The following is a 144,179-nucleotide window of genomic DNA, read 5'->3' on the forward strand; positions in this document are numbered from 1 at the left end:
TCCGAGCTTCTCATGGGTTGCCGGCTAAGGTTCCACTTAGACCGGCTACACCTAAATTATTCTGCCTCATTGCCCCCTGACTCCACAAGCAAAATTCGGAACTTTAGCATAGGGGATTCAGTTTATGCCCACAACTATGCCAGGGGAACTCTGTGGATTCCTGCCACAGTGATAGGCATCACCGGGCCTTGCTCTTATCTCATAGAGCTCGAGGACGGTCAGAATTGGAAAAGGCACATTGACCAACTCCGTGGCCGCCTCTCCAACTCCACTCTTAGGCAGCCAGAGGTAACTCCTGCTCGAGTTAGCCAAAGCCCAATCCAAAAGGAGCACGAAGCCACTTCTTCCAAAACCAACTCAAACCCGAAGTCACCGGGATACTTAGCTTCTTGCAGCGAGCTCCGAGCGAACCGGCTCTAGAAGCTCCAGCCGCGGCCTGTGAAAGGTTCCAGGAGCTTCCACCAAGCGGAGCTGTGTGTCAGGGGAAAAAAAACACCCTGTTGGAGATCGATGGACCGTGGCTGATTCCCTTCTGCATATCTTTTGAGATATTTAGAAAAGAAATACTCTTTAAGAAAATATTCTAATTAATAAACAAACTTTAATAATAAAATAATAAAAGTAAATGAAAAACAAAAGTAACTAATTGGTTACATTTTGATAATGAAAGCTACGTTTGCCAAAGTTGGCTGCCGAACAAAGAAGAGAGGAATTTGGAATGTGTAACGCGTGCACAATAAAATCACTTTCAGATAAGAACCCTTTTTTTGTTTTATGACCTGCGCAATAAAGCTTTCTTAGTTTAACTCTTGAGTGTCAATTCAGGCAGTTCAGGCCTAGCAAACTTTTTAACATCGTGACACCCCTTCTTTTGCTAGTCTGGGCTGACGTCATCAAATCATCAATTAAGGCACATCTTCTTTCGCAGATATTCGTGTTGATTTGCGGCAAGTGGTTTGTTAAGCATGTCTGCGATCTGATCATGTGTAGAAACATATTGCAATTTAACAAAACCTTGCTTAACTAATTGCTTTGTGTTTTGATAACGAATGTCAATGTGTCTGGACCTAGAACCTGTAAAATGTGACTCAGAAATATAAACAACAGATACATTATCTTCCATCACGGTGATTGGTCGAATCGGACGTGTCCAGATATCTGTGATCAAAGCATCAAACCACGTTAGAGAATTACAAGCATCTGAAACACAAGCATATTCAGCTTCAGTAGATGAACATGAAACAAAACTCTGTTTTCTCACTTGCCAGTAAACAGGACAACCATTTAGGAACATCATGTAACCAGAAGTGCTTTTGCGTGACTTCTTGTCGCTCGCCCAGTCGGCGTCGGCAAAACAAATCAGCTTTGGTTGATCAGTGTGTGTTGGTTCTAGCAATAACTTCATGTGCTTAGTGTGTTTTAGGTATTTCAACAACTTCTTAATGCATGACCAATGAAATTGTGTTGCCTTACCTACGTGTCGTGATAAAAGATTAACACTAAGTGCGATGTCAGGTCTGGTCCAACTACTAATGTATAATAGTGAACCAATGACTGAACGATAGAGTGTTTGATCCTCGAACTCAGGACTCGGTTCATGTGTTAAGTTGTGAAAATCTGTTTGCATGGGTGTCTTTGTTGTGCTAGCATCTTTCATGTTGCAATGATGTAGAATGTGGTCAATTTTCTCTTCTTGTGAAAGACTAAACCCCTTCTGTGTCTTTTCAATTTGAACACCTAAATAAGTGCTAATGTGTCCTAAAGATTTTAGTGTGAAGTATCTCTGCAAACTTTTGGCAAAAATCTCACTCATTTTCTTATTTGGACCAATATAAACAATATCATCAACATAAACAAGAATTATCTCATATGCATTGTTAGATCTTTTTGTGAACACGCATTCATCAGTTTCGGACTTAATAAAGCCCATTGAATTTAGTTTGTCAGTAAGACATAAATACCACATTAAACCTGACTGTTTCAGACCATAAAGACTTTTGTTCAGGAACCAGGTATCCCCTTCTTGCTTTCGGAATCCTGGAGGGCTTCTCACGTAGATCTCTTCATCTAGGTCTGCATGTAGATAAGCTGTGTCCACATCAAATTGGAAAACTTCTAAACCAAGAATAGTTGCAGTGGTTAAGGCAATTTTTACACTTTCAGTTCTGACTGTTGGTGAGTAAGTGTTTGTGTAGTCCTCAGGATAACGTTGAGCGAAACCCTGAGCTACAAGTCTGGCTTTGTATAAAGACTCACCATTCGGTTTCTTCTTGATTCTGTAGACCCATCGGGTGCCAATGACTTTCTTATTTGCTGGAGGTTTTGCAGGTGTGAATACATTAAGTTTCTTTAAACTGTCCATTTCATCCTGCATTGCATCATACCACTTGTCTTGTTCTGAATCAGGAAGCTGTTTGATTTGTGTGAATGTCTCTGGAGGAAGAGTAACGTTGCAAATCAAAGGTACTGGTGTTTTTGTCAGTTGCCATGAATAACGTTGTGGAGGGATTCCTTTTGTGGCCCTCTTGGAGCGTCTAGGAACATCAGTCCAGTCTTCTTCTTCTTCTTCATCATCATCCTCGTCCTCACGTTCGTCGCTAGCATCAGCATCCGCGGCTTGAGAAGACGGAACATCAGGTTGTGAAGAACTGGTAGAAGGAACATCTGCCTGCGAATTGTCATCAGGCTGCGTGGCATCTGGAACACCATCTCTAGGAAAATAAACTTCAGGATCATTGGAATGAATCCTGGACCAGTCAATGTCTTCCTCAAAATTAGCAGATTGTGAAATGACAATCACATGTTTAGTATCAATGAATTTGTACCATTTTGAATTATCATCAATACCCATAAATCTCAGTCTCTTTGCTACTACACCTCCCTTTCTTCTTTGACTTAAGGGAGTGTTCACCATAGCATATGAACCAAAAATGTGGAGGTTCTTGAGATCAGGCTTGTAGCCATACAGCATGTAGAAAGGAGTTTGATTGATTACACTGCTCCAAGTACGGTTGACAATGTAATTTGCATATTTGATTGCTTCACCCCAGTATGCGTTACTGAGATTGGCATCTTCTAGAAGACAACGCATCATGGTTTGTAGAACCCCTTGTCTTCTTTCTACGACTCCGTTATGAGCCGGTGTATATGGAGCAGATGTCTGATGAAGAATTCCATTCTTACGCATCCAGTCCTGGAAACGCTGAGACATGAATTCTGCACCACGGTCACTTTGGATTCTGGCGATGCGAACTTGGTATTGTGTAGAAACAAACGCTGCAAAGTCTTTAAAGATCTGAAAGGTCTCAGATTTCTCTCTCATAGGATATACAAATCCATATCTAGAATGATTATCTACAATTGTTAAAAAATACTTTCTGCCACCAAGTGTTGGTGGGAAAGGACCCACTATGTCAGTGTGTACCAAATCAAAAATGCGTGTTGACCGGCGTGTAGCGTGTTTGGGAATTGCAGCCGCCTTGGATTTAGCCTTTTTGCAAACCGCACAATCCAAAAACACCTTACACCCCTTTAGATCCAAACCTTTTGCGAACTCCGGCATCTTTCTAAGAACACGGAAACTGGCATGCCCCAATCTTCTGTGCCACTTGTGAATACACCTGGAATGCAAAGGTTTACCAGTTAGTGAATTCTCAACATTAACAGTTTCATGAGGACCCTCAGGCTTGCCTTGAACAATCTGTTTCTGTTTTCTTTGTTTGTTGGCTTTAGGAGCCTTTGGCACAGTAATGCTTTCTCTCTCTGGGACAACTCTCTCTGGGTCTGCGTTGTGCCTTTTTGGAGTTTGCATACTTGCCTGTGCTTGCCCTTTAGGCTTTGGCTTTAAGTAATAAACACCACCAATCAGCATAGTTTCAGCAACAATATCACCATCTTTAACTAAGTAACTTGCTTTTTCGAGGTGGTGAACCTGGAACTTTAACTCTCTAGACAAGTGACTTTGACTAAGCAAATTACTGGTTGCTGAAGGTATGTAATAAACATCAGGGATGTGTGTATCGAGCTCTTCAATGTAAACAGTTCCTTTTCCCATAACCTTGCAAGTGTGGTTGGTGAAGGAATACAGTTCTCGATACTCGGGCTCTGGTTCGCCCATCTCTGTGAAAAGTTCCCTTCTGTGGGTAACGTGCACAGCTGCTCCACTATCTAAAGTCCACAAAAGACGTCTGTCGAACTTTGGATCAGGTTGTGGAACGTTGGTTATGGCCAGTGTTGCAAGCGGAGCTTGTGGATCACGCCTTGGACCACGACGACCTTGTCTTCCGCCTCTACCTCTGCCTCTGGAATCTGTTCCTCTGGGCTGGTACGTGGCGGGAGCTGGAACTCGTTGGGGACAATCCCGGGTGTCATGTCCCATACGGTTGCAGGTGTAGCATTTTGGCATCCTTGGAGCGTAGCCTCTTCCTCGGAAGGGACGTCTGGCTGGAGCCTTTGGTGCTGGAGGCCGTTGCAGATGTGGGGTAGCTAACCTGATAGCTTCGTCTTCCACTAAAAGTCTGCAAACGTGGTTAACTGTGCGTTGAGCAATAGGCACGTAGTTAATCTTTGCAACAGCATCTTTCCATTCATAATTCAATGAGTTAATGATGATGCTAATCATTTGGATATCATCGATTACATGGCCATTTTGTCTCAATTCATTTCTCATTCTTTTCAGTTTGGTCAAATGTCCACCAATTCGTTCACCAGGTTTCAACTTCGAACCATGGAACTCAGACATGAGCAAACATGAGGATTCAATTGAAACGGGCCTGTAGCAATCTTCCAAAATAGCCCAAATTTCTTGGGCAGTTGCATCAGGTGGAAAGATACCTTGGATCTCAATTTCCATTGACATGAGTAAAGTCGTGATTGCTCTGTTTTCAAGGTTTCTTATTGCAGGCGTCCAGGGTGGAGGAGGAGGATTAAAAACCATGGAATATGTGCCTTCTCTTCGAAGCAAGAGCGCAATTTCACTGACCCAGGCTTTATAATTCTCTCCTGACTCCTTTAATTTGGACTCACCAGTCAAGGGGGTGACTGTGAATACCTGCTGAGGAACAATTTGTTGCTCTGGTTGCAAAGCTGGTTGTTGAACCAGGGGATGCTGGGGTTGCATCATTGGCCTTTGCGTGGCAACATCAAATTGGCTTCCTCGAATTCGCCTTTGGCTTTGCCTTTTTCCATCTAGGGAGAATTCCACACCGCCAGGGGGTGTTGAAGACTTAACCTCTGGAGACAAAGTTTTGGCTTCTAAAGGACTCATAGACATATCTCTGAAAATCTGGTCCAATTGCTTAATCTTTTGCTGTAATAATTTTTCTCCGCCAGCAGATGGCAGTGCAGCTTCACTTTTTGGCTGCCTCTCCTTTCTATACGTATGCTGAAGTTCAATGGGCTCAAAGGGACCACGTGACCTCGGTGACGTGTACATGTCTCTTTGTTCTAATTGACCAGTGAACTCTGTGGGGTGTGTCTTAGGCTGTTGTTTTGAAGAAGACAAGATGGCGTCCTCAGACATTTTGGGAGTGGGGGAGCTTCTTCTACTTCGCCTTATCTCTTCAAAACACACTCTCGCCTCCCTAGCATATTTTTCTAAACGTTCTATTTGATATAGATAGCTTTGCATTTCTTGCTCATCTGGGGAGATGTCATAAACTTTGCTTTCTGCGTGGGAGGATTTTAACTCTGCCGGCAGTTGCCATTCATCAATCGTTTGATAATCTGCGAGGGTCTGGGAATGGAGTGGCTCTGGCAGAGTGGGAAGTTTTGGCTTGGCCCCCAAAAATTCATAATCTCCTGGAGATATTTTAGAAGGAGGAACCACTGACCTCGTTTCGTGGATGTCGCGTCCTGTAGCTCCTTCTCCCATGTTTGGCTCGGCACCTGAAGGAATTTGTTGTTCCTGAAGCACGTTTTGATCTTGCTTCTCTGTGTCCGAGGGAGCCTCCTTGTCAGAGGAAGCTGATCCATCTGTGCTTGCCCCATCTTTCTTTTTCTTTTTTTTCTTTTTCTCCGACATTGCTAATTAGGCTTAGTCGGTTATCTTTAGATAGCATGAAGGGAAAATACAGCCATAAATTGTAGTCATCTCAGCTGGTATCATCAAAAGCCAAAACTCTGCTACCAAGTTGTCAGGGGAAAAAAAACACCCTGTTGGAGATCGATGGACCGTGGCTGATTCCCTTCTGCATATCTTTTGAGATATTTAGAAAAGAAATACTCTTTAAGAAAATATTCTAATTAATAAACAAACTTTAATAATAAAATAATAAAAGTAAATGAAAAACAAAAGTAACTAATTGGTTACATTTTGATAATGAAAGCTACGTTTGCCAAAGTTGGCTGCCGAACAAAGAAGAGAGGAATTTGGAATGTGTAACGCGTGCGCAATAAAATCACTTTCAGATAAGAACCCTTTTTTTGTTTTATGACCTGCGCAATAAAGCTTTCTTAGTTTAACTCTTGAGTGTCAATTCAGGCAGTTCAGGCCTAGCAAACTTTTTAACATCGTGACACTGTGGAGCAAACAGGTCTGTCCGACCTGTCCGAAGAACACCCTCAACTGAACTGTGCAGGTCAGGCGGAACTACCAAAAAGCCCACCTACCTGCGTGACTATGTAACCAGTAGGATTACTCCATCTAAGAGGGGAGGGGTGTTAGATACTAGCTTCAGTTATACTGGTTTCCACCAAGGTCCTCTGTTCCAGCGGGAACAGAAATTTAATCTCATTGGTCAAAGGGTCTGACAGCTCCCTATAAAAGGGCTGCTGTCAGACTCAACCTTCGCTGGATTGTATATACTTGTTCTGTTACAATAAAGAGCTGTTGTTGCCTTTAGCCTGAATGTGCCTTTCCATTACCCGATCTAACATTACCTGTCTGTTGTGCCATTGGATCCATTTGGAGAAGATGGTCCAAGACCCAAAAATGGATTCCTTGAATATTTACATCTTAGGAGAGTTTTAGACACATGATGGGAATCTCTCTTAAATTGTATTCCTCTTCATCCGCACTGTAATAAAAGTTTTTTTTTAAAAAAACCCATTAACAATAGTTTCTTTCTGAAGTTTATAGTCTTGCTTTTGTTCTGACCTAGAGCATGAAGCAAACTCCTGGTCCCGACAAAAAACCCTTTAATTAATTTACTGTGAATTCTGCTTATTCACATACAGCAAAGTCTTTCAAGGGAGGATTTACAGTCACAGACCTTATCTGGCGTAGAGCTGCCAGGCTGATATCTACAAAACTTGGCAAGGAGTCTCGAGAGTCACGAGCCAATTAAGCGAACTAATTATCTCCTTCAAACTCCACTCCCCTTTCGCTCCCCTTTTATTTCTTCTGAGAGGGGCCATTCATCGTCCACCTGTAGCCGTACTCCCTGTTCTTTAGCTGTTCCCTTCATCTGGCAACTCTATGCATGTACACACTGGGAACAGGCTCCAGCTGTTCGTCTGCCTCACTGATGTCTGACTCTGAAGGCAACTGATAACTGGCATATGGCTCTGGCCCCCTCTTTGCCTCCGACACAGAGCCCTTATCAAAGCCTTCCCCAGACTCCAGGACTGGCCCATGTTCCTCCTCAACCTCCTCACTGTCTGAATCTGCTGCCAGCTCTACTGGCTGGCCACAACAGCTTTGTTGGTTTGATCTCCAAATTAAACATTCTTGGCAAGCTCTCTTCTGCTTCTGCCTTTAGTACAAACTGATATTCCTTTCTTGGTATTCTTTATATTCTATAAAGAACCACCAACAAAAGCAAAACTAGTGTAATTTCTTAAAATATCTTATTTCCAAAGTACTATGTCATTGCTTGTATGTGAGTTCCAGTGAAAGGGGAAGATAATGTTCTTGAACTTCTTTTCCCCAATAATTTATATGTTACTTGGTGTCCTTGAAATTGTTCTTTGGCAAATGTCAATTTCTCCTTAAGTTCCCAAGGAACCACCTGCAATTTTGGAGAACTGCCTAGGAAGGAAGAAAACTGTAATGAAACCAATCTGGAGGATCGCAACATACAAAAGTGTGTCCCTAACAATAAATCTTCAGGGTGACCCTTTTGAATATCATCACTAGGATAGACTGGACCAAGGACGCTTTTTCAAATTAGTTATATGAACACCTTGTCTCTTTCATTAAATGTACCGATACAAGCCATTTCAAAACAGATGTTGGCCATCTGTGCTGTGCACCCACTTCTCAGACAGAGCCATGAATGACTGAGCTATGTAGTATGAACTGGTGACTGGGATGGAGATAACTCTGTCATATTAACCTGGTTGGATTGAATTACACAGGATATTCAAACACATGTAATAGGACACATAATTGAGGCCCCTATGCTCTCTGGACATCTTGGTGCAGCTGTGTTAGTCCTTCAAAGTGGTCCAGATCACAACTGGGTTTGCAACAGAACTGAAGTTACTCTACACATGGCCAGGTAGTGTTAATGTGGTCCAGGTTAGTCCAAAATGATTCAGACTTGATTCAGCTCTTCAACCAAATCCATTTCGTTACCGAGGGGGGAGGCGGGGGAGGCGGGGGGAGAAAACTTCACGAGAAACAGAAGAGATTTAATTATTACCCCTTGTTTGGTAGCAAAATAACATTTTGGGGGGGTATTTCCTCAATATTTATCTGCCAATTTATCATACAACTTTCTAAGATATTAACTGTGTAAGATAGTTATAATTACACAGCACAGCTGAATTTCATCTTTATTTAATGGCTTTGTAAGGCTGCCCACTTGTCAATGAGATTGGGCAGTTTATACAACAAAACAATAAAAAACAAATAAACAAGCTAGCCTGCCATGCAAAGAGGGACAAATGGATTACACCATTGCTGGTGCTTAGTAGTCCCACAGAATTCTAACTCTGAGTTTAGTACTATTGCGCCATTGTAATATCAGATACAACAAGGCTTTTGCCGTGATCCTCTAAAATACACGTGCCTATAGGTTGTTCAAGAGGTGTCAAGCCCAACACCTCTTTTTAAAAAGTTGGTTCAAAGAAAGATGTCTGAACTTGTGCAAAATGCTTTCTCCAATACATCTCCTCCATTACACCTGTAGATTCTCACTTTCTCATTTTATGTGCCTGTTTCAACATGTCTTTTAATCGTCATGTGTGGACAAACGAAGGCACGATCTGCCCTTGGCCTGCATGCTGACTGCAGCTGAACTTCCATCGTGCTCTACCCAGGGAGCCAAGACCCATGTGGCTGCAAGCCTAATTATTTTTGGCAACTGCCATCCTACAGCTGGAGCTCTTCACTAGCTTCCCAGTTAGTTAGACTAGTGGTAGGTTCTCTCTGCACGGGGAACTGGATGGCAGCTGTGGCAATCTAGGTGCCAACTCTCTCCATCCAGCAGTATCATGTTGTGAGTTCTCTAGTCCAACTGACCACACCTATTTGGAGTTGGGCACTTTCTCTGGCTTTCTTTTTCCCCAAACCTGCTTCTGCAATGCATCCTTTTCCTTACTCCTTTCCGTATTTTCCACAATTGCCTAATTTCCAAGACTCAGGTGCCAATTGTTTAGCAAAAGGACTTCTGGGTTGCTCTTTTTCATTCTGGGCACTGCAATTCAAACTGGAAAAGGGTCAGAGAACAGCTCCCTCAAGTGGAAGCTGGTGGAACAAACCTGATGGTAGCATTGCGTGGTGACTCACTTGCGTTTGTTCTATTTTAGCTAATTGATTGTCATTCAAAAATAGGGCAGATTCAAGTTGTAAATTGTACATGATCAATACCATTGCTCAGTCCATACAGTGTTTGTTAAGAATCTCCTTCCAGTTCTCTAACTCTGTAGAGGCTAAGCCAACATAAAGCCACCTTAACCTCTTTAGGTTGGAATTCATTGTTGGAATGTACCGGTATTTCTATGCAACAACTACACTAGTATTCAGCCAGTAGATGGAAGTGTTTACAAGTTTGGATCTATGGTATATACTCTATGCCAGGGGTCCCCAACCCTCAGCCCATGGACCAGTACCAGGCTGCGGCATGCTAGAAACGGGGCTGGGCAAACAAGTGAAGCCCCATCCATGGGATGCAGGCAGCATGCGAAACCACAGCCCCTCCGGTCAGTGGAAAAACCTCTTTCCACAGAATGGTCCCTGGTGCCCAAAAGGTTGGGGTGGGGGGCGCTGCTCTATGCATTTTTGTTTTAAGTGGCGTTTCCTGTTTCTTATTACAGTTAAACAGTTGAGCAGAAAAGGATGTGATGATGGTATTGTACTCTCTGTTTGCTCTATGGTGCTTTATATAAACAGAAACTCTAACACTTTATTTATTTTTATTCCCACCTTTATCGTTGTTATAAACAACTCAAGGTCTAATACTCCTTCTGTTAGATCAGGGCAATGAGAGGACAGACTCAGGTTCAAGGCGACAACAGCTCTTTATTCACAGACAAGTATGTACAATCCAGCAACTGTTAGGTCTGACAGCTCTCCTTTTATAGGGAGCTGTCAGACCTCTCAACCAATCAGGTTAAACCTAGGCTCCCGCCTAAATGGACGACTGGAGTGGAAACCACAGCAGCTTGTGTGGATATCTAACACCTTCCACCTCCTTTTTTCTTCCACAACAATCCTGTGAAGTGGGTTGAGCTGAGAGGGAGAGACTGGCCCAACGTCCCTCAGCCAGATTTCCTGCCTAGGTTGGGGACTAGGAGCCACTGTGGGATTCAAAACTTTTTACTATCGGCTTTGTGGGCGTGGCAGGAAGGAAATTGTAAAATCCCCATTCCCTCCCCACTCCTGGGGGAAGGTTACTGCAAAATCCCCATTCCCTCCCCACCCCACTAACCTGCTTTCCAGCTCCGTTCTCCTGTTCAGGGCAACAAAAGAAGATCAGCTGGGGGTCTGGGAGGCAGTGAGGGCGGGGCCAGACTATTTGCTGGTTCTCCGAACTACTCAAAATTTCCGCTACCGGTTCTCCAGAACCTGTCAGAACTGGTTGAATACCACCTCTGACTAGGAGTCATGATGTCTTGGTTTTTAGCCTAGATTTATTGAATTTCCCTCAGTTCTGAAAATAGGATATTTAACATTACTGTCCCTTACTGCTATACCCATGTGAAATAGTCATCCCTGGTTGTGTTTGGAGAAAACTGTTTGACCTTGTGAACAGTCTGGCAGAGTTCCTGATGGGGAAATACACCAAATCCTTGTCTCCTTCAGGATGCCCCATTCTTCTGTAAGGGGAGAAAAAATGAAGTATGGGTGAAACAGTTCAGCTATGATGGAGAAATCTCACAGCGGGCCTCTATAGGCTTTCTTCAATGCACGTTTTCTAGAATAGTAAAGATGGTGTTGGCCAAAATGGCACTTCTAGAACCCACCCAGTCTGATCCTTATTGCTGGATGATTCGTTTCATTTAGTGTAAGTTAGATCAAATAATAACACAAAGGTTGGTAGGAACAGTTGAAAAACTTTATTTCTGCACAGAGTTAAAAAATTTACTCTCGGGATTGACACCTCAAAGCAAGAGTGCTAAATCTCCTCACAATAGATATTTATGTAGTTCATACTTTATATCAGCATTTCTGATTGACTCACCACACACCTTATCTTTCTTTTTTAATCCCTGGACAGATTTTCCTAGCTCCTTTATGTGGGCGCCAGTAACTTATGTCACCTTTTTCTTTCTAAGAATTTCTAGCATCCTCTTGTGGTACCATTATTATGAGTGGGAATGGTACAGTATGGAGTGGGGAAATCCAGTTTTTTTGGTGCTTCCATAAGAATGATGAGAGGGGAGAATGGCTGCTTTAAATTTGCATGCCTTCCCAATTGATCTGGCCTACCCCTTTTGCTGTGAGATTTATTGCATGCTCTGCAAGACTTGGTACAGTTCTTGAGCCACTAGAAGTCATATATGTCTGCTTCAATGGTAGGAGTCAAGATTTTTTTTACTACCGGTTCTGTGGGCGTGGTGTGGCTTGGTGAGCATGGCTTGGTGGGCATGGCAGGGGAAGGTTACTGCAAACTCCCCATCCCCTCCCCACCCCACTAACCTGCTTTCTAGTTCCATTCTCCTGTTCAGGACAACAAAAGAAGATCGGCTGAGAGGCAGCAGGGGCGGGGCCAGCTTACTTGCGGGTTCTCCAAACTACTCAAAATTTCCGCTACTGGTTCTCCAGAACCTGTCAGAACTGACTGAATACCATCTCTGGTCTGCTTTGAAACATACTTTCTACCCAAGGGTAAGGGTTTTTTCTCTCCCTGCCTTGAAACTTTTGAAGTAATAATGCACAGCTGACATTTATAGGATATACTGAAAGTACGAGTGGGAGACTGCATCGGATCACTGTGAATATGCAAATAGCTCTAATGGTGCATTAGTAACCCTTCTGGCTGCTTTGTGCCATTAAAAATGATTGCCGAAATGACTGCATTTAGAGAGACATTATAACTTCTTTCCCCGCTTTGCAAAAATACGTAGGTATCTGATCTTATCAACTCTTCCTGCTGAACAGAGACGTGTGGTCTCTATAAGGATCTTCCAATTTCAGGCCTGCTTCTAATTATATGATATATATTTTTTAGAAATCTCCTCCCACTTGCTAATAGGTTTTCCTTAATTCTTTAGCGGCTGCTTCCCATGTAGATTATTGTAATTTAACTTTTTAAAAAATCGTTGTTGTATGTACACTCTTAGACATTCAGGTTGATCTATTAAAAGTCAACCCCTGTGAATATAATAGAAAAAGTTAGATATGCTTAACAGAGCAATCTGGATTCTCCTCCCCCCCCCATACTGTACCATTCCCACACATAATAATATAGGTCCCATGGGTTTATACTCTTGCTAACTGATTTAAGGAATTCAGCTTAAGAAATATATATATTTCAAATATATATATTTGAAAATAAGTAACCATGAGATAAGTTGATTCTTCTTACAAATATGTATCTGGATTCTATATGATTGTTAAGTGCAAAAGCATTAGGTAGGAAGGAGCTATGCTGTTTCTTTAAAAGCTCTTCTTTAAAAGAAAGTTGGGTAAGTTTTTTATAAGCATTTGCAATGCACAGTCATGCCTTGAGTCCGCTCGTTTTCAGTTTCAAAAGTCTCATTTAAATATTGCATATCTATTGTGTGAGTATTTGCAACCAAGAAACTATGATTGTCCCCTTGATAGCTCATTCATTGGAACCATTCATTGTTGTTCAATGCAACATCTATTGGCATCTTTTGGTAATCTTTTTTGATATCATAGAGAGAAACAATTACATTCACTATTTAAATCCCATCTGTGTTCCCTCTATCATTACTGCTGAAATTCATAGTTGGAATATACTTCTATGCAACAACTACAGTAGTATTCAGCCAGTAGATGCCAGTGTTTACAAGTTTGGATCTATGGTATATACTCTGTGCTCTTTTGTTCTAAGTAGAATTTCCTGTTACAGCGAACAGCTAAGCAGTAAAGTACATGGTGACTGTACTCTTTGTTTGCTCTGTGGCGTTATATATAAACAGAATTTCTAACACTTACCATTAGGTAGGATGAGACAGTATAGTAACTTCAACTGTATGCTTCTTTCCTTCGCATACATTTTTACTTAGAATAACCTGTAAAGGAAATGATCTTCCTCATTTGCCTGCAACTGGGGCATGAACTAACTGTCTCTTATCTGCAACCGATAGATCAGGTGTCTTAAAGTCATATTTTGCTGTTTCAATTTTTTTTCCTGCTTCTTGGAGCATCCTGGTCTTCTTGAATTGAGAAAGTCTGCTGGAGACCAGAATACTTTGAAAGCAGCTGAAAATACACATCATAACCATTATCTGTAAATGCTAATTGCAATGGAAGAAGAAAGAAGAAGAATATATAGGAAAAATGGTTATGAGACCTTTTTATTTCTTGCAACCCCCACAATGTGGGTGTATCAGTCTTGTGCTTGCACGTCTTTGTGGTGCATTGTCCCCCCTCCCTGTATTTTTAACTGCATCACTCATAATTCCTGATTTATGCTAGCTGGGTGTAGGGAATTTTACCCCAAACCACTTAGATCATATCTACCAGACTTGGAGTGCTATTCTTGTGATTATGAAGGAAGGGCCTTTTACTGTAGTATATTTTTATATAATCAATTATACTATAATTATATAACAAATATATTTTACTGTAGTATACATTTGTATAATCAAATAAGTATATTAAGTTCGGTACACTGCCTAGAATCTCTTGTGAAATAGGCAGCCATACAAGTATGAAAAATAAATAAAATGTATTAAATATAAAATGCACAAAATCCTTGTACCTACTTCAAACTTCATTTGTTTTTTGTGTGTTGTTATGTAAAGCATCCCATATGCAGAAATGAAAAAATTCAGGAAGATGAGGCTCAAGCCTGTCTTGCTGATGTGCTAATTTACACATACACGTATTGCTTGTTTTGAAATCCTACTTCAGACAGAAATCTTTCTGGTCTACCATTTCCTCATTACAAATGTCAAATGATTCTAAAGGAGAAGAGTCTTAAACTGCTTTTGTTTCCCCATCTTTTTGGAGATCATTGTTTTCTGAAGATTTCAGGATGTATTCTTTCAAAATTCCTCTGCTACGTCCTGGGTCTGGGTTCTTCTGTTTGTTGTCAGGGTTCCAAGTAACGTCCCCAACGAAAGAAGACTCTGAGGCTTGAAGTTCCTCAGAGTTCCATTTTATTAGAGATGTCATATTGGCACATCTGGGAAAACCCGAATCTGAAAGCTTCCAGGTTTTCCCCACCCAAAAGAAATTCTAAGCACCTACCAAACACCCACATGTCCATCACATGGTCCAATCAAAACACTGCCCCAATTGGAGATACCTCCCAGTCACATCACTCCAGGTGCAGGGTAGAACGTCCTTGACTCTCAGAGAAAGGAATGCTATTATGACAATATGTCTCCCCAGCTCCATACAATCCCCCTCCCAGTTTCCCACAGACTAAATGTGACAGGCCTAAAGATCCAATGCCCAAGATGGCTTCCAGGCCTGACATTTGTTGCTCCTCAAAAATGTCCCCCTTGTACCCCATTAAAAAAAAGTACAATAAGGAAGGCTGGGCTAATTTTTCAGCAACTTCCAAAGGCAAGGTTTAAGAGAGAGGGTGGGTTAATTGATCGCCTTAGGTCAGGGGTGTCAAACTGGTAGCCTGCGGGCTAGATGAGTCACACCCACCCCAGCTCTGCAAAGGGAAAAAAATTCGCAAAATGTCACATGACGGCAATGTGACGTCACGAGATTGACACCCGTGCCTTAGGGGATGATAATCTTATAACAAGAGCACAATATATAATAAAAAGGTGATTAATATAACAAAGGCTGTTTTCACATCATACTATAGATTTAACAAAATCACTTTTTAACTTGAGATGTTGTGGAAAGGACAAAGCAGATGAGTCCCACCTGTTGTAAACCCCCCCCCCACTCCAGAGGTGGTATTCAGCCAGTTCTGACAGGTTCTGGAGAACCGGTAGTGGAAATTTTGAGTAGTTTGGAAAACCGGCAAATAGGCTGGCCCCGCCCCCACTGCCTCCCAGCTGGCCTTCTTTTGTTACCCTGAACAGGAGAACGGAGCTGGAAAGCAGATTAGTGGGGTGGGGAGAGAATGGGGATTTTGCAGTATCCTTCCCCTGCCACGCCCACAAAGCCATGCCCACACAGCCACGCCAACAGAACCAGTAGTAAAACTTTTTAAATCCCACCACTGCCCCACTCCCTACATCAGCGGATGTGTCCCAGTACTACGGGCTCGAAAAACACTGGTTCAGCCAGATTTGGGGAAAATATCTAAAAGTTACGTTTCATTTGCCATTTGATGTCTCCAGCAAATCCAGGCTATCAATTTTAATGTAAGTAAAAGTTATACTTCATTTACCACTCGCCATTTGGCATCTCCAGCAAATCTAGGCTATCGATTTAATTCCATAGACCAGGGGTGTCGAAACATGGGAACTTTAAGACTTGTGGACTTCAACTCCCAGAATTCCCCAGCCAGCATGGCTGGCTGGGGAATTCTGGGAGTTGAAGTCCACAAGTCTTAAAGTTCCCATGTTTGGACACCCCTGCCATAGACCATAGCAAATGGATGGGTGGTGTGGCACACCTTCAACTTCTCCATTTCAGGGCCTGCCAGAAAAGGCTTGGCCTCTGGAGTTGCTATGGACAGGCTAGTACTCAGACATCAAACTCTGCCTTTGTTATATTTCAAGGACCTGGGTTTTCCGAGCTGGATCAAATGATCTTGCAAGTGCTGCCATCTTTCCTCCCCACAGAGCTTCCCTCCCCAGTGCCTTCTGCCCTCCCACGTCTGCCTTTCAGGAGCTAAAGGAGTATGTGCTGGGCTGAGCTTCATCCGCTGAGATGGTAGTGCTGATTATCAATCCCCTGCAGACTTGATAGGAAGGTTTAATCGTTTTCTTCCCTGCAGTTGTCCTGGGGAAAATCTTTCCTCTGCAGCTTTTCTCTGCCCTGGGAAGACACTTCCTGCTGGCAACCTGCCTGCTTCCATCAAATACCAGCTTTGGAAGAATTTTTTTTTCCTCCCAAAGAAAAGGTCCAGACATGGGGACGGAAAAGTGGCATTTCTCTTCCTCTCTCTTCTTTCCTTTCTTCAGTCCTATTAATGTTCTGATACCTGATGGGATAAATTGATTTTTTTTAAAAACAGGGTGGTTAAAGATGCTTTCAACATCGTGCATAATATTAAGAAGCTGCAAACTCTGAGCCGGGAGATGGTAGACCTCTGAACACCACTTCAGGCAGGTTCAGATTGGCCCAGGGACGTAGCTGTTTAGCTCTCATCAGCTAGCCATACCCTTACTGGGATTTGAACCTGGGATGTGTTACATATTAGGCAGACTTGCTAGCCACTACACCACCGGTTCTCCTCCTTTATCAGCTAAGCCAGGGAAATAAGTATGTGTTTGTGTTACAACCCCTGGTATTTCCAAATATGGGAGGGAGCTCACTCCTCCCTCTTTCTGTCCTTCGGCTCATCACAGAAAACCATGCAGGCAGAAACCCATATTTTTATTTTTAATGTTGCCTTTTTATATTTGTGTTGTATTTGTGCTGATAAATAAATAAAGGGAGACTAGTATGGATCAGGACAGAAAGAGGGAGGAGTGATCTCCCTCCCATATTTGGAAATACCAGGGGTTGTAACACAAACACACACACACACACACATTTTTTATATATATATATATATATATATATATATATATATATATATATATATATATATATATATATATATATATATATATATATATATATAATATTATATTATATTATATTATATTATATTATATTATATTATATTATATTATATTATATTATATTATATTATATTATATTATATACATCTGTCCGGCCGCGCCCGGGAGGCAGAAATGTTGTCGGCGCTGCCGGATGACGAAGGCATTTCGTCATCCGGCAGCGCTGACAACATTTCTGCCTCCGCCCTCCGCAGCTCCCGGGCGAGCCCAGACGGAGGTAGCCAGAATGGCGCCGAGGCAGTCCGGCGGGCGAGCGACCGAGGATCCTCGCCCGCCGGACTGCCTCGGCGCCATTCTGGCTACCTCCGTCCGGGCGCGCCCGGGAGCTGTGGAGGGCGGAGGCAGAAATGTCGGTGCTGCCGGATGACAAAGGCACGAAAGCACAGCCGCCTGAATGGGAAAGCAACGAAAGGGGCTGCGCTTTCACCCCGCTCAAGCCTTGCCGCCTGCATGGGAAGCCGCCTGAATGGGAAGTGGGAATGGGAAGCACAGCCACCTGAATGGGAAAGCAACGAAAGGGGCAGCGAGGGCGGGCGGTGGCTGTAGGCGGCAAGGCTTGAGCGGGGTGAAAGTGCAGCCCCTTTCGTTGCTTTCCCATTCACCCCACTCAAGCCTTGCCCGAGAGAGCTGGGGATCAGGCTTTGGGTTGGTGGGAGATCTTGAAGGAGTGGGGGGTAAGGGACTGGCGCCGGTGGAGGAAGCAATGCTATGCGGATCAGTGCACTCCGCGGTCCCCTTAATGTTCACTCAGGAAGGCGGAGAATGGGACCATGTGTGCTGGAGGCTGAGGCTGCCTCAGCCTCCTGCACACGTGGTCCCATTCCCCACCTTCCTGATGACGTCACCAGCCTCACCAGCCATAACCCTCACTGCACGTCACTGGATTGGCCACAGTCTAAACTAGAAGGACTTTTCTTATCTTCTTAAATTCTTAAGAGGGCATGGTCTACATTTCCAGGACTTATTTCATTGATTGAAAGTATTCACTGCTGGTTGGAAGCATCTTGAGCTTACCAAAGGGCATAATACCTTCCCTTTCCTCAAACCAGTTAAGATTTCTCATTATTACCTAGCCAGTGAATTGTCACTGGAAAATGTTCTACGTGTTTTCCTTTGATTTAATATCCCTCCTCCCCCTTTGATATATGTTATAAGTTTCTATTTAAAGGCCTGAAAATTAGCATTGCTTACCTGGGTAGGATGAATCATTTTTTTTTAGAATACCAAAAGCTGGTTTTAGCACACTTTAAATAGAGTCTATTTATCGTGATCTTTGATTATGACAAAGTGCTAATTCAACTGAATTTTTTCTGTGCCTCTGATTAAGACTTAAATAACTTTTTTTTGGAGGGGACCATCTATTGCAGGGGCGTCAAACTCCATTTCATTGAGGGCTCCATCAGGATTGTGTTTGACCTCGGGGCGGGGGGGGGCAGGAGGGTATGGCCAGCTTGATGTCATTTGTGTCAGGGGCGACTGTGGTGGCCCGAGCGCTCTGCCAGCGAAAACAGGCTCCCAAGCTCCATTTTTGACTGAGATGGCCTCCTGCAACCCTCTGCCAGCGAAAACAGAGCTCTGCCATCCATTAGCAATGAGGAGGAGGTGGAGTCCACACTGCCTCCTGAGCTAAGGTCACTTAGAGCAGAGAGGAGCTAGGCACAACACCGGTCAGCTAGACCAGGGGTCTCCAACCTTGGCAATCTCTTCTCTATCACTACACCTGGAATGGCATCACTCCAAAAAATCCATATGGCTGTTGCCTGAAGTAGGTACCAGGCATTGGAATAGGAAGGTGAGGAGCTTCTGTGAGGTTTGGTTTTGTTTCGTGTAGCTTTTCTTTTTCTGGATGTACCTTCCTTGGTTCTTTTATTTTATTCTTGCTTTTCAAGACTGCAAAGCACCCAAACCTGTTGAGAGCTGAATATTTTTTATATCTCTTTAAAGAAACAATAAGACAGATCTGGATACTTACCTTATTTGGAAAGGATGGATTAGTAAAAGTGTTCATGGTTTCTTAAGATCAAATAACAGGCTCTGATTGTGAATAGAAGTTGATCTACTAGCCAGAGTATCACTTGAGGCACAATATGAAGCTTGCAAACTGAAAAACAAGAGGTTGGAGGAAAATGCCACATTAGGAAGAAATGGAAGGCACAAAATATTCATATTTTCTCTCCCCCCCTCCTTTGGTATGCATTAATCTTCCAGTGCAGCACAAGCAAAGCAATAAAAATAGAACAGTGCAAACCAATATTAATAGTATAATTATAGTATTAGTTACTTTCACCTTTTCAAATGCCTTGGAGGAGAAGAAAATGAGTTGTTTGCATGATTAAAATGTAGAACTGTTCATTTCCAGTGCCGTGGTGGAAAAGGGCAGAAGTGCCAGAATAGGCATTCAAGTGTGCGTGTTTTCTACAGGTGTGGAGAAGTGAAACTGATTGGACCAAAGAGACACTCTGAACTTCCTTGGCTGATAGGTTAACACAGCTCCCACTTTCAGGATGTCCCAGTTCTTTTCCCCTCTCATTGATGCCAAGAATAAAATGCCAATTGCTTTCTATTGTGGAGCAAGTCTTTTGTAGATTGGTTAAAAAAAGAGAACACATGTTACATGTCTTCAGTTATCTTGACCAAAAGGGGAAACTTGGCAGAACTTGGGTTTATTTCACCCAATTAAAAGACACCCCTTCAGTGGTGAAATTCAATTTTTTTACTACTAGTTCTGTGGGTGTGGCTTGGTTGGAGTGGCAGGGGAAGGATACTGCAAAAGCCGCTTTCCCTCCCCACTCCTGAGGGAAGGATATTGCAAAATATCCATTCTCAATCCACTCTGGGGCCAGCCAGGGGTAGTATTTGCCGGTTCTCCAAACTAGTCAAAATTTCTGCTACCAGTTCTCCAGAACCTGTCAGATGAAACCTGCTGAATTTCATCTCTGCATCCCCCTGTCTCCCCAAAGAAATGAACTTTAGCTGCAGAACTGGGGAAGGAGGAATATCACTGAAAAGATGCCTACATCTGCAAGCAAGTCACCAAGTTCAGAGGATAACAAGGACTCCACAGTTCAATCCTGAGCTACAGATACTCTCTTCTATTGAATCTTAATTCCAACCCAATATAGTTATCATCAACAGTGAAGGAAGTTGGGAGCTATATCATATCATAAGATATGATCTCATAAAAGCCGCGTTGGCGCAGAGGTTAAAGTGCCAGCAGTTTGCAGATCGAATCTCACCAGACTCAAGGTTGACTCAGCCTTCCATCCTTCCGAGGTGGGTAAAATGAGGACCCAGATTGTTGGGAATAAATATGCTGATTCTGTAAACTGCTTAGAGAGGGCTGTAAAAGCACTGTGAAGTAGTATATAAGTCTAAGTGCTATTGCTATATCAGCAACATCTGGTGAGCAGTCCCCCCCCCCCCGCCATTCATGAGCTCATCAACCTGGCTAGAAATTTTTCTCTGAAGTTTAAGATTCTAGTACTGTTTAGTTAGAACTCTGCTTTGCTTTTAAGGCTGGCGTGTGGATCAGACACGTTTCTGCGCCTCTTGAGTTTCCCACTCATCTTCTTGTTTCTTTGGAAGGATTTTTTAAAGCCTGCACTATCCCAAAAGTTTCAGGTTAGAGAGTAACATTTAATAGCAAAAATTCAGAATATTTTAATTAAGTAAAATTAAGTATAATTACAGCTTGTATGTGGCAGGCAATGTAATGAGTGGTGCCATTAACAAGTCTGGTGGTAAAAGCAGATGAAGGGACCCCACCAATGTTCATAATGAGATGTTGGAGTGGAATACTTGTTATAAGTACGAATGGTAGTTGATTGTATGTTAAGAGCACACGGTTCAAATTCAAATGCTACCTGCTTTCAAACTGAACACGGACAGAAACAATAATCATTCAGTAGCAAATGTTTTTTTTTTAAATTAATCACATTTTCCAACTCATTTTATCTCTTGCAAATCAGGGGTATGGAACTTTTGCAGATATTTGAGATCCAAATGCTAAGAGACTTGTGAAGTTCTTGGTACACTCTGAGCTTGATTTTTTTTTTTTTGCAGACCTTTCACTACCCAGCAAGGTAACATCATCAATGCTAGAAGGGAGTAAGGTTTGCTCTCTGTTTATATGCAAATGCTTGCCCTGACAGTGTTGGTGGGATTTGTTGTTTTCTTTTGGGTAATTCCTTGACTGGACTGTTGTTTACTGTTTAATTAGTCGGTAGTTCCTTGATTGGGGTATTGTTCATTGCTTGACTGTCTTCTTTTCTGAATCTTCTTTTGAAAGATTGCATGCAAGTCTGTTGGTCTGAGTGTATGTGATGTCACCCAAATCTGCACTTCCAGTTTATCCTAATGTGCAACAACCACCCACCAATTCTGAGAGTAGAAATAACAGAGCATCATCCCCAACCCAAACATAGTCAAAAGCTGATGACAGCTCTGCCCATGTTTACTGGTGAGAAATGGAAAGTGGCAGACTTCTTCTGCTGTATCTGCCCTTCCTATTCAGTCTGACTAAATCAGCACGCTTTGGGTCCCATCAATACAAGAGTCTCATCAGATGGGATCCAGAAATTATGCCTTTTCTGTCATTACTCCTGCCTTCTTAGCCGGCATTTCTCCTGAAGTGGATCCCAACCTGACTTTCTAAACAAAGTCCTTAAAACATAGTTTTTGCCAAGGCTCAGGGGTCAGCAACCCACGGCTCTGGAGCCGTATGTGGCCCTTTCATCCCTCTGCTGCGGCTCCCTGTTGCTCAAAATATGTGTCACAACCGCCAATGTGCGGTTAATTTAAGATGGAAGACAGCTGAACCTGTTGTCTCAGCTAGGAAGAATGTCAGCAGAACAAACTGAATATTTTACCAAGGATTTACTTTTTATTTCAAATAATCCCGCTAAATATTGAATACGAGTTCTGAGTCTAGCCTTCTAACAAAGTCCTTAATATGGACCCAAGTACTGAATACAATTGGGGGCTTTAATGCTGGTGGTGATTTGACACTACGACTATTACCTAACCTGCTCCCCATCTTCTAAGCTATATCCCCAGTTTGGCTTAAGTTTTTGCAGCTTTAACACTATCGTCAAGCCAACCAACACATCAAAAACACTGTCTGCAGGGAACAAGTTCCTTTCTCAGAAGGAAGTTTTTTATGGACAAGATGGAATCAGCCAGGCATGTCTGGTTGGGAACAGGCCCTCAGTTTGAGGCAAGCAGATTGCCGTCAATACTTCCTTCAAAGACACCCTATTACAGTATTGCAATTCTAGTACGTACAGGGAGTAAAATGATGCTAAAAGGGACCCAACGGTGATCTTTCTCAATGAAGATTGCTCAGATTTCCCCCTCAGCTCTTCCCATTCCATTATAAATTATTGGGTTCCAGGGAAACAATAGCAGAGGTAGCCAAAAAAAACATCAAGTAAGATTTTCTGAAGGTTTCCAGGCAGAGGTGGTATTCAGCAGGTTCTGACCAATTCTGGAGAACTGGTAGCAAAAGTTTTGAGTAGTTCAGAGCACTGTTCCCTCTAAGGTGCGCGGCTGCGCGCCCGCGCAGGTGGCAAGAAAACACCGCGCAGCAGTTTCCAACTGCCGCGCAGTGTTTTGTACAGTCACAGGCGCCGGAGGCTGGGGAGGTCCTTTGCAGACAGCTAGAACTGGCCACCCACAAAGCACCTCCCCGGACTTGTTTTGATGAGCGCGGGGCGACTGAGTTCAGGAAAGCAAGCCCGGGGAGGTCCTTTGTGGGCGGGCAATCCTAGCTGCTTGCGCCCGGCGCTGCAGCTATAATAAACCCCCAAAGCCTTTTCAAAGCTCCCGCCGGCGCCCCCACCCGTGGCAGCAGCGCCTCCCCCTCTGTTCGGAGCATCTGAGCTGAGCCTTGCATTACCCCTGCTGCCCCCTCCTCCTCTTTTGAGGAGCCATGAGGCCACAGGAGCCAGTAGGAAGGCGGAGGAGGGGGGGGCGGGAGCAGGGGAAAAAAGCCTCATGGCTTCTCAAAAGCACGGCAGCGGAGGAGAAGGCAGCGGTGCCCAGCTCAGGTGCTCCGAGTGGAGGGGGGCGCCAGCGGGAGCTTTGGCAGCTTCACTCCAAATGTGGTGGTGCCGTTTGAGGAGGAGGAGGAGGAGGAGGAGGAGGCAGCTGTTATTCTATTCTGTTATTCATTTGAGGAGGAGGAGGAGGGGCTCATCAGCATCTTCAGCGGCAGCCCTGCCCCCTGTGAAAAAAGCCAAAGATGGAGCAGATCCATGCAGATGACGTCGCCGCAACATGACTGGAGGAGGAATTCTGGGAGTTGAAGTCCACAAGTCTTCAAGCTGTCAGGTTTGAAGACCCTGGGTTTTTTTTCCCTAAAGGGTTAGTGGTGCCAGGATCTTGCAACTTGACAGCTTTAAGACTTGCATGCTTCAATGCCAGAGTTCCTGAGCTAACATGACTGGAGGAGGAATTCTGGGAGTTGAAGTCCACAAGTCTTCAAGCTGTCAAGTTTGAAGACCCCTTGGGGTTTTTTTCCTAAAGGGTTAGGAAAATGCAAGGATCTTGTAACTTGACAGCTTTAAGACTTGCGTGCTTCAAATGCCAGAGTTTCTGACCCAACATTTTGGTTGCTAAGCAGGAGCGTTGTTAAGTGATACTATATAACACTTTTAATTAAGCGGGTACCTTGAATAAACATAATTTTGAGTTTCAAATAATACTGATTTTGTTGTTGTCTTAGGTGATACCTGTGAAAAAAATTCAGGTGCTGCTCAGGCATAAAAATGTGCCGCTCAAACACTATACTTTTCTGCTCACACTGAAAAAAAATTAGAGGGAACATTGGTTCAGAGAACCGGTAAATACCACTTATGACTGGCCCCACCCCCATCTATTCTCTGCCTCCCAAGTCCCAGCTGATCGGGAGGTAATGGGGATTCTGCAGTATCCTTCCCCTGCCACGCCCACGGAACCAGTTGTAAAAATTTTTGAATCCCAACACTGCTTCCAGGCCATTCCTTTTGTTCCTCAGAATCACTGCTTCTCTTTGAATCTTGTTTTGCGAACCAGGAGGAACATGAAAGGAACTTGTTTGCTTTGTCCTCTGATTGTCAGAAGGCAAGGATCACCTAGTGATGCTTCTGCTTCAGACCTCTTATTTTCTTATGTAAGGAAAAACCACCATCATTTTTTGATTAATTTAGATTAGTGTGAGCTTGTTCCTGCTTTGTTGCTCTTCTCTTTTCCAGAGCTAAAGCCATTCAGAAGAAATGCAGATTATATTAGACTGCAGTCCCCATTACTCCCAGCCAAAGTTAGAACAATTAATCAATGGAACAAGGTTGTGGCTGGAGGTTTTTAAGAAGAGATTGGGCAACCATTTGTCTGAAATGGTGCAGGTTCCAGCTGAGCAGGGGGTTGGACTAGAAGACCTCCAAGTTCCCTTCCAACTCTGTTGGAAGCGCCATCTAAATTTGACCTGGTAGGACCAGAATGTGGGGCACAAGCTCAAAGGAAAAGTAATTCTTCTGCTCTCCCCATTTCTATCTCCAACCTAATATTATTCTCCCTATATATTTCTCCATTAAGTATTACATGTGCAAAAGATGCTTCCCTTAGCATATGTGTAAGGTATATGCTACATTTTGTAAATCCCCACCTCCTTTCTGCCTCTCTCCCTCCCTCCCTCCCTCTTACGACGGACAAACTTTAACCTTCTGGCTTTCCTCACTGGAGCAAGAATCCCTCTATTTCTGCATTCTCCTAGAGTTGAATGTTATACAAAATGCACCACTTCTTTAAATTTCACCTGTATCCCATATTACTCTCTCCAAGGCTTTCCCCCATTCATTCTTTGCATTCCAGATCAATCTCCTATTGACCTAATTGTATAACACTCCAAACGTTATGTCTTTGTCACAATGAATTACCGTACTTTTTGGAGTATAAGACGCACCAAGATTTTGAAGAGGCAAATTTAAAAAAAAAGTTTTTGCACTCTGCATACCTCCCCAAAACAGCCCATTTTTTGTCAAAAAAAAGGGGGCATGCATAGTGTTTAGGAGGCTTGTAGAGTGCAAAACGAGCAAACAACAGCCTGTTTTTCACTCATTTTGGTCCTCCCCAGTCCCCAGGAGCACTCTGGAAGCCTCCTAAAGGCTATGCACGGCCATTTTTGCAAAGGAGGTGGGGTTTCGGAAGGCAAAAAATGCTGTATTCTTTGTATAAGATGCACCCAGATTTTCATCCTCTTTTATGAGGGACAAAGGTGCATCTTATACTCCGAAAAATACATACATATGCTCTTTTTGGAACCTCCTGCTTAGCTCTCATTGAAGCAAAGATGCTCTTCTCCCGAATTCTTTGCCTTCCTTTCATCATGACTCTTTATGATTTGATTGTTTTCTACATTAGCTTTAAATATTATTTGGTTTATATTCTCCCAAGCTGCCAATTGTTTATTTGATAGGCTATATATCATTAGTCTCAAATATTATTGGGACTAATAAAGACATACTACATCAAGAAAAATACATGGCTTGATTGGGAACTAATTATAACTAGGGAACTTATGGACCAGTTGTTTAATATCTATAATGTAAAGATCCTACAAAAGTGATACTGTGGCAGGTTCCAGTTGTGTGAAAAATTCACCTAATTTGGAAAAAAAGAAGGCAATGCACAAAATTCTATAATTTAGTGGATTTTTTAAGCCTTTAAATTCTATTAACCTTCCCTTCATGTTTGACTGCAATTCCCATTACCCCATCTACTGTACCTGTCTGGGAACAATGGACGTTCAGCATCCAATATATTTTGATTCCACAAGAAGAGGAAGTGATTAGGAAAATTCTGACTTGTGCTGAAATGGATAGACTGACGTGGGAACTGAAGAATAAAGATTAAACAGAATATTACAAGATACAATTTATCGATGGTTAGAACAAAAAAGAGGGACCCAAAGTAAGTAATGACTAGGATCTATAGAATGGAAATTAGAATTATGTATGAAATTATAATAGAGTGAAAATGTATAAGACAAGATCAAAGTAACATGGATGGAAATAAGATGTCTGTCAGGCCTGCAGCCATATTCCTTTTGGTTCTGTGGCCTGCCATACGTTGTATTATTATACTATGCCTTTTCTATTGTGGGAAAATGGGAGAGGGGATGGTACGGAGTTAGATGCTGTGTAGCCAAAATAAAATTCCTTTTTAGAAAGCCAAGGTCATCCTTTGTCTCTGCACCTCTGCACCTGACAGGAACTGGATGGGAGGAACTGCCAGCATGGTAATGGAAGATTGGACCTTGTAATAGACCAGTGGAAGGTGGGGGAAAGATTGTGAACTTTCAATTGGGTGGGGAAAACCGGGAAGCTTTCAGATTCGATTTTCCCAGATGTGCCAACATGGCCCTCTTAATAAATTGGAACTTTGACCAATATTTTGCCTGATTTAATTTTGGATGCTATTTGGAACCCTGACATTAACCCGAATCTGAAAGCTTCCCAGTTACATTTGTAAGTATTGAATAGACCAATTGTAAATAAGCAAGGTGGTTATGATATTTGACTTTATGTTTTAGTATGTATGGCAAAGACATTGCCAGGACAGTTACACTGTGTCCAATGTTTTAATGTGTATTTAATTAAAAAAACTTTTAAAAACAAAGAAACACCCAATATATTTTGAATAAACATCACAGGAAGGGGGAGGAAAGAGAACAGATCCCAGTTTCAATGTATGGGTCATGGCCAGCTTGTCCACACAGGCTATAGTTCCCCAGCTGTGGAGCTTGTCTCTCTGTATGATTCGTGGTAACAGTGCACAGAATATTAGATTGGTGTGTTTTTCCCTTCCCTGGTTAGTGTGCTTTTGTTTTGACAAGGAGGAAAAGGGTCTGTTTAAAAATAAGCCTATTTTCATTGCAGGTGACGATCAGGAAAGTGATCTCTATAAATAAAGCGGCCTCTTTGCTTCCTCCTGCCTGCTGCCTTGCCTGGCAGTTCATCAGTGCCTCTATCATTAACCCCTTTGTGCCAGGAGAGCCACAGCATTTGCAGAATTCTAATTTCCAAAAGGCCTTGCTCTTTTGCAGATGGGATGTGGCACACAGGCTCAGTCCATGTAGGTAGCCAATGATTTGGACTGCACCTACTGACATTCCCCAGCATACACCATGCTCTGCAGAAATCTACCATTTACATTTCAAGCAGTGGTGGGATTCAAATAATTTAACAACCGGTTCTCTGCCCTCATGATTTCTTCCAACAACCAGTTCACCAAACTGCTCAGAAAGTTAACAACCACTTCTCCCGAAGTGGTGCGAACTGGCTGAATTCCACCACTGATTTCAAGTAGCCCACTCCATGTCAGGGAGAAGAGCTCCTGTCCAACAGCCTTGCCATCCCAATTCCCAAAAATGCTACGATGGAACCAAGAGACATATTAAAACAGGAATCAAGAGGTGGCAAGAAATACGAAGCCCCCTCTTCTCTTTGAAATGCTGGTGGGTTTATACAATAGGAGGGGAAGTTGGATGGGTCAATTATGAGGAGTGGAGAGCAATATAACTCTGCTGGAATAGAACTCCATTTAACCAACCAGAGGGGAGAAAGAGAATGACTGGAATGAAGTTGGAGGTGAGGTGCAATCCAGCATGAAAAGGAGGAAATGGAGAATTGAAGATTGAGGCCTTGGAGAACGAGAACTTCAGCAAAGCCTGCAGAGAGACCCATTGGAGGAAGAAGAAAGTGGGGAGGGATTATTTATTGTGTATTGATATATTACGCTTATGCTGTATGCAGGGCCGGATTTTCCTATAGGCTAACTAGGCTTCAGCCTAGGGCCTCAAGATCAAGAGGGGCCTTTTATTTTTATTTATTATCCGTGCCACATTTTTTATAAAGGTTAGTACCAATTAAAACATGTTTCATTTAATATATTGATATATATATCACAGTAATGATGTATTTTATTATCTCTCATGTAATTTACAAACTTAAAAAAGGGAGGTGAAAGGGCCCCTTAAGTGGAATAGCCTAGGGCCTCTTTTCATCTAAATCCGGCCCTGGCTGTATGTATGTGTCGGGTGTCTCTCCTCCTTTTATCCTCACAAACCCTGTAAAATAGATTGGACTGAGATCCTTTTTCTATTTGCATTTAACTCTGATCTCATCACGTTCTGCTGTATGCCACACAGTGAGATGTTGCCTTGATCTCTTCTCTACCCATAAATGAGAGAGGCCTTAAAACATCAGTAGCTGTACTGATGTATTTCCCCCTGTAAAGCAACAATGTCCGATGACAGCTACAAAGTGGTATACATGCAATTATGTCCAAGTTATGTGACCAGCAATGGATGGGAGGAAATAGGTGCTCATTGGCCATTTTAGACAGATGCCCTTTCCTCCAAACTCTTTGGCTAGTATTTTGCAGAAGAACACAGCTGGTCCTAGCAGTCATGTGTCACTAGACTACCAAAAACAGACAGTAGCATTAGGCTGGCTGGCTGAACTCTGGGTGGTTTAAATTCCACAGCTTTTGCTGGTTTATTGCAAGATTGAAATAGCAAAACAGCAGAAGGATGGGACCTATTTCCTCCCAAGAATAGGATAGAGGTAGTTTGAAGGCAATGTTTGTAGCCTAAAGAAAGAAAGAAAAAGCAGGTTATAAATAAAACACTCAGTGCCTTATTTTGTGGGACATCATTGTATTTTCTCAAAATTGGAATGGGATGGATTGGAATAGAATAGGATGGGATGGGATCAGGGGTGAAATTGAGCAGGTTCTGACAGGTTCTGGAGAAGCGGTAGCGCAGATTTTGAGTAGTTCAGAGAACTGGCATATACCACCTCTGGCTGGCCAGTGGGGAGGTAATGGAGATTTTGCAATATTCTTCCTCTGCCATGCCTACCAAGCCATGCCCACAGAACACGTAGTAAAAAAATAATAATTTCACCATGGGATGGGATGTGATAGAATAGAATGGAATAGAGTAGAGTAGAATAGAGTAGAGTAGAATAGAATAGAATAGAATAGAATAGAATAGAATAGAATACATCGCAAGTTGTAGACCAAATTCCCATGAAGTAAGTCATTGAACTGGAGGACAGCTCTCATTGCTCAAGACACACCAGAGTAAAGTGGGAGATTGCAAGAATCTGATTGGCTGCTCTGCTTCATAGTTACAATATAAATAGCTGTCAGGCAGAGCTGGTGCTGAAGTTGTTGTAATTTGGTTCTGTTGCTAGTTGAAGTTAATAAAAGGGTTTTCTCCTCAGTCATCTCTATGCATGTTGCCTGCTCATACAAAGCAGAGTCTCCTCAGAGTCTACAAATTCTGGTTGCTTGGATCCTTTTTGGTGAGGAAGGAGTTCAGTACTAGGACTGTTTCCTATTGTAGTTGCCAGTTGACAGGTGAGGCACAGAATTGAGTTGCCTTCCTTTGGGGGAAGGCAAGTATAATGTTTGATCAAGGAATGGCAGGGATTCGTCAGAGAGTGGCTGAATGTGAGGAATATGAAGTATCACATAGTATCCCATAGAATCATATGGATTCTAGAGGATTCTTGGGTGGTCACACAAATGTTTTGGTCAACCCTGCCAGTAGTGCTTTGGTCCAACTGAAAGAACAAGAGTCCAGTTGTCTTTACAGTCTGCACTTTGTGTTAGTCAGCAAAAATACTTCCAGCACTTATCAAGTCCTTGCTTGGATGTTAAGATTTTGTTAGCGAAAAATGAAAATTTCTCGCATTGTTTATCTGCTTTCTTTTGTTCTAGGAATTATTGGTGAATATCACTAATATACTTATCAAAACTCATCTACTTTTTTCAAGGTAACCGGGAAAGACTACGCCAGTCTTTACCTGCCATTTCTTTTAAAGGCAGGTACATTGGTGGCACATTTAATCTTTATCTTTTCCTTGATTGCCAGTTTATGTTGCTATTTATATGTACATTTTGTAGAATTTAATAAAAGTATTATGAACACTGAATGTTCATGTGGACTGATTCCAATCAGAGGCAGATGACTGATCTTATGATGTCAACGGATGCCATCAGTTGCCTTTTTGGATCTCCATCCATCGAAGCAAGGTTGCAACTGGAAAAAAGCAAGTCAGTGAAAGCTTCTGGTCAGTATTGAATATTTGTCATGTTCATCCTTGATATTTCTTTTTCTCTTTTGTCTGTTTTTTAACCAGGTTTAAAAGGAAGCATTTTTTTTTTAAAAAAAGGCTTTTGTTTATAGATTTTCAAAGTGTGTATTTATAAGCTGGGGAAGAAACAGAAAAAAAGTGAATAAGCATTGAAAGTAAGCACTCTTGTGGCTTATTACAAACACACACACACACCCGTAACACAAAAATAATGATGAGTGGGAAATGCTTTAGCAGATGAAATAGCCAAATAATCAACATACCCTACATGGAAGTATTTGTCGTATTGCTAATGAAAATAAATACACACAGAGTTAAGAAATCAATGGGAAATAAAGCACAACAACAAAAAAGTGGGACAACTCAGAGCGTCTACAAATTAAAAGTTTGCTGTTGCAAGATGAAATGGACATTTATTAGCTGGAAAAAACTGTAAATAGCAATAGCACTTAGAGTTATATACCACTTCATAGTGCTTTTACAGCCTTCTCTAAGTGGTTTACAGAGTCAGCCTATTGTCCCCAACAATCTGGGTCCTCATTTTACCCACCTCGGAAGGATGGAAGGTTGAGTCAACTTTGAACTTGGTGAGATTCAATCTGCCAAACTGTAAAGGGAATTAAATTAATTAATGGAAAGAACATCTTTGTTAATGGCTGTTTGTCATGATAGTTCTCTAGTTTACACTGGGGTTGTGTCATGCTTTGATTCTGAAAAGATGGTTTGGAGGTTATGGGAGTATATAAAGCATCCTGGTCAATGAAGGGCAGCTGTGTGCTTGGGGAAAGACACGGCTACTTTAAAAGTTTGTGGACAAGTGCTAAGTTTGGAATTCTGGCCTCCAAAGTCCATTGTTCAATTGGGCTACACTAACTTCATTTGGGGCTTCTAAGAAGTTTCTGCATAGCTACTGGTGGGGGAAAAAGTGCTTGTGATAAGACAGGCTTCGAGCGGATAAAGAAGGGTTTTTCTTTTCCTCTCATGCTGTGATTGCTTTTGTTCTTGGGCTGGAAAGGAACAGCAAGTCCTGTAAACCAAGAGAGCCCATCCTGCTCACACATATCTTAGCTTTTTGTTGCTGTTGTTTTTGCTTGCACGGTCAATCTCCTTTTTCCTATTACCTGGGACTTCTTATGAGCTTCACAGCTCCCAGATTCAATTCTATTTAATGACAGAGGGAGAAATCAATGGCTGCTTGGCTTTAAAGCACTCCAGTAGTAATTCCGTGGGAGCCATCACTGAGCAGAAAAGCAGCTGAGCTTCTCTGTCTCCTGGCATCTCTTTCTCTTCTTGCTGGGACAACATTTTTGTTTCCTTGCTTTGAATCTTGCCTAACTCCCCTGGCCTTCCTGCAACCAGGAACCAAAGCGTAGAATGTGGGGATTGAGTAGAAGGAAGAAGCTTTACAAAAAAACATTTATTTGCATGTAAATGGAAACAAACTGGGCTGTTCTTGGTTTTGTAAGGATTAATGTGCCAATGGGATTGACATAAACAGCATTCTTCAAAACACTTTTAGCCTGGATATTGGAATATTTGATGATTTCAATCTAGCATTGGGAGCCGATTCAATTTCTGTGTTTCTTTCCCTTCCTCTGAATTGCCCTTCTGCTCAGCACCTAGAAATGAAGGATTTGAGAAAAAGTGAGTACCTTGTCTTCCACCAGGCACGATCAAACACAAGAAACAGAACATTCTGAAATACTTTCAGCATTCTAGATTTGTTTTTGGTCCAGCAGCTGAAATCCTCATCCACTGACAGTTTCAACACGACAGAAGCATCTTCGTATTTTATTGCTATACATATTTTCCTTCTTTATAATTTTCACTTTGGAAGAGAAGTCAGTTTTGCTTTTGAGACAAGTAATGTCAGTGTCATTGTTTTTATTTTTATTTTTTAAAAGATAACAATTTATAACCATAAAATCTTATACAGTGATACTTCGATACTCCTCGTTAATTGGTTCCAGGAGGCTCAACGAGTATCAAAAACGATGGGTACCAAACATTTTTCTGTGGCCTTATTTACTGTTCTTTAACTGTTCCCTTTGACTGGCAACTGCACATGTGTACACTGGGAACAGGCTCCAGTTGTTCGTCCACCTCACTGATGTCTGACTCTGAAGGCAGTTGATAATTGGCATATGGCTCTGGCCCCCTCTCTGCCTCCAACACAGAGCCCTCATCAAAGCCTTCCCCAGACTCCGGGACTGTCCCATGTTCCTCCCCAATTCCTCACTATCTGAATCTGTTGCCAGCTCTGCTAGCTGCTGGCGGGCAACAACAAAAGGAGAATTGAGTGCTGTAAATGTTAAATATTATGAAAAACGTATCATTTGGCTACAAAATGGTTCAGCACTCATACTCTATCAGTTCTCCCTCATTCTTATTTTAACCCATATAGAGTCAGCAGCCCGAAAAGCTGGCAAGTTATTTAGCATGATCACTTCAATCTTAATATATAGAAATGTGTTTATTCACTTTATCTTCCATTTCTTCCAAGAACTCTTTTTTAATCACAAAAAATCTGCAAGATAGATTGGGCTGAGAAATTGTGATGAATCCAGGGTCACCCAATATGTTTTCTTGCCTTGGACTTGATTGTGGGCTTAAAACTGAGTCTCCTTGTTCCTGGGCCAACATCCTAACCCCTACACTACATTGGCTGTTATCTCTACCTACACAATAGATGACATAGTGTTGATAACATTCATCAGTAGGCAATGTGCTGCCCCAACATACCCAGCCTTTGATGCTAGAAGATTCTAGGTTCCCTCTATGTTTAGATTGTCTAAATTTATACTAGGCAACCAGTGATCCATTGGATCATTGGTTCAGAGTTATTTCCTAACCTAAACAGAGAAACAGAAGGAGGTGGAGGTAAAAAAGCTGTGGGAGTGGGAGCAGGACTAACAACTACAAGAGCTTTAATTCTTCTAGTTAGAATACAGATAGATCAAGTTGGGTTTCCAATCTAAATGGGATTCCCTAATAAAAACTTGTCTTGTTTTTAAATGATAAACAACACGCTTTGAAATCCTTCTGTTAATTGAGCTATTTGTTTTATTATTAATTTTCTGCACCTATATTCTGCCATATACAATTACTGTCACACACACACACACCCCTTCCTTCCTGCATCTCTGTGTTAGGAAGGGCATAGGTATCTCCTGCGTTTTGGGTTTTTATTGGAGCAGTTGACTTTCCACCCTGTTTCCTGCTTCCCATCTTGCATTCAGCCAGTGATCGTGAATTCCTGAACAAGTTTGCAGGATGGTGACAACCCCACAATTGACGTAACTGCTGGCAGTCTGGGCTAAATGTACATTGAGAATGCAGAAGGAACACACCTCGAGCTGTGATACCTTGTGATGTGTGTCACAGCTTAAGGTGTGTTCCTAGAGAAAATGATCATAGGTGTCTCACACAATATCCTGTTTCTTTATGTATAAGGAAAATAGGCAGCCAGTAATATTTCTTAAAATAGCATCCGCGTGTTGAAAAGAATTGTTCCACAGAGGCAACCAAATCTCATTACTGTCCCTTGCATGTCTCCAGAATTAATTCCAAATAAAAACAATTCAGGCTGAATATCACTTTCATGATGATAGTGATCAGTCATACTTTAATTGAACATATAGCACAATGTGGGTTTATCAAGAAGAGCCTAAGATGTCTCTGGAATGTACTAATGGAATGAAAATGTCTGCCCATCTCATCACTTGCTAAAGCAATAACTTTCCAGTTAATATAGGAGGAAAGGGATTTGTTTATCCCTTTGTTTATCTCTTGCCATGCAAATATGTGCAAGTGCTTCCCAGCTTTTGCTGTAGCAAATGATTATCTGTCTGAAACACTATTGTCCTACTGAGCTGCAGGTTGCTTTGCTTTGTGTAGAACAGCGGACCTTCAAAGCATATTCAACCTAAGCCATCTTCCTTTTTGTTCTAGTTTGGATATTTGAAGTCAATGGAAGGTATGGAATTGCTAGGAAGGGAAGAGGGGAAAGGAAGTACTTCAGAGGGGAGGGCATACTTCAGAACAGGAGTAATAGAAACAATCATGTAAAATGGAAAACCCACAAGATAATTGAATCCAGAGTTAAAGCTGCTCAACTGACAATAGCTCTTCTGAATTAAAATTGAGGTGTCCGAATTGATAATACTAACGGAAACTTAGCTCACTGGCTTTCTTGGTTGTCTGAATCTGATGAATTTCCAGGTGGGAAAATTTTATATTAATTACAAACTGTGTGAGATTGGGTTGATAACAGAAACTCCTGAAAATATATGAAGTTTTGAGTTGCATTTGCCTAGACCAGGGTTGTCCAAACTTGGGAACTTTAAGACTTGTGGACTTCAACTCCCAGAATTCTGAGAGTTGAAGTCCACAAGTCTTAAAGTTCCCAAGTTTGGACAACCCTGGCCTAGACTATAGGTGAGGGTAAACTATTAAATCTCTGCTTTGGAGACTATGAAGAGGCACTTGGTTAATCTTACCTTTAATTTTTTTCTACAGTTTTCTTTATTTCTTAACAAAAATCCAAAGGTAAGAGGAAGAACTAGCTCTAGCTTCTATCAGTTCAGTGTCATCCTTGAGTTCCCTCTTTTTCTACCGTATATTCTTTTTCACCATTAGCACTTTTGTTAGCCTGCCGGGAAACCGATGGCAAACTGATTCAGTGATGGATTTTTATTACTCCGGAACAAAGGAGAAAAAAACATGGAAGCTCTTATGCTGTCATTAGCCCCATGAAGATAAAACTCACAGGCTGTAATGTAGACAAGTTAGGAATCACATAAGAGTTTCTAAGGGTGACAGGTAGTTCTAATATGTAAGGAAAAAAACTGGCTTGAGTTTATGGCTGGCCGTATCTTCACCACAAAACAAAATAAAAATAGAAAGCTGATTTGTTTCCTTTCAATAAACCTGTTTGTTTCTGGGTCTTTTTCCTTGTTCAGAGGGATCATTTCTCAAACTTGGCAACTTTAAGAACTGAGGACTTCAACTTCCTGGCTCTCCGGGGAGTTCTGGGAGTTGAAGTCTCCACCTCTTAAAATTGCCAGGTTTGAGAAACATGGTGTTGAGCATCTCTTTCAATTCCTGAAACTGAGTCAGACTTCGGTGCAGGATGGATGCATTAGAACAGGGCTCCCAAACCCCAAGGCTGAGCCACATCCTACTGGGTCACATCCTTCGGAACTGGGCCGCACAAGCAGTTTTGCTCGCACGGGCAGCGCCTCAAATGCTGCTCTCTTGCGTGAGTGGAGATGCGTGGCCCAGTTCCCCTCTGCCTCCCCACAGCCAGGCTGCCAAGCCGCCTGCTCCTGTTCCAAAAACGGACTGGTGAGAGCAGAGGCTGAGTAGGACAAGTATGCCCTGCTCAGCTTTGCTAATTCACCAATGCTCCCTGAGCAGGACTCCTGATCTAGTTTTGGAGTGTCAGGAGCCTCAGTGAGTCTGAAGGAGCATGAGGCTGCACGTCCAAAGCTTTCTCTGCACCAAAAGCTTTTGCAAATGGATGAAAGGCTTTGAGGGAGCAATCTCGCACTACTTCAGGCCTTTAGTCCCTTTGCAAACGCTTTTCGCATGGAGAAGCTAATGGGGCACAGAAGCTAATGCTGCAAAGTCTTCTATCTTCCGTGAGTGAAGCTGCACGCTTGTGCAGCCCAATTCCCCACCCAACCTCAGCCAGGCCTCCAAGCTGCAAAGGTTGGGGACCGTTGCATTAGAGAGGAGTGGCTGAAGGGCAGTTTGAAAGATTGCCTTTAATAGATAGGTCAGAAATTCCAACAGCTAGGTAGTTGTTTAAATGAACAGCACTAATTTATACTCCTGACATGAACAAAGGAATCCCAGGCAGGGTTTGCTTAGGGGAAGATTTTCCCAAGTTAAAAGTCAGTTACTCTTTTTGGTACTCACACACAGCCACTGCCCACTGACAGTTGAACAATCATTTAGTGATCAAGGATTCACTAATAATAATAATAATAATAATAATAATAATAATAATAATAATAATAATAATAATAATAATAATAATAATAATATTTAATGCTTCTAGACCGCCCCCTCTCCCGAAAGGGACTCGGGGCGGTGTACAGTTGATACAAAATATAACAAGATACAATAAAATTAAATATGTACAGTTGACAGTTGACATGGAGGAGGTTAAAATGCAGTTAAAAGAACTGTACAAAGCAGATATAAAATAAATTCAAACCCCTAAAAACAAATACAGTAAATTAAAAAACCCCTAAAATAACCAGATATAATACATTTGCCAGGAGGGACAGTTGAATTATGCCAGGCCTGCTAATCGGAACAGGTGGGTCTTCAGTTTTTGCCGGAAGGAGCGGAGGTCAGAAGTGGTTCTAATGTCGGGGGGAGGTCATTCCAGAGGATTTCACTAAAACTGAAATCCGTGTGTGTGTGTGTGTGTGTGTGTGTGTTGGCCATGATGTTCATCTTTGCATTTCAAGGAATGTCCATGGCTTTGAATTCCCTTTGATTATGGAGAATATTTCCTTTTCTGCCAGCAAAATCCTGAAACTCTGAAAAGCAGCTTGCAAACTATACCTGAAGATATGGATGCAAAAGCAGGTTACCAGTTGTTGGAACAGTTTACAACAGTTTGCAAACCCAGCGGCTTGGAATCTGGCAGAGGTTTTTATATGTTAGGATTACTGGCTTCACTCTGTTGCAAATCTCAGGGGGCGGGGGGGGGGCAATGACTGAGAATTCTGGAATCTTATCAGTGGCAATTTTATCCAAGATCTCACAAATTCTTCCATTGCTGCACTAGAGAAAAAAAATATTAGGAATCTCTGGAAGAAGAAATCTTGAAAAATATATACATTAAAGCCTACATGATATCTATAGTGGGCTTTTTATTTTAAGGAAGTAGGACACTCTTCTTTACTGGAGGTGTGAAAATAGAAGATGGATGTTTGGCCATCTCCTTGGGGTTTGTAATAATGGATTCCTGCACTGGGAATAGTATTAGACCAGACTATTATTAAGCTCTATTTGTGTTCTATAATTCTATAAGAAGTGAACTAATGAGGATGTGTGATGCACTTGGAGAGAGTTTTTAATTAATTAAGCCACTGTGATCCTAAGTGGAATTGCACCCTCCTTCCATGCCTATTTATCTTCTCTTCAATTGAGAAACTCAGCTAAGGGAGTATTACTGAGCAAGAAAACACTGCTGTGGCAAAGTCCAACCATTTCCCACATTATAATTCTGACTCTGAGTTTCTCCTTTGCTGCCTCTGTGAAGTAAATACACAAACACATACACACACCCTGCCATCTAGTTATGCACATTCCTACTATACATGGAGATTCCTAGTTTTTAAAATTGGGAGACAGAACCATGTTAGCTCTGTGGATGTCCTGTCCTACTTGTTTGCTGTTGTTAGCTGTAAATCATACCAGGTTTTACATAAAGTATTATAATACAAGAAATTAAAAGACACTTGGTCCTGGGGAGGAAAGCTATGGCAAATCTAGACAGCATAATAAAAAGCAGAGACATCACCCTGCCAACAAAAGTGTGTATAGTCAAGCCTATGTTTTTTCCAGTTGCAATGTATGTCTGAAAAGTTGTACCATAAGAAAGGCTGAGCGCCAAAGAACTGAGGCCTTTGAACTGTGGTGCTGGAGAAGATTCCTGCGAATCCTGTGGACTGCAAGGCGATCAAACCAGTGAGTCATAGATGAGATCAACCCTGACTGCTGTTTAGAAGGCCATATCCTGAAGATGAGACTCAAATACTTTGGCCACCTAATGAGAAGGAAGGACTCACTGGAGAAGAGCTTAAGGCTGGGAAAGATGGAGGGCAAAAGAAGAAGAGGAAGACAGAGAGTGAGATGGCTGGATGGAGTCACCGAAACAGTTGGCATGAGCTTAAATGGACTCCAGGGCATGGTAGATGACAGGAAGGCATGGAAGAAAGTTGTCCATGGGGTCACGATGGGTCGGACATGACTTTACAACTAACAACAAATTATAATGGCAATAAATAAGAGGTGGATTCAAAGATGGCTTATTGCATCATAACTACAAATGTATGATCTCTTCCATGTCTGGAAGGATTACTTTGGTCAGACAAGAAGTCTGAAAAAGCCTTTCTCAGTAACAGAAGCAGTTATTTTGCTGATATCCTGTTTCCATCTCTCAGAACTGACCTCTTACGTATTTTGCTTAATTGAAAGTATATTCTCATATTATTCAACCAGTATAGGTAGAAATCTCAATTCATTTGAAGCAGCTCTAAATACACATCACCACCTCCTCAAGCTGCCTCTTTCTTTGACAAAGGAAAAGACAGCAGGGCTCGTGGGATTTGGCAGAAGATCTGTGAAGCCCTTGGAGAATTAGTCATTCATCCTCAACAAAGGTATGTAGAAAAGGAAGCAGATTCCCAAATCGTCTGCCCAAGTTCTTCCTCCTAGTTTGGCATTTACTGTATACTTCTTTGTCTTTCTTCTGGACTTCGCCGCACGTAATATATTGGATGTATTTCACTCATAGTTTCACTGCATTCTCATTTTAAGCTTTTGGAACCAATTTGCTGGTAAGCAGGAGACCACCTGCGCTAGCATCGAATCCCAAGACAGTGGTAGCATGCACACACAGCACTAGTTAATTCTCCTGACATAATTCTTTCCTTAACATTCTACATTTATTCAGGCAGCCTATTATTTTGGAAGGGGGGGAAAAGTAGAGTTTTACCTTTACAGTTGGAAGATTCAATCTATACAACTGATTAGGCAGCTCCTCCTCTTCCCCGCCTTCTCTTTGCTTTACTGATAAATTGGGTGGCAATTGTCTGATTCACGGAAAGAACTGATTGGTAGGCTGGAAATATTTGTTTTTCACCCCATTTTCTATCACTGATAGGTAGAAGTATTGGCTTGAACTTGGTTTTTTAAATTTTTCCGGAGGTTCCATAGTAAATAGAATTGCGTATCGATATTGTATAAATTGATGTATTACAACTCTCTATTTTTATTCTGTATCTGACCTGCACAACAGCCCCTTGTGTGGTTTGAGAAATAACCAATCCACTGCTACCAAATGTTGCCACTACCGGTAAGGATCTGCTACAAAAGCCCAGTTTTTCATGGTCATTTCCACTCTTAAAAACAGGCTGCCTGAATAAATGTAAATTATTATTCAGGCTGCCTGAATAAATGTAAATAAATGTGATGCAGCATCTCCATCACTCCCAGGCCTCATAAATATTGATGGATCCCTTGCTGGTGTCATACTGCTAGCTGCCAAATAATTGATTGGCATTTTCCCACAAGTGCTCTGCAATTATTGTTAAGGTGACGTCAGCTAGAAAAGAAGCACCAACCATAACTCCCTCTATTGTAAGGTTATAGTAACACAAATTTGCAAGTCTGAAAATATATCTGTCACCCCTCACCTTTACATCTGAAGAAACTAAGGACAGTCCCTTCTGAGATATTTGCCCATTCCTTCTGCTTTCTTATCTGACTGTTGTCTAGTCAGTAGCTCTTCCTCTTCTTGTCTCCCAAGGACATTCTCACAGACCATTAAAGGTAGTCCTCAACTTACAACCGTAAAGGAACCTGCCCAATACAGTTATAAGTAGAAATGGTCATAAAACAACCCAATTTTTGGACTTTTTTGCAGTGATGTAAGTGATCACCGTAGTTATTAAGTGATTGTTAAGTGCCACAGTCATTAAAAGAGCCAATTGTATCCTAGGGGTGAATTTTGCCAAAAACTAGAAATAAATGCCGGCTTTTCACAAAAACGTCACAAAACACAGTCATGTGTTCTGACTGAGGCTTCCCAAGAGCATGAAATGAACTCCTTCTCCTGGCAAAAACCCCTTTTATTAATTTACAGTGAATTCTGCTCATTCACAGCCGGCAAAGTCTTGCAAAGGAGGATTTACAATCACACACCTTATCTGGTTTGTAGAGCTGACAGGCCGATATCTGCAGAACCTGGCAAGGAGTCTTTGAGAGTCACGAACCAATTAAGCAAACTAATTGTCTCCTGCAAACTCCACTCCCTTTTCACTTCTCTTTTATTTCCTCTGGGAGGGGCCATTCGTTGTCTGGCCTTATTCCCAAATTGACCCCTGTTCTTTAGTTGTTCCCTTCGTCTGGCAACTTTGCACATGCACACACTGGGAACAGGCTCCAGTTGTTTGTCTGCCTCATTGCTGTCTGATTCTGACAACAGCTGGTAACTGGCATACAGCTCTGGCCCACTCTTTGCCTCCAACATAGAGCCCTCATCAGATCCTTCCCCAGACTCCAGGACCATGTTCCTCCCAAACTTCCTCACTGTCCAAATCTGTTGGTGGGCCACAACATCATGTGACCACAGGACACTGCAAATGGCCATAAATAAGGGCTGGTTGCTAAATACCTGAAATGCAGTTCAGGAAAGGGCCCGACTGTCAGAACTTTGGAACTGGGTTGTAAGTGCCCTGAGGAAGTCTATCATAACTTTGTATGTCCACTAAACAACCAGTTGTAAATCAAAGACTACTTATACAGGTGCCAATAAGGTTCTTTTTCCTTTAAAGTTCTGTTAGCCTGTTCCGTACCTTTACTGTGGACATTTTAATTTAGCTCTTCTATTGCAGATGTTTTTGTTGTTGATTGTTATTCTAAACTACCGTGAGCCTGAAATATTCACTGTCTGTGATATACAATCATTGTGTCTTCCCTTCCTTGCAATGTTATGAAGCTATGAGAAGAGCTCAGATTTTCCTTTCCATTTTAATTTCCTTTTTATTTTAATCAGATCCTGCAATTGTGGTTGTCAAAAACAATGTCAAGGCGAACCCATTTTTTTCCCTTTACCTGGTGAAGAAGGATCTGAGCTCTGTCTCTCTTTAGCGAAATCATTAGAACCACCCACCTCCTGAACAGGAGAAGAAGCAGCAGAAATCTAATTGCTGCCTTTGTAAATAGACAACGGCTGTAATGACATATTATTGCGCTAATTGACTTATGTAAGTTATTCTGTGAGCCTTGTGAGATGGAGAGCAGGATAAAAATACTGAAAATAATAATAAAACAATCAGGCTGCCCTTCATACCCCAGGTGGATCTGAACAAAGCTAAAGAAAGGTGAGAACACGCACCATGCAGAGGAATGCTTCCGCACAATTTGTTCCGCCAGGTCTTAATTTAATCTAGTGAAAGAGAATGAAACTGCTTCCAAAACTTTCCAAAACAGAAGAGGCTTTCTGAGATTATCCCATTATACTGACATTTATTTAATAATAATAATAATAATAATAATAATAATAATAATAATAATAATAATAATAATAATAATAATAATAATAATAATAATAATAATAATAAAAATAATAAAAATAAAAATTTGAATTTATTAGCCGCTCCCTCTCCACCAAGGACTTGGGGCGGCGTACAATAAAACATATGAGACATAAAAACATATGTGCAAACATATAAACATCCAAATACATATGTATACAAGGTTTTAATCATGGTGTTGAGGGGTACTGTGTGAATGTCTTGACTTTTATTCAATATACTGATATGTTCATATCTTGGTGGGCGTGGCATGGCTTGGTGGGCGTGGCAGGTGAAGGATCAGCGGTGGGATTCAAATAATTTAACAGCCAGTTCTCTGCCCTAATGATTTCTTCCAACAACCAGTTCACAAACTGCTCAGAAAGTTAACAACCGGTTCTCCCAAAGTGGTGTGAACTTGATGAATTCCACCACTGGGAAGGTTACTGTAAAATCTCCATTCCCTCCCCACTCCAGGGGAAGGTTACTGCAAAATCCCCTTTTCCTCCCAATCAGCTGGGACTCGGGAGGCAGAGAATAGATGGGGGCGGGGCCAGCCAGAGGTGGTATTTACCGGTTCTCTGAACTACTCAAAATTTCCACTACTGATTCTCCAGAACTGGTCAGAACCTGCTGAATACCACCGCTGGTTCCACGGCTGACAATGTGACCGTGGGATGCTACAAATGGCTGTAAAAGTGACCATGTTGTTGAACCCGCGGTGTGGTCATGTGATTGTGGGAGGGAGCAACTTATCAGAATTTTGGAACGGATGGTAACTCCTTTTTTCCAAGTAAATCATAAGTCAAGGACTTTAAACAGTCACAAATTGCGGATAATATGTTATCCTTCTTGAGCTATCTTCTCTGTGGTGAATTACCATACTACCATGTCAAAGAAGACTATAGACAATGCTTGTTATATGGGAATTGTTTGAGCTTTTGTAGCATACAGGAATTCCCTCAGTGGTATGACAAGCATATTTGGAGGGAAGGAATAAATTGCTATTTAAAAAGTGGCCTTCCTGATCTCTTCATCACCATAGGGCACTTGTCATGTTCATTTCTGTTTACTTTTATAGACAGCCCATTCCTCTCCTATTTAACTTTTCATATAAAATTCTCTCGTAATATGATCAGTAAAACAGTACCAGAAGATTAATAATTAGCACCTCCCTATTTTAACAGCCAAAATACTGGCAGCCCACAAACTGTTTTATAACTTCTAATTCCTTCTGTGTAGAATTTTAGAGATGAAATATAGTGCAATCCTGAACAGTTTATCTCCAATTCGAAGTAAGTTAAATGAATATTACTCCCAGACCCAATGTGTAATATACAACAACATGCTTTTAAAGACAGAAAATCAGTTTCTCGGCGGGTTAAGACTAATATTGGAGAATTAGCACTTGGTTACCTGAGCCTCAGCATTGACGCCATGTGGCTACTGTATAATTACAGATTGTGTTTGTGCATTTTCATATCATTATTTGTTTACGGTTTGCTGCTTTGGCTTGCTTAAAAGGAAGTGAGACCGGCATTTCAATGGGATTTATTGCCACATAACATTACCTAAATGGTTGCCGAAATGGATCGTTATTCACCAAATTTACACAGTAATAAAAGTAATAAGTCTTTAAGGTGCGTTAAGATACTTGGAGGGTTTTGTTGCAGCAAATTCTCCACCACACCCGGAGGGGCCTGCTGAGCTGTTCTGAATGCCAATGGGATTTATTCCTCAATAAGTGTGTTTATGACTCCAGCCTTAAGAAGGGTTTTAATGGAGTTTTCAGTCAATTAGTTTGGGATCCAATCCCACTGATTCCAAATTAATTTTTTAACCAATTTTTTAACTGCTTTGGTGTGCAGTTGATTATTAATATTTGGGTGATGTAGTGGTTTTCTCTTATTTGCATTAATTAGGGTACAACTGATGGTAATATCCTTTTAGTGAAATTTTGTGTTGTACAGTACATACACCCACATATGTACATGGCGGATAGGAACAAAAGTTGATGGGTCAAAATCTGAAACATCACAGAGCTTTTTACAGGAAAACACCAGAAGTTGAAGTGTTATCAGTTAGAAGAGGGATACACACACACACACACACAAACACACACACAAACACACACACTTGCAAGAATGTGTTGAACATTGCATTCAGTCATTTCTCTGTAGAACCATACATGAACATAGGTTGATCTGGGAAGTTATGACTTATCTAGGGCAGCCAGCCCAAATCTTGGTTTTCTGCAGAGAAATCTTCTCTACCTTTTGCAGCTCAGTGATCTGTGGCCCTGTCTCACATCTGGGATGATGCACATCTCCAGAAAGCCTGGAAGTGTCATGTGGCAAGGTAAATATTTCTTAATGAGACAGCTTTGTGGATTGAGTAGCTATATTTGTCTCGGTAGGGTATGATGAATCATCTTGTGTTTTTCTGCTCCAAGGGAACTGGGAGTCTTTCACTCAACTCAAGGATAGCTGTCTAGAATCATCCAGTTCTCAGGGTAAATACAGAATGTGTTGATCTCCAGGAGTTTAAAAGACCTGTGGTGTCAGAAGAAAATTCTGGGAGTTGAAAACATCCTTTTGTAAAATATGGCTCCCCCTGAATATAGGCTTTGAGGAAGAATGCTCCTCATCTCCATGATCCCACAGATCATTCTTTCCTCTCCATCTACTTGCTCTTTCCTCTCATTCCATTAGTTGTGTCAAATTTGATAAAGCATGTTCTGCTCTGCAGTGTCACACTCAAGTAATGACAGCTTATCTTCTTGTCAGCAGGAGAACTCCCAAGAGGTGGATTTAGAGGTGTTTTAGTTTTTCCTCTTTCTTCCTCCCCACTTCCAGTACATTTCTCTCTTTTTCTCTCTGTATGTGCATGGATTGATAAAGTTCATGTTGTTTTCTCTTTTCATTGGCTTCTGACTGACTCTGATTTATTCAACACGAGACAAGTGAGTGGAAGGAGAGTTCTCTGGTTATTACCTGATCTTTGAAAATTCACTCCCCCCCCTCACCTTCCCATGTCTGTGTGTTGTGTATATGTCTCTATGTGTGGATTGTGTGTTCAGCAGAAGACAGAAGTCCACTGGTTTAGCATTTCAGATTGCACAAAAGTAATATGCTGCCAAGCGGTGTCCTATAGTTACCTCCATTCCTCTGTCTTTCACTGACGTAATATGCTGATATTAGAGATTTTTTCTTATTTATTTATTTGTACATACATACAGTACACATAACATACATATTATCTTTATTCATTCTGAGTATTAATTAGTGTCATAATTTTGTGGCACAAAAACCTTCTGAAGAACTAAAGAAAAGAGGGATGTAGAGCTTACTCTTTTGACTGAAATTTCTACTACTTGTCAGGAAAACAAAGAAGCAATGGCTAAATGCCATTGCTGTTGTCTAGTAAGGAGAATTGATGATGGCAGGGAGGAAACTGGCAAAATGTTAGTAGTGACTTGGTAAGAGAGGAGATGAAGAAATGGAGGGACGTCGGTTGGAGGTGACCCAACAGTTTGGGAGCAAGAAGCAAGGACACTGGGAGCCTTTCCAGACTGCTGAGTTAGAGTGGTTTCCACCTCCATCAAGTTGGCACAAAGAAAATATTAAGATAAAATCTAGTATTCCCATTACCAACATTCTTCTCCTTCTAATGCATCTATTCCAAATCACTAAAGCAAGGGCATCTGTTTGGAGGAGTGTGTGTGTCCCCAAAAGAATAAATTGCTGCCATCTTCAATTTTTTTGACACTCTCCTCCGGACAACCCTGCACTGCAGAATGGTGTTACTCTGATTGATGTGTGCCAATTCTTGTAGGCAAGTTGAATGGGTTTCTCCTTTGGCTTCACTGCTACAAATCACCAGCCAATGGAGTAAATGGAATAACTAGGAAAATATCCCTTTGGGCCTATGTCCTTTGTGGGCTGGAAATAAGATAAGGGCAGTCTCATGCGGCCCAGGATGGAGATTTGCCCTGTCAGGGCCTGAGGATGGTTTTCCTTAATTGCATGGGCACAGTTGGCCTGTGGAGAGCAATAAGAATAATTAAGAGGAAGGGAATTTCCTCTGTTTTGTAAGTAATAGAGTGAACATATTGAACCAATGAAGGTATTGCTTTTCTAGATGGGAATACCTGGAGAGTCAATACCTTCATTAGTTCAATATGTTCACTTTATAATAATTGCATGCCCTTCAAGTTCTTAGACATTTTTTTTATTAGATAAGATGGTTCAAAACCAGGAAAAGAAAACTGGCTGATTGGGTTAAGATTACATCAATGGCGTCCTTAGATAATGTTTGGTCATGTTAATCAACACTCACCTGCTAATTCTCTTCCCAGAAACTGTGTTTGGATCTTCACGGGGCCACAAAATCCCATAGATGTAGGGATCCCTTGCGATTCATCTCCTGGGGAGCTATTTCAATTTTTTCAAGGCTTCCTGCTGTCTTGGGCAAAGAACTTTGTCAAGGTCCATGAGGTAGAACTGTCTCACGTGGTGAGATTGTAACTGGATCCTCTTACATGCAACAGTGTCTAATCTTTCAGTGGGAGCAATATCTGTTTGTCAGTATCCCACAAAACGACAGGTAGCAGAACCAGAACTTAACAATTCTGTTTTCCCCCAGTAGAAATAAATATCAACTCCATATAATGTATTATTTCTTCCACCAACCAATCAAGCTGAGGACAACATTTAATTTAAAAATGCGGGTGTACACGCATGAGTGCTACTGCACACATATGCACATTTATATGGTTTGGTTATTTTTAATGCATGTCTAAAACATCTGTTTTATAGAAACTACATAGTAATACTTCATGTATAAATTTTTATGCAAGAATTGCCTGTGGTTTGATTTTATATATTGTTTTCAGAAATCGGATGTCTGAGACCATAAAATAAAGCCTTTTTGGCTTATTACGTAATTTTATGTTGTTATTAGTGAAATAAAATATATTAGAAAATGATAATTTAGTATTTTCCATTTTTCTAATATGAAATCCAGTATCTTACATATATGTATTTAGAAAGCAGTCCAAATCCCCATACTATCATATAATATTAAACTTAATTGTCTTCAAATGCAATTAGTTGAATATCCAAGGAGAGAGTGCTGAAGATTGTTAAAACAGTTAAAATGTTTTACATGTACAAAGTGAATCAAAAATTATATTTGTTCCTTAGTTGATGTTAGAGCGCTTCAAAACCACTTGCAGATTTCACGGTTAAAGAAATTAAAAAGTTTGGAATCTGACTGAATCAGAAGGAATGGAGGTTCAGATTCAATATCCAGATTACTAACTGTTTCATAAGCTTTTTGAGAATGAATTCTGGCTGGATGGGGACAATTTTCAAAATGAAAGAAATGTATCCTTTAAAAAAATCATATTGATTAAATATTGTACATAAAATAAAAGACAAATCTAATGAAAAAGACAGAAAAGAAAAAACAAAACAAAAATGTTTAAGAAAAATAAAAAATAAAACTAAAGCTAAGAAATATAATTTTCAACCTTCTCTTTAACAGATATTGACCAACTCATCATCTCCCATCCTTCTTATATTTTCCAAAGATCTACAATTCTGCATTAAATTCTCATCTTTTTCAATCATTAAATCCATAAATCATCATTTCACTTTTTTTTTCTTCTTTTAGATGATTTCCATAAAAAGTCTCCAGTCTTTTGAAAAAGTACTTGTCATTTTCTCCCTAACCAAACAGGTCAGTTTTGCAATTTCTGCTAATTCTGACAGTTTTATAATCCATCGCTCCATTGGGAATTTCAATACTCTTCCATCTTTGTGCATTTAATAATCTCGCTATCATTGTTATATACAAGGCTATTCATGAGACTTTTCTAATTTAGTATCCATAAATCCTAGTAAAAAAATTTCTTGTTTTTTTGCAACAATAATCCTTAAAATTCTTTTTATCGTTGTATGCAATTGTATCCAAAACTTTTTGGCTTTTTCATGTCCATTGTGCATGATAAATTGTCCTTTCATGTTTTTCACATTTCCAACATTGACTTCAGGCACCCTTATACATACTTGATAGGATCCCTGGTGTCACATACCAACAATCCATCGTTTTATAAAGAAATTCTCTCCAGCTATAACACAATGTAAATTTTATCCAATTTAAGTTCTTTCCCCTGTACCCAGCTATATATCACAGTCAAAATTGGCCACCCATTGTAACATATACTCCTTAACTTGTTCTCTTTCTTTTTTGAAATCTTAATAAAAGTTTATACATTTTTTGAAACCAGATGTTCAGCATTTGTACATAATTCATTTTCAAATTCCATTTTTACGGGGTGGTTTTTTTCAATTCCAGTTACCCGCTTGCCTATATTAAATCTTCCTTTTAATTGTGCACAAGAAAACGATGTTCCTCTGCAGTTAATGGTTCTCTTGACTTCATCTTAAATGTACCACCCTTAAAGAAAGGAATGGTACATTTTAATGTTTTTATATTTGTAGAGGATAACCATAGGTGCATGGTTCTCAATTTTTCATTCTGGCTGATGACAATAGGTTTTTGTTAGTTTTCAAAATGACTAGAAATGACTAATACTTTCATTGTCCAGCTATATACTTTTTACAGGCTGAGATGCAGTCAGATGCTGAAGAGTGTCCCTCCCCACTCCTGGAGTTTCTCTATCAAGTGGGTCTGAATCAGCCTGCTCAATTAACATGGATCAGTTTTGTCTGGCAGCACCAGGCAGCATTGTATGGTCCTTTTGTCATGAAATATGAATGTCACAAACAGCAGTCATCTCAGTGATGAGAACAACACCCAAGGTGGCTGTTTCCCTTGCAGGATATTTGAGGGGAACTGAGGAGAGACCACCACTGTGGAGCTATTATGTCCTTGCAATTAGGAGGGGCAATGCTTTTATTAATTAACTTCCCACTACTAGTTTAATTATCATCCTTGCCATCACAGATGCTCCCCTCTGCTCGGGGCTGAGAGCTGGATTTGTTCATGACTTACATTGTCCCTTCTACTCTTGCCCTGTATGTGTTGAAGTGATGCTCTGGGCTGAAGTGCTTCTGGTAACAATGAGGACAATGAGGAAAGTAGTGTGAGCACTGGAGGGGGGGGGGAGGAAGTCGGGGGAAGGGAAGAAAAGAACAAAAGTCACGGAGAAGGATAAGATACTTATCAACTTATGTACTTATACTATCAACTGATGTAAAAAAGAAAGAAAGAAAGGCTTTGCCTCAAAAAACATAATCTGTGTGCGTTCTAAATCTTTTGTTAGATGAAAAATTTCTCAAAATAATTGGAATTGTTCCTCAAGTATTTAGAGGAACATGAAATTCATTCATTTATGATTTTTATCCCACCTTTATTTATAAGTAATTCAAGATGGCAAACATACCTAATACTCCTCTAATTTTTCCAACAACAACAACCCTGTGAAGTGGGCTGGCCTGAGAGAAAGTGATTGGCCAATCAGCTTTTTCAACTAAGGTGAGACTAGAACTCAGAGTTTCCTGGTTTTATTTTGCATTCATTTATTTTTGTATTGGCTAGTTAGTTGGCCTGTTGGGTGTATTGTATATCCTGCTTTTCCTTCAAGATTAAGATGGCTTCCCTGGGGACTCTCCATTTTATTCCTCTACTAGCTATTTTATGAGGTAGGTTGGGTTGAAAGGAAGTCAGAGAAGTCACCCAAAGGGTTTCCATGGCTAAGAGTAGACTTGAACCTAGGTCTTGTCAGCCCAAATCCAATTTGGCTACTGGAACAAAAGTGTGCAGGGCCTTATGGACCAAGAGCTGTATTTTAGTTTTAATAAGCAGAACTCAAATTTTAAACACTAGGTTTGATGTTTGTTCATTTACACTTAATTCATCAATATGAGTCATTGCCATATATTAAAGCATTAAATTCAAATGTTCTTTTGGCTGCCAATTTCACCCTTTGCATCCAAACATGTTATGCTTCCAAAGACCCAAAGGTTTTTCCCCCCCAAAAATGCAAGTGATTTTGTTTCAAGAAAGCCCGTTGCATTTTAGAAAAGCACATTTGGGACAACCATGACCTGGATGGCTGACACTCTCCATAGACATCATGCTTCTAAAGGTTTCCCCTCTCCCATCAAGCTACATGTTGTTCCTCAGTCCACTATTATTGTGGCCCGCCAGTGGCCAGCAGAGATGGCAGCAGAGTCAGACAGTGAGGAGGCTGGGGAGGAGCATGGGCCAGTCCTGGAGCCTGGGAAAGACTTGGATGAGGTTGCTGCATCAGACGTAGAGACAGGGTCGAGGCCGTCTGGCAGTGATCAGGTGCCTACGGAGCTAGGCAGTAATGAGGCAGAGGAACAGCTAGAGCCTGTTCCCAGTGTGTGCATTGCAGAGCTGCCAGAAGAAAAGAACAACTCAGAAATCAGGATCGACTTGGGAGTAGTCACAGATGGAAGGTGATTGGCCCCTCCCATAGGAAATAAAGGAGGAGTGAAAGGGGAGTGGGCTTTTGCAGGAAACAATTTGTTTGTTTGGTTGTTAGATTCATTTCAGGAGTGTGAAGATCTGTCCGTGAATCTGAGAGACTCTGCACCCAGTCTTTCCTTGCACAGCGCCTCATTTGGAAAATATTTACATGGCAGCTTTCCAAGACAGATAAGGTCTGTAGTCATAAATATTCCTTTGAAAGACTGTTTGCCAGGCCTTGCTGAATGTGAATGAGAGGAATTCACATTTGTTTAATAAAAGGGGTTTTCTCGGAACCAGGACTCTGCCTCGTGCTTTTTGGGGACGCCTAGGTCAGAACAACTATATTCCCTCCTTTCCACATGTTCTGCTGGCTGAGTTTATAGTCTCCACTTTGGTATCATCTCTGCAGCCCAGAAATCATTCACTAGTCGCTCAGCCATCTTGATGTCTCTGCAATTTCAAGATGACTGATTTGATGATACGCTCTGCAATTTTCTCCAGCCCAGGCTTTTCTTGTGTGCAAAAGCTCCTAGATATCTCTAGTGCCATTTCATATTCCTTTGGTGAAACTCAAAAACTCCTCTCTCCTAGAATGTATATTCTAAAAGTTCAGTTTCCACCTTCTTTGCTAGGCTTTTCGTAAGGCTACAAAAAGGTGACTGTGTACCCAGACCTGGGACTTGGAATTTACTAAGGGTCCTGTTTATTGGCTTTACTGTTAGTAAGTTAACTAACTCAATTGCTACATAGATTTATTTTTGGATGTTTTATTGTTTTAGTTATTTTAACTGCTTTATAGTTTAAATTGTAAGCTACCCAGTCACTTGGCTGACATGGGTGACTAAGGAAATGAATAAATAAATAGAATAATATTATTTGCCTGAAGTATTAAACTCTGGGGTTATGGTTCACCTGAAATTTCCTCTATGTGAATTCCTGTATCAAATAAGTTCTAAGATATAAAGCTATGTCCCAATATGAATGCAGGAGCTTTGGGATTATATTGGCTGCCAAAATGGCTTTTATTAGCCAACGGCTTGCTAAAGGTGGTCATCTTAAGAACTTAGCCTAAAAAGTTGACCACACTTCCGAACACTTTTTTTCCTGCAGTAGATATTTTGCCAAATGTTCTTTTGAAGCTTATGGAATCTTGATGGAATAATTGTATCCACTGTGACATTTATGGTACCTAATTTGATGACAAGCCCCTAAGAAGAAATTTCCATTTCAAAAATTGACAATCAAAAATTGTCAAGTTCTAGCTGCAAAGTTCATTTTAGCCTGACTATAAGCCAAATTACCATGACCATGAACCTAATTATGACAATGCCAAAATTATTTTAAAAATGCATTGTGATTTTTGTGACAACCCCCCCCCCCCCATTCTGCAAATTGGTTGTACTTGCAAACCAAAAGTACATGCAAGCATGCCACAGGCAGAATTTGCCCTTGATGTGGTGAACATAATTCATTGCTTGCCTTTCCTTTTGCCTCCTTCCTGTGCATGCCACTTGTTTCCCTTTATTTTTGATACCAGCTTCCAAAAAGTAGAAGAAAAGACTGCAGACCTCTGCTATTTTATTTGGTGGACAGGGGATCTCGGCAGAATTCCGTGTTAGCACTATTATAAAATGGCAACAGTGGGGATCTATAACATCGAATGTAATAGCTCTATGCTTCTTTATTGCAGTTTTCTGAAGATAATAAGGTTTGTCAAACTAAACTCTTAAGTAGCCCTACTTTTTTTTCATTTCACTGTACTGCAAATAATGAGAAAGTTGAACTGGTGTTTTGTTTTGTTTTTAAATTTGCCTGTTTCTCTATGTATTTGTCAATTTCAATAACTTCTCCAGTTTCTCTGAAGTAGGATATGTGGATGCTAAGTTTCAGTTCTTCTGTTCTACAGCTACTCGTAGTTCTGGAGTTACCACCACAGATGGAACTAGAATTCCTGTTGCTAAATAAGATGATTGTAAAGTGAGTTGTGCCTGATTTCACTTTTTTTCTTTTGCCATGGTTAATAAGTGAATGACACAGTTGTTAAGCAAATCTGACTTCTCCCATTGACTTTGCTTGCTGGAAGCCAGCTGGGAAGGTTGCAAATGATGTTCAGATGACCCCAGATTCTACAACTGTTGTAAATACACATTGGTTGCCAAGCACCACAACTTTGATCATGTGACTGTGGGAATGCTGTCAAAGAATATAGTGACTATGATCTTTAAAAACGTATGTTTGTCCTGAAGAAATCATAAGAGGTTATTTGTTGGCTTGCTAGGAGAAATTAATATAGCTATCTTCTAGAGCTGGGAGAATTGAAGTCAGTAAGTAGTTATGATAAAAGTTAAATATGCTTGTAGTTCCTGGTGACTGCTACTTGGTTCTTTCTTGCAGGATGTTCTTTGTAAACTTCCTAGTTTAGCCAAGAATCTCAGGATCGTCAGATATTTGCCATCCATGGACCAACTGTGCAGAACTAAGGTCAGCCAAGGTCAGATAGGTACTGCTACCTATTGAGGTTTTGTCTTCAAACTGTGGTTGAGTCTTGGTTACTTACATAGTACACTGTGCTGTGTTCTTGATGTTATAAAGAAGTGGTTTCCCATCTTCTTTTTGCAGGATGGTTTTTGACCGCCCAGTGTCACTCTCATCTACAGTTTCCTTCAAATACCTGGAGGGCTGCTACATAGGAAAGGAAAGGAGCCTGCTGTCATAGGAGGTCTTATGGGATCCAATTCTAGAAAGGTGGATACAGTTGAATGCTTGGAGAAATATCTTAATATGAACAGTTTGACCAAGGAACAATTTTTTTGGGGGGTGAGTGGGTTCTCACTACCTTTGTGCAAAAGAGTTGTATCACATATTTTACAAAGCTTGCATTCAAGTTCCAACTGTATGTATTACGTACACAGAATAAGGCTTGTGTATTTTACCAAGGAAAAGTGCCCAAATATCTCCATCCAAAATGAAGGCAATTAGCTTTCAGGATGAGTGAATGAAAGAATATGAATATTGAAAAACAAGATACTAATTTTTCTGCATGACAGGCATATAATAGTGAAAGCATGAGTAAGTATACTGAAGAACAATATGTACCGTAAGTGAATGACACACAGAGAGACTCTGTCAGAGTAACAGGTACATTATAAAACCTGGAAATGTGATGGATAGATAAACAATGCATGTCTATTGATGAAATGGTGCAAGCATTTCTAAACATTTTAATTGTAATTCAGCAATCTTCACTGTCTTCATCTATTAAAAAACGCATCTGGATTTGCATATTTCCCACTTTAAATGTTATAATATCATCCTTTAATAATTGATGCAACAGAAGACTTCACCACTTGTCTGACCAAGATTGTCTGACCAAGATCCATATTGCATTGAGAGCAGATTAATTTGGTGAAAATTAATTTGGTGTCTGTATTGGCATTCCTAATTTTTGTATCCTCGTACTGCATACTAATAAAGCAGAAGGGAAATGCAAGGGAATACCGTTTCTAGGACTATTTGAAAGTAGAAGTTGTAGTTTCATCTGCTTCTTGGAAGCCAATAAATTGATAACAGAACTTGCTGTTGTTTGTGACAGATCAACATTTGGACTTACCATAAGGTATCATGCTGGCCTCAAGGAGTTAGAACCAACAGGAAAAGATTAATTCTACTTTTCCAATCATAAGACAGGCTAAGACTTTTATATCCTACAGATGTAGTCCCTACCAATACAATCACCTATTGTACAAAAACTATAAGAAGATGCATTTTATCATTTAAACATCACTTCAATACAGTAAAGAAAACCAGAACACAAATATTGCAGATTCATATCTCATATATTATAAAATTATTTTGTATTGTTTAGGCATCATATGGATGGGACTGGGTCCATCTTCTGCCAATCACAGTGGTACTTCAGTGTAGGTTCAGCTGTCTTAATCATTGAAAATGATACTGACAGGAAAGAGATATTTTAAAGCTAGTGCTGTAGGTAGACCAGTGTTTTATAATACTTTTTGCCAGATTATGCATCCAAAGGCAACTTCCATGGAGGACAACGTAGTTTGAGGGACCCTTCAGACAAGTTATTTAAAGAAGAATAATACATATATAATAGACAATAGATACAAACTTAAGGTAAACCGCTCCAAACTTGATTGTAGAAAATACGACTTCAGTAACAGAGTGGTCAATGCCTGGAATGCACTACCTGACTCTGTGGTTTCTTCCCCTAACACTTACAACTTTAACCTTAGTCTGTCTACTGTCGACCTTACCCCATTCCTAAGAGGTCTTTAAGGGAGGTGCATAAGCGCACCAACGTGCCTACTGTCCCTATCCTAATATTCCCTTGTATTCGTATTCATTTCATGTATTCATAATCATGTTTATACTTATATCTGTTATCTAATTCATGCTTGATGAAATAAAATAAATAAAAATAAAACAAAGAATTCTGCTGCCACTGCTGTGTATTACTGACATCTTGAATATGGCTGATGACAAAAAAAAAAAAAACACACCTGTGGTAATAGATAAGAACTCCAAAATGATCTGTGTCTAAATATGTTTGAAATCCAGGTGGATTAAGTAAGACTTGGCAGGTGAAGGGCTACATGGCCATTTTCCTGCAAAGGGAAACCTCCAGCCAACGGGTGGGCATAGGGGAGACTGCGACGGTGCTGTGGAGGCAACGCATTAGGAGAGGTGGGGATATATGCCTGCGTGCATCGTTGTTTGGTAGGCATGATGACATCTACGAGATTGGTTGCGTGTTATCAATATAGGTGCGTGCGAACCAGTGGAGAAACTTGTGCAACGGTGGGCGTGGGCGTGCGGCTCGAGAAGAGGTTGCCTTCAGTGGACCCTTCCTCCCTTTCTCCTCCACCCACTACCGGCGCTCGCCAATCCATCGCAGCCCGCCCTTTATTAAAGTGGCGGGAACGGGCGGCGAGGAACTCTTGGCGTCGACTTTGGGCTTTGCCTCCAGTCCGGTTGTTGCTGCTGCTGCTGCTGCTGGGCGAGAGGGACGCCAAACTCTTCGCCCGGGCGCCAGAAGCTGCGGAAAGAGCCTCTTCTCTGCCCGTCTCGGCAGAGCAGCTCTCGCCGCCGGCACGGGAACGGCCCGCCGAGGCTGCTAGCGCGCTTGTGCTTCTTTCTTCATCACGGGTAGGATTTTGACGGCAGTGGGAAAGCTAGCGATTTGGGGCGAGAGCAACAGAATGGGGGGAAGCGGAGGGATATGTGAAAGTTTCGTCTAACTTTATTGAGGGTGGTGGGGTTCTTTTCACTGCGAGAAGTCTTTGCCCGGCTGGCACTCTTCCTGTCTTTCCGACCTATCTGAGGTATCTGAGAAGAGTCTTACGGGGGCATTTTGTTTGCTATACTGTCATATCATCCAACACCGATACTAATGAAAAGTGAATGGGAAACGGGAGGCGGTTTTGAATAGGCTAAAGAAAGCACTTCTTCAACACACCATAAATAACCCAGGGAAGTTGTTTTAAACTTGGATGGTTTAAAAAAAGGGATGGGATAAATTCATGAAAATTCAATATTACCTGTGGGTTAAATATCAATTGCACGGGAATAACGGCGGGAGGAGAGTACAGTTATGTCACTCTCTCTTGCCGAGTTAATTGTAAACTGAACATTGGGGGCATCGTGTTGGCCACTATGAGAAAATGCCCCAAATTAAATCTATACTTATGCTTTTAACGACTAAAAGTATATAAGCATGCTAATTTGCAATTAAGGGCAGCATTTATAAATGCTGGACTGTAATTCCCAGCAGCTAGCAAGGCAATAGATATTTAAATAACAAATAGAGTAGTGAATGAAAGGGGCAAATGATTGTTTGTGTGTGTGTGTGTGTGTGTGTGTGTGTGTGTGTGTGTGTGTGTATGTATATGTAGAATCCAGGGTGGGGTTCAGAAGAGAATGTATCTGATGCAGAGAGCTCTTATGCACCCCAGCAGAAGACAGGAGTTATGGAGTTATGATACAGCAACATAATTTAACTATTTGAATTACAGGATTGAAATTTAGGAAAACAGACTTTGCTGAATATATGGAGAAATTGCTTAACAATATAAGTTATTCAACAGTGGAACAAACTTGCCTCCAAAGATGATAGATTCTCCTTTGCTTGAAAGTGCTGAATGGCAATCTGTTAAGGGTTTAATCATTTTCCCCTTGCCCTGGGACTGTAGCAAATGAACTGAAAAAAATTATTCCAGATCTAAAATGTTATGATTTTTCATAACATTGGATAATCACGTACCTGGTCTCATACTTTGGGCCAGATTTAGGTTGGTAGCAATTGTCCCTCTGCTTGGTAGTGCAAGAGACAAACATTTAGATAGACTGGCAGTAAGCACTGATGTGCATGCCTCTTCCTGGCCAGTCCTTTCCTGGCCCTACTTAGGATTTAGTCCTGCTGAGTCCATAAAAAGAGGTACACAAGGTATTAAGATAGACATTTTACAATGTCTTGTAAGGATTCTGAGTATGCATCCCCCAGAAGGCTGTAAGAAGGCTTGGCATCTTGAGAACTGCCATGTGTATGACACAAGTGTTTACATGCAAGTTTTGATTGCCTTCGTAGAATAGAACAGAGGAAAGACAGTAGGTACTGAGATAAGGCAAACTCCATCCTAAGATACTGAAGGCTGCTTCACCTCTGGAACTTTGAACACACTGACCACATCTAGGTTTTTCACATAAAGCGGTCCTGCTGGCTACTTGGATTTCTCATCTGAAGAACCATTTGATAGGTGGGAATAAGGACTGCTGAAAGATTGCGACGTATATTTAAGCTGTGCATGAATGGTGCTGGGTGGCTGATCAGGTTTTGAATGAATAAGTATGACTGAGGTACAGTTAAATGTTGCAATGCAAATATGAACAAGCAAAAAATTAGGTGTGGGAAAGTAGATGAATGAAAAATCTAATAGCACCTTTGTTTTATATGGCATTATAGTCTTAATGTAAGCAAATATGTCTCTGTCTAAATTAGTCTTCACAGCATTACAGAACTGAAATTAAAATACAGATGTTTTCCTTAAATAGATATAAGAGAACTTCATTGGGCTTTGCTATTATATTATTTGTAAGCGTACTGTACAAATCACGCAGATATAAAATTTACATGCATGTTGTTATTTTAAATTAGTCATGCATATATTATTTTAAATTAGAATTGGAAGTTATAAATGTGATCTTTAATTTATTCATCCAGCCCACGAGCTTACCTTTTGTTAGAATTCAAAAGTACTTAACTATTGTAAAAAATATGAAAGGGATTAATACCTCTAAGAAATTTAAATGCAATTTGGAGTTAAAAAGTTCCAAAACATAACTTTACAAAGAACAAAAAAGTGTACAAGAAATTAAAAGCCCCCCACCCCCCAAACCAGATTCTTTCCCTGCAGAATCGTCAGATGAACCTGAAGTGTGCATTCATAGAATCCATAAATTCTATATAGGAAAGTTGGTGATATTCTGTGTGAAAAGTTTTGTTTGTATTTATTCCCTGCTCTCCTAAAGCTTATAATGCAAACCTAGTAATTTCTTAGGGCCCCCCTTCAAACATATAGCTTGTGTGAATGTATTTATTGTGTGCATTTATTAAAATGGAAAAAACCACTAAAATACATCTGAATCATAAGGATATCTGGATTATATTCAAGAGATGTTATTAAAGACACATCCATATCTGTGAATGAGCATAACATCAGTATATCAAAAGCAATGGAAAAAATATGTTTCCATGAATATAAAATAGCTATGAATATAAAATAACTATAAATCTAGAGTAGAAAGTTTATAAGGAATAAAATTCTACTGAAGATCATGCCATTAGTTTAATATATTGCATAGATGAATACAAAAATTAATTAGCATGTTAAAATTTCAGTTTAATACAAGTGTGCATAAAAGAAGCAAGGGTAAAAAAAGATTAACCTATGAAATTTACGATTAAAGAGAAATGAACCACAGGAGCAGCCTTGTTTATCAGTCTTGAGCAATCCAGTTACTTTATTATTTATTAAAAATACAATAGGAAGTCTTTGATTGTACAATAAACTGAAATACAAAAAGACTGTGGACATGTAAATAGTTAGCTGCTTAAAGCCCATTGAACAGAATTGCAGCCAGAGTGAATAGTTCTTCACCTACAGTTTGAAAGTCATTGAGTGATCCCATTAACTGTATTAGAATAGAATAACGGAAGGGACCTTGGAGGCCTTCTAGTCCAACCCCCTGCTGTTTTGTTGTTTTGTTGATTGGGAAAGAATTAACTCTTTATAAGGGATTGCTTGTATCATCTTTCCATATGTCCTCCGTGTTGGAAATCATCATGATAACGTTTATATATAAGACATAAATGCCCATCCTCAGACAGAACAAAAAGGACTTTCATAGAGGAGGCTGCACAAAGTCTGAAAAATTAAAGTGTTATACTATAAACATTGGGTAGGATTTTTTAAATTTATTTATAACACCCAGTATTAATATCAACTGTGGTTTGACTGTGACAAACTAAGTGATGTATATCAGTAACCAAGAAGGTAAACTAAAGGTAGAATTCCAAACATGTCACAAAACCTACTTGACTCTCTCAACAATCATAATACGGGCAGCCAGTTTCTAGAGTTGAGAGTACTTACCAAGATGATGGAAAAATGATTGAAAACATGATGATGAGGAGAGCTGTTATTATTATTATTTGAAAACTTGAAATGGTCCTCCCGAAAGGTAGCTATCGTCAACTAGACGGGAATAGCAAAGGATTATAAAGAAGGATGAAGCCAAACCAAGATCACAGATTTGTCCCTCTCTCCAATTAGACCCTCTCCTAACTCTTCTGTAGACAATGGCTCAATTCCTCCAATTGAAGGCCCTACAATGAAGTCATTTCATGACTGTCATTAGGACCCCACTGTCTGCTTATAGCTTTGCTGATTGAACAGGAGTAAACCTATCCTAAGAATTTTCCCTCATGAATCAACAATTTTATGTGTTGACAACAAATGACATTCCCTTAAAGAAGAACTGGACTATTTTGGGAGATATGGAGACTGAGGATATAAACGACCCTCCAATTCCAGGCTTAACAATTTGAAATTTGAATGAATTATTAAGTTTGTTAAGGTTAACAGAGATATGATAACCCAGTGGTTTCAATTGGAGGAAGGAATCATAGTGTTATGCCCCCATGCCCCCATCGGAGTCTGAATCTGAGATGGAAGATGAACAGCTGTCAGAGAGCGGGAGAGTGGCTCCGTTGGCTGTGGAGGAAACTGGGGAAGGGCAAAGTCAGGCTGGGCAGAGCAGGAGAGAGGTAGAACAAGGGAGAGGGGGTTCAAACCAAGGCCCACCCCCTCCTCATCCTAGAGCACACAGCGAAGAACACAGAAGAGAGCAACGTGGGTTGCATGGCTTACAAGGAAGGAAAGGGCCCCAATTCTCTTCACAAGGCACACCTGGGGATGGAGTTTAAAGGAGAGGCAGTTGGGAGGGGCGTTTGTCAGGAACAAATGCTGAATTCATCTAGTGTTGAGAGTTGTGGCCTGCATTCCTGGCATGCTTCCTGACTGTTTGAATTATTTCTGTGCTTCTGTGTGCTTATTTTGTCTTGCTGGAATTATTGCCATGATTCTTCGCTTCTGGGTCTCATTATCTTGCCCTGCCAGAGGCTGCTGCAGATTTGCAGGAGAGCTTTCCTCTAGGCCGGAGAGTAAACCGGACATTGGGGGCAAAGTTGGTGTCAATAAAGGGACTCATACTGGTACTCTGGCTGTGTTGCCTTCGTGCCACGCCCCGGGTCATCACACATGTGCTCTTCAACTCTCTGCAACTTAACGGCATACCCAGACAGAACTAACTCTCATGATAGTAGAATGCTTGATGTATATCACAATCTCACAGTTAAGCTCCAATATTTTTTAATAAAGTCAAAATAAAGGCCATCCAATCAGGAAGGGTTAACACTCTAAGAAATTGTTTGATAGAATACTTCATTGCTGTCAAAGCAGCACTACCTGGTTCCTATGCTATCCTGCTAAAGGTCAACTCACCAGATTCCATTCATATTATAAAGAAAATATAAATCTACTAAGAAAAAAAAAACTCAAAAAGATCAACAGAAAAAGTGGTCTCTGTTAATTGAAGCCACAAGGTCCAAAAACTGCTCCCTAGTCTGACCCATCATAACAAACTGTTCCAACAACAACAACAACCCACAACTCCATTGTACTATCCACCTCACTCCCAAGCCCTTTATTGCAACTGATGTGCTAACACCTACATGATGCATATATCACCATCGTCATTACTGCAGTGGCCCCTTATCACATGCAATGAAGTAAACAAATACCATCAACCAGCTTAAGTGTGATAAAACTCCTTGGAGTGATTGTATTTCCTCCTGTGCTAATCAAATCCAACTCAAATTGGTGGGCTCCTCTATTGGCATTTCTGTGTGGTTCTACATCAACCACACAGTCAAAATTCCAAAGGTTTTGGGGGGAAACCCTACTAATCCCCCTATACAGAAAGGGTGACAGAAATGACCCAGCTAATTAAAGAACAAATAGCCTATTAAATATCATTAGCAAATTGTATTCCAGATACTTGTCTATGGAGATTCTCAGTCGTCCCAAAGGTGCTTTTTCAAGAGGCAACTGGGGTTTTTTGGAAGATGTTTAGCTTCTTATCCAATAAGCTTCTTCAGCTCAGCGAAATGTCTTCAGTGAAAACCCGGAAAATCCAGTTGCCTCTTGAAAAAGCACCTTTGGGGTTTCAGGTACTTATTTACCAAACTCCAAACCTAGGTAACCTTTCAACCAGGATGTTCTACTATAGATCAATGTCTAGTGCTCCAACATCTGGCAGATAAATATGTAAACTACTTTAACCCGCTCCTATATGCTGCCATTATTGATATCAAGGTAGCTTTTGACAACATCTCCAGGGGTAAGACTTTGGGACATCCTGAGCAGTTCCTCCATAGGTAAAAGACTCCCGCTCCCAGTTCATTAATTAAATGATAAAACTGAGCTTAGAGTAAGATACAACTGGGAAGAGAACCTTTTCGACTTTATGCAGTCCATCAAGGAGGTGAAACAAGAATGAATCCTTGCACCATTGCTTTTTAACATATACACCAATTATCTGATCAAAATCCTCCACAGAGTGGGCATCCACAGTCCAAAACTAGCCAACAGACATTTCCCTAATTTTGCTTTATGCTGATGAAGCAGTTCTTCTCTCCTTGTCTTTTGTGGGCATGAAGTGGGCACTAAGAACCCTGGCACCCTACTGTAATGAAATTAATAATCAGTTACAGCAAATCTAAAGTGCTAGTCTTTTCTGACAGGAGCACAAGTGGACAAATGATTCCCATGAACTGGAACAGGTCAAAAGCTTTAAGTAAGTGGGCACAGTATTTCAGACCTCGAGAAAATTAGCAGCCCAGGTAAATTAACTCTCTTCTATTGCCCAAAAGAGTTCACAAGCAATAATTAAATTTTGTAGGCAACAAGGGACAAATTATATCCCAGCAGCAGTTCAATTGCTTATGGCAAAAACAGTTTCCCAACTGTTATATGGCATACAAATCGGGTCATGCATAAACCTGAAGGTTTAGGAAGCAATTGAATCAAATGTTCTCAGGACTTTGATTGATAGCCCAAAATGCACCCCCAATGCAGTAGAATAGAATAGAATTATTTATTGGCCAAGTGTGATTGGACACACAAGGAATTTGTCTTTGGTGCATATGCTCTCAGTGTACGTAAAAAGACAAGATACATTTGTCGTCCTGAGTACTGAGGCTTGAAGCCCATGTGCCTAGTATTACGGCTCAGGCCTGAACTGTGATCCTAAGCTCAGGCCTTAGAATTATGTTTGAGCCTGCAGGCCTGATGCTTTTGCTGCTGTTAAACAATTACCAATCCCATTGGCACCATTTGTGCATAGAGGAAAAATCTGCAGTTTTGGCCACTCTCTTGAGTAATTAGGCCAATTAACTTCAGAGAAGGCCAAATCAATAGTAAACGAGAGAACCAGGCACATTGATCGACAGAATGATACCACCAACACCCCTGAATCCTATCACCAATTGTTAAGAGAATTGTGGGACGCTTGTACAATTTAACACCAAGCAAAGATAGATGGGCCTTTTCTAGAGTCCATGTTGATGCTCTTCCATCAGCTTTACTAGAGGGAGGATTTCACAGAACCCTTTATTCACAGAGGCGTTGCCCCGTGGTTCTAAGGAGGTACCCTGTTTCCCTGAAAAGAAGATCTCCCTGGATAATAAGCCCAATCGGGCTTTTGAGTGCATGCGCTAAAATAAGCCCTCCCCCCAAAATAAGCCTTCCCCCAAAATATTGCAACAAGCAGCAGCCATGAGGTGACCACGCTCGCTGCCTCCACTTCAAAAATGATAAGACCTCCCCGAAAATAAGGCCAAGTGCTTTTTTTTTGGGGGGGGGGGGTCAAAGAAAATAAGACCCTGTCTTAGTTTTGGGGAAACACAGTAGATACTCTCACCTCTTCTACAGTGCCTCAAGGCATCCTTTGATTGCACCAAACATTTCCAAATACAAGGCCCAGGCAGATAAAGGTTATCTTCATTATTTTTTAAGGGGCACTAACCCTACACTTAACATATCAAGTGGCCAATTTTTTTTACCAAGTTACACAACTGTGCAAAAAAATTAAATTAGACACACTGTTTCCTTGTCCCATATTTTTCTCCTCCTCTAACAACTAATAGTTGTAGTAAACTGTTTCTTTTTTTACTGCAATTTTTATTTTTTTTTATTATTCAATTGTAAAGGCTGCTCAAAGACCATAATAAAGATATTTGATTTGAAGGAGAGGAAATAGAAACAATAACTGAAGAACAAAAAATGAACAGTTATTATAAAACGAATAAAAGGGGAAATCAAGTCAAGAAAAATAAAACACTAAAAATCCGGAATTGTTTAAATCAACAAATTCAAGCTAAACACATTGCTGTACATCATGGAAACTGAATATAAAAAGGGAAAACAACCAGAAAAGTTTCTAATTCAGGGAGGAAAAAGTACAAATGCAAGGAAAATCAAGAACAAATTGAATATAGAGTTGTAGGGACAAACAAGTAAGGCTCATTCAGTTAGACACAGACAATAAATGTAGAGTTTAATAAATGTAACACATGTCGATTCCATTGAATCTTACTCTTTTAATAGTTATTCAATAAATATTGAGATTGAACAAAATACTTGGCATTTACAATTGATCCCTACCAAACTGACCTTTATTAGCTACCCCAAACCCAGTAGTTTATAGACCCAGTTTGATAATACATATAGTGTAAAATAATTTTTTATTAGGGGTAACAGCAAACCTATGTGCTGCGAAATGGAGTGAGCTCCCGTTACTTGTCCCAGCTTCTGCCAACCTAGCAGTTCGATAGCACGTAAAAAAATGCAAGTAGAAAAATAGGAACCACCTTTGGTGAGAAGGTAACAGCATCCCATGCGCCTTCGGCGTTTAGTTATGCCGGCTACATGACTATGGAGACGTCTTTGGACAGTGCTGGCTCTTCGGCTTTGAAATGTACATAAGCATTGCCCCCTAGAGTCGGGAACGAATAGCACATATATGTGAGGGGAACCTTTACCTTTAACAGAAAACTTTCAAAACTACACACTCGGTGAAATTTATGAAAACTACCGGAATTAATTAACATTGGAAATACAAAGAACTGAGAATCCATATACATCACAAGTGGAGGATATTGAACATCATGACCCAGCTAGGGATAGTGAAAAGAACACAGCTGGTGAAAAGCCTAATTAATGCAGAAGTAAATCTCCCAATAACGTGTATTATCAAAAGGAAGAGCTCTGGCAAAGCAATATACAGTAAACATGGTTAATGATCATGAAGGAAGTTATGTAAATGGACATAACCTAGAACAACCAGTGATTCACAGAGCGCCACAAAATCCATCGCCAGCTCAGATGGATAAGGCAATGAAGACAAATAGTGTAGGAGTTTATAAGTTACTGCAGAAGTGCACAACGCAAAGCAACTAGAAATAGAATCGAACTTGAGATTCTTTAAGGAAACTTAGGATGTAACACATACAGGTTTACACCAAATATCCCTGGGGTTAAAAATAATTATGTTTACAAAGATATTCAATTTTAAACGTAATCGAATATATGAAATGGCTAGAGGATGATTCAAACAATTAAAAAAAACAAAAACAAACAAAGAACAAAAAACGAAGGGACCAAAGACCAGATATGTCATATTCCAACACAATAGCAGGAGTCTTTGCAGGAGAATAAGGCAAAATACTCATCTGTTTCAAATTCAAAATGTGATTACATAATGAAGTGTGTTTACAAAAAACTAACATGATGACTTCTATAATTAAATGTGCATCCTGGAACATCACTGGTTTTTTTTTTTCATTTTCTACAAAATTATATGATTTTTCTCTAAGAGATTTAGTTAAGAGGAAATAATTTGGTGGTATTATCTAGTTACACGTATTTTTATAAAAAGGAAAGGAAAGCCCCCCCCCCCCCCAAAAAAAAATGAGGTGTGCTAAATGGGGTTTAAATGAGCCTAATTTTATTATCTTGATGTGAGAATAGAAGAAAAGAATCCTGGAAATTATTATAAAGATGAGATTCAAATGCTAAGGCTGAAATCTAAAGGGAGAATGTTAATATGTATTAGTATTTATATGCTACACAGACAAAGGGTAAATTGGAATAATCTGGGTCATTGATCTCTTATGTGAACCTAGTAATGTAGATTTAATTATTTATGGGGATTTTAACACTATAATTAGCCCAGGTTTGGAAATATTGAACTTAAGACTTTTTGGAAATAGAGGCAATTTTCCTTCTGGGTCACGTGTCATACGATATGATCCGGAATAAGCACAGAATAGAACTACTTAATATATAAAGAAAGAAAAGAAGTTATCTTTAGACGAATCCAACTGATTAAAAATGAAGAGTAGAACGAAAACAACCAAAACAAAATAAAATCCTGAACTTAGAAGAAAGCAAAAACATTTAATCTGCTGCATATAGAGAAGTACGAAAAGACAAATGTAAACCCCTCAATATTTGCTTTTTTTAAAAAAAATATTTGTGTTCACTGATGTACATTTAATGAACATGTTCACTAAATAGAGAATGGAAAGTACGTGTTCTCAATACTTAGACTTTGCTTTCCTATTTTCAGAAAGTAAGTGACTAAGTTCTATTCTGTAGCTGAAATCTCATGGTAGGGGACGAATTTATTAATTTCCTAAAAAATGAAAACAATAGCTTAATTTTATACCATCCCAAAAGATAGAATGGTTGATATTTCTTTGCACCTGACAGTTTTCTTTTCTGTGCTGACTTTCCCCCCCCCTCCACTATCTATTTCTGAATTCCCCTGCACCCTTTAATTGTGTTTTTCCCCCTTTCCAAGTTTTTCCTCCCTCAGGTGAAACCCCCCATCCCCCACAATGAAGTGTTCCCTTGTTCTGACGGTGTTGCTGTCCTTATTAGTGGCAAAGCTATGTCGTGGTTACTGTATTGAGTCTCTGGAGCAACCGATGCCCAGCGGAGTCCAAACAAAGGTGAGATAAACTGAAATATATGGTGTGGCAGTTTGCTAGAGAACAGCAACAACAACCAAAAAAATATTCCTGTGCTCCATCTGCTTTAAATCTGCATATAAAATTATACTGGTATATGTTGGGTGGATGTCTCAGAGGGAATATAGAATGAAACTTCTCTGCAGATGGAGGAAGACATACCGTACGACCACAATTGGGACCAGAATTTCTATTGCTAAGCAAGGCATTTGTTCAGTGAGTTGAGCCCAATTTTACAACTTTTTTTGCCACGGTTGTTAAGCAAATCACTATAGGAGTTAAGTGAATCATATAGTCGTTAAGCAAAGGCCACGCCCCGCATTGACTTTGTTTGTGGGAATCTGGCTGAGAAGACCGCAAATGGTGACCCTGCAGCCATCATAAATGGATGCGGGTTGCCAAGTGCCTGAATTTTGATCATATGTCCTTGGGGGGGGGTTTGCTGCAATGGTCGTAAGCCCGAGGACCGGTCATCGGTCATTTCCTTTCAGTGCTGTTGTAACTTTGAATAGTCACTAAATGAATGCTTGTAAGTTGAGGACTATCAGTGTAGAGCTGAGTGCTTCCTCGTTGCAGTGATGGGCAGCTCTGTTACTACTATTCACCTACCGTTCCTGATGAAGCTCCTGATGAAGCTACAGCGATGGAAGATGAAAGGGCCTGCTAATACATAATGCAGAAGACCTTGTAGCCAATACTTTTCCCCTCCGGAGGGAAGGAAATGATCTGGAACTGGAACTGAAATTAGATGTGAGGAAGTTAATTAAAAACAAAACTGTTTCTACCTTCACACAATCAACAGGCACTGTAGAGTTTGGACTAGCTTTTGATATTTCTCCTTAGTCTCAGGTTTTATTTTTTTAAATTATCTTTTTAAAAAAGAAAATGGATTGACAAGGTTAAGCAACTGCCAGTCTGTTAATTGCTCAAGAACAATAGAGGAAAAGTAGTTTAAATTCACCTTTAATAGGTCTGGTTTTAATGTAATGGTTTTATATGTACAGAAAATCTTAGCAGTGCTCTATAAAGCACCTTTTTGTGGCTTTTTTTTAGTTCTCCAAGATTACATTATCCAGCAACCCTACTAAATATCTCCCCCCCCCCCCATGTCTCAAATTGTTAGTTTGGCTGATTTTGGCTCCCCTCCTCTCTTTTTAGATGTTTGTTCAAGAGGTTGAGAAGGAAATCTTGAGGAAGCAGACAAATCTTTGGATGAATGGGACTTAAAACTGTAGGAAACAGTACTAGGAGAAATTAACACAACAGATAATTTCAAGTTAAGAACCTTGAAGTTAAGGATCATTTTACTCACATTTCATCTCCACTCTTTCAGTACTATTAAAATAATTCCTAACCTCACTTTCTATATATATATGTATGCCTTTTGAGGACAGAAATACTGATTTTAGTTTCAAAAAAATGTCTGTTCATAGAAATCTATTCCCAAACAACATTAATTTTTTTTAAAAAAAAAACAACCTCTATAATTTTTGTGGGAGAGAGCTTTTTGTTTTTTAAAAAGTTATGCTACAGTATTATTTAATTTCAACAAACTTTTATTTAAATAATATTTTAAAACTGAATTTAAGAAAGTAAGATTATATCATTAAGCAGAAAGAAATGGTAACATGACTGAATGCAAATGTGCAAAACACAATGTGGCACTGGCACAGCAAATAAATCTGTTAGCTTTGAGTATGGACAGGATAAGAAGAGATACAACAATTGCTTTTGTTGTGTACAGCTACTATTTTTCCTTCTGTCCAATCGTGCCCGATTCTCAGAGATTGCCTGAACAAGTCCCTATAGTTTTCTTGGCAAGGGTTTCCAGAAATAGCTTACCATTACCTCCTTTCTAGGGCTGAGAGAAAGTGACTGGCCCAAGGTCACCCAGCTGGCTTTGTGCTTGAGGTGGGACTAGAACTCACGACCTCCCATCTTCTAGCCTGATGCCTTAATCTCTACACCAAACTGTTTCTCATAGCCTGTACATAATTGTACTACATGATAAGTATGTTGTGTCTATCCTGTTGTCCATCATCGCCAAGATAGTTGATCTTCCTGTTGCTTATGTTTTTTGTTGTTCATCTTGAATTTATTTAACTGAGATGTATTAACACAAATGTGTCGATGCCGCCAGGTAATGGAATATCTATGTTTGCCTTCTCTCAGCTCTTCCTCAATTCATAGCTATATTTTAACTACTGTAGTTTTTCAATACAGGACTCTGGTAATCCTCAGGAAATAAATAAACTGAGGTGGCCCAATGGTTAGAGTGCAGTACTGCAGGCTACTTCAGCTGACTGCTAGCTGCAGTTCGGCAGTTCAAATCTCACAGGCTCAAGGTTGACTCAGCCTTCCATCCTTCCAAGGGGGCAATAGGCTGACTCTGTAAACAGCTTAGAGAGGGCTGTAAAAGCAATGGGAAGCGGTACATAAGCCTAAGTGCTATTGCTAATAAGCGGCTCCCTTGAGTCCCTCTATTTTTCAAACATTTCCTTGGAATGCTCCTCCTGTATGTCACTTTAACAATCTGCAGAATAGCTCATTAAACAGAGATTTGGCCTTCTTTTTCTAGGACGTCTTGATATTTATTTTAGCAAGGAGATTTTTTTTTTTTTTTAAAATGTTCCTCTTCCCATCCTGCAAAATCTGGCGGTGCAGCCCACTCTGAAATTTCTGCAGTCCACAGGTAGTCCTCAACTTACGACAAAAACTGAGCCCAAAATTTCTGTTGCTAAGTAAGTGAGTTTCGCCCCATTTTATCACCTTTCTTGGAACAAATGTTAAGTGAATCACTGTAGTTGTTAAGCTAGTAACATGGTTGTTAAGTGAATCTGCCTTCCCCATTGACTTTGTTTGTCAAAAGGTCGCAAAAGGTGATCACATGACCCCAGAACACACCAACCATCATTAATACATGCCAGTTGCCAAGCATCCGAATTTTGATCACATGGCCAGGTGGGTTCTGCAATGGTTGTAAGTGCAAAAACTAGCAATAGCACTTAGACTTATATACTGCTTCATAGTGCTTTTACAGCCCTCTCTAAGTGGTTTACAGAGTCAGCCTATTGCCCCCAACAATCTGGGTCCTCATTTTACTCACCTCGGAAGGATGGAAGGCTGAGTTAACCTTCAGCCTGGTGAGATTCGAACTGCCAAATTGCGGGCAGCCGGCAGTCAGCAGAAGTAGCCTGCAATAATGCATTCTAATCACCGCGCCACCTTTAAAAAATGGTCATGTTATCTTTTTCAGTGCCATTGTAACTTCAAACAGTCACTAAATGGACTGTTATAAGTCAAGGACTACCTATACTACCCTCTACAATATTCACAGACCACACTTAAGGCCTGCCATGCATTTATATTGAATTCAATATTTCCTGACAGAATAAGCTAAAATTCACATCAACTTTCTGTGTTCCAAATCTGTCATCTTGTAGGTGGGCCAGAATCTAATCTGATATAAAAGGGACATTCATTCGTAGGTATAAAAAGAGGAAGTTCAATAGAGGATGAGGTACAATTTCCCCCCTCCTCCCATTTCTGTTAAAAAGGAGGGGGGGAGTTTTATGCAGTGTAAATTGCTTTTGGGGGCAAGGTCTGCAAGGAGTCTTAAGTAGCTTCTTTTGTCAAATCCCTTCTGAATTAGATCCGTTGAGGATAAAAAGCTTCGAGAAATCCAATTCTGTACTCAGCCATCTTAATCTCTTCTTGTTACTTCTGTGCAGTCCAAAATAGGACTCAAATTACCATAGCGTTACCACTCTTAACAAAGCAATTCCTTATTTTTTTTGATGTTCTTGAAATTTGGACACACTTTGCTCTGTCCCCTCCCTCAAATTGCTTTACTTACTGCAGCAGCCACCCCCAAATTAAAGTAGTGTTCTCTCCCTTTTCTTCTCCTAGGCTGATTAACATATTGTATAAGGAGAGGTAATTGGCAGCTTTTTAAGTAAAAATCTGCTCTTACCTGGAATTAGAATGGAATTGGCATCGGAAGGGAGAGATTTCATTAGGGTTTAGAGACATTACTTGTTTAGCTAGCATTGTCAGTATGCTGGTAGCTACTTCTCACAAAGGACAGCCAAAGACAGATGGATCTTAATACTCACATGAAGATTTTGAGGCCTGGAATTTGAGGAGGGGGTTTAGTTGTGGGAATTGGGGTTCTATTCTCAGAATATTAGGTGAGGAGAACAAGTGAGGAGCCAAAACGTATTGAAACGTATGGCCACTGGAAGTGCCCTGTCAGAAGTAAAAGAGAGAAATCCTTTGTACACTTCCTATTAAACCAAGGATAAGTCGGTCAATTGCAGAATTTTGCATTCTCTAGGTCAGTGGTGGCGAACCTTTTCGGCACCAAGTGCTGAAGAGGGACTGCGTGTGTGTGTGTGTGTGTTGCGCGCACTCTCGTCGGGGCCGCACCCTTGAAGAGGAGCTGCCCAAGGGACATGCGCGTGCCGGGAAATGAACTTCCAGTTTCTGGCGCATGTATGTGCACCGGCCAGTTGATCTTCTAGTTTCTGGTGTACACGCCAGAAACAGGAAGACCAACTCTTTCGGTTTCCAGCACTGCCACACGGACAAAAACCAGCTGATCGTCATGCGCGCATGCGTTCCAGAAACCCAAAAGAGAAACAGGCAACGCCACTTTGGGCATGCGTGCCATACGTCCGCCATCACTGCTCTAGGTTGACTGACTGGTGATTAATCCACTTAGCATTTTTTTAAAAATGGGTGGGTTTTGATTCCTCTAAGACAGGGGTGTCCAAACTTGGGAACTTTAAGACTTGTGGACTTCAACTCCCAGAATTCCCCAGCCAGCCGGCTGGGGAATTCTGGGAATTGAAGTCCACAAGTCTTAAAGTTCCCAAGTTTGGACACCCCTGCTCTAAGAGAAATAGAGGGTAGTTTCCTGGCTGCGCTGAGACTGACAAAATCATTGGGACACACAATTTTCCCCACACGGACCATTTCAGGTTACCCCTCCCATTTATGTCAACATATTGTCCCTCAATTGCACAGAGCATCTGGAAGTGGGATAGAGAAAAAAAAACTTTCAGAGCTGTGGGTGGACAATAAGATGCAAGAAGTAAGTGAAGTGCTCTGGAAATGTCTAGCAGACCGTTTTTATCCTGGGGCAAGGAGATGGTAATGGTTTATCCTGAGTGGTTAGATCTTCCATTCATAGTACTTATGTGGGTTTTGATTTTTGTAGCACCTGCTGTTAACTCTACTAGGGACACCAGACCGGACCAAGAAATCATCTCCACACGAAGGCTAAAACTACTTTTACTGAAATTGGCTATAATAATAGAATATTACCGGTCTGATTGTGCTGTACCTCCTCCTCCTTATTGTTCAGTGAATTAGGGAGGCTTCTGCCTGAACTGCTTCTAAATGTTAACTCTTTGTCCTAGACTTGAAAAAAAAAATGCTTCAGCCCTTTTTGTCTAGATAATGGCTTCTACATATCCCCATCGAGTTTAGTCTCTTGACTCACTTCACCTGTTGATGAATCTCATAGCTTTTCTTGCTACTTATCATTCTGAAACATTTTCCCACTAGTCCAACACAAGGTTCTCCAGAATGTGAGATAACAGTAAGGTTTTTAGAACAACAATAGCAGTGTTTTATCTCTGTGGGGATTCTGGTTCTTTTGTCATCTTCTAATTCAAGACTTTCTCCAAAATGGGTGCCTTCTAAGAGTGTTGGACTAAATATCCTTCATCCCAAACCTTTTATTGGTGGTGGTGAATTCGAAATTTCAACAAGTCTGAAGAAGTTCAAGTGCAGGGAATGTTTTTTGGGGAATTTGAACTATGCAAACAAAATGCAATTTATCATATGATATCCAAAATCCATAGTGGGTAATATTATTTTGAGGATCAATTAAAATGAGACACAAAAATTTGTACAAGGCATACAAGATATGACAAAACATAGGGAATGGGGTGGAAACAAAGCTCTTTTTATAAAGTTCAAGATCAAATCAATAAGTCTTAATGGGAGATGTAATGGTATCATTTTATACCTTTTCTTCAGGGATAAAAGATAGTGTACACAGAACATTTGAATACTGGGAAAGTTTGGGGCGTAGGCTGGAGAGAAGCCTATTTATTTAAGGAAATGTATATGACTGATAAATTGATTCTCAATGACTCTGGATGGCTTATAAGGATAAAAGCCCAATACAAAACAATAAATAAATACCCCTCCCCAACAATCAAATGAGTCATTTGATGGGCTCCATCCCACTCTGGGGTCCCCAGGCCTATTGGCAAAACCAGGTCCTTTAGGGCCTTATGAAAGATTGTTGAAGTGGAGACCAATTTATCTCTGTGGTGATGATGATCCACAGGGAGGGAGCCACCATGGAGAAGGCCCTTCTTCTTGGCCCTGCTAGATGGACCTCCTTAGGAGAGGAGGTCTCCTAACATTCCTTGCTTCCATCCTCCGGTGGTTTGGGTAGATGTAATTGGGAAAAGATAATCTTTCAAATAACCTGGTCCAGTGGTGGGATTCAAATTTTTTTTACTACTGCTTCTGTGGGTGTGGCTTGGTGGGCGTGGCAGGGGAAGGATACTGTAAAATCCCCATTCCCTCCCTACTGCAGGGGAAGGTTACTGCAAAATCTCCATTCGCTCCCAATCAGCTGGGACTCGGGAGGCAGAGAATAGATGCGGGCGGGGTCAGTCAGAGGTGGTATTTACCGGCTCTCCGAACTACTCAAAGTTTCTGCTACCGGTTCTCCAGAACTGGTCAGAACCTGCTGAATACCATCTCTGTCCTTGTCCTACGTCACGTAGGGCTTTCAAGTTGACAATCAGCAACTTAAATTGAAGGCGAGAATTCGGTAATTCCCTGGAATGAGGATGCAGTTCTTTGTTTAGCAACTACGTATTGCATTAAAGAAGTTTATTACGTATTTATTTTACTGAATAAATGAAGCAAGATAGCATTTAATTATTTTGTCCTCCATTGGACTGAGCTTCAAATAATTAATCTAGAGGATCTGAGAGGTTGCAGTAGGCATTTTCAACTATTATTTTGCTATCTGTGCGATAAAGATTATGACGAATTATGCATTGAAAATACTTATTGCAAAAGGATGTGCTTGCATAAGAGATAAAGTCAAGATGGAAATAGAATGTTGAGGACAAAGGAAATATTAGCTTATGGATAGCTATTTCAACTTTGATTGATGTCATGTTGTTTTTTCATTTTAACAGAAGAACCCAGAACTCTATAAGCTGCCACTATCCTTGCTCCGACGATTGTATGGTGGCCAAGGAATATCCTATGAGGCACTGCTCAGGCTGTCAGGCAAAGAAGAAATCAGTAAGTAATCACTAAGAAATCAACCCCAAAGCAATTCAATAATGTTTGATAAGTCGAAAGGTTTTTGTCTATGTTTTAAAAGTTCAGCCTTATAAGCTAAAAGTAAAGGTTCCCCTCGCACATATGTGCTAGTCATTTCCGACTCTAGGGGGCGGTGCTCATCTCCGTTTCAAAGCTGAAGAGCCAGCGCTGTCCGAAGATGTCTCTGTGGTCATGTGGCCGGCATGACTAAATACCAAAGGTGCACGGAACACTGTTACCTTCCCACCAAAGGTGCTTCCTATTTTTCTACTTGCACTTTTTACATGCTTTCAAACTGCTAGGTTGGCAGAAGCTGGGGACAAGTAACGGGAGCTCACTTGGTTACGCGGTGCTAGGGATTCGCACTGCTGAACTGCCGACCTTTCTGATCGACAAGCTCAGTGTCTTAGCCACTGAGTCACTGCGTCTGTAAGTCACCCTTATAATAACATGTAATATTTAGCAACAAGATAGCCTGTACATGTTTTTGAATGGAATATGAGTATTTCCTTCACACCCTCAGATTACACGAGAGAGAGATTTTCAGTGAAATCCAAAAACGTACTAGGCAATTCAACAAGTCATTGTAGAAGCAGGTTACAATGGTATGAATTTTCTCTGAAATGGGAGAGTTCCCCCAAAGGGGTTGTGAATATTTCTAAGAGGACTACAGAATGCAACGTATGCAACTACAAAATAATGTTCCTCTTTTTGTTTTGAAATCTTTATGATAGTGTCAATATTTTAATCCCTCAAATTTAACGCTCATTTATTTCAATATATATCATTCTGAAATCATAGACTGACCAGCAGTTTAAGTACACACGGGGTTATAATACAAAAAACAGAGAGAAAAATGATAAAAGTATAATAAATAAAGAGGCAAATGTGTAGAAAAGGAATCCTTATTATTTCTAAAGGCTTAGTGCCCACCATATTATTACTTTGACAAACAAATCTCATTACTTTTAAGAGCTTAATAAAATTATTCCCGGCAGCTTTAAATATAACTTTATGTAATGTGTATATAATAGTCCTTGAATTACAACCATTTGTTTAATGACTGTTTGAAGTACAACAGCACTGAAAAAAGTGACTTATCACTGGTCTTCCCACTTACGACCGTTGCAGTATCCCCATGGTTACGTGATGCTTGGCAACTGGGGTGTATTTATAGCATTTGCTTGGTCCCAGGATCAGTTGATCACCTTTTGTAGCTTCCCAGCCAGCTTCCAACAAGCAAAATCAACGTGGGAAGCCAGATTCGCTTAATGTGACTGCACGGCTGCATTAACAACTGAAGGGTTAGGGTTAGAAGTTATTCACTTAACAACTGTGGCAAAAGGGTCATAAAATGGGGCAAAACTCACTTAATAACTGCTTTGCTTAGCAACGGAAAAATTGGGCTTAATTGTGGTTGTCAAGTCAAAGACTCCCTGTACACGTTAACCCAGGATGGGAGGGGTTAAAAATGGAGCAAAGTTTCAGCGGCAGATCATCTACTCCAAGGTCTGGGTTCATTTTAGAAATAGTTTCTTCTATTTTAAATATGCTAAGCTTGGTTTGTGATCAGGTAACTGTTGTCAACTCGATCTGTTCAAAAGGAGTAAGTGAAAATAAGAGAATGGAAAGAGAGTAGAAGCGGAGAGAATTAAAATAGGAACAGAGATTGGGAAGAAAACAAAAATGTTGGAAAATTTATGATAACTCGCAGTATGTATCTGTGTGCCATTCTACATTAAAATCTGGAAAGGCATATGGTTGTGGTGCAGCTAAGCCTTCTGTTTTGTATTTTTTTCCCCAGATCCCCAGACCATTGCCTCTTCCCAGAAACGTAAGTTGATCAGTTGATCTGTGCAATAAACACTGCTTTCTCTATTGTTGTTTCTGATTGAATAAACTTCAGTAGTACAGGTCCATCACTGGAAAAAAGGATAAGATGAGAGGTGGGTTGTTCCCGGTTTGGCCTGCTTCAGCCCAACAGGTAGAATTCAGGCCTGGGTCGCAGAACCGGCAGCGACCCAGGCCTGCCACACCCCCGAACCGGTTCCCTTGCTGTTGCTGGGCCGCCACCATTTTGGCTTTTAGTGACTGTGTGTGCACAGTTCATTGAAAATTGTTTTACGCATGTGCAAACAACAATTTACATTGAACAGCGCACGTTGTGCACGGGTTGCGAACCAGTAGTAAAACCGGCAGCAACCCACCCCTGGATAAGATGGAAGGATAACTTCAGCCATTAGTAAGATGAAGGCGCCATTTGAATTGAAGAGAAAATGAGTTTGGCACTATTTTAAAGGCACACCTTCTCTTTCAAAACAAACCAGCTTTGCGCTATCTCTAGCCCGCTCTGAGTTTAGGAATTTTCTGTTTCACCTGTTTCCCTTTTACCATTTATTGAGGTTAAGATTTCCAGCCACACTACAGTTTGAGTGCAGAATTCAAGTCTTAGAATGACAGATGCAAGAATTCTTTCTCATTCTTAGCTAGGTCCAATGGAGGATAATGTAGAGAAGAAGATTCAGGGTTGAAAAAAGAAGGCATTAAGTCAGCATAGTAAGTCTTCAGTTCAGGGGGATTATTAGATTATTAAATCCATTTTTGCCAGACATTTTTGTAATATGTGTGTCACAATTTAATGTACACATACAAAAATGCATATCTTTAAGAAAAAAATACATATAATAATATCCACAGAGTGTATACAGATCTGAATTTGAATTATGACAACTATGAAAAAATGTTTCAAAAATAGCATCAATATTAACATTATTTGAACTGACTTTTTCTGAGAAATGTGTGCATTATGGGACTAAAAATAACGTTCACATTGAATGGAATTACAAATCTCTCTTTAGATGTCTCCACAGCTACACCTCTAATATTATTAAAATGCGAAGATGTTCATGAAAGGAGATAGGAAAACATGACCGAGATTAGCTGTAGCCAGCATGGCACCTGGATAAGTCCAAGGGCTTTGACATCAGAATGTACCAACCAGGACAAAGGATTTTTCTAGCCTTATTCTTTTGTTCTAATGCTAAGTTACATTGAGTTCCATTCAGCTTATTTACCACTTAATGAACAGGTGCCAAACTCACCATGCCACATTGCGGTCACATGACATATCGCGACACTTTTCCTTTTGTGGAGCTGGGGTGACTTACAATATGTGTAGGTTTACAGTATTAAATACAAAATTAATCACTCCCCCAACATAAAACAACTCTCTTTTTTATTAAATGATTGAAGCAATCTGCATTCACTTCCAGTCATTTTATTGATCGAATTGCTGCAGAAGCTAAGATAGGTTAGTGACAAGCCTTGAGCCAAAAATGGTTCAGATGGTGTCTCTTGAGTGACACTTCTATTCATCCCCAATACTTTGCAATAAAATAAATATTCTAGTTTGTTAATCAACAGCCCATTTTAGAAACATATTTAATACAGGTAGAAGTGGACTGTTCTATACAAACATGTGTTTAATACCATTGTGCCAGATTCAGAATTATCTCTGAAATTCAGAATGCAGTAAATAAGCCTACCAGGTGATTTACAAGCGCTACATTAACTCAAGACTGTTGCTTTTTCCCCAGTTGGTTGAAAACTGTTTTGTCTAATAAACTTTAATATTTCCATAGGAGACATGCATGATTTCTTTGTTGGACTGATGGGCAAAAGGACCATAGAGCCAGGTAGGTGTGAACTAAGAATGCATACACTTCCTTAAGGGTCCTTTGTGAGTAGAATAGAATAGAATTCTTTATTGGCCAAGTGCGATTGGACACAAGTGAAAAAGTCCAAAGTGAAAAAGTGAAAAGTGAGGTACAAGCAATTCCACCATATCTTCTACCTGCTCCTAGAGATAGCTGTTTCCTTCCTCTAGCTGTGAAGGTGTTTGTAGATAAGCAGAAAAGGGGCTGTAGTCCTTGTTTATGTCCAGGAAGCTGGATCAGACAGGCTTTGGGTCTAACCTGGCAGGGTGGATTTGATTTAAATCAAGTCAATTTAAATCATGATTTAAATCACTAGTAAAAAGGCTTGATTTAAATCTGCTCGATTTAAATCATAATGTTTAAAGAGCAACTGTCATCTCTGTCCCGCAACGGCTTCTCCTCTGACCTGCTGTTGACTCACCGACAGTCTCAATATTGCAGAATATAAAGCCTCATGCTACATAACTAAGCTCCACTTCATGCTGAATAAACTAGATTATTAATGTATCTTAAATAGAAAACTACCTTTAGATAGATTTTTAACTCCAAAAGCATTTATTAAAATAAATTTAATTTTTTAAAAATCTGATTTTTATTTTTAAAAAAACCATCCATTTTTATCCTCCCTGTAGCCTATTGACAAAGCCTGTGTCATATTCCAAATTAAATTCAGGCTATCAGAAGAAAATTCATGTACCTATCATGGTTATTTAAATAATGAACTAGAAATGCTGCTGAGTCATATAATTCAAAAGAGGCATAAGAAAGTAAACCCTACCCTATTACATACTTCCAGAAAGGGGAAGCAGTCTTAGTCTGCAAATGCATATGTAGCCCCTCTGGCATTTCCATACAGTCTAGGAACTCCCTTCAACACCTGAATTCAATTTCCTCTTGCTTTAGGGCAATAGTAATGTAATACAATGTAATGTTTATTTCACCCAAACACTATATAAAATACTCCCCCCTCCCTCTCCCGTGTGTGTGTGTGTGTGTGTGTGTTAAAAGGCTGCCTGTATGAGGCATTCTATTACTTTATGTTACTTTTTCATATTAAAACTTTCATCTGCCCAAAATCTTCTATGTGCAATTTATAACTATCAGAAGCATGTGCAGGGGAAAGGGACAAAAGTAATGAAAAGTGTGTTACAATATTGTGATTCAAATTATGTACTTGCGTGTGACATGCAACACAAACATAAAAAGATGACGCCTGCATTGTTATATCATGATGCATGTTTTTTTTAAAAAATCATTTTTGTTTCCTCTTGATTAGGAATGGCTCTCTCTGCCGACCACCACGAGATTATTATAATGGAAATTTGATATTCCTACATCTTTTCTTGATTACATTTTATAAGAAGAAAAGCCTCTTCCAATTGCCCCTTCTTTCATGACAATTTTTGGACATTAGAAAAGGACAAATCTAGTTCTGTATTTCCCCCCTTCTGGTTCCTTTAGTTTTGAATTTTCCTTCTTGCTTTAACATTACCTCTCCCTATTATCAAAGTTGAGCAATCAGGTAGTGAATTCTTTGCTTGTATCCTCTATCAGCTATAGGAAAACCCAAACCGAACTGAATGGGGTTCCCATCAAACTGATGGGAGCTAAATGATTCTGCTGGAAACCAACTTTCCTTATTCTTTAATTCTAGATAATTCCATTGAACTCAGTAAGGAATCGTTCCCTGGTATGAGTGACGTAAAGTACTCGCCGAATGCAGAATGAGGTAAGGAAAGAGGGGTCAAAACTCAAAATTTTTAAATGGGGTAAAAAGAAAAATTCTTCACAGTTTTCTCTTACATAGATTTTTTTTTTTACTGTTTACAAGATTTTAAATATTCAAGCAACTTCACATATGATAAAAAAGCACACACAAGCATTCATACAATTTCTTTTTATGTATTTGTTTGTATGACTTAAGTTGAAGCAGACATGAACAGTGTGTGACTCTGGTATTAGTGGTCTTCATCTAACCTACCCTTTTTTTAGGTAGGTTAGATGAACACTGCAGATGCAGCAGATCTGGTAAGTAACCTGCCAGCGAGCAAAGTTGAGGGGTCGTGAATTCTCTAGAGCTGAAGCAGGCAAATTTGTAAATAAAATGTAAAGTACTTTTAATGGTTTCTGCCCAGACTGGAATTACAAGTCTAATTCCGATCTATCCTTTCAAATACTCACTGACCACAAGATGGCACTGCATTCAAACAGTTTTCTCTATATCTTTGTTGCTATCTAGAGATTATCTGGATTTTTTTCTATCCAGATAGGGTCGGCTTAACCACTCAGCAATTTACAAGATGTGTTTTTGGTGAAATTTGTACGCATGTTCTTCTGTCAAAGTCACTTTTGGCAAAAACATGGAATTATATCCAGAAAATTGGACAGCATACAATGACAGTGTACTCTTTATCCTTCCCCGAGGAATGAGTAGTTCCAGGGGTAAGCTTTTCAGGCTCAATGAGAAAGCATTAGAGACTTATAAAGTCTTTGCAAAAGCCACTTAATTTTTAAAAAGTTAACAATAGGGAACAGAGGCAAGCAGACCCCACAGCATAGGAGAAGGCAACTTGGATAAAGTATATTCTATATAATTTTTGATTGAGAGCAGCCCATTGCGGACAGGCTACCTCAAAATAACTGTTTGATGCACAAAATGGCTCTTGCACTGAATTTTTTTTTGAACAACCTAACAACTGTCTTAATTTTACATGTGAATGCAACCTTGTTCTTTTGGGTTTGGTTTATTATGTCAAAAGAACCTTTGCATCTGTTTGAAGCCCTGTCTACCTAATCTTCTGTGACTTAAGTTTTTTTAATGGATAGGTTTTTAATAATGTGTATTGCACTCAGCTTAGTAGTTTTTGCTTAATCTTTTCTTGCACAGGTTTCATGCAAGAGTGAAGACAGACAAGCAAAAAGTCTGCAAGACTTCAAGAAAGCAACCCAAATTAGATTTTACCCACCAAAGCCACTTTCAGCCAAACCAGAAACTTTGATGTACCATGGAGCTTCTTCATCTTGTCCCAGCCTCCTCCCATGTTCTTTTCCTTAATTATGCTCTTAATTCCAGCCTATAACTGATTGTAATGCTTTAGTGTTCACTGTTCGAATATTTTGACAATTATCTCTAGTCCTCATAGTGCTTTGTCCCCCTGTATACATGTGACTTGAAACTTGCAGAACTTCTTCCGTGTAAAACCATGCTTCTGCACATCCTTTTGTGGCACAGAATAAGAACACCTCAGTCTTCTATATTAACAGGGTTTTTACTTATGACCTGCCACTGTGTGTGTGTCATTCTTTGTTTGATATTTCAGATGACTGCTGTCATTATTGGAGAGTGGGACAATGTTTTGACAAAAATCAATAAACCAACACATTTACAAAATGGCACAAATTACTGGCACAATGTATAGTACATATCCAACTCAGTGGTGGATTTCTATTTTTTTCCCTATGGATTCGCTCGTGTGCACGCATGCACAGAAGTGTCGGGGCGGGTGGGCGAAGCTCCCACCACCGCTATTACCAGTTTGCCCGATTCAGGCTGAACCGGGAGCAACCCACCTCCGATCCAAATCTGTCTGCTCTTTAGGCGAACATGTTTTAGGATTGCATTACACTTTTGTTTTGGAGGCCCTAGGCCCTAGGGCGATACTTGTGCCATATGTGTCCCAAAGGTGCTTTTTCAAGAGGCAACTGGACTTTTGTTTTGTTTTTCCTTGAAGACGGTTCGCTTACCATCCAAGAAGTTTATTCACTGAAGTAAAACATCTTCAAGGAAAACAAAGGAAGTCCAGTTGCCTCTTGTAAAAGCACCATGACCTGGATGACTGAGAATCTCCATAGACATTGTGCCATAGGTGTATAAAACGCCACATTCATACATGGTCCAAAAACATCCTACAACAATCATGGGACTTTTGGAAACTGCTGATTTGCCGAATAAAGACTAAATTAGATTAGTTGGAATGTTGAGCTGACATAGCATAAGGCAGGGGTATATGTCTGATAATATACAGATGGTCTGGGCAACCCCCCCAAAAAGTAATCTTTCAAAATTTGGATCTTCTAAGTTGGAAACAGAACTACAAGTTTACAAACATTAAACATTAAACTGGATAGTCGTAGATATAGGTCGTTAGTATCTTGTGCTAGTTGAACTTTCAATTCAACAAGTTAATAAGCACAGCTTATTAGAGTTGTCAAATGCAGTGGCTTTAGAAAATAAGTGAAAACCTAAAGTTGGTAACTAAACAATAGTAGTCCCAAAGGTGCTTTTTTTAGGAGGCAACTAGACTTTCTGGTTTTTCTTTGAAGATGTTTTGCTTCTCGTCCAAGTAGTTTCCTTAGCTCACAATAGTAGCATTCTTTTCTATACTCTAAATGAGATATATATTTTTTTCTATTTACCCATCTAAAAAAGTGCTTGGACAAAGCAAGGTTTAGGTAACCACTTTCTTAGCAATTGAAGGCCTTTTGCAGACCACCTGCTTTCATTTCTGTTTACAATTCTACCTAAATCTGAGTGAAAATCCTTTTGGACCCTGGGAGGGTTTTAAAAGTGGAAATGGGGGATTTCATGAGAGGCAAACTTGATACTTAAAACTCCTTTCTCAAGCTCCTCCAAACTCCCTGAAATAATATTGAAATTTGTCAGAACAATCTTAATGCTGAAGAAACTGTGAGCAGCCCAGTAGTGGGATTCCAAAATTTTTACTACCAGTTCTGTGGGTGTGACATGGCTTGGTGGGTGTGACATGGCTTGGTGGGCCTGGCAGGGGAAGGATACTGCAAAATCCCCATTTTGCAGTGACCTTCCCCCAGGAGTGGGGAAGGTCACTGCAAAATCCCCATTCCCTCCCCACCCCACTGACCTGCTTTCTAGCTCTGTTCTCCTGTTCAGGGCAGCAAAAGAAAATCAGCTGGGAGGCAGCAAGGCCGGGGCCAGCCTATTTGCCAGTTCTCTAAACTACTCAAACTTTCCACGATTGGTTCTCTAGAACCTGTCACAACTGGTTGAGTACCACCTCTGGAGCAGCCCTTTCTGCAAGTAACAATAGGAGAGAAGTAGAATTGATTTCTGCTTATTATTATTCTTATTCTTAATAATAATAATAATAATAATAATAATAATAATAATAATAATAATAATAATAATAATAATAATAATAATAATAATAATAATAATAATAATATTCTTTATATTTATATTTATTTGCTCTGCTCCAAGTACATTTATTAAGCTTTTGAAGGGATTTAACCCAAGTAAATGTGCCTTGTCATTTAAAATGCCAAACTTAGTATAACCAGGTAAATTAATAAAGAGTCAATGAAATGAAGAGAGCTGGTTTGGAATAGCGGTTAACGCACCAGGGTAAAACTAGGAGACTATTAGTTCTAGTCCTGCCTTGGGTACAAAGCCAGTTGGGTGACCTTGAGAGTCACTTTCTCTCAGCCCTAGGAAGCAGGCAATGACAAATCACTTCTGAAAAACCTTGCCAAGAAAACTGCGAAGACTTTTCCAGGCAGTCACTAGAAGTCAAGATTGATTTGCAGGCATAAAAAGGAAGACTATCCTTGCTAAGCATCAGATTATATACAATGAAAGAGCTATTTTTAATCAATGAAATATCTCCACTTTTAACATTATACAAGTAGAAGCAAGCGCAGACTGGCCTCTGGACTCACCAGCTCAAAATTATGTCATTTGGTTTGCATAATGTCCAGATTTTGTTCCTCCTAAAGATGCCAAGTTCAGCCCTGAAAAGTCAACGCTTTGTGCCAGCACTGAGCGATTCCTGGAGCTATCTTTGAAATCGGGAAGGAATTAGAACAAGACGAAGATTTTCCCACAATCTTCTTTGCTTAGAAATGTGCATATACAGGAAGCCCATACAAATTCCTCAAAAGAGCTGTGGTTTTCCCCTTTGAGGCAATAGGTGTCTTTTCGGAGGCGGAACAAAAACTGTTCCTGATGGTTTTTGCAGCTATGTGCAATGAAGTGGCTGGACGTGCAGAAGGCAGCCGAGAGCAACTTCTGAACCAGTCCTACAAACTTGCAAAAAGACAGTGTCACTTTATTGATTTCAAGAGGGGCCCCTGCAGAGCAGGGGAGGGTTCCTGCCAGTTCTAACCTCTTCTATAGAACAAATCTACAGTGCCGTTTAGAATCGGTTCCAGCTCCCTCCCACCACCCGTCCGCACATCATCAAGATGAAGAGAGAGAGGAGGAATTCTGGGAGTTGAAGTCCACAAGTCTTAAAGCTGTCAAGTTTGAACACCCCTGGGGGTTTTTTTCTAAAGGGTTAGGGATGCAAAAGTCTTGTAACTTGACAGCTTTAAGACTTGCACACTTCAATGCCAGAGTTCCTGAGCCAACATGAATGGAGGAGGAATTCTGGGAATTGAAGTCCACAAGTCTTAAAGCTGTCAAGTTTGAACACCCCTGGGGTTTTTTTTTCTAAAGGGTTAGGGATGCAAGGGTCTTGTAACTTGACAGCTTTAAGACTTGCGTGCTTCAAATGCCAGTTTCTGAGCCAACATTTTGGTTGCTAAGCAAGAGCATTGTTAAGTGAGTTTCACCACATTTTACAAGTTGGCCATGCCCACCCAGTTACATGGCCAGCAAGCCACTCCCACAAAGCAGGCCACACCTACAGAAGAAGTTCTAAAAAAATTTGAAACCCACCACTGCTGCAGAGCCATATTTGGAAAGCTCTATGTGAAGCCCATCATCATTTTTCATTTGACTTATAAGAAGCCAGTTGCTCGGGGGAAAACTGACATTTCCCCACTTTTACCAACAGTACATAGACTTGGACACAACTCTTAAGGGTGTTTCTGCCACCACTTCTGGGTTTCTGCTACCATTGTTCTCCGAACAATGATATCCTGGGCTTGACTGTATGAAAAATTCAGATAGATTCTCTACTTCGAAGCACAGAAACTTCTAGAACGGAGGTGTCAAACTCGATCTCATTGCGGCCAAATCAGGGTTTTGTTTGCCCTTGGAGGGCCACGGTGGGTGTGGCCGAGCCATTGCAGCTGAATGGGTGGGCGTGGCCAGGGTGGCACAGGTCGGTCCGTCACCGTCTCTGGGAAGGCCCCGCAGGACAACTCTGGGCTCATTGTGGGCTGGATCCAGCCTGTGGGCGGTGTGTTTGACATGAGATTTGGACACTTAGCAACTAGCATGTATTTTTGATGGTTCTAATGTTCTGGTGTCATGTGTTTTCCATTTTCAGCGTTCCCAGTTGGCTTTGTATAAACAAAGTCAATGGGGGGAAGGCAGATTCGCTTAACGACTTCATGATTCACTTAACAACTGCTGTGATTCACTTGGCAAAAAGATAATAAAACCAGGTGCAACTCACTTAAGCACCACATTGCTTAGCTATGGAAATTCCCACCTCAGTTGTGGTTGTATGTTAAGGGCTACCTGTATCTTCCTTTGAGAAAACGAGTAGCTAAGGGTGTCAATTTTTCAGAGGAGGAGAACTAGTTTGTCTCAGAAAAATTCTGATTAGAATTGAGTACAGGTAGTCCTTAACTTACAATTATTCATTTAGTGACTGTTCAAAGTTACAACAGTACTAAAAAAAATGATATGACTGTTTTCACACTTATGATCTTTGCATCATTGTCATGGTCACATGATCAAAATTCAGACTGTTGGCAACTGACTCATATTTATGACTGTTGCAGTGTCTTGGGTCATGTGATCTCCTTTTGTGACCTTCTGATGAGCAAAGTCGAAGGGGAAGCCAGATTCATTTAACAACTGTGTTATTAACTTAAAAATTGGAATGATTCACTGTGGCAAGAAAAGTCACAAAATGGGGCAAAACTCACATAATAAATGTTTCATTTAGCAACTTAAAGTTTGATCTCAATTGTGGTCGTAAGTCAAGGACTACCTGTAGTAGCAATTAACTGAGAACTGATCTCTCATAACACAATTCACTGGTAAATCTGAGCAGCTAAGTGGTGGAAGGAAAGTTTCCCTTAGCATTACACATAATAGTTTTCCAATCCAAAAGTTTAAACCAGAAGAAATTTATTAAAGAAATCCCAGGAGAAAGTTATTAAAGAAATATGAAAAGGGAATCCAAGGGAAATGCAGTGTTTTTTAAAAACAAAAATACTTAGTATAGAGCAATTATTAAAAAGTCTTAAGAGTCACAAAGGACTCTTTGTCCTTTAACATCTACTCTCCTATATGGCTTATGATTTTAAACTTTTAATAATAATTGTTTTGATGTTTATTATTGTTTTATATCCTGTCTTCATGTCGTCCGGTCACTTTTTGCTAGATGGGTGGCCATATAAAATGGATACAAATAATAAATAAATAAATATATAGCCAGGAAGAACAAATGAGCACTAATCTTACTACACCATGGAAAATAACTTACGATTCCGATTAGTTTCAGTTGGCATTTTTCTGTGGAGATGCTACACAAGACTACTGTCGTGAGGCAATGTTATCTCAAATCCGGTTCTTCAAGTCCCTTTCCATCTTTTTTTTTAAAAAATCAATTTTGGAGTGAGAATGGGTGGAAATTTTCTTCACAATTTCCCATTCTCTGTGCAGCTCTTCATACCAGTATTTGTAATAGTTCTGAAATAACACTGCCAAGGGAGTTAGCAGGGGCCTTTGAGGGAATGAATTCAGTTCAAATGGTAAATAACCAGGAGTTTCACAGAAGAGAATCAGTGGGACTGATTAATTAGGAGAAAGATTTTCTGATCCTTTGGGCATCAGAAGCAGTGGGCCCCATGGGGAATTTCTGCATTTATTTATTGACACCCTGCTGCAATATAAAAGCCATCTTCATGAAGAATAAATAAACCCAGTTTGGATAAGCAGCAAGAGTAATTGAGTAAGGCAAACACCCTTACGATCTGCTTATTTGGGGCCTCAGTTATCTGAACAGTACATTACATTTTAAAAACCAAGTGACCTCCTAGGGAGACCAAAGGCCTTCTACAGTATTTAAAATAAACTTCTTGGAAGCCCATTTTTCTTTTTAGTTCCTGCTCTGCTGCCTAGTAGTGCTTAGATAAAGACTGCCATCTTGTGAATTGCGTCTCACCGTGCAACGAAGTGATAATAGGAACAAAATTAAGAAGCAAAGTAGGTGGCATCTGGTATGAAGCAGGGCTCTAGTCAGATTGTCAGCCCTCATTTATAATTATTGAAATATTTTTGAACAGCTAGGGCTTCTCCTGTTATCCAAACTGGAAACTTGCTTAAATGGTTTTTTAAAAAAGCATTTTGCATGGCAACCATGATGTTTTTAAAGGCTCTCACAGTCCATCATAGCACCACATAACACATTAAAATATTGGGCTGAAGGAACCTGATTATTTATGCAATCCCAAGTGAGAATCTAAATGTTTTACCTTTCTGGGATTTGGAAAGCGAGCAGGTGGGAATGACTGTACAGGTAGTGCTTGACTTATAACAGTTCATTTAGTGGCCATTCGAAGTCACAACATCACTGAAAAAAGTGACCGTTTTTCACCCTTACAACCATCGCAGCATCCCTGTGGCCATGTGATCAAAATTCAGATGTTTGGCAACCGACTCACATTCATGATGGCTGCAGTGTCCTGAGGTCATACAATCACCCTTCTGACAAGCAAAGTCAATAGGGAATCCAGATTCACTTAACAACCGTGTTACTAATTTAACAAGCGCAGCGATTCACTTAACAACTGTGGCAAGAAAGAGCATAAAATGGGGGCAAAATTCATTTAACAAATGTCTCGCTTAGCAACGGAAATTTGGGGCTCAGGGTCGTAGGTCAAAGACTACCCGTATTGCACTCTGGCCATGTTTTTGGAAATTCAGTCTAGGAGTTGGATCTTTTCCTAAGTTCAGATTTTCCTAAAACTGGAAGGAGTTATTAAGCCAGGGGTGTCCAAACTTGGGAACTTTAAGACTTGTGGACTTCAACTCCCAGAATTCCCCAGCCAGCATGGGGAAGTCCACAAGTCTTAAAGTTCCCAAGTTTGGACACCCCTGCTGTAGCCTGATTCTAGTCAGCAGCACATTTCCATTTAAAAATTGGCCTAAATGAAAATAGCCTTTTAAAAGGATTTCCGTACTTGCTTTGACAGAGAGTAGCACTGGGACATTACACTTGACTTCCCTCCCCACTCCGAGCTGCAGAGGAAAGATTTTCCCCAGGACAACTGCAGGGAAGAAAACGATTAAACCTTCCTATCAAGTCTGCAGGGGATTGATAATCAGCACTACCATCTCAGCGGATGAAGCTCAGCCCAGCACATACTCCTTTAGCTCCTGAAAGGCAGACGTGGGAGGGCAGAAGGCACTGGGGAGGGAAGCTCTGTGGGAAGGAAAGATGGCAGCACTTGCAAGATCATTTGATCCAGCTCGGAAAACCCAGGTCCTTGAAATATAACAAAGGCAGAGTTTGATGTCTGAGTACTAGCCTGTCCATAGCAACTCCAGAGGCCAAGTCTTTTCTGGCAGGCCCTGAAATGGAGAAGTTGAAGGTGTGCCACACCACCCATCCATTTGCTATGGTCTATGGCAGGGGTGTCCAAACATGGGAACTTTAAGACTTGTGGACTTCAACTCCCAGAATTCCCTAGCCAGCCATGCTGGCTGGGGAATTCTGGGAGTTGAAGTCCACAAGTCTTAAAGTTCCCAAGTTTGGACACCCCTGTATTAAGCCTATCGAGTCTAAGTCCCTGCTCAATGCAGGAATCCAAATTAACCATCCCTAACAGATAGTTATCTAGCTTCTGCTTAAAGATACTAAGTGAAAAGGAATTCTCCAGCTCTCCAAGCAACTGCTTCACAGCCCAGCTACTCATCATTTACGATTTTTTTTTTAAATCATCAAGAGGAATCTGCCTTGTGTGTCTTTCACTCTGAAATGGAGAAATTTTGTGTGACATCTTTTCAGGTGTTTGAATACTGCTAAGAAAGTGCCTCCTCCCTCGCCCACAATTCCCCCCCCCCCTATATAAATAACCATACTTGACTCCACCTCCCTTCTTTAGTCTTAATTTCTAGTCCCTGATCATCCTTCACACCTTACTCTGGACTTCTTCCAATCTTAAAGTATAATGTCAAAAAATGGGCACAGTATTGAAAGTTGTGTCTGATCAATATCAAATAAATTACAGCTATTAACTTCTTGTGATGTAGAACATATTCTGCCCCTGGGCACCAATTTTGTAACTAGTTTGAATATATTCCTTTTAAATATATTTTGTTATTTTTATTTACTTGTAGTCCACCTTTATTATTTTACTCAAACATGTCCAACACACCTTTTCCCTTGTTTTTCCACAACAAAAACCCTTGAAGTATGAGGACTGTGAGATACTGACTTGCCCAAACTCGTCCAGTTGGTCTACTATTGAATATCCAATTATTATCCAAGTGGCTTACTATTGAATATTCAATTATTCCAAGCCAGCTACCTCATAACCTATACCTGTGCACTGATTTTGTTTCCTAAGTGAAGAACTTAGTGTTTGTTTTTGTTAAATTTCATTTTTTTATTACTTTTAACCCATTTTATTAATCCATCAAGTTCAGTTTGAAAATTTTCTTTTACAGTAGTATTAGCTATCCCACTCAGTTTTGTGTCATTGGCATATTTGTTAAGCATTCTCTCTACTTTTCAACTAGGTCTGAAATAAAAACTATTAAAACAAAGAGGCTACAGAATTGAATCCTACAGTATATTACTTGATGCTATTCCCCATTTTGATAAGAGATGATTGATTAGAGCACTCGGCATGATTTTCGCCCCAACTATCTAAATCACACTTCTATAGTTTGTTAATTGTGGAAAGAAATTATTTCATCTTCTACATCATTAGAAACATGAACCGTCTTGCTTTTGAATCTGATTATAAATCTATTACTGCAAATTTATGCCCACTTAATACAGACTAATTCCACTAAACTTAATGAGATGCCAGAATGGACATGTCTTGCATATGTGCAAAGAAAAGAAGCAAAAGCAGTACCTTATTATTTCAATAAAACCAAGAATTTTCTATAAACTCAGTCTGAAATTTTGGAGCCTTACCTCTTATCTCTTCACCTTTTTGTATCTCTCAAATACAGATACTCTGCCCGTTGTCAAGGTGTATCTCTAATAATTGCCCATTGTCAAGGTGTGTCTCTAATAGTTTTGTAAACATGAGCTCGTATTGGATACAAGCATAGAGTGGTACAGTGGGGACTACTGTGGGGACTATTGCCTTCTTCAGCTTGTTTAGACTGTCCAACATATAATTCTAGGGTTTCCTAATTGTCTCCCATCCAAATATATTTGGACTCTAAAATATATTAATTGGGTTTAGTGATGGTTTTCCCCCCCGTCAGCTAGATATCAGTTAAGGGTGGCTCATTTAAACCTGTATGCTAGAAGCACAATAAAACTTAGTTTTATCTAAAACAAGTCTACATTGTTCTAATCAAGCATCCTGTTACCTGCAGTGGCCACTCAAAAGTAAAGTATGAAGGCAAAGCTATTGTTTGTTTTCTGATATCTGTGATGAGTCTTGGCTAGTTAAGTCCCTGCTGTTTCCTTGGCAAGATGTTGAAAATGGTTTGTCCTTGCCTGCTTTCTGGGGCTGAGAGAAAGTGACTGACCCCTAGTCACCCATCTGCTTTTGTACCTAAGGTGGGACTAAGAACTTACAGTCTCCCATTGATCTAGAAATTGTAGAGCTAACATAACGTTTCGAACAGATGTTATATTAAGGTAATTATATTTCTATAGTGCCTGGTAGACTTTAGAAATCAGTTAGAAACAAAAACAACTCTCTCTCTCTCACACCAACACCCACACCCAGACAGTTGAAAAAGACCATTGGCTTACCTGAACGGTCGTTCTCTGGGCGCTGCGGGAGAGTCCAAGCATGGGTTAACACAGCCTAACTGCCCTAGGACTGACTGAGTTTTTTCCTTGACCACGCCCCCTTTACCTCTGGCAGGTCAGTTTTAAAAACGAAATGTGCAATAGGACGCCTTCAACCAGTCTCTGCAGTTTTAGATCTGGATCCTCGAACCCTGGGTGGGTTTGGACTCTCCCGCAGTGCCCAGAGAACGACCGTTCAGGTAAGCCAACGGTCTTTCTCCTGTGCGCTGCTTGGAGAGTCCAAGCATGGGACATACCCAAGCTATCGTGTCCCAGGGCGGGCAGAGTCATTGTCCTTTGTAGCCTCCACAACCCTTTGTAGTATACGTCTTCCAAAGGAGGCTTCTGCCGAGGCAAAGATATCAATCTTATAGTTCTTGATGAACGCCGTGGGCGAGGCCCACGTGGCCGCTCTGCAAATGTCTATGATGGACGCCTGGGTCGCCCAAGCAGCTGAAGTTGCAGCGCTCCTCGTTGAGTGCGCGGTTACTCTTCGTGGTGCAGTCTTGCCTTGTGTCTCATAGGCTAGCTTGATGCAAGCCCTCAGCCAACGCCCAATTGTGTGGGATGAAACCTTGCGACCAAGGGACCCAGGGTGGAAGGAGACAAATAGGGATTCGGAACGCCGAAATTCCTTTGATCGTTTGATGTAAATTTTGACTGCCCTTCTTACATCTAATTTATGCCAGATTTTTTCCTTCTGATGTACTGGATTTGGAGAAAAATTAGGAAGGATCACTTCCTGGGCTCTATGAAACTGAGTATTCATCTTTGGGATGAAAGATGGATCAAGTCTCAGAATGATTCTGTCAGTATGAATAATGCAAAGGTCCTCCCTCACAGACAGCGCAGCCAATTCAGAAATTCTGCGAGCCGATGTTATAGCTATGAGGAAGGCCGTCTTAATAGTCAGATGATGGAGGCTTGCCTTCCTGAGAGGTTCGAAGGGAGCCCCCGTTAAGGCCTTCAGGACATATGGCAAATTCCAGGAGGGAAATCGATGAACCACCTGAGGAGAGATGTTCATCGCCCCCTTGAGGAAGCTCTTTACTTGTGGGTGCTGACTAAGTGATCTAGCAGATTTGCAGGTAAGAATGGTGGAAAATGCCGCCACCTGTCTCTTGAGCGTATTGGGCGCGAGACCTTTGTCCAGACCCTCTTGGAGAAATTCTAGCAAATTTGGCACTGAAGCCGAAATGTCTTGCACACCCTTGCCCTGACACCAAGATGAAAAAGCGTTCCACGTATATTCGTATATCCTAGTAGTGGAAGGTCTCCTGGACGCTTGAATAGTTCTGATGACCTTGTCTGAAAATCTCTGCTTCCTCAGGAGGTCCCCCTCAAGCGCCAAACGGCTAGTTGCAGCCACTGGGGATCTGGATGCTTGATGTGACCTTGGCTGAGGGAGATCTGCTCCTGAGGAATCCTCCACGGACTTTGGATGGAGAGGCTGACAAGGTCCGCGTACCAGGACCTCCTGGGCCAGTGAGGGGCCACTAGGATTAGATCGGCCTTTTCTGACAGTAATTTGGTCACTACTTGGGGTATGAGAGGGAGCGGTGGGAACGCGTACAGGAGTCCTGAGGGCCAAGTGCTCCTCAGCGCATCCGTCCCTTCCGCTAAGGGCGAGTGAAGAAGCGGGGCAGATGTGTGTTGGTGCTTGTTGCAAACAGGTCTACTTGCGGTTTGCCGAACTTCTCCACGATTTGAGAGAAGATGTCTGGATGCAGCCGCCATTCTGAGTGGTCTATCGTCTGCCGACTCAGCCAATCCGCTTCCTGGTTGCTCGTCCCCGATATGTGGTCCGCTGTTATGGACGCCAGATGTCGCTCCGCCCATCTGCACAATAGTTCCGCCTCCTGCATGAGATTTTTGGAGTGCGTGCCTCCCTGCCTGTTGATGTGGGCCTTTGTGGCAACATTGTCTGTTAACAACAGTACATGATGACCCACAATCTGAGAAGCAAAGTGACGTAGAGCGAGGCGAGCGGCCCTCAGTTCTAGCCAGTTTATGCTGTGGGCCGCCTCCCTCTGTGTCCATTTTCCTTGCGCAAGATGTCCCTGGCAGTGCGCTCCCCATCCCTGTAGGCTGGCATCTGTTGTTACAACCAGACTTTCGGGCTCCTTGAAGAGGCACCCCTTCCTGACCGCCGCTGTGCTCCACCAATGCAGGGAGCGAAGTACTTTTGGCGGTAGTTTCACGCGTCTTAACGAGTTGCTGTCCCTTGATCTCTGCATTGGCAGAAGGAACCATTGCAGCTCCCTTGCGTGAAGCCGTGCCCAGGGAACCACCTTTAGGCAGGAGATCATGATGCCCAGGAGCTGGGATAGTTGTAAAATCGGCACTGACCTGGGAGCTTTGCATAGACGAAGTTTGTTCTGAAGATTCGCCATCCTGTCTGGAGACAGAAATACCTGGCAGGAGACGGAGTCGATTATGGCGCCAAGATGTTGGATTCGGGTGGTCGGTTCTAGGTGACTCTTCTGCAGGTTCACTGAAAACCCATGGTGTTGTAGAGTCCGTATGGTCACCTGAACGTCCCTTCGGGCCTGTTTCTGATTGGAAGAATGAATTATTATGTCGTCTAGATAACACTCTAGCCGAATTGGTCGATTCCGGAGGTGGGCCGCCACCACTGCCAAGATTTTGGTGAAGGTCCTGGGGGCAGACGAGAGGCCGAATGGGAGGGCCCTGTATTGATAATGCCTCCCGTCGTAGTGGAACCTCAGGAACCTTCTGTGGGCAGGGTGAATGGGGACATGGAGGTAAGCTTCCTTCAAATCTATCGATGTGAGGAGATCCCCCTGTCGAGTGCAAGCCAGGATGGAGTGGAGGGACTGCATCTTGAACCTTTTGTATGCCAGATGCTGATTTAGGCACTTTAGATCCAAGATGGCCCTCCACCCTCCTGAGTTCTTTGGGACTAGAAAGAGGATGGAATAATATCCTCGTTTCTCCTGCTCTTTGGGAACCGGTTCTATGGCCCTGATTTCGAGCAGATGGAGGATCTCCTTCTGCATGAGATCTTTCTTTTGGGGATTCTTGGGGATGGGGCAACGAATAAATTTTTGTTGAGGGAAGGATAAGAATTCCAGCACTAGGCCCCTCCTGATCGTGTTGAGGACCCAAGTGTCCGAAGTTATCTCCTCCCACCTGTCGGCATATATTTGGAGCCGACCCCCTATGGGAGGATTCCTGTGATGGTCACTTCCCCCTACGAAACTGTCGGGAATTGGATCCCCCACGAAATGGCTTCCGAAAGGAATGCTGTTGTTGCTGCCTTCCCCTGGACCCGAAATTTGTCCTGTCCTGTCCCCTGTCACCTGTCTGGGGAAATGGCCTCTGATAAGAAGAATTAGAGCCGGAAGCTTGAGAGTTATCCTGCGCTCTAAAGGGCTGTCTCCTGAATGAACCTGAACCCTTACGTTCGGCTTTCTTCAAGGTGGCCGGGAGAATTTTGCGTTTGTCCTTTGTTTCTATGACAAACTTCTCCAAGGCCTCTCCGAAGAGTTGCCCTCCTTTAAATGGGGCGGAAGCAAGCTTCCATTTGGCCTTCATATCAGCCTGCCAGTGGCGGAGCCACAGCAGGCGACGTGATGTCACATTGGACGCCAAGGCCCTAGATGCGAATTTGGCCGCATTAAGGGAGGCATCTGCTGAATACTCTACGGCGGTTATTATCTTATTGATATCATGCCGCCATCTAGAACCTGCTGAGGGAGGTTTGGACCTGAGTTGTCTTAGCCAGAGGAGAGAAGCCCTGGTGAAGAATGATGCCGAGGTGGATGCTCTAATGGCCCAGGCAGCCGCCTGGTGCGTCTTGTGGCACGCCTTTTCTGAGCGTTTGTCCTCGGCCTTGAGTCCCTCGAGTAAATCTGCTGGAAGATTAGAAGTAGAAGTTAGAGAGACCACCGGGGCATCCACCTCAGGCAACTTCAGCACCTCATCCATTTTGTCTTCTACAGCGTAAAGGGATTTGTCCCCCCCGCTGGGATTGGTCAGGGTACCAGGTTGGACCCACTGCCTTTGGACTACGTCCAGGAATAAGTCCGGAACGGGAATCATTTCCTGGGTTGGTGAAGGTTCCTGGAATAAACCTTCCTTGTGGTCCTTAGTGGGAGGGGGGGTGGCTGAGGCACTCTTGGGAGTGGGCCCAAGTTCAGTGGCTGCTATGGCCTTGTGAAGGATGGATTTAAACAGGGATGGTTTAAATAACCCTGTAAAGGCCGGTTTATCAGGAGGAAGGTCCTCATCCTCCAATAATTCGAAATCCTCTATTTCCCCCTCCTCCAATCCTGTGTCCTCCGTGGCAATAGAAGTGCCAGGCGAAGCAGGGGCTTGGTCTCCTACAGGGGCAGGGGTTGCCCTGGCTTTAGGAGTGCTAGCAGAACCAGTCTCTTTTTGTTTGAGACCATCAGCTATTCCTTGGGAGATGGCCTTAGCTATGATCTCCTTCATTTCAGCTGATAATGCGGGACCCTTGTCCTCTCTTGGGCGTCCCTTGGAGCCCTTGGAGGTTCTCCTTTCCTCCCTCTGAAATATATCCTGATATGGTTCCAATTCCTCCCTAACAGAAGAACTGGGAGAGTCTGGGTAGCCCCAGGAGGCATCTGGGGAGGAGTCCCTTGAAATCCCCCCAGTTGATGGAGGTGATCCATCCTGGTGGGGAGAATCCTGATCCTGAACCTTCCCTTGGGGAGAATGAGGCCTTGCCCATGCCTCCTCTTGATCTGGGGACCTGCTGGCTTTCTGGGCCTGTGAGGTATGGCCTCTACGGGTTCCCTCCTTACTGGTGGGTAAGTCCCCTGAGGCTCGGGAAGGGGATCTATTGGGATTGCCTCTCCCTCCCTTGTTTCCTTTGGGGGGGGCTCCACTCTGGGCCTCTTGGAAGAAGGCCCAGCCTGCACCTCCAAACCTTCGTCTGCCATTGTTGATCTGGAGTCACAGGAAGGCTGGATGGGTCCGGAGGGCACCGCTGGGACGAGCCAGACGGCCACGAAACGTCCGCGGTTGCTGTAATAGGCAAGGGAAGCCAGCCGGCGAAATCCCTGCCTTAGAGTGCGAAAGCGGCTGTATTCGAGATGTTCGGCCTTGCCGGAGCCCCGGACAAGGCCCTCAGTCACTAAGCGTCGCTGCTGCTGCTGCTACTGTCGAGGTCTGACTGCGAGGTCTGTAAGCTCTGCCGTTTGAATCCTGAGGCAATTTGGTGCTCTAAAATGGCCGCCGCTGCGCGCGCAGCCTCAGTAACCAAGGCAACCCTCTCCGAAGTGGAGAAAGGGCGCGAAAGGTTTAAAATGGCCGCCGCTGTTGCCAGGCAGAATTTAGAAGCCGTTAGGACACCTAAGGTTCCGAAAAAAGGCTTCCGCGGCTTTAAAAAAAGAGATCCCCAGCGCCAAACAGCTGGTTGTCCCTTGTAGCGATTCCGCTCGCCAGCTGGAGCCGGACAAGCCTCAATCCTACCTCGCTTAGCCTACAAGCAGCAGACGATGAATATCAGACCTCCTGAGCTGTCAAGAAATGCTTTAGCTGATTGTCAAAATAAAATGGTCAGGAATTTCTTTAAATGCTGATGTGGGGAGTCCAAGCAAAAAGCCTAAACTGGGGAACTCCCCTGCAAGTCCTATCGGGCGGACTGAGTTTTTAAAACTGACCTGCCAGAGGCAAAGGGGGCGTGGTCAAGGAAAAAACTCAGTCAGTCCTAGGGCAGTTAGGCTGTGTTAACCCATGCTTGGACTCTCCAAGCAGCGCACAGGAGAATTGTAGTGATTCTCTTCTACGGTATGTGAGAAACTCTCAATTACTAAGATAAATGCTTATCCACACTAATAACCTAACTTTACCTTAAAAATATTGTTCACTAGTTTGTGTGCGACTCACATTTATATGTCACTTTAATGCACAAAGAAAAACACATTTTCAGCATGTGTCAAGGCATGGAACAAGTTACAGCCAACTTGCACATTGGCAAATTAGACCACACTAGCTGTTACTATGACAAAGAACTAAGTGGGCCTCTCAGGAAGATTATTTTAATGTACAGATTTTTTTAAAATAATAACAAATGGTTATACCATTCATTATTATCATCACATATTTACTGACATGAAGTGGAGAGTTTTTATATACTAACTGTGCAGTTTGCTAGAGTACGAAGAAAAATTTGCTGTTTTGCTTCAGACAATAAAATTCTTGAACTTAACATTTATATTATAGATATTATAGTAATCAAGTGTGCTTTACATATGCTGTTCCTGAGTATTAATCTTATTCAAGCTTCAATGTACAATGAGCTACTATTTCTATATTTTTCTTATGTGCATATTTATCACAGACACATCCACTATTCATTTATTTGTATCTTGGTTCTCACTAAGAGAGTTCCAAGCAGAGGACTTAGATAGGACTAGCCTGGATCGGATGCCTTCAGGTGACATTCAATAATAATATAATTAAAAATATAGGTGATTTAGACCACAGTTTAATTATTGGACTACAGAAAGCATATGTTTTGGGAGGCATTGCCCAGTTTTTCTTGACTCCTGCTGATTTTTCAGATCCATGTGATATTTATGTATTTTATTTATCATACTGCCCATCTCACTCTGAGTTACTCTGGGTATACCCATAAAATATTTCAGTGATCTACACCTCAAAAACTGATGCATGGTTGCAAGCAGGCTTTAGTGTTTAGATCATGAACCCGGCATATGTGGCATCCAACACACGTAGAGTTTACAAAATGTGAAAATAATATTCTTCTAGATTGAGACGGGATTCGCCATCGCTGCTATATACTATTTATGTTGTTTGTTATTGTTGTCGTGGATCGCACCAGTGAGGCTAAAACCAATTTCGTTGTATTTATTTTGTAAAATGACAATACTCTACTACTACTAATAAGGGCCTGACTCACGAGAACCCTGCATTTCTTTCGGGATATGCTGGGATGCCTTCGCGTCTATCCACGGACAGAAGCGGCTCCCCCCCCCCCCCCCCATTGACATTTAATTGATTCCTGCGCAGCACCCTTGCTTCCCGAAGGCAATTTCAAGCGTATACCCGTTATCCTCGTATTAGCATAATTGTGGTACGATCTGGGCCCTGTCGGGGCTCCATTGTGGTGGGTGGGTGGTGGGAGCTCCACTAGCGAAGCGGAGACCCTAAAAAACATTAAACGCTCCTGATTAATAGAGCAGAAGATGTCGAGGGAGGCAGAGCTCCTGGGCTTAGGTTCCTAAAGCTTTGCGCCTCGCAGCGCGCCCTTCTCCTTCCCGCCGGCTTAGCGCCGCCTCTCGTGCGCCTCCTTCCGTGGGCTCTCGGTGCCCGGCGGGCGTTTTCCGTGCCTCCCCGCGGCTGCCATACCCGGCAGGCAGGGCTCCTTTTTTTCTGCCTCCCCAAGCTTCCCGCCTCCCCGGCGGCGGCGGCGGCGGCTCCATCCTCCTCAGCCTTGGCAGGGCTCCCTTCTCCCGACCCGACACCGGCGGCTGTTGGCTTGCCGCAGCGTATCCCCTGAAGCCGGGGCTGCTGCAGTGCCCCCTCCGGGGCTGGGGGCGGCGCTGGGCCCGGCCGTCTCGGGGCCGGATGGAGCCTCTTGGCCGGGGCCGGAGCAGCACCTCCTCGGCGAGGCCGGGCTGGAGGGTAGGGGAGGCCGGAGCCCTTTGTGTATGCGAAAGCGGGGATGCTGCCCACCGCCTCCCGGGTAAGGGGCCACCTTCCCTTCCCTTCGGGGGAAAGAGTTCCTTTCCGCCGCCTGCAAAGGTCTGAGACTCCCCCTTCAGCATCAGGGATCCCCGGTCGGGGCCGCCTTTCCTCCGTGCCTTGCAGCCCCAATGCCTTCACCCCGCTCCCCTGCGTCCTCATCGCCGCCCTCTGCCCTTCTTGCCTCGGGAAGCCCTCTCTCTCCAGGGCTCCCCGAAAGATTCCCCGGCCCTTTGTACCCATTAACGAGTCGACCCAGAGAAGCCCCATCCCGACGATCCTCTTTCCTCTTCCTATCCCATACCCATCGCCTGACATCCCCTCTGCCCCACAAATGCCTTTGCAGACTCCTCTCCATCGACTCCAAATCAAAACTGTCCCTCTGCCTCTTTTCTTTTGCTCTTCTTCCCCAATGTGGGTGTCCCATCATCTCACCTCATATTCCAGGCAAATAACAACTTTAAAGGGTCACAATTCCCTCCCTCCCTCCACCCCACCCCACTCCCCACTTATTGGCACTCAGTTTTAACACTGCCTCCACTTCTTTTTTTCTTTAAGCAATTAAAAAAAAACATTCATAAATACCTTGCTTTTTAAAAAAAACTCATCCAGTTTCTAAAGTAATGCATTTTTTGGGGAAAATAACAAAGGGGGGGGTCGTTTTTTTTTACAGGTATGAAAAATGATGACTTCCATGTTCTTGATTGAAGGGTTTTTGCATAGAGAGAATACTTCATTAATATTGATCTTTCTGATCAATTTTGATAGCAGGCGTGGTCCCTGATGAAGGTTAGAGTGGGATATGTCGGTTAAGGTGGTATTGTTGACTGTTGCTAAAGTTTATAAGAAAGCACAAACTTCAGCACTCTACTGTGCGCATTTTATTTTATCATTAGCCAATTGAGGCTCATATGCAACAGGTTGAGTTTGAATAAAGTATGAAGGGAGAACTTAAGGTATTTAGGACTTATCTTGTGATCAATTCCATTTTCAGGTTTTCTGTTTGCTCATCTGTTAAAAAGAGTTAGTAGAACATTGATCTTGAGTAAGAGGTTTTCAGAGGAAAAACAAAACAAAACTATGGTTATAAAAACCCAAGATATTGGATTGACAAACCAGTTTTGTTATTTATGAAACTGCATGTCTTTAGAGTACAGATATCTGGTCAACTAGTTGCAAAAATGGGAATAAGAAGAGATGAAAATAGAAGTAGATGATAACTTTCTAACTTTAATAATATTACTTTTAAACATGAAATGATGCTTTTTGTGGCTCTGTGTTTTGTAATTTCTGCTTCTCACGTGCACACATTCATTTTGTTCCCTTCCTATTGTAACTATTGGACCAAAGCAGCTATGTTCTTCTGTTCTGTGAACAATACATTTGCTTATATCCTGCAATCGCTTTTATCCTTGTCTTTTTATTTACCATGTTTCCAATGTGGATTATAATGTAATAAAAAATATGTCTTAGATTGCATTCTAAATTAGTAAGAATCAAAACTGTGAACTTCATTTTTTTCTCTCTAGAGCTTCTCGCCCAATTGCCCCCCCTTCGGTGCATCTGAAAAATGTGGCAGTAGAAGTCAAAAGTGAACAGGAGAAGGAGACTTTAAGGAATAGTCAAGATGGGCATGAGGATCAAACTGCATAGCACTGACCATCCAAATAACTTGTTGAAGGAACTTAACAAATCTCGATTGACAGAGTCTATGTGTGACGTCACCATTGTTGTGGGTAGCTGTTCCTTCCCTGCACACAAAGCAGTGCTGGCATGTGCAGCAGGCTATTTCCAGAATCTTTTCCTGAATACAGGATTGGATGCTGCCCGCACTTACGTAGTGGATTTCATTACTCCGGCCAACTTTGAAAAGATTCTGAATTTTGTTTATACATCGGAGCTCTTCACAGACCTTATAAATGTGGGTGTCATTTATGAGGTTGCTGAAAAATTGGGCATGGATGATTTGCTGAAGGCTTGCCATTCTACCTTCCCAGACTTGGAAAACTCAGCTGTCACTAAACAGCCTTCTGCCTCAAATGAAAGCCGGCCTAGTGGTGCTTTAGCTGAACCAAACCATTCTCTAGGTGAAAGTCGAAATAGTGGGGAACAGCTGGGATCAGAGCGAAATTGCATTATGCATGGTGAAGCAGCCACTGGCTACAAAGAAGATCCTACCAATGAAGCTAGTCACACTTTAACACATCCACAGACTCCCAAAGCTGAAGAGCAAGAACCAACAGGACCATTTACTGGTGCCATGAGTATAATGACCCAGGCTGGTCTCACTAATATTAGCATGGCTGTTCAAACCACTGTGAACTCTTGTCAGCAATATAAGGTCCAGAGCAACGGGGATTATAACAAAAGTAATCTTTTTGCCTCCGATGTCTCCTTAGATATATCAACAAGTAGCAATTCCTGCCCCAGCAATAGTGACCATTCCAAAGATCATGGTTTTGGGCCAATGGATGAATTGCAGCTGGAGGACTTGGGGGAAGAAGATCTGCACTTTGAAGATCCCAGTGAAGAGCTGGTTGCTGCAGAGGAAGTGATAGAGCTGAGCGATGATAGCGAGGAAGAGCTATCCTTCGAAAACGACAGCCGGGAAAACAAGGCCATGCCGTGTCAAGTGTGCAAAAAGGTTTTGGAGCCCAACATTCAGTTGATCCGTCAGCATGCTAGGGATCATGTAGACCTTCTGACTGGCAATTGCAAGGTTTGTGAGACCCATTTCCAAGACAGGAACTCTAGAGTCACTCATGTCCTGTCACACATTGGGATATTCCTTTTTTCCTGTGATATGTGTGAGACTAAGTTTTTCACCCAGTGGCAGCTGAACCTTCATCGCCGAGAAGGGGTGTTTGACAACAATATTATTGTCCATCCCAGTGACCCTCTGATAGGAAAGGTCAATTTGTTCAATGGGGATTTGGCATGTGCTGCCTGTAGGAAACCACTGGCCAAAGATTTTCATGTGGTTCGTGGCCACATCTTGGACCATGTGAATGTGAAAGGCCAAATATGTGGTATATGTGACCAGCAACATCTCAATCTCTGCAGCTTGATGTGGCACACACTTTCCCACTTGGGAATTTCTGTCTTTTCTTGCTCTATCTGTGCCAGTAGTTTTGTGGATAGACATCTTTTGGAGAAGCATGTGGCTGTCCACCAAAGTATGGAAGAAGCTCTCTTCCGGTGTCATTACTGCGGTCAGGCTTTCAAACTTGAAGCTGCGTATCGCTACCATGTTAGTCAGCACAAATGTAACTCTACCTTGGACCTCCGGCCGAACTTTGGTGACCGTCTTCAACAGCAAGCATTGCAAAAGCGGAAGCTGGCGGAGAAGTTCCTAAATGAGGACGTGGCTCTCCAGAACCAACCTGGGAATAGTAAATATAGCTGTAAGGTTTGTGGGAAAAGATTTGCTCACACCAGTGAATTCAACTATCATCGGCGGATCCACACAGGGGAGAAGCCCTATCAGTGCAAAGTGTGCTACAAGTTCTTCCGTGGACGTTCTACCATAAAGTGTCATCTGAAGACACATTCTGGGGCCCTCATGTACCGGTGCACCGTTTGTGGCCACTACAGTTCCACCCTTAACCTTATGAGCAAGCATATAGGTGTGCACAAAGGGAGCCTCCCACCAGACTTTACCATTGAGCAAACTTTCATGTACATCATCCATTCCAAAGATGCAGAAAAAAACTCAGAGAGCTGATGCAGCTATACTGGGGAAGTAAACACTACTTGAGATAGCAGTGAAAACTTGTTTCAGAATGTTTTAAAAAATTACTTTTAATGGTCTGTATACTTTTATTTTCTTACATTTCTTGTAGAATTTCCCTTAAATCACTGTCCTGTGAAACAATATCACATTAGATGTGTTACTGTTGTCAAAAAAAACCATTGTGTTTACCTCCACGTTGCTTCAAATGTAAGAAATAAGATCTTTTGCTCTTCATCTATCCCATCTCGTGACTTCTCTCCTCCTCTCACAGGCTTTATCTGACATCATTAGAAGATTGATGCTGCTAAGATGTATCAATGCTCCAGTAGGGGAAAAAGTGGAAAATATGAAAAAAATGCTTCTGGTTTATTGATGACAAGGTTTAATTTCCAAAAATTAAAAATGCAATCCTAAGCATACTTACTCAGAAATTAGACTGCCTTTGTTCTGAGGGAATTATTTCCTGTTGGTTCATGTATTGTAGACACATCTATGTATTCTTCCTTTCAAAAGGATTGCATTTTCTTATATAGTAAATTTAACTGTCATGCCAGTCTATAGACTTTAATTGAGAGAAAGATCATCTCCGTACAGTAAAAAGCTGATTTCTTTGAATGAAGCTGATATTAAAGGTACAAGGGCTGGATACATTAGGAGGTTTAATCAGTCATCAAATCTACCTTGCATCTAGCCTTAATTTTCATTCCCCTCTTAGTTTTGGCAAAGCACACTTACTTTAGTTGATCAAACAAGACAATTTGATCTGAAGTACCTCTTTCAAAAATTCTTAGGGCATGAAAAAAATTGCAAGTTGGCAGTGCTGCCTTGATGCCAATGTGAAATTCTGTCATTTCTAATATTTGTCTTGAACAATAAGGTGTGCTCAGAGGGTAAAACATTTAAAGCAATTAATATATTATGCTAGTGCTTGGAATCTTCGGTTTGGCCTACAATATTTTATTTGCCTGATTAAAATTTAGTAGGGCTTATTTCTGAGTAAAGATGGGTAGGAATGCAGTTGTGTTTGAAAAGACATTGTTGCCTTAAAACATCTCTATAAGGGGGAATGAAAGGAGTAGAGCAGGGTGTCAAACTCGCACTGTCATGGCAGTGTCACATGACGTATTGGGACTTTTCCCCCCTTCGCTAAACCGGACTTGGGCGTGGCTAGCACGTGACACATCAGGCCCGCGGGCAGGAAGTTTGAGAGCCCTGGATTGGAGTTTTTGTATGATCTTCAAGCAGGATACTAAATACACTGTTTTTACTTTTTGTTTAGAGTGATTCAGAAGTTTTCTTAACAGTGGCGCTTATTTTTACACTTTACTGATTATAGTATTTGTTTCATTGAAAATGCCGGTCCTATTTGCCCCTGCTACTATGTCAGATTGTGACTTGAGAAATACAGTTGCTCTGGTATCACAGATGTAACCTTTCTAAAGAATTAAAGCCAATTTGAATATATTTTCATCACATTTAGTTGTATGCCTAACTTTTTCTCTACAGAATTAAATTTTATTAACAGCATAACAAACAATTACTTCTAAACAAAACTTCTCAGAGGTTCTAGTGGCACTGATTGGTTAATGTTGGCTGCATTACCAAACGGCATCCTGATTCATTCCTGGAACATTGGCAGTTTTGAAAATATTTCCAATATTTGCATAGCATTTTCATTTTCATAGGTGATAAAAATTATAATCCAGCTTATATGGAGGAACTATATTGGTAGAAGAAAGTGTGGCTGCTCAAATGAAGGAACTGAGCCACGGTGGCGCAGTGGTTAGATGCAGTACTGCAGGCTACTTCTGCAGATTACCATCTACCAACAGTTTGGCAGATCGAATCTCACCAGGCTCAAGGTTGTCTCAGCCTTCCAGCCTTCTGGGGTGGATAAAATGAGGACCCAGATTATTGGGGGCAATATGGGGGTAAACTGCTTAGAGAGGACTGTAAAGCACTGTGAAGTGGTATGTAAGTCTAAGTGCTATTGCTAACATAGGAGCAGGGGCAAAACTACTAATTAAATAGCATTTATCTTGAATGATTGTTGGATGCACAAACTGTTGGAAGCAGAAATTAGATTTGGGAAGAGGAACATTCAATAATTAATTTATAGGGTTGCCATACTTGCATTGCAGAATTACCACAAGATGGTAGCAAAGAGCTATGTAAAACTCTATGATTAGATTTTTTTTAATAGCCCAGATACCCTCCCCTACTTATTAATAAATATATCTCTTGTTGCCCTCATATAGTGCCTATGACTTCACAACCATGTGCACCATTATTTCCTACACCTGATTTACATTTGTTTTGTCAGGTTTGGTATATTTCATTATCAGTCCAAGAAAACTAATTAAGTCTTTCAAACGAAAAAGAAGAAAAACATCAAAACTATCTTGTCTCTCTTACCTTGTGACAATAATCCGCTTTATAGTTTCCAAGTTATTCTGATCATGAGCAGTTTTCTTCTACTACCAAAACACATCTTTTCTTTTTCTTTTAAAAAGCAAATTATGTGTCTGGTCCTTTCCTTTTTTAAAAAAGTAGTAGTGCAGAAGCAGGTTGTAAATTCTGTCTTTGTGCTAATGGAAGAATATGCTAACAGAAAGTACAGCTTTGTTTTATCGGAAAAGGCCAAATATATTTGCTCTGTAATAATGAAAAGTCATAGTAGAGGTTGAAATTGGAGCTCCCCCACCCCCTTTTTGGAGGGGATGGAAAACTGGAATGAGGTGTAACTAATATATTTAGAGGGAGAACAGAAGACAAAGGCCTGGATTTGGATTATAGTTTGCTTCATTTTGTGGACTGTGTTTAATCCTGCAAACAAGTATAGTTCTCTGATTTCCATTCAATGGGGAATCGGTAGGAAAGATGATTATTGAGAGATGGAATAGCTGGTTTGAGAACTGGCCCTTGGTATAATGCAAACTACCTCATGAGGAGAAAGCACTTGAGTCCTCACAGCTCCTGTTGTGTACAAAGGGACTCTTGGGCTTCTATGTATGAACACACTTTTATTAAAGAGAACAGAAATGTAACCCTGGCTTATGGGTGTGTATGTGTGTATAAACCACAGCTCCAGGAATCTCAGCTCTGAAACTAGTAGGGCAGCCTTTGGGCAGGTTTGCTTTGTCTTTGCTTATAGTACCTACCTCTAAAGGATGTTGTGGAGATAAATGTTTTGATATGTGTTCAAGAGAAAAGCACTTCTGTCTTGTTTTCACATCCTAGGAAAATAAGAATGTTTCCATAATACATACATTGTGTGTGCAGATATTCGATGTATTTTTTGATTCTTTCCCCTTTGTGGCCTTGGACACCAACAAGATATGCTGAGGAACCGAACAATGTATATGGCAGATGGGAATACCCTGAGGAAATATTAATGCTGAGAGTTATTTGTAATGATCTAAAAGCTGCCCAGGGACTGAATCACTAATCTTGATCTACTGATAATGTCAATGGCAGGGCCTTGACCGGGAAGAAGGAACCAAAAATATACCAAGCCAAAGGATGTTGCTGTTGAATAGATATTAATCTCCTAGTACTGGCTAATCAGGAAGCTTCATGCTACCTATTAATCTTGATGAATTTGGTATTTCTTCCTTTTCTATGCTGAAAGATGGTTCTTGCCTGGACCTTATCTATGTCCCTACCTAAGGCTGCTGCTGCATTTGTGTATTTCAGGCAATGCATCCAGTGCTGTGAACCATGTTTCCTGAATAAAAATGTGGCCTTCAGTAGGAGAAGTGGAGAAGGAGTTCCTATATTGCTTGCATGCAGTAGGAATTAATTTCTTACCTTTAAATCAAAGCAGAATTCTACAGCTGCTTTCCCCTGATTCTCCAGTGCCAAACCTGTCCCCCTGCTCCACAGGGGAAACCACTGCAGCTTGAGAGGTTTCTAGCAAAATCTTGATGAGTAATTGGGCCTCATAATTAGGGCATTTGGAACCAGAGGATTGGGGATTGGCTTCAAGTTCTGAACATCTGCTTGAGTGTAGCTTTGGCCAAATAACATCACCTGCGCCTGCCTCATACATTTATCCACTCATGAATGAAGGTGGGGAGGAGGAATAGTTAAAAATACCTACCTCACAGGTGACAAGTTGTGAGGTGTAATAAATGTCTGTAAAGTGCTTTGGAACCCTTAGGCTTGTAGAAGGACTTAAGTATTGTAATTAAATAGCTTCACTCTGACATGCTATCATTTGTGAAGATTCCCTTCTCACCATTATCATCCTAGCAGGGAAGGATTTAGGCATGGAACAGGTATTCCAATCTCACGTAGAACACTTTGAAATAATGAAAAAAAAATATTGGAAATGGATGCATTATTAATTATTATTTTCTGTAAACTCCAGCCCTGACCTGCCCTCTCCCCCTCCATTTCCTCCAAAGATCCAGATGTCTTGAAATGAAACAGCAAAACCAGAATAAAACCGAGCATTTTGATTGCTGTCAAATCTCTTGGGTAAGTGACTTGTAGGTACTGACCTCTCAGTTATTTAAGTGTTTACTATCTATTTGCTGTAAAGTTTGTATATTTTGTAAAACTTTTCTCCTTCCTAAAGAAAAGAAAGTAGATGTCTAAAATGGTTGTACATCGGATTCTTTTATACTCCATTGTTTGGCACAAAAGTGTGTTTTTTATTTAGAATAATAAAAGTGAAAACTGAAAGAGTCCGCTGCACTGTTTTTCTTATTTGCAAATGGTGATAGATTCTAACCAAGTCCAGTGTGAGGCTGAGCACATTCTTTGCCTGCAGGGCTTCACTCATTCCTTCCCTTGCATTTCCAAGGACATAGGGTAAAGCTGTTATGCGGTGAACTATTTCACTCAATCAATAGTTTAAGCCAGGGGTGTGGCACTCGCATCATCACGGCATCGTCACGTCACATGTATCATGATTCTCCCCCCCCTTTGCTAAATGGTGTGTGGGTGTGGTCAGCACATGACACATCTGGCCTGTGTGCCGCGAATTTGATAGCCCTGATCTAACTTATACTGAGCAATGCTGACTTTTCCCATTGAAGAAAACGTACAGTATATAAACCAGTTTCCTATAAAATCAGCAATTTTTATGTCAAGGATTGGGGAAAACAATAGCTGGGAGATTCCCATGGAGGCAGTCACCATATTATGGCTTGACACTTATACTTACAAGACCACTTACTTCAACTGGATTCAACAACCCCGAGGAAGTAAGAAATATAAGGTTAAAAAAGTAGGTCTCCAGGGGGGGGGATTCACTATAATATTAGGTTTTTCCCCCCTTTTTCTTTTTTCTTTTGTATTTACTATGTTTGTATTGTATTTTTTTTTTAAAAAATATTTTTTTAATTGGTTGCTTGTAATATTGGTTGCTTGTAATATTCCACTTCTGTGCAGCGAAAGAGCTAATGTAGCTGGCCTCTAAAATTTGGCTGTCCCTCTGCTGAGGGCCTTCCCATAGCTGCTAAAGACGGAACGACTTCAAAGACTTTATGGAAATATTGTGGTTGTTATGAGCTGTGGTGGCGCAGTGGTTAGAATGCAGTATTGCAGGCAAACTGCCTGCAGAAGCAGGAGTTCGATCCTGACGGAGGCTCAAGGTTGACTCAAGCCTTCCATCCTTCTGAGGTTGGCAAAATGACCCAGTTGTTGGGGGCAATATGCTGACATTTGTAAGCCACTGCTATTGCTACTTGGATGTCTCTTTTTCATTATTAGGTCCTAGAATTGCTATTTTTTTAACTAGTGTGTTGTAATGGTTTATTATTTACTGGATGTTTAATTGTTAAATTTATTTTGCCAACTATCTTGCCATGGGGCTATTCTAGGTAGCCTACAACAGTAGGAATGAAAAGAAGTTTAAACGTAGCAAAATAATGAAATGATAAACAGTGAGATAAACAATGAAAATACAGTGATAGGAGATTAAAAGATGGGTGGGGAGAAGCAGCAGTGGTGGGTTGCAAATATTTTTACTACCGGTACGGGCATGTGTAGAAGCATCCGGGCAGGTGGGTGGGGCCTCCCACCGCTGCTATTACTGGTTCACCCGAACCGGGAGCAACCCACCACTGGGAAGCAGGAATGCAAGGGGAGAGGTTTCTACTTTAGTTAGCATATTGGGCATTGCCATGAGTTAGGAGGATTCAGCAGTATACAAATCGTGTGTGTGTGTATGTGTAAACACACACACATACACACACTTAAACTGGCTTGTTTTAAAAGATGAACTAGTGATAATCTTAAACGAGAGAGCAGTGGTGTCTGGGAGAGGATGGTGGTCAGAATATACAAGATAGTAAGCATAATACATTGATACATATTTTATTCCCTTTGTCAAGCATGTGAAGCCAATAGGCGTTCAAAAGAGGCAAGGCTTTTAATGGTGATTCCATGCTGTTTTGCAGATTTTAACACCCCTCTCCCCCTATCTGCAGACGCTTCTGGGAAACAAGATGGAGTGTGGTGGCCTCCTGCCCTGATTCTGTAAGACATATACTGAAGTGTACATTCAACCAAATTGGTATATTCAAAGTGCTCTTCTCGAAACTGATAAAGATCTACGTTTGAGTAGAGCAAGGCTTCTCAAGTATATTTCTGATTAGTGCCATCTTTTCAAATGTCTCTTCTTTCTAGTTTGAGCCAAGAGAGGCCATTTCCCTCCCAACTGGGCAAGGAACACTTTGAAATTACCTTGTTTGCTATAAACTAGTGAATATAATCATTATATGAATATGAGCTGTGGTGGTGCAGTGTTAGAATGCAGTACTGCAGGCTACTTCTGCTGCCTACCGGCTGCCTGCAGTTTGCAGTTCAAATCTCACCAGCTCAAGATAGACTCAGCCTTCCATCATTCCGAAGTTGGGTAAAATGAGGACCCAGATTGTTGGGGGAAATTGGCTGACTCTGTAAACCACTTAGAGAGGGCTGTAAAAGCACTGTGAAGCAATATATAAGTCTACTGGTAAGTGCTATCGCTATTAACATGAGAAGGAAACATAAAAATGGAGTACATGTAAGCTAGACTAGCTCTCTTATTCCTTCTCCAGCCATAGCTTTGATAGGTGCAATAGGATAGCTAATTGCGGCCCAAACCATTACAATTAAAAGGAAGAAATTAGTATCTTCAATGGCTCAATCAATGAAAACAACCAGTCAATCAAAATACCACTTTATTGAATACAAGATTCATTCAGCCCATCGGCCTGTTTTTACATCACTTTTATAAAGTTGGTAAAAGATTAAAAGTGCTTGAAAATTCCTATAGATTATCTTGCATATTTCTGTTAAAATAGAACGTTTACAAATAATTTTATAGGTGTCCACACTGTACTGCACTATTCCATTGCTATATTAGGTTAAAGAAGTATTCTAGGCATCCCTTGAATGATGTTTGGATGCAACAATCATAGCTACATCTTCTTACTTTGTTCTTCATTTAAGAGACAGATTTATTCCCAGCATTTCATTCGGTTCATTTATGAATTTCTTCTTCAAACCAGTTATGCCCACTTTCTAAACACAGAGAGCCTTTATGTCTTGTCCAGTCATTTACAAACATGATCCATGGCCAATAATAGCATTACTTTGCAAGCATTGAACACTGAAATGATGCTCTCTTAAATTTATTTCCATACCAGGTAAAATGTTAGAAGGGTATATAACTCAAGGAGATGGAAAACTCAAGGATAGACAAATGTTCCAGCTGCAGATGAAGGCAAGGGGAAAAAAAAGACACCCCAGAACTGTGTGAGCACATAAAGGTAGCACATGGAGCCATATTTGCCAGAACGCCAGCCCTCAGCCAGCTGATTTTCGACCTTCCGGTTGGGCTGTTTTTCGCCCTCCCCAGGCTCCAGAGGCTTTCCTGAAGCCTGGGGAGGACAATAAACAGGCCCAATGGGCCAATTGGAAGTTCAGAAATGATCAATTTCCGCCTTCCGGAGGGACTCTGGTGGGCCGGGAGAGGTTGTTTCACTTTCCCCAGGCTTCAGGAAAGCCTCCGGAGCCTGGGGAGGGTGAAAACTCTCCCTCCGGATGTGGGTGGTGGTGGTGCACATCCGCAGGTCGGTGGGGCACATTCCATTGTGAGTCTGGGCACGCACGCACGTGCAATAGCACGCACATACACAATTTTGGCACACCTTTACAAAAAGGCTAGCCATCACTGCCCCAGAATCTAGTTTGGGATTTTTAACACAATGAAAGAATTCAGGGTGATGTGGATTCTCTCAGGAGGGAGAAACTCTAGAATCACCTGTGGTGTAAGTGCCTAGAAATATTCTTTTCACATTTTCCTAAATTCACATTTTCACTGGGTATAATTTAGGCAAATGTTAGTGGTTTGGACTAAAAAGACCTATGTAGGAATTGCTAGGATCGGATTGTTAGTATCCTGATTTCCTGGTTCCAAGAGACAACTAATTGAAAGTTCACATTAAAATAGGGCTACACCCTGTTTTATCTTCACAGATCACTTTAGTTCTTTAGCTTCTAGGCTGGAGCTATATTTACAGGTGCTTCAGCTATAAGTTGCTCTGCCTAGCAATTCTGTTTAACCAGCAGCTCAGCATTAAGTTTTTAGAATACTATTTTCATACAAAAACTGATCACATTAGAAGAAATTAAGAGAAATACATCTCTTTTCCACAGTAAAATGTCAAGCGGCAAAAAAAAAAAGATTTTTTTTCATTGCAAGTTTCAAAATGAAGGAAGTAGCTGAGGACTAATACAGTAGCAATGTTAGATTTTGGTTGATTAAGGCTAGTCAGTTTGACACAGCAGCACATTATCCTCCTCCCTACCTCATTTTTACCCATATTGCCCTTCTTTTTAAATTGTAAAAAACATTGGCACCAATAGGTATCCTAATTAAGCCTATCCATTGCTGATAAGAGAGGAAAATTGCAAACGCATTCTTATGACGATGACCCCAAAATCAGAAAAGCTGTTTAAGCTGGCAAGGTCTTGTCTTGCACGATGACTACTGAGTGTTGGGTGTTGGAGGAAGAGCCATCTCTGTCCTTCTGCTCCATCTGGTTTTTGGGAATGTATCGAACCACCGCAGAGATAAGCTTTCCTTGGAAGTTCTTGCTCAGGAAGTTGTACAGGATGGGATTGACCACACAATGGAGAAGGCTGAAACAGTCTATGATGTCATAAAAGAAGTACAGGAACTCAACCACAGAGCAGTGGAGGAACACGCTTGTCCCCTCAATAGTGAGGATTAGCAAAATTAGGTGGAAAGGCAGCCAACTGATCAAGAAAACAATTATGTAAGCATAGATGAGGTAGCAGTTTTTTCTGCTCTCTGGTTTGTCACAACGCTTGATGTGTCTGGCGGTCAGTATGTTGAAGACTGCCATGATGCAGAATGGGATAAGGAACCCAATTATGGCAACAAGGAGGTTGAGACCGAGGGCCCACTCATTGTAGGTCTCCAGAGGGGCCATAAAGAAACACACTGGTTCAATGCTATCGATTAACTCCATGTGTACCACCTCTGGCAAAGGGAGGATGGCAGCAAAGGCCCATATGCAGCAGCAGGTGATCCGTCGCACGAGATGTTGGCGTTGGTGCCAGAAGTGGGAGGAAGTTGTCAGGGACACATACCGATCAATGCTGAGGCAGGTGAGAAAGAAAATACTGCTGTACATGTTGGCAAAGTAAAAATAGTGGGTGAAGCGACACAGGAAATCTCCCCAAAGCCACGTGTAATCAAGCACAGCTTCCAACATCCAGACTGGTAAGGAGAGGACCACCCCCAGGTCTGCAATGGCCATGTTGAGAATGTATAGGTTGACCAAGTTCCTGTGGTTTCGGGTCTGCCAGTTGACCCATATGACCAAGAGATTCTCCACCAATCCCACCACAAAGATGATGAGATAGAGAACAAAGAGAAAGACCCGTTTAATGCCATCATCTAGTTCCCAATGACAAATTTCGAATGTGTGGTTGAAGGCATAGAAGAGTTCTGTCAAGTTGTGGTAGGCTTCATTGAAAGGGGGGAGGGTCGCTGGCTCTCCCATTTTGAGGGGAAAAGATAAACTGCGGAAAAAAAAGAAGGAAATGTGAAATTAGAAGGTATTCTTCCCCTGAACCAAGATAATTTATATCAGGAATCTGATTTTTTTTAAAAAATAGCTATGGGTTTTAAATCTGCAGGCTTCAGATTTGGGAGGACTCAACAGGACTCCCATTTTTTTGTTTTGCGATTTGGCCACTGTTGCATATAACATATAGTATTTATCAAATACATTGATCAATCACCAGAATATAATCTGACAGCAAACAGCACTCCTTACTGACACTGAGGATGTTACCTCAGTGGGTAATGAAACCTCTCAGGGGTGGGTTCTAGGCAGGCACTACTGCTGGCTTGTTTGTGTGCGCGCCACACATCTGTGCACTTGATGCGTGTGCATGTGCAGCACAATTTAAATTGTTCTGTGCATGCTCAGAACCAAAAAACAAGATGGCGCCGCCCAGAGAATTGGTTTGGGGGCGTGGCAGGCCTGGGTCACTGCCAGTTTCAGCGACTCAGGCCACCAAACCATTACCGGTTCGGCCGAATCGATTTGAACCAGTAGGAACCCACCACTGAAACGTCTGCAAGAAAACAAGCAAGATCAGAGAGCACCAAAGACCCCTCATTTCAACCCTGAGCTACAAATATTCTCCTTTATTGGTGCATTGATCATCCTCTAGTCCAGTGTTTCCCAACGTGGGGCCCAATTTGATTTTTAATGGGGGCAATTTGAACCTTGTTTAAACCTAGTTAATGGCCTTTTAGCCTTCCTCTGCTTGAGTAGAGTTCACTTTTTGAGTAAAGTAAGAATTATATGTCACAGGTGGGGCACCAGAACTTTAGAGATGCTTAGGTGGGGCATGGCCAAAAAAAGATTGGGAACCACTGCTCTAGTCAGACCTCCTGCTCTAATCTTATCCCTTCCCTTATGTTCCTTCAACCCCCAACTTGATCAGCAGCTCAATCCCAAACACAATAATTGGTTCACAGGAGAATCTGACACAAAGAATCAGAGTAACAGAAACAAGCATGCTGACTCTGGACTAGAGTTCTGTGTTGCAATTTAAAGAACAGGAAAAGGCAAATATCTGACAGGCCTCCCAGGACTCTCGATGAGATCAATGTGGTCTACAGAATGTTTTGGGGTTATCCTAGGTTAGTGAGAGAGCCTATTTATTCGGTTTTTAAAATCCTTTTGTAAAATCCTTTTAAGTAACTCAAGGTGGCAAACATGCTTGGTGCTCCTCCTATTTTCCCCACAACAATTTCCCTGTGAAGTGGATTGGGCTGAGGGTGACTGGTTTAAAGCCACCCAGCTGGTTTTAATGCCTAAGGTGGGGCTAGAACTCACAGTCTCCTGGTTTCTGGGCCAGCACTTTAACCACTACCCCAAACTGGCTTTCTATGCTTTCTCTATGCTCCATGTACCTTAATGTATCTACTTCCATCCAGTGGTAGAATTCAATTTTTTTTACTACTGGCTCTGTGGGCATGGCTTGGTGGGCATGGCAGGGGAAGGATATTATAAAATTCCCATTTCCTCCTAATCAGCTGAGACTCAGGAGGCAGAGAATACAGTAGATGGGGGCGGGGCCAGTCAGAGGTGGTATTTATCAGTTCTCCGAAATACTCAAAATGTTGCTACCAGTTCTCCAGAACTGGTCAGAACCTGCTGAATACCACCTCTGCTTCCATCCTTGGAATCTCCAGAGAATGAATTTATTTGGAATTGATAAAGTTACCAGCAATAAAATATCGTTAGAGCTTTGCATTCTCTCAGATAGGGTTGCCACTTTGTTTTCTGGTTAGGTTCCTGTATCTTTATCTTTGCAATAATGCACATATTCAAGGAACACAGATTCTTTTACCAATCAAGTTTTAACAACATTAAAAATGCAGTTGTATGTTGGGCTACTCAACCCCTCCAGTGACACGGTGGAGTTGCCTGTCTTCCATGCCAGTATTCATTGGATATGAGAAGAGTGCATTAATGGAGCTTTAGAAATGAGCAGATTCCATTTTTTGGTTTTTGGGTTGTGGGGAGGGAGAGACACAAAGGCTACATCAAAGAAACCCAAAAGTAAGACCACTTTTGTGGGAGATACCTGTATACCTAAGGAAGGATATGGCACTGTCCATACAGAAGAATATTTAAATGTAATCTCTTCATTAAAGAAAAACCCTTTCCACTATGCATTTTACCACTAATGGCTAAACTACATGTATGTTATTTGGATTGGATCTAAGTTAATTGGGGCAATTTCAGACAAAGACATATATAACACATAGTAAAGTCACAAGGATGATTCTGTATATGTACATGCAAATAATTTAATTTATTTCCTTTTTGTGGAGAAATGGCAGGGGTTTTGTTATTGCAAGTTCTGTAGCAGTGCAAGGGCAGATAAGGACCCCCCATTAATCTTTGCTTTTAGCATTGTAAATTTGACTATTTTGGGGCCCATTGATTTTCTGGGGTGACATGATAGCAGTGTTCCAATATCTCAGGGGCTGCCACAGAGAAGAGGGGGGGTCAACATATTCTCCAAAGCACCTGAAGATAGGACAAGAAGCAATGGGTGGAAACCAGTAAAAGAGAGGACCTTGACATAAGGAAAACTTTCCTGACAGTCAGAACAATTAAATAAGTGGAACGACTTGCCTCCAGAAGTTGTGAATGGTCCAACACTGGAAATTTTTAAGAAGGGATTGGCCAACCATTTTTCTGAAGTAGTGTAGAGTTTCCTGCCTAAGCAGGAGGTCGGGCTAGGACACCACCAAGGTCCCTTTCAACTCTGTTACTATTATTCTAGTCTTCAAACTGTTTTTGAAGAACTAGAGCAGGGGTCCTCAAATTGTGGCCCGCTGAAGCCATTAATTAATACCACCTGCGTGGAACCATGAGGCTGCCCTGCCCATATTGTCCCACCTACCTGCAGGCCCCCACCTGCCTTCTGGAGGCTGAGGAGACTAAAAATGGGATGCACAGATGCCTTGAGAGCCCCAAAACAGGCCCATTGTTGGGCGGCTGACTGGTACTGGAAGCTGAGGAGGCCAAAAACGGGACACGCAGGCCATAAACGGGCACATTTTTGGCCTCCCTGGCCTCCAGAGACAGAGAGGGAGGGCGGGAGAGAGGGAGAGAGGGTGGAGAGAGAGAGAGAGACAACACACATGCAAATAGAAGGCCCTCATACACACCCAAGGCAGCCATATCTCTTCAGTAACATGCTTTCCACCCCCAGGAGCATAACAAATTAAAGTTTAATTTGTGTGTATTGTTTAATGGATGGCTATATTGGCCATGCCCACTCAGTCACATGACCACCTAGCCACATCTACCCAGTCACATGATCACCTAGCTACCCCCACCCAGCTTGTCCAGCTCCCCAACAGTCTGAGGGACCATGAATTGGCCCCTTGTTTAAAAAGTTTGAGAACCCTTGAATTAGAGAGTGAAAATAGTGAAAATGTGCTAATGTAGCCTTGATTACACAAACACTATAAATTAAAATAAAATCTGAACACTGTTGAAATGCCATCTTTTCTATGAAGGAACGGAATGAAATGCAGCATGGTAAAAAGCCGTCAGGTTTATATCAAATAATGTCCACCACATTCACAAAGCTCCTCCAATGTGCTGGGAGATGCTGTAAACAAGCTGGGAAACAATTGTGGCATTCTGAAGAATATGATTAGCGGCACGCACTCTTAAGAGTGGTGGACTGGGAAATCCTTGATTAATACCCTCCATGAGCAATTAAAAGATCGCTGGATGGTCTCATGTCAGGAACAACTGTCAGCCAAAGTTGATATGAGAATAAGCTGGGAACAGCAAGCTGTTTTATTCACCCAGTTCACTTTGAATTCAGAGTAAAAGCCTATTGAGAAACAAATATAGTTAATAAAATGTGCCTCATGATCTCTGTGTGTGTGGTAATTAGAATTGGATTATTGTTGATTAAATTGACCCTGTATGCTGGTTTTAGGTATAAGCTGCATTTTTATGAAGGCACTGCTTTTGGAGATGTGTGGGAGCTGAAGGCATGAGCTATAAACAGCCCAATTACTTTATTGAATGCTTAATAAGACTGATATCCCTTGGCAAACATTGACATCATGCTGATATAGGATGCAGACAGGTAGGATGGTTCTATGTAGATCTGATGGCAATTGTGTCTCTGGTGCCTCGAAATCTTGGACACAATGTGACCTGGACAAGTGGAGACGTGAGCTGATTTATTGATGAAAACGCTGGACAGATTCTGGGACTAGAAATAATTGGCAAGGGGTGGGGACATAAACTGGGAAATATAAGAGGAAGGTAAGGAAAGATAAAAACTTGAGGTGGATGAAATAATAGGAGAAACTTCTCATGTAGATGCAGAGATATCTCTTATTCTATTTGCAGAATCAAATGTGATACATACAGACTCCAGTGCTTCACCTTCCTTCCTTCCTTCCTTCCTTCCTTCCTTCCTTCCTTCCTTCCTTCCTTCCTTCCTTTTCACTCCATTGAATGATGTAAGAACTCTAACTAGCAGGATTGGCAAAATTTTAGTCTCGTACTACATTGGCTAGAATCCATAGGATGCTTCAAAGTGCTTTAAAGCAGAGATCCCCAACCCTGAACCACAGCCCACTACTGGGTCATGGGCTATTTGTAACCAGGCCACACGAGCGTGCACACTGGCCTGCTGCTTATGCAACTTGAGCTGCACATTTGCACATCAACCCACTGCTTGTGTGGTCTGGTTCCCCTCTCCTCCCCACCAGGACGCCAAGCCACAAATGTTGGGGGCTGCTGGTTTAGAGGATACATAGCTCTGTTTCACACTAAGTCATAATAGTAACCTAGCCACAGTGGCACAGTGTGCCAGTACTGCAGGCTACTTCTGTTGACTACCGACTGCCTGCAATTTGGCAGATCGAATCCCACCAGGCTCAAGGTTGAACTCAGCCTTCCATCTTTCTGAGGAGGGTAAAATGAGGACTCAAATTGTTGGGGGCAATAGGCTGACTCTGTAAACCACTTAGGGCTATAAAGCACCGTGAAATAGTATATAAGTCTAAGTGCTATTGCTTTTTGACCCAGAACTATCTACCAGGTTTTGAGCTTTCCAGCTCTGCAGCATGGAGTTCTTTATGCCACTCTTTCCCAACCTGATTGTTGCAAATATATTGGGGTTATCCTGCGTGTCATTGCCATTTGCAACAGCTATGAGTAATTTGGCACCTGATGGTAAGATTTGTAATTCAACACATCCGGAGAGCGCCAGATTGGGGAAATTGCTTTAGGTGGAGGTAGCAGGATTTGTTCTTAGAATCAAAAGCACAGAAAATGCTACAGATGCCTTTCCCCATTCTACGTTAAACAAAACTCACTGTCATTCTTAGCACTCTAGAATATATGGTTCTCTTTTGAACTTCCGTTCTGTTCCTGTTTCCTCAGATCTTTTAACTAAAGGTATCAGAGATACCTTCAACAAATGTGCTTTGTGAAGATAATAATGACTCTCTAAATATTTCCTTTGGGTTTGAAAGAGCTGGAGATTGGACACTGACAAAACTATCAACTTGGTCTAAAAGTAGTTGATGTTTAAATGATTCTTAGACCAGATGTAAGCACTGGCTAGTTTTTGCATTCCATGGAATTCTTTCTTCAAGAGAAAAATGCAAGGAAAAACAACAGCGTGATATATCTAAAATTTTGGCACATCCTATCAATTGTACATTTTAGGCCATAAAGAAACAATTGTCTCAAATGAGCTTTTTTCTTTCCATGTTATATAGATATTAGTTTGCTCCTTGAAACCACCAGTTAAAGAAATTTTCCCAATTTAAAAAAAACAACAATCATGATGAAACTTTAACAGTTGAAAGCAGAATGGATATACTGTATAATGATGGATATAGCAATTTCCTTCTCAAAGTGAAATCCTATTTAATTCAATTTTTCAACTCTATTTAAATAAATAGACAAACAAAATATTTGTTTCTCTGCAATCTGGATGGAGAAGAACATTATTATTATTATTATTATTATTATTATTATTATTATTATTATTATTATTATTATTATTATTATTATTGGCAATAAGTTAAAAACACATTTTCTATCGGACACTTGAAAGAAGAGAAAGTATTTCTTAATCCAAATTAAATCTGTCCCCCGCCCCCCCTAAAATACAAACTAAGCTCCTAGTAGCAAAATTTATTTCTGGAGAGCAGGTCAATTGATTGCTTACCTTCTTAGAAACCAGAATTGATTCTGGTGATGTTGCAATAAAGAGATCTACTCTTCAGCCCCTCCAACTTGGATGTGAGGTGCAGCCTTTCCAGGAATGTGCATTTGTTGGCAACTCACAGATTTGTTGCTATTTTTCCTCCCTCCTATCTCTCACACACAGGAAATGAGCATCACAGGCTGTTGCTCTGAAAGCAAGGCCCCATCTGAGGATTTTGCCTCAACATTCGAGCACCGCACCGGTTCCAGGAATGGGCAGCACGGATCGTTCTCAGCCCCTCACTTTTGAAGAAATCTAGAGGATGTCTGCTTTCCTGAGGCAAATTTCCTTTTTCCGTTCTGCGTTTTTGAAACCAGCTTCCCTGCTTTCAAATAACACAGCGTGTACTGCCAAAAGAACAGGAGAGAGAGAGAGAAAGAGGCTGCCCTGGCCAGTTTCATCATTAGGTAGAATGAGGCAACTGCAGGTGCTGAGAAGAAGAAGACCAAGTCCTTGGAGGAAGGAGCAAATTAGCCTCAATTAGTCAGTTGTCCTCTCGTGAAGAAAATATTTACCTGTTGCTGGTCTTGAAAGTAGACCCCACTCTCCGCTCTGTTCTGCATGTGCAACAGAGAAGGAGCACCATCGGCTCTTCATCTCAACAGCAAAGCAATCTTGCCTGGAGACACCTGTTTTGACACACCCGGAGGCATTTTCAAACCATCCCTAGAGGGGGGCACTTGATATTTCATTGGTAGCCATTGCTGCTTTCCCTTTGCCTCAGCTTCCTCTTCTGAACAATGGGGGATAAATAATGAACTCTTACGGTTTCATTTGTTTCAACTACTTTGGTAGCTGTTAAAGTCTCCATGAAAATAATACCCATGTTTCCCTGAAAATAAGACTGGGTCTTATATTATTAAGTTTTGGTCCATAAGACACACTAGGTCTTATTTTCTGGGAAATATGGTACTAGCTCAGTGGTGGGATTCACATTTTTTTACTACCAGTTCTGTGGCTGTGGCTTGGTGGGCATGGCTTGGTGGGCATGGCAGGGGAAGGATACTGTAAAATCTCCATTCCCACCCCACTCAAGGAGAAGGTTACTGCAAAATCCCCATTCCCTCCCCACTCCAGAGGAAGATTACTGCAAAATTCCCATTTCCTCCTGATCCGCTGGGATTCAGGAGGTAGAGAAAAGATGGGGGCAGGGCAACTCAGAGGTGATATTCACCGATTCTCCAAACTACTCAAAATTTCTGCTACCGGTTCTCCAGAACTGGTCAGAACCTGCTGAATACCACCTCTGTACGAGATGCATGTGTCTGGCTGACAATCTTAACTGGGGCTTATTTTTCTGGTAGTGCTTATATTACAAACATCCTGAAAAACCATGCTAGGGATTGCTTTCCAGTTGGGTCTTATTTTAGGGGAAACGGTATCAAAAATATGTGTGTGCATTTTTACATCACTTTATAGAATCAGAGCACTCGAAAGCCAATTCCACCACTGCAAGAATCTAAATTATTTATGATTTATAGCTGTCCAACCTTTGCTTGGGCATATCCAATGAAGGGAAGATTTATTATAGGGAAAGATGCTTGCGGAAACTGTACAGTTTCCTGGAGCTCTTTCAGTCTGGTATACCTCTGAGATTGATGTTGGCAACTCTTTTGGATCACCAGCGGTTTGCTCAGGAAATGGGGACTGCATCTCTCTTGCTTCTCATTGAGCACTCTAGACCAGTGTTTCTCAAACTTGGCGACTTTAAGTCCTGTGGACTTCAACTCCCAGAATCCCCCAGCCAGCTATGCTGGCTGGGGGATTCTGGGAGTTTAAGTCCACAGGACTTAAAGTCGCCAAGTTTGAGAAACACTGCTCTAGACTACTGACATCTTTTGTATTGATTCAAGGGATTGGGAAGCATGGCATTAAGGTCATTGTCCTCTTTTCTCCAGGATTTGTTTCAATGAGTGTTAGTCAGGGTCTGCCTTGTGAGTGAGGTGTCTTTGGGCCTCACTGTCATACTACTTTTATTTTACATGGAGTACCTTGGTACTCAACTGCTTTGAAACTCATTGAATTTGGTACTCAATGCATTTTGATGTGAATATTTGTCCCAGTACTCATTATTTGTTTGGTACTCAATGCACAAGCTAGAACTTGTCGGTGTCAGCTATCTTATGACTCCCTACATTATTCCTTATGGGGAAAAATTGTTTGGTACTCATCATTTTTGGTACTCATCTTTTTTGGTACTCAGTGCGCCTCCTGGAACCAATTAATGATTAGTACCAAGATATCACTGTACCTGTTGCTGAGCAAAATTATTGCTTTGAAACTATTTTTATGGCTTTCCTGGAAGTGTCTGTTGAGACACAGTTGTATAACCAGGCCACTGCTCTACAGCAGAAATGAATCCCTGAATCTCCTTAGCATGCCCTCCAAGCATGTCCCAATAGATTATTGAAATTCTATAATGTGGTTTCTTGCCATTTTGAGGCATGAGACATACAGACATACATGCATACACGCAATAAATAGCTTGACACAGTTTTAAAATAGAAAGGAAACTTCCCACCACCAACCCTGGAAAAAAGCCTAGGAAAGGAATGGAAATTGAAGCATTGCCTATTTCTACACCTCTATATCTCTGTCTCTGATTTTAGATCTAGCTCTGCCTTTATCTGATATGAGTCACCAAATAGGTACTGTTTCCAATTCGTGGCCTTCAAAAAACTTCTCAGCGTAGCTTTTGGCCAACCAAAAATAGGTTATCTCTTGACCAGGAACCCAGGTACACCAATTGACTGATTTCAATATTTTGTGCCTCTTTTTCTGGGCATCACTTTCCAAATATTCATAGAAATATGATACGCCATTATAGAAAAACCTCTCCATAGGAGATATTTCATTTATTAGTAGGGTTTATGTTTTACAGTTCTTACTGGCTTAAATTACCCAGGTCTCTACTTAACAACAGGTATTAAAAAAAAACCTTTGTACTGTCATCTTTAACATAGTTTTAGTTAGAGTTGATTTAGGGGGTAAGGATGAGCCTGATTTGGAAGGAAGGGTTTCCTGGCAAATCTGGGAATGCAGTTTGATCTCACCATGATCACCCTACCACCTCTATAATGCTAGGTTTGGACATATTTACTGTACACAAAACACTGGTGCAATTTTTATGTTTTATTCTATCAATCTGGCATTTCTTCCACCATTATATTTTGATAATGACTTGTTTGTCTTTTAAGGTGCAGGCAATGCCATTTTGGAACTGTCTAGGCAAATAGTTCCCAAACAAGTTGGTCTCAGGATCCCTCGCATTCTAAAAATGACTGAGTTTTGATTTATTGATATGTACAGCATTAGGAATGAAACCTGAGAAATATTAAAATATTTATTTATATGACTTTGTGGACCCTTTGACCCACATTTTAAGAACTGCAACCAGCTGATTGAAGATTACTGATAAGAAGCTCCACAGTAGCCTCAAGAACATACCACATCTTTTGACTCTTTCTGAACCCTTTTCTTTCTGGAAATAAATAATCTTGATTTGAGTATTTACATGCAGAATATAACTTGTTCGGGATTCAACCTCAATTTTTTAAATTGCCTAATTAATTTCCAGGCTTTGCAAAACAACCTAGGAGAAGTTACAAAAAGAAGAAAAAGTATAAACTAATCAAATGCCATAAACAATGCAATCTCAGGTCCACACTCTGAAGCAAATGGAATACTTGTTTACTTATTGTAGTTATGATTGCTTTTATTCCAGCTATGCCACCACAAGCTCTCTCCTTGCATTTCATCTCCCACCACAGTCTTATAAGATGGGCTCAGCAAAATGGTTTGTCACTTAGCCCTAAGTCTTCCAGTTTTAGGAGCCATGGCCACCTTCTGTCCTTCTATTCTTCCTCCATAGTTGTTCCACAGAAAGAACAACTTATTTAGAGGTGTCTCTTCTGTGTGTTCTGAATAATCCCCCTCACAATCATGTGATTTTTGGAAACCCAGGATTGTGGGAGTTGAAATTGAGAGGCAATTCCAGTATATAAGCCTCAGTTATTAGATTTAGAAGTCCGGAGCCTTTGGGATTGTGATAAACCTTATCAGTAAAGGATGATGGCTCAGCACTCTCCAAAGGGAAATGAGTGAGGAGGGACGGCTGGCTTGAATCCAGCAAAGAGGCCAAAAGTCTTTACATTCAAAACAATTGCTGGAAAGGCCTGGCTGGAACAGGGAAGTGCAGTAGCTCAGATAAATCAGTTTTTTTTTTAACAACAACAAACCAGATTGAGTATCTTTGGCTTGTGACAGAACCATTGTCCCATGATGTGTTGCTAACTCATCTGGCCTATATCACGGCTTGTGTTTTCTCGCTCCTAGATTATAATGGGTGCAGAGGAATAATGATACAGTGATGTCAGGTAGTGTGATGATGGTCAGTTTAAGAAGTCAGGGAATAAATGGTTTTTTCTTGTTCCCAGCCAGAAGCCAGATCAACCCAAGGGGAACGGTGCAGACCAGGACTCTCCAAGAATAAAATAGACCATACCATTCCAATCTGAAATGTGTGGGGAGGATTTCCATTTTTAATGCATTAAATTACACCAATAAGGTATTTGAAGATTAGCTCCCAAATGGTACAGATTCTGGTTTTTTTTCCTCTGTCACTCTGTTTTTCCTTTTGGACGGAGTGTTGGTTTTTTTTTTGCAATGTTAAGGAATACTCCAAAAGGGGACACCCCCACATCACGGTGAAGTGATGTAAAAAATCATGTTTCTCAGCATTCAAACTATGAACTCCATATATTGATCAAATTTGACTATCTGCAAGATGGTCCTTGTAGAAGTTGTGACTATTGCCCCTAGTGGAAATTCTGTTCAACTGCGGCATCAACACATCTGAATACTGTCAGGTTGGGGCTGGCCAGTATAGCCTAAGGTAGTGATGGTTAACTTTTTGCCATTGTGTGCCAAAAGCGGGAGGAGTGGGGGGGGGATTGTGGGCATGCCCACACCCATAAATCTATGCACCCTCCCCCATGCATGGCTGCGCCCTCCCACGAATGTGTGCGCACCCTGCCTTCCCCCTGCTTTTGGCGCATGGTGGACCCGTTTTTCACCCTCCCCAGGCTCCAGAGGCTTTCTAGGAGCCTGGGGAGGGTGAAAACGGCCTCCCCTGCACCCCCAGAGGATGGAAACGGCCCGTTTTGTGATTTCCGGATTGCCTGTTGGGCTGTTTTTCTCCCTCTGGAGGGCGAAAATCGGCCAAAAATCAAGGCCAAAATCAGCTGGCCAGTGCGCACATGGGTGCTGGAGCTGACAGGGCAATGGCTTGCGCACCCTCAGAAATGGCTCCACGTGCCACCTGTGGCACGCATGCTATAGGTTCGTCATCATGGACCTAAGGTTTGATGTATACATCAGTGCCACCTCTTAATAAGGAATGGCATCTTTCCCACCCAAAATGGTCTTGGGAAAGATTCAGCACAATGGCTATATTTCTATACTTACTTGGAAATAACAGCAGACAAACCTGAAAAGGGAACAAATCTGAAAGAGTTTCATATGGATAAAAATATGTAATTGTTTATATTTATAACTTTGCTTTACAAAGGGAAATTGAAGAGAACAACAACAGCAACAAAGAATTTAAATAACTCTAAAGGACAGCTTTGTGAAAGAAAGGACTATTTTTTATAACACTGTAAATAAATGGTGTGTGGTCACTATAAGCACAACAGAATATGCATATAGAATAGAATTATTTATTGGCCAAGTGTGATTGGACTCACACTTGGAATTTGTCTTTGGTGCAAATGCTCTCAGTGTACATAAAAAGACAAGATGCATTCGTCAAGAATCATAAGGTACAACACTTAATGATAGTCATAGGGTACAAATAAGCAATCAGGAAACAATATCAATATAAATCATAAGGATACAAGCAACAAAGTTATAGTCCTGCAGTCATAAGTGGGAGGAGATGGGTGATAGTAATGATGAGAGGACTAATAGAAATAGTAATGCAGCCTTAGTGAATAGTTCAACAGTGTTGAGGGAATTATTTATTTAGCAGAGTCCATTCCTATGAAGAATGGAAGTCCATCGGTTTAGTTGCTAAAAGTGGCTTCTCTGGCTTATGATTAGCTTGCAACATTACCCTGGTCAGCATTAATTAGTATTTATCATATACATATCACTGATAGAATAGTTATGCCAAGATAGTGTATGAATAAATGGCATTTGGGATAAAAGAATAAGAGTTGCCATATATGTAGTGATAAAACTTGAATGTGATTGTTTCCTGATTGCTTATTTGTACCCTATGACTATCATTAAGTGTTGTACTTTATGATTTGTGATGAATGTATCTTGTCTTTTTATGTATACTGAGAGCATATGCACCAAGACAAATTCCTTGTGTGTCCAATCAAACTTGGCCAATAAAGAATTCTATTCTATTCCTATTCTATTCTGTTCTGTTCTGTTTGTTCTGTTCTATGTGGAAGGATTCCCTCATCACATCTTCTCTTGTTTCAGACAATGTAGCCTCCCTCTCTCCTAATACCCAAACACTTGTTATGTCTCTTTTAAAATATCCTGGAAGTATATTGCTCAACAGGTAATTGCATAGCATTTTACTAATTCTGCAATACGCAATAAGTCTTCTGTTATTGTTAGAAATGCAGAAATGAGTGTAGGGAATACTGACTTTTATGTGTTTCCTTTCCTAGAAATAATTCATCGAAGAACTGTAGGTCTCTATATGTGACAATTTCCTGTGTTTATAGTGTTTGGTTAGTTAGAAACCCCACCCACCCACAAGCATGCTATCAAAAAAGTTCATTGGGGGGAGGTTTATTATATAGTTTGAGGTGGTCAAAAACTCAGCTTTTGGGGGACTTCTATAATTCCCAATCCATTTTTATTTGAGTTGGTATTGCATGCCTTGGCCAGATATAATGGTACATGTCTACCTGTAGGGAACACCTGCTTGAATGATTTAATGCAGGGCTGTCAAACTCCCATCCCGCGGGCTGGATGCATCACGCACTGGCTACCCCCAAGCTCGGTTTAGCGAAGGGGGAAAAAGTCCTGATATGTCACGTGACACCACTGTGACGCCATGAGTTTGGCACTCCTCATTTAATGTGTCTCAAAGTTTACTGTGGAATAGGGACCTCCAATACTACATTTGTTATAAAGCATTGTTCAGAATTATATATTGTATTCCATGAGGTACCTATAATGACTCTTAATGTCACAGACTAAAAGATAGAAACTCCACTTTTGTCAGATTCCTGCTTGTGAAGAGAGCATTGCTTACTGGAATTAATTAATACCAAAAATGTTAAATATGGATCAATGTACCAAGTACCATATTTTTAATATCAAGGGCTAAATGTTAAACTTGCTTGTTGTTCTGAGCTCCGTTACAGCACTTATTCATAAACTTTCCATGCTCAGGAAGGGAAATCCTGGTATGTTGTACAAAATAAATAAAACATTGGCCTCCTTAAAGGTCAGAATCTCCTCTGTGTGCCTGTATAATTTGTATAATATAATCTAATGAGTTCTCATCACGTCCAGGAAGCCTGTATGGCAGCTGGGCAATTCCACTAAAATACTCTAGTCCCGTGATGGTGAACCTATGGAACGTGTGGCAGAGGTGGCACGCAGAGCCCTCTCTGTGGGCACGTAGGCTGTTGCCAGCTGCTCTTCTGGTTTCTGGCATGCACATGTGTACCGGCCTGCTGATCTTCACAGGAGCCCTGAAAAAGAGCCAAAAAACAGGCCGTTTTCTGGCCATTTTGGGAGACGTCTTCAGGCCTTTTGTTGGGCCTTTTTTGACCTAAAAACGGCCCCCAAACAGCCTGAAAACAGGCATGTGTGCGCTGGCCAGCTGGTCTTCATCTTTCTGGTGCTCCGGCACACTTGTTCCAGTTTGAGCACTTGGTGCCAAAAAGGTTCGCCATCACTGCTCTAGTGGCTGTGAGTGAAAAAATCTGCCTCTCTAAAACTAAGGAAAGTTCTAACCCAGTGTTTGTCAACCTCAGCAACTTTAAGATGTGTGGACTTCAATTCCCAGAATTCCCCAGCCAGCCATGTTCAACCTTGACAACTTTAAGATGTGTGGACTTCAATTCCCAGAATTCCCCAGTCAGCCGTGTTCAACCTTGGAACTTTAAGATGTGTGGACTTCAATTCCCAGAATTCCCCAGTCAGCCGTGTTCAACCTTGGCAACTTTAAGATGTGTGGACTTCAATTCCCAGAATTCCCCAGCCAGCCGTGTTCAACCTTGGCAACTTTAAGATGCGTGGACTTCAATTCCCAGAATTCCTCAGCCGTCCTCAGTTGCCAAGGTTGAAAAATATTGATCTAACCATTCCTTGGGTGAATCTACTTACATTCAGTTTTTCAATACATACCCTTCTTTGTTGCTCCTGAGAATAGGTTTCCTTTTTTATTTTTTAGCGGGAGTGTAGAGAGAATACTTTCCTCCCCATTATGGAAAACTTACTTGATTTTTTTTTAAGTCCTTGACAGATAGGAGGTTATAAAAACTACGTTCCGGGAAAGAGAAAGGAAAGGCTGATAAGAAAGGCTGAAGCAGATGGCTTCATTTCTTTCCCTCCTTTTCCTCTACTAAACATTGTCAGCACTTTGACTCCTCGTGAATTCTTGGAAAAGTGTAAAATTTCTGGCATTCTCTTAGAAAGGACTTTCATATGAGAAAAGTCACCTTTTTTCAAATATTATTTCCATTTCAAAGGGACCCACCAAGTGTTTGTCAATTAGTCATTATTTCACTGGGCTGACAAGAAAACTATATTTTCCTCATGCAATTAATAATTCAATTTATTTTTAAACTCCAGGAAGTAAAATAATCTGCCAGGATGGACATCTTCGAGTGTCATGTGCCATCACATGGCCAATTCTGTCCTCAGCTACAGGATTTTACATATTCTGAATGACTTCCAAGATACCCAACTTTGCTGATGTTGCTGAAATGATGTTGACTTCCTACAGGCAGTTGTGGTATAGTGTGGAAGGTTTTCTGTATCAGAGGTGGTATTCAGCATGGAGAACCAGTAGCGGAAATTCTGAGTAGTTTGGAGAACCGGTAAATACCATTTCTGGCTGGCCCCGCCCCCATCTATTCTCTGCCTCCCGAGTCTCAGCTGATCGGGAGGAAATGGGGATTTTGCAGTAACTTTCCCCTGGTGTGGGGAGGGAAATGAGATTTTACAGTATCCTTCCCCCCGCCACGCCCACCAAGCTATGCCCACCAAGCCACATCACGCCATCAAGCCACGGCCACAGAACCAGTAGTAAAAATTTTTTGAATCCCACCACTGCAATGTATGTATTCATTTTTATGTGACCCGCAAATGCTGCTGAAAATATCAGACACAAATGGAATACCCTTGTCTGTCAGGATGATACATTTCTGCCTTCTGAACCCCTTCTGTGTCTAATTTTGGCTCGACCTCAATATTAAGGGCTACCTATTTTATGTTTTTAATCCAAATGTAATAGCTAAGGTGGTGTGATGGCTGAATCAGAGAACTTAGATAACATCTCACTGGTTAGATTGTCTTAGTAGAGACCAGAAGGATGAGTCAGTGGTAAGATACTGGAACTCCTATGTTATAATGAATGTGTACTAAGTGCATCACTCCCACTGTCAAATCTAACCAGTGGTGGGTTGCACCATGGTACGGGCGTACCGGAGCCGGCCCAGAGCACTGGATACCGTTCCGGTACGGTGCTCCAGAGGGCCCGCCCGCCTACCCGAGCTCCTTACCTGTCTTTTAAGGCTTCCACGCTTCCGCACACATGCATGGCGCATACAGTGCCTGCATGATGCTCCACTGAGCATCTGGAGCATCGCGGAGGCTCGCAGAGGCGGTAAGACGCATGCATGCGCTGCGGGCATGTGGATGCCGCTGGACCCATTCCAACCATACCGGTTGGAATGGGATCTGGAACCCACCACTGAATCTAACCCTAAAAAAATGAATGGAAAGGTAACATTAAAGGCATGTTTTGCCAAGCCAGCAGTTCCCTTTTTCACACAAGGAAGCAGATTTTGGAATTCATTGCAGAGGAGGCTTTTAATGTATTTCTGCAGAATATGGGTTGGACTAGAAGTCCCCCCAGGTCCCTTACAGCCCTAAGATTCTATGATCATTTTTATTTTTTTTATTTTTGCTTCTCTGCTTTTATTAAAGTTTTAATGTATGCAGCCAGTGGTGTAAAGCCCAAGGCATCGAAATCTTCCAAATATTTGCTGGATCCTTTTGGTATCATTCTTAAGAAATCCAATTATTGGTATTGTAGTTTACTTTTTCTTCCAAAGCCTTCAATTTGCAAACCCATTTAAAAAAAAAATTCTCAGTATTACTGCATTTAAGAACCACACATTTTTTTCTTCTTTTAAAAGTAGAAATATTTGATATATTGTGTTTCCGCTGTCTGTTGGTCTGCATTTAAAATCCCGTAAGGCCTCCTTATTTTCTTTGATTCATTTTTTGTTCAAATAATCCTGGATTTATGACTTTGCTTTACAATGGTCCAAAGTTACAATGACCTCAGAAAAAGTGATTTATGACCTCTTCTTGAAGCTATGATTGTTGCATCATGCCTGAGGTCACGTGATCCCATTGGGCACTTGGCAACCAGCTCACTTTTACGATAGTTGCAGCCGCTTGCAAGTACACGGTCCTGACTGGTGACATTCCGAGGCAGTTTCCAAGAAGTAAGGTCAGTTGGGGAAGCCAGGGTCACCTAACAAACCCAGGACTCACTGAACAACTGTGGTAAAAATGGTAATAAAATTGGATCTGGTCACCTGATGATTTGCTTAATGACCTCATCCCTTAGTGACAAATATTCTGGTCCCAGTTGTGATTGTAAATCAAGGACCACCTGTAACACCAACCTTTCTACATAAAATTCCAAGGCACAAGTTTTGCAACACTTCGGGCAATGTTGCTATAGCAACTGATGAGGTGAATCAAAATCTTGTATGTTATCCTGCGTGGATGACATTTGATAATGTTTAATTTTGGCTTTGATGACGTTTGTTTGCATAGCCTGTTTCTGAGCGTCCACGACACACACACACACACTCACTCTCTCCCTACACACACACACACACACAGAGAGAGAGAGAGAGAGAGAGAGAGAGAGAGAGAGAGAGAGAGGGAGAGAGAGAGAGAAGATTCTGATTTCCAGGCATTCTTGTGGTTTTTAATTGTTTCTTTTTTGTAATAATGTCTTGAATTTTGTAGTCTTCAATTGCTTTTCTGTACGAATTTCCACAGTAGTGGAACCATTTGGTCTCTTACTATGCCTGATATAATCATTCAAGCTATGTCTTTCTTTTCCTATTATTTTCTTTACTTGGAGTAATTTCATACTACCTTTATTTCTGGCAAAATAGAGTTGGTCTATAATGCTTCTTAGATGAAAAACATGACACATGGTCATTCCTTTCCTTATTTCCTAGTGTTTAATTCAACTCATATCCAAACAGTTACGCCTGCAATATATTTAATAATTTGTTTAGAGATGTAATGATGTTCCCTGCATTTAATTTAATTTAAATTTAATTTTCAAAAATTTTAATATAAGTTTTTTTATCATTAATGCTACCGTTCCTTGTAACTTGACCACGTAATAGGCAGAAGCTTCCATAAATCCTTCTAGTGCCAACTGTCTTAGGATATTTCTATTCATGAGTTGTAATCTATCTTCTTAAAGAATTTTGTCTCCTTTAATCATCAAAGTTGCACATTGGCATGAACTTATTTGCATTCCCATATTCTCACTGAATAATGTAGTGTTCAGATCCAAGTTCTGCTTTTGATTTTGAAAACCTTTTTAGCAGACCTACGTATAGCAAATGGATTTCTTTAGGACTTTGCCGTGAGGGCTGAAAGCTACTTCTGATTTTGTTCAAATTATCTGAAGTGTTATTACTGCTAAAATTAATAAGAAAGGTGGCAATGAGTCACCTTGGAATAATCCTCTTCGAATTTTGACTTCACCTATTTTTTTTTTTTTAATATTGTAGGCCAAATTGTTTTCTTAGCTGTCAGATTTTCTAATCACCAAGATTTCTAGGCATTTTCTGATCCAGCTATGTGGGAATCCAGTGCCTTTTTATTAAGCCACTAAAAAGGTTTGTTTTTCTTCTGAGTGTTTAAGGATCAAGTTGTCAATTACGAGCTGGTCTTTTCTGCCCCGTGAATTTTTTGCTCAGTAGGTAAAAGTGTATATATTTTTTGCGTATACGTAACTTTTACATAGGCTCAGTGGCTAAGAAGCTGAGCTTGTCAATCAAGAAAGGTCGGCAGTTTGGTGGTTCGAATCCTTAGTGCTGCGTAACGTGACGTGAGCTCTGTCACTGCATTAATTGTTTGCTAGCCGTGCTGAGATATACTGCGCAGGTCATAGGCCTTATCAGCAAGTGATGTACTGCGCCTGCTCACACATTCCAGAGACTTTTTGATCTTCTGTTCGTCTGCCAAGAAGATGGGCGACAATTGCTCTTGCCAAAATGTAACAATTAGATAGATTTGTTTTATTTTTATTTTCATATTAAATTTTGTTTTTAATTAGAACATGTTATCGAGTTTTATTTTTTATCTGAGATATGCTAACAAGGAGGGGCGACGGTCCGTACCTCAATCGAAGGTGGAAGGGAAACTTTCCATTCCTTCTCAAGCTCCCATTACTTGTCTCAGCTTCTGCCAATCTAGTGGTTCGAAAGCATGTAAAAATGCAAGTAGAAAAATAGGGACCACCTTTGCTGGGAAGGTAACAGTGATTCATGCGCCTTTGCTGTTTAGTCATGCCGGCCACATGACCACTGAGACGTCTTCGGACAACGCTGGCTCTTCAGCTTTGAAATGGAGATGAGCACCGCCCCATCATCTCCCTGCTTTGAATGAAAGCTAGATCCCTCTGTTCATTTTAAATAATGTAGTGTACATTAGATGGAGTTTCCTTTGCATGTGCAATTTAGGGCAATTATTCCCATTTCTACCAGAATCAAGAATCCTCGGGGAGGAGGAGATATAAGTTATTATTATCAACACTGTGTAGATATCCCACTAAAAATGTAAGGCTGAAACATGGCAATTCTCCAGAAGCATTGCTTCTCTACTTTGAAGAAACGAACGGATGGATTTTGTCTTCCTTGAGTCTTCCCCTTCATCACTACAGTGAAATATGATAGTGATGATGATCAGTGAAGAGGAGGACAATAGTTTACATGACAAGGAAGAGTCTAATTATTTATAATAATTTATATACATAAGCTAAATTGTGGATACACTCCCAAGGACCAAGGTGATGCTGCTGCTGGAATGATGCCATTTACTATCCTGTGGGTCTCAGAGGATGGTGAGCGCAGTGGAGCATCATATTTTAAAACCAGTATTGGTTTTAATATTTCCTGTGCCTCCCTCCAGCTATGTAAAATGGGCTGGTCTGACTCCTGCATTGTTGTGATAAGCAAAGGCAGAAGAACTCTGAAAAGTAAAACTCTTGCCAAAGAAGTGATCGTAAGTTGGTGCAAGATGCCCGCACCAACTTACAGTCCCATAGGAATGTATGGCATAAAATAAATAGGAAATATTTATATAGCAATAAACTATGGTGGGCTTTGGAATAAAGTAGGGCATGTCAATGGGACGCAGTGGCTCAATGGCTAAGATACTGAGCTTGTCAATCAGAAAGGTCGGCAGTTCAGCGGTTCGAATTCCTAGTGCTGTGTAACAAAGTGAGCTCCTGTTACTTGTCCCAGCTTCTGCCAACTTAGCAGTTCGAAAGCATGTAAAAAAGCAAGTAGAAAAATAGGAACCACCTTTGGTGGGAAGGTAACAGTGTTCCACGCAGCTTCGGTATTTAGTCATGCTGGCCACATGGCCACAGAGACGTCTTTGGACAACGCTGGCTCTTCAGCTTTGAAACGGAGATGAGCACCGTCCCCTAGAGTCAGGAACAACTGGCACATATGTTCGAATGGAACTTTTACCTTTACCTTTTAGGGCATGTCAAAGACTTTCTGTTACATACCATTAGGAATCTGGTAGTAATGCCTTATATACTAACCCTTATATAATATGATGGCACAAGCCCCATCCTAGAATTTCATGTATGGTCTCAGAATACATGAAGCTGAGTTTTCAGACCCATGGGGTCTGTGTAGAATTCCAAGGCATCAAATGAATTCATTAGCCGACAAAGTCCCTATTACATACATTATAAATTCTGAGTATTCTCCCAAGATATTCCCCCAATGGGAGAGACATTGAAAAGACAACAGGCATGCCCTAGATTTCTGCAAAGCACAAATTTGTCCAAATCCCCCCCCCCTCCAAATCAAATTCAGCCCTGCCATTTCTAGTGATATGACAAGTCTCTGATCATATCCTTATGACTAGAAGGGTTGCTCATTCATACCCACTACAATTCATGTATAGTAATGGAGATGGGATCCAGCAGGTTCTAGTTTGGTTCATGCACTTCAGTTGCCCCATCAACAGAGGTTGGTAAGAGATCATTCACATTCATATGCAGAGTATGAAATGTGAATGATCTCTTACCAAATGGATTCTTGCTAAGAAGCCTCCCAACAGCTTATTTTATATAGCCATAGTTTGAATATCTGAAATGATATTGCATTGCATCAGTTATTAAATATTACTCTTTAAATATGTAGCCCCTCAATGATACTTCAATAATCTCACTGATATCTTCTGCCTCCCTAAACTTTGTCAAACAACTGTTTTTCCTAGTCCAACCTCTGCTTGCGTCACTTACTGATCTTGCTTTAAGCTTTCATTTGGCAAAGGATTGGATGATTGGTTCTTCTCTATAATATTTTTAGAAACTATTTCCAAATCCATAATTAAGCGGTATTTATCTTCTTTCTCTCATACCTTTTGCCCCAGGGGTGGTTTTCAAAAATTTTAGCAAGAGGTTCTCTGCCCAGTTGCTGGGTGGGGGCGACCATGGTGGGCATGGCTTAACCAGCCTCCTGCATCACGGCGGGGGGGGGGGGGCGTTTTTGCCCTTCCCAGGCTCTGGAGGCTTTCCTGGAGCCTTTGGGAGGGAGAAAATGGCCTCCCCAGGCTCTGGAGGCCCCCCGGAGGCCAGAAACCAGCCCATTTCAGACCAATTTCTGGTCTTCCTGAACCTTCATGCGTGCCCTGCACTTACCTGCATCCAGAACGGGCCGCATGGGGACTCCTGGGAGTGGTGGGGTTTGGGGGTTCTCCGAACTGCACAGAATCTTAGCTAGAGGTTCTCCCGAACCCCTGCGAACCTCCAGCAGCCCACCCCTGTGACACCAGACCACCATAGCACAAACTTGCCCCTGGGGAGAGTCTGTCTCTGTCTGTCTCTGTCTCTCTCTCTCTCTCTCTCACTCACTCACACACACACATATATCCTCTTCCTCCTCCATCTCTGTGTACCTTTCATCCTGAGTGAGATAGGCTTATGTAATTCTTAACTTATACCATTGTTCTAGTTTCCCCTTAAGCATCCAACAGGCACAAAGTATATAAAATCAATTAGGATGTTTCACTCATTACTTTAGAAGGATAGCAAGTGCATTGACTTGAAACAGAGGCAACAGAAACAAGCTAGGGATTAACAATGAGGACAATACATGTCATGCTGGTATATTTTTCTTCCGATGCAAAACGGGCTGGAGACCAATTCTACATAAGTGGTGAGGAAAGGAGGTGACCTCCTTGAGTGTCATGGTTATTCCAACTTTTGGTATAATTGCTTTGAATATTTAGCATAACATCTGCTCATCTTATTTAAAGTGGTACTTTCTGCCCCATGTAAGACCATAGAGTCCTAAAATATTTAACCTAGTGTGCTTCATTTCTTCTTAATAATTGCAATCTTATTGACAGAAGCTGTTGACAGACCTAATGAATGCAGACATCTATTTTCTTATTAACATAGAGGTAAAGATTTCTCTTGTCCAGTTGTCTCCAATTCTAAGGGTGGCTCTCATCACAACTTCTTAGCCGAGGGAGCCAGCATTGTCCAGAGACATTTTCATGGTCATATGGCCAGCATGGCTATATGCAGTGGCGCATAGAACGCTATTACCCTCCCATCAAAGCTATTTATCTACTTGAATTTGCATGCTTCCAAACTTCTAGGTGGGCAGGAGCTGGAGCAAGGACAGGAGCTCACCCCGCCGTGTTGCTTTTGGGTCTTGAACCTGGATTGTCAGTTTGTAAGCTGACAAGCTCAGCATCTTTAACTGCTGAGCAATTGCACCTCCTTATAGAGGGAATAATATCCCTCCCTCCCTCCCCCCTCCCTCCCTCCCTCCCTCTCTCTCTATCTGAAGAAACAGACATTGCAATCTCTGGAACTTAAATATATATTGCTCACTTAGATTTTGTTAGCCTCTGCTAACATTGTCAGAGTTTTATTCTTATTTGTTTATTTCTAGGATAAACACACACACACACACACTCACTCACTCACTCACTCTCTCTCTCTCTCTCTCACACACACACACAATATACCACTTTTTAAATTAGAGAATAAATGTTTTTGGAATGGAGGATGTTGGCTTAATCTATTAAAGCTATATTTGTAGGTTTTCTTTTTCAGCCGTTTAATGAATAATAATTAAATGTGTAGAACAATGTGTTGAATCTATCTCTATCTCCTGCCTGCCTGCCTGCCTGCCTGCCTGCCTGCCTGCCTGCCTGCCTGCCTGCCTGCCTGCCTGCCTGCCTGCCTGCCTGCCTATCTATCTATCTATCTATCTATCTATCTATCTATCTATCTATCTATCTATCTATCTATCTATCATCTATCTTTCGATATGTGTTTCTGAAATCCTTTTTCTCCAGTGATCAGTTTAAAATTAGAGACCCAGAGTCCTCTGATTTTGAAATATTCCCCATATGATAATGCTGTCTCTGATATTAGATTCTTACAAGTCATTTACTTTGTTAAAATAAAGTTCTTACAATATAAGCCTGTTTAAAAGCATGTTGATTATTGGACACTGGATTCAGTATTGGGTACGATGGCTGTTTTTGCTACTTACAGTATATTGCTAGCTGCTGTGTCGCCTATCCAGAAGGTGGTGCTCGTGTATCACCAAAGCTTATCTGACGAATAAGCTCTTTTGCCTTGAAAAATAGGATGCCTTGGCTTTACCGTTAAATTCATAATCCCAATTCCGCGACTAAGTGAATCACTTGGTCTCTAAGCAAATCCAGCTTCCTCATGTGGCTCTGCATATCAGGAGCCAGCTGGAAGGTCGCAAACAACAATTGTGTGACCATGGGATGCTGTAACTCAGGAATACATGCTGGTTGTCAAGTGCCCAATCTTTGATCCTGGCATTGCAGGGACACAGCGATGATTGTGTGAGAATCAGTAGTAAGTTGCTTTTCCCCCTGCCATTGTAACTTTGAACTACTGTTAATAGAATGATCCCAAATTGAAGGCTACCTGTATCAAGGAAATTATAAAGGGTATTTGGCTTTCAGATTTCAACGTTCAAAGTTACGTTTATACCTGCATTTTAAAATTTTCTCAGCTGCAATCCAATTCTCATTTTTCTACACAGGAGCCTCCCTGACTCTAGTGTGTCTGACAAGTGAGTAGTCACAAATATGGTATAGGATTGTATTATTGGATACTTTGATTCAAAGGCCAATTTAACACGCTTGGTCTAGGCTTCAGTAGATTTTAATCTATCCAACAGATAAAATGTAAGGAGTAAACTTAGGCTAGAACTAGATTTTGGGCTTATAAGGTTAAAACAATGATGGCATATCCAGTTTGTTTTCTATAATGCCTCTTTATCTAGACAGTTCAACTCAAAGCTGACTTCAATTTCCATTCTTCTAATAGCCATAGGATTTGGTGGAAGGCGCGCCGTCATATTTATTTTAATTTTCTTTCTTTGATGTTATAAATCCCCTTTAATTGTTCATTTATTGAGTGGAATACATTGTCTAACAACAGCAAGATGTTTCCTTAAGAAAAGATTAAACCCCTCCCAGACCCAGTTGCTTTAAAAAGAAACATAAGATAAAGGTAAAGATTCCCCTCGCACATATCTGCTCGTCGTTCCCGACTCTAGGGGGCGGTGCTCAACTCTGTTTCAAAGCTGAAGAGTCAGAGCTGTCCGAAGACGTCTCGGTGGACATGTGGTCGGCATGACTAAAGGCTGAAGAAACATACATAAACATAGGTCCTAGTAATTACTCCAGATGTGACTTCATTCCCCCAAAAGGAGTTTGCCTTGGACTTGGGGCTCCTCCTGGATTAAAGGTTTAAATAGAAGACAAGATTTGTTTTCCTTTAGCAGGGACAGATTGTTAGGGAGAAAATCTATCTATGTGATTAGTAAGCAACGGCAATGATTTGGCTGAAGCACTGATGACATTACTTAGTTGGGTAATGAAACATCTGCAAGAAAACAGCCAGCCTTGGACAGCACTTCACAGTTCATGAGCTAGAGATATTCTCTTTTATTGGAATGAATTGATTACATATAATCAATCAATCAACCAACCAACCAACCAACCAACCAACCAACCAACCAACCAAATAAACAATCAAATAAGTAATGAAAACAAGAGATTTTACACATTTAGATCATTACTCAGACTTCTCTAGAGGGGCAATTCATTTTCCCAGCATTTCCTGAGATAATTGCAAGTGGCACATCATTTGGAAAAAAAAAGTATTTCATTCTAGTCATTTACCATCACTTCACGCACATCTGAATCATAGGACAGCAGGGTCTGGCAGAAGTGCCAGGGTCTGCCAGAAGGGGGAGCAAAAGTTGAAAGCAGTTTCACCCCTTTTGTGCATGTGTTATACGATCCCACATACAGGTACGAAAGGAATGGAAATTGATGGTGAGGCATTGCCTTCCTCATTTTGACAAGTGGGATCCCTTAGTTGTTTTTGTACTGTTTTCTCCTTTCGCCAATTCATGAAAGTGACGGAGAGCTTAAACTGGAAGACAAATTAAACTGAAAGCCAGTTGAGTTGAGGGACTAGCAATTTCCTTATCATTCTTGCCTTGAATGGTTTCCATCCCAGCTTGCTGTTCAAGAAAACCATTTGGCCTGGCCATCTATTTTCTATTGTTCCAGCAGCAGAACATAGAATTTAAGTTGCAGGATGGCAGATTCTTCTTACATACTAAAAAAATCTTTCAAATTTCAGTGTGGAGCCCTATTCCCAGCTGGGCAAATTCAAGCAGAAGCTAGAGTTTCTAAAGTGGTTTCAAACTGGCAGCCCATGGGCTGGATGCGTTGCGTGCAGGCCACACCCACCCCAGCTCCACAAAGGCAAAAAACCCATTGCGATACATCGCAATGTCACATGACGCGATTGAGTTCGCTATTCTACTAGACCATCCATCAGTGTCAATGTTCCAAGTAAGGAACCCATTGAAAGTAGAATTCTGAGGCAGATAGATTCCTCAAAGAGCAGTTTATTTGATACATCATATTGGAACAACTGGTGAAAACCAACTCTGAAAGTGAAAGTTTCCCCCTTCCCCCAAGTCATCAGTCACATTGTCCAATAGAAGTGCTGGCCAGTTGCTTGGTTCCTTCACTCCTCCTCCTCTCCCAGCCACCTGTTAGGGTGACCTTGGTTCCCACAGGAAAAGTTTTTGTTTTGACTGCAAAGCCCCAGTTAACTATTCCCCTCTCCGTGTCTCCTGTTCTGCCTTTTGGCCACCCTGAAGCCACAAAGATGGCCTCAGCCAAGTTCAGGGGTGAAGTTCAGCAGGTTCTGACAGGTTCTGAAGAACCGGTAGCGGAAATTTTGAGTAGTTCGGAGAACTGGCAAATACCACCTCTGGCTGGCCCCAGAGTAGGATGTAAATGGAGATTTTGCAATATCCTTCCCCTGCCATGCCCACCAAGCCAAGCCCACAGAACCAGTAGTAAAAAAAAGAATTTCCCCACTGGCCAGGTTCCCTTCAGGGTCGACCCTGAGATGTTTGTATGCTGATTCCTACAACAGAGAGGGAGAGAGGGAGGCAAGCAAACATTAAAAAGCCTCTTTTAGCATGTGATTCTGTGATTCTAAGGGAGGTCACTGTTCAACCCCTATAAGAATGAAGGCCCTTTAATTATCCCTTTTCCCCACCTCTTTTTCTTTGGTGCTATCTCTTTTTAGATTTTAAGCACAGGGCAGGAAGCTGGGTTCTTTTGACTGCTGGTTGAAAGTCCTTTCTGGCAGAAGGGTGGAGCCGTGTTGTTGTTTTTCAAAGTGAAAAAAGGAATGGCAGGCCAAGGAATGCAAAGATCACACGAAACACTGGAGGGCAGAAGAGGAAAAGAAATGCATTGCCACCCTTCCATCCCATGATTTTGGATGTGTTTGTCCCAGTAGAAGCAACAGCTCAGAGACTTAGATTATTATGGCGCAAACTTTCATGGATTAGAGTTCACCTCAGTGGATACAAAGGATGAAGATGGAAGGCTCATTGGAGAAATTGCTGAGGATATTCCCACTTGCCCACAAAGGGATGTTGCCCGTGCCCAGGGTTTACTTAAGTTACACAACATGAACAAATGCACGAGCCCAAAAGGCTAAGATTGACACCATCTCTGCAAACTTCTTTGCATACATGGAAATTTAGAAAAAGATTTCCATGAAATCTTTTTCATAGAAAAAGCAGATGGGAGTATCCCAAAGTTGCCATTTGTTGAGGTTGCAGTCCCAAACCCCAAAGGTGATTTTTTTTTCAGGAGGCAACTGGACTTTCTTGTTTTTTCTTTTGAAGAAGTTTCGCTTATCATCCAAGAAGCTTCTTCAGCTCTGGCAGGGTAGTAGGGAATGGAAGGGATGTCAGAGCTGAAGAAGCTTCTTGGATGACAAGCGAAATGTCTTCAAAAGAAAAAAAAAACAAGGAAATCCAGTTGCCTCCTGAAAAAAGCACCTCTGGGACAACCATGACCTGGATGACTGAGAATCTGTACAAACATTTTGCAGTCCAAAACATCCCACAATGCATTAGGAAGCTTTACCTGGGACGCAGTGGCTCAGTGGCTAAGATGCTGAGCTTGTTGATCAGAAAGGTCGGCAGTTCAACAGTTCGAATCCCTAGCGCCGCATAATGAAGTGAGCTCCCGTTACTTGTCCCAGCTTCTGCCAACCTACCAGTTCGAAAGCATGTAAGAATGCAAGTAGAAAAATAGGAACCACCTTTGTTGGGAAGGTAACAGCATTCCGTGCGCCTTTGGCGTTTAGTCACACCAGCCACATGACCACGGAGACGTCTTCAGACAGCACTGGCTCTTCAGCTTTGAAACGGAGATGAGCACCGCCTCCTAGAGTCAGGAACAACTAGCACATATGTGCGAGGGGAACCTTTACCTCTTTACCTGGTTTTAGATATTCCTGCCTAACCCTAAAAGTTTACTGCTGCCACCTAGTGCCAGACTGATGTAATGGAATGGCTGATGACTAGAAAATGGCTTTCAAGTCCCAAAGACTGACTTTGTGCAGAGATCTGCATTTATTTCCAGAGGACATTCTGGCCAAAAGGCTGCTGGATGTGAGATCCAGACTGGAGATATTTCTCTCTAGAGGAGATCTTGGGATCACACACATGGATTCTAAACAGCTCTTCTATTGTGAAGAAACTAACGTTTTTTTTTTTTTGCAACGGCTCATGATTAGCTGGGAATTGCAGGCTCCATCATGCTCCAAGTCATTAATGTAGACTTTTTAAGGATTCAAAGTTTGACATAGTCTCAGGTGTTTTTTTAAAAAAAAAATCAACTTGGCATTTCATTTTCTTTTTACTATCAAAGAGTGACTGAACAATGGATAGTCACCACTTGTACTAGTTCTTTGAGCCACAAGTTATACATTTCTAGATCGATCTGAGAGTGTTCTGGTTCATTCAACTGAGGAGTAGGATTTTGAATTGGGACAGTGGTGAAATTCAAATTTTTTTTTACTACTGATTCTATGGACGTGGCTTGGTGGGCGTGGCAGGAGAAGGATACTGCAAAATCTCCATTCCCACCCTACTCTGGGGCCAGCCAGAGGTGGTATTTGCCAGTTCTACAAACTACTCAAAATTTCTGCTACCGGTTCTCCAGAATCTGTCAGAACCTGCTGGATTTCACCCTTGAACTGGAACATCCCCCCCCTCCAATGAAATCAAAGCGCTTGTTCTCACATACAATTGCAAATGTATGTCACACCACTTAACTTGTGCGTAGTTTGTCTCTTTGCAGTTAAGTGGTGTGACATTCTGAGATGGGATGGGACAGGGTTAAACTCCAAAATCAATTGGTTATTTTTTTTTTTAAAAAAAGGGCTTTATGCCTGTGAAATACAACCTCCCCAATCCGATATCAGAACCAGCAGAACCCTACTCTAGGAATTTTTTGCCCAAACATCTGAAGGTTATGATAATGTGAAAAACTGGTTTAGGTGCTCTGTCCCAGGCCTCCTCTTTTCCCAAGGGACTTGTTGGCTTCCTCTTCACTGTCCCTGTGTCCATTCTGGGCTTCTCACCAGAACCAGAAGTAGAACATTTTCTCCAACCCTGAGAACGTTCTGTGTCTTCATTTTTGGCAGGGAAGCTTGCCAGTCCTTCCATGGAACTGACACACCAGGTCTCGCAAGTCTGACTTTGGAGGTGTAAGCAAGATTGAAACATTTCAGTCATCAATAGGGCAGAGAAAACACTCCAACCAGACCCCTAGACTGCACATAAGGAGTGGGGTGGGGTGAGGGGCAGGGGTGCACAGGATCTATAAAGGACTAAATGTAGTAAATCTCAAACTTGGTTCCCAGCGAGGGCAGCCATTTTTGGGGGGTGCTGTTTCACCTTCTCAATAATGGCTTCTGTGTAGGGTTAACTGAGGAAGGATGAATGTTTATCTGTGTAGTCAGCATAGAATTGTACGTCCCTATGACTTACATGATAGATAGCTCTTACAAGTACGAATGGAAAGATGAAAGGCCTGGCACCATCTCAGAAGTGAGAGAGATTTCAAGTACTGTGTAATTAGCTCTCAGCATCTCTCTCTCTCTCTCTCTCTTTCTCTTTCTCATTCTCATTTTTGGCTTGTACCAGTGGAAGGAATTACTCACAACAAACAAGCATAGACAGATGTGCCTGCTTTCATCACACATACACAGGAGTGCCAAACCTTCACGGCCAATGGGCACCTTTGGAATTTTGAGAGCATACCATGGACATTCTCCTCCAACTCCAGGGCTCCCATGATGGGTGTTGCCAATCGGAAAGCTTCCATGAACAAGAACCTCATGAGGTTCTTCCCCATTGTTCCTCTTCCCCTCTTGAATACACTCAACCCCCTTGATTTACCTTTGACTTTTTTTTCTAAGTTCCCTTTTAAACCAAGCATTGGGTTGCAGGTACCCACCACACTATTTCCTTCCTTTTGAGGCAGTGTTTTGCTTTAGCTGTCGCTACCTTCCTTTTAAAAAAATTGAATAAAGAAAAGGCATATTTTTAAATAACTGTGAGGGAGGATACCCACCTGAAGGAGGTTTTGTTAGGTGGGTTGATGCTCGTGAGCAACCTGTTGGAGAATCACAGCAAAACCGAATCACAATTAGCAAAGCACAGGATGAACTCCTATATCACTTGAGCAGACTTAGGCAACGACATTCCCCTTACCCCTTCCTCTTCTTTGTGCTACAGCCATAGCCAGGGGTGGGATTCAGCCAGTTCGCACTGGTTCGGGTGAACCAGATGTTAATTTTGCATCTGGTTCACCGAACCGGTTGTTGCGAGGATCGGCTGGCCCCACCCACCCTGCCCCTCCCCTCTCAGGAGTCTCCATGCAGCCCATTCATCATGCCAGGTAAGTGCAGGACCTGCGCAGAGTCTCTGGGACGGCGAAAAACAGGCCTACCGGAAGTACCGGAAGTCTGAAAACAGGCTCATTTCCGGCCTCCAGAGGGCTTCTGGAGCTCGTGGGAGGCCGTGTTTGCCCTCCTGGAGGTTTGAGAAAAGCCTCTGGAGCCTGGAGAAGGCTAAAATGCCCCTCCTGCCATGGTACAGGAGGCCAACTAGGCCACACCCACCATGGCCATGCCCACCCAGCAACTAGGCAGAGAACTGGTTGCCTCCAGGCCATAGGGGGCGAACAATTGTCCCCTGTGGAGCGGGCGCGCAATTTGGGCGTCCTCCTTGATGCCCGGCTGTCAATGGAGGACCATGTGGCAGCCGTGGCAAGGGGGGCGTTCCACCAGGTTCGCCTGGTGCGCCAATTGCGCCCCCTACTGGACCGGAGTGCCCTGCGCACGGTCACTCATGCGCTGGTGACGTCTCGCCTGGACTACTGCAATGCTCTCTACATGGGGCTTCCCTTGGGACGCGTCCGGAGACTGCAGCTAGTTCAGAACGCAGCCGCGCGGGTTATTATGGGAAGTACACGTTACTCCCACGTAACACCTCTCCTGCGCGAGCTGCACTGGCTACCTGTGGCCTTTCGGGTGCGTTTCAAGGTATTGATCACCATCTTTAAAGCGCTCCATGGCAGTGGACCTAGTTACCTGCAGGATCGCATCCTACCACACACGTCCCTGCGACCTATCCGCTCACACAGAGAGGGGCTCCTCCTGGTGCCGTCTGCTAGTCAATGCCAGCGGGCGACACCTAGGAGTAGATCCTTCTCTGTGATGGGCCCAACCCTCTGGAATGACCTCCCCCCTGACATTCGAACTACCACCGACCTCCGTTCCTTCCGGCAAAAGTTAAAGACTCACCTATTTCAATCAGCTGGCCTGGCACTTTCTTAGTTCTACCTCCCGGGGATTTATTCATTTTAATTGGGTTTGGGGTTTTAAAAAGTTTTTAATACACTATATACTATATTTAATATTTATTATTCTATGTACAGTCTTGCAACCTCCTCCACCTACGTATTTAATTATTTAACTGTTTTGTATGTATTTTATAACGTATTTTAGTGACTGTACACCGCCCCGAGTCCCTTTCGGGAGAGGGGGCGGTCTATAAATATGAATAATAAATAAATAAATAAACATTTTTCAATCCCACCCCTGGCCATAGCCAATGCAGAGAACAGGGGGATCACATCCTTCCATGTTCTAATGGAGGATATGCAGTTGTCAGGAGAGGCAAATTGGATAACATCTGTAAATCTGCAGAATATGGACAGAACACACAATTGGATCTACTCTAGGCACTCATGAGCAACATAAACCTTGATTGACAAGCACTGAAGAAATCTGAGGTGCAGCGAGGAGGAAATGATCTCAGGTTTCCTGCCACTTTGGGAATAATTTATTTCTGCAATTGTAATAAAATGGAATTGGAGGATGCAGCCCAAGGAAATGCCTGTTAGGTATACTCTTTTCTTTTTAAATTTTTTAAAAAAGAAATCTATGCAAGAAAGAAAAGGGGACGAATAAACGGGGACAGTAGGACAGGGACGGTAGGCACGCTGGTGCGCTTATGCACTCCCCTTACAGACCTCTTAGGAATGGGGTGAGGTCAACAGTAGACAGTTTACGGTTTAAGCTATGGGGATCACCTATGGAGCAGAACAGCCCAGTCCCTGCTGTATCCACAAAACTCACTCAGCAGTAACAACAATTGTGTTTGGCAGATGAGCAGATTTGGATTGGCTGACTGCCGCATGTCCATCAAAGTGAAGACGGGCACTTTCCTTCTGGTACGTTTTTGCACTAGGGGCCCATCAGGGGCTTCGAATGGAAAGCACAAAAATATGCCGAGAGGCCAACAATCTGGATGTCACTGTGGCTGCCCGAAATGCACAGATTTTGGAATGCCATGGAGTCCTTCTGTCACCTCTCTATCTTCAGGTAAAGAAGAAAATTATGATATTGGCCAGATCTCCAAAGAACCAGAGGGACTATTGGGGTTCTCCCATGAGTGTGTCCTTTACCAGGAAAGCAGACAGGGCTTTTCCTGTTAGCACAAGAACAAGGAGAACAGCAGAATGTTCTGTACCTGCCCCTAGGACCTGAGAGACACAAGGCCCTGCCAAAGCTTGTAATCTCGTTTAATTAAAGGAGTGATCAAGTATTCTGGCAGTCTTCAATTAAAGGTATTGGCATGGCAGAGAGATGACATGAAGTATGCAGGCACTTGTGCGTATGGCTTTGTCTCTGGGATCAGAGGCTGCCATTTTCCTAAGTGGGCCCTGCCCAAATGTTCAAACTGGCATCATAGGTGACACACCCTGGGCACAAGTGAGACATTTATGCTGTGTAGGTGCCAATCTCAGAGTGATCGAGGGGTGAAATGCCAGGCAATTGGACACCCACCGCTGTCCTTTGCAGGTCTCCTGAGCAATGCTTTCATCAATTGAGTGCAGGGGTGGGACAGTCATTCACTCAAATAAAATTCAAGCCAATTCATGACAGACCCTCCCTGAGTGAATGGATTAGACAAGTAAATCTGCCATCATTTCCATCTGAATTAACCAAATAGAGAACAATTCTGAAGAAATCGGTTCAATGCAGGGGTGGGTTGCTGCTGACATTATTGCAAGT

General features: G+C 41.5%; 3 protein-coding genes across 4 annotated transcripts; 2 read left to right on the forward strand and 1 right to left on the reverse strand.

Annotated features, from left to right (window-relative positions):
• The first annotated feature begins 55,138 nt into the window (after positions 1–55,138).
• On the forward strand, positions 55,139–80,339 carry TAC3 (tachykinin precursor 3). Its single transcript, XM_081934887.1, has 7 exons — positions 55,139–55,384; positions 65,720–65,870; positions 73,124–73,232; positions 75,058–75,087; positions 76,895–76,948; positions 78,624–78,698; positions 79,857–80,339. Exons 2-6 carry the CDS (start codon positions 65,757–65,759, stop codon positions 78,695–78,697), a joined length of 381 nt encoding a protein of 126 aa, XP_081791013.1. The 5' UTR covers positions 55,139–55,384; positions 65,720–65,756; the 3' UTR covers position 78,698; positions 79,857–80,339.
• A 17,052-nt stretch (positions 80,340–97,391) lies between these two features.
• On the forward strand, positions 97,392–106,009 carry ZBTB39 (zinc finger and BTB domain containing 39). 2 transcript variants are annotated; one of them, XR_014173727.1, is made up of 3 exons: positions 97,392–97,591; positions 99,120–101,397; positions 105,733–106,009. XR_014173727.1 is itself a non-coding variant. In XM_081934859.1 (2 exons), exon 2 carries the CDS (start codon positions 99,218–99,220, stop codon positions 101,312–101,314), a length of 2,097 nt encoding a protein of 698 aa, XP_081790985.1. In that variant the 5' UTR covers positions 97,393–97,591; positions 99,120–99,217; the 3' UTR covers positions 101,315–101,557. The 2 variants fall into 2 exon arrangements, 1 of the variants encoding a protein (XP_081790985.1); XM_081934859.1 differs by lacking the exon at positions 105,733–106,009 and having other exon boundaries at positions 97,393–97,591; positions 99,120–101,557.
• Positions 106,010–108,469: 2,460 nt separating this feature from the next.
• On the reverse strand, positions 108,470–117,866 carry ACKR5 (atypical chemokine receptor 5). Its single transcript, XM_081934869.1, has 2 exons — positions 117,602–117,866; positions 108,470–111,373 (listed from the first exon to the last, which is right to left on the reverse strand). Exon 2 carries the CDS (start codon positions 111,352–111,354, stop codon positions 110,278–110,280), a length of 1,077 nt encoding a protein of 358 aa, XP_081790995.1. The 5' UTR covers positions 111,355–111,373; positions 117,602–117,866; the 3' UTR covers positions 108,470–110,277.
• Positions 117,867–144,179: the final 26,313 nt, after the last annotated feature.

Source organism: Natrix helvetica (assembly GCF_964273705.1).
Source record: "Natrix helvetica genome assembly, chromosome: 1".
Lineage (NCBI taxonomy): Eukaryota > Metazoa > Chordata > Lepidosauria > Squamata > Natricidae > Natrix > Natrix helvetica.

Coding starts and splice junctions, on each gene's coding strand:
- TAC3 (XM_081934887.1), top strand. CDS start 65,757: ATGAAGTGTTCCCTTGTTCTGACGGTGTTGCTGTCCTTATTAGTGGCA. Junction 65,871..73,123: donor CCAGCGGAGTCCAAACAAAG/GTGAGATAAACT, acceptor TCATTTTAACAG/AAGAACCCAGAACTCTATAA. Junction 73,233..75,057: donor GTCAGGCAAAGAAGAAATCA/GTAAGTAATCAC, acceptor TTTTTTCCCCAG/ATCCCCAGACCATTGCCTCT.
- ZBTB39 (XM_081934859.1), top strand. CDS start 99,218: ATGGGCATGAGGATCAAACTGCATAGCACTGACCATCCAAATAACTTG.
- ACKR5 (XM_081934869.1), bottom strand. CDS start 111,354: ATGGGAGAGCCAGCGACCCTCCCCCCTTTCAATGAAGCCTACCACAAC.